Source organism: Desmodus rotundus, chromosome 2 (assembly GCF_022682495.2).
Source record: "Desmodus rotundus isolate HL8 chromosome 2, HLdesRot8A.1, whole genome shotgun sequence".
NCBI lineage: Eukaryota > Metazoa > Chordata > Mammalia > Chiroptera > Phyllostomidae > Desmodus > Desmodus rotundus.
The window spans coordinates 123,468,930-123,613,108 of record NC_071388.1 but is presented as its reverse complement, the minus strand read 5'-3'; the positions used below and the strand labels follow the sequence as shown (position 1 = coordinate 123,613,108).

General features: G+C 37.5%; 1 protein-coding gene and 2 pseudogenes across 1 annotated transcript; 1 reads left to right on the top strand and 2 right to left on the bottom strand.

Moving 5' to 3' along the window:
- Window positions 1-47,963: 47,963 nt before the first annotated feature.
- ACTR3 (actin related protein 3) lies at window positions 47,964-108,889 on the top strand. The gene is made up of 12 exons (XM_024569615.3): window positions 47,964-48,320; window positions 75,949-76,004; window positions 79,571-79,695; window positions 85,366-85,476; window positions 88,768-88,863; window positions 90,307-90,414; window positions 96,986-97,129; window positions 99,127-99,300; window positions 103,205-103,297; window positions 103,507-103,632; window positions 106,810-106,893; window positions 107,998-108,889. Exons 1-12 carry the CDS (start codon window positions 48,277-48,279, stop codon window positions 108,091-108,093), a joined length of 1,257 nt encoding a protein of 418 aa, XP_024425383.1. The 5' UTR covers window positions 47,964-48,276; the 3' UTR covers window positions 108,094-108,889.
- Window positions 92,657-93,940, bottom strand: LOC128780241 (A disintegrin and metalloproteinase with thrombospondin motifs 12 pseudogene; annotated as a pseudogene).
- Window positions 108,890-138,422: 29,533 nt separating the features above from the next.
- On the bottom strand, window positions 138,423-138,907 carry LOC112313183 (trafficking protein particle complex subunit 6A pseudogene; annotated as a pseudogene).
- Window positions 138,908-144,179: the final 5,272 nt, after the last annotated feature.

The window sequence follows — 144,179 nt, the reverse complement described above, 5'->3', positions numbered from 1 at the left end:
TGGCTTCAAGGCAAGGGCCATCTTCCCGCACAGCTGATAGGCTCCACATTTTCTGTTAAGTCCTTCCTCCACACTGTCAAGTCTGAAACCTATTAGAGCCTGGTGAACTTGAGTAGCTCCATACTTACAAATCCCTGAGATCCCTTACTCCACTGCAAAAGTCCACAAGCTCCTGGCAGATGATGCCTGGCCTCAGTGTACCCCTCAAACTTTTGCTGAGTGGCCATAGACCCAGCATTAGTGCTGAGTTTAAAACTGGATTAACCTAGTGAACATGACTCGCCCCTAACTGCTGATTCTCTGAAAACCTGACTCATGCAACTAGCATTCTGCCCAAGGCTTTTTCAGTGGCTGAGCCTAACAGACAGGCAGCAGTCAACAGCAGGTCTTAAGGTGCTTTGGGCTTTTTTGCTAACCTATCTCAGGTCTAGTATTGGTGGCAGCCAACTTTGGTTCACAACTGGGCCCTTCCCATCCTCAACCAGATTCAGCAGAGGAAATTACCAACCACAAATTACTTTGTAGCCCAAACAGGTAGCCCAGGGCTGCCCATAGGCAGCATCAGACATTGATCTGCATGAGACCCTCCAAAGGCCCCAGAACCAACGCATAGAGGGCTGGCTTCAGACCTCAACAGACCACCATCCAATTACCTCCATGAGCAGCACACCCAAAGGTAGGTCCCAGCTGGCACCAGACCATGCTGGGCCAAACTCTGCTTCACGGGGTCAGTCCCTGCTCATACACTTTGGTCATAGCCAGTACTCACAGCAAGTCAGCCTAATGGTCAACCCCAACTATGAATGTGCCAACAACAATCAAGGCTCAACAGAAAGCACACATAACCCACAGAAAGGACACTTTTAGAGCACCCAGCTCAGGTAATCAAGGGCACTGCCACACTGATTCCCACAGATAACTACTACATAAGACAATCCTACAAAGACTGGAAAACATAAGATATCTACCTAAAACAAACAAATATACACAGAGAGGTAGCAAAACTGAGGTGACAGTGAGACATGCATTAAAAAAAGGACATAAAAAAGCACCAGTCAGAAATGAAGAACACAGTTACTGAAATAAACAATACACTAGAAGGAATCAACAGCAGGTTAGATAAAGCAGAGGTTCATATCAGCAATTTGGACAGCAAGGTAGTAGAAAACACCCAATTAAAGCAGAAAAACAAAAAATGACTATAGTTAAGGGGTCAATGGGACAATGTCAAGGGTAACAACATTTGCATCCTAGGGGTTCCAGAAGAAAGCTACCAAGGGATTGAGAAGCTATTGGAAGAAATAATGACTGAAAACTTCCCTAATCTGGTGAAGAAAATAGATATACAAGTCCAGGAAGCTCAGAGAATACCAAACAAGATAAACCCAAAGAAGCCCACACAAAGACACATCATAATTAAAATGGCAAAAGTTAAAGACAAAAAGAGAATCTTAAAAGCAGCAAGAGAAAAAGTTACCAACAAGGGAGCTCCTATAAGACTGTTCACTGATTTCTCAACAGAAACATTTCAGGTCAGAAGGGACTGACCAGAAGAGTTTAAAGTGATGAAAATCAAGGACCTACAACCAAGACCACTCTGCCTAGAAAGACCATATTTAAAATTGAAGAAGAGATAAAGAGCTTCCCAGAAAAGAAAAGGTAGAGTTTATCATCACCAAACCAGTTTTACAAGAAATGTTAAAGGAACTTCTTTAAGAAGAAGAAGAAGAAAAAGAACCATAAATATGAATAATAAAATGGCAATAACTATGTATCTATTAATAATCACTTTAAATGAAAATGGATGAAATGCTCCAACAAAAAAGACATAGGGTAGCTGAATGGATAAGACACTATAAATATACTCTCTAAAAGAGACCCACTTCAGATCAGAAGACACACACAGACTGAAAGTAAGGGGATGGAAAAAGATATTTTATGCAAATGGAAATTTTTTAAAAAGCTGGGGTAGCAGTACTTAAGTCCAACAAAATAGACTGTAGAACAAAGGCTATGACAAAAGACAAAGAAGGACATTACACAATGATAAAGGGAAGAATCCAACAAGAAGATATAACCTTGTAAGTACATGTGTACCCAACATAGGAGCACCATTGATATACATAAAAGGAAAGACTGACAGTACTACAGTCATAGTAGGGGGGTTTAACACCCCCTTAATATCAGTTGATAGATCTTCCAGGGAGAAAATCAACAAGGAAACAGCGGCTTTAAATGGCACAGTAAACCAGATGGATTTGATTGATAGTTTTAGAGTATTTCATCCTAAAGCAGCAGAATATACATTCTGCTTTACAAATGTGCAAGGGACATTTTTCATGATAGACCATGTGTTAAGCTACAAAACAATTCTCAATTAATTTAAAAAGATTCAAATCATATCAAGGACCTTCTCTGACCATAATGGCATAAAACTAGAAACCAATTACAAGAAAAAAACTAAAACACACAAAAAACATTAAATAATATGTTACTAAACAATGAATGAATTAACAATGAGATCAAAAGAGAAATTAAAAGATACTCTGAGACAAATGAAAATGAAAATAAAACACAAAATCTATAGAACATGGTGAAAGCAGTCTTAGGAGCAAAAGTCATAGCAATACAGATCTACCTCAAGAAACAAGAAAAATCTCAAACAATCTAACATTACACCTAAAGGAACTAGAAAAAGAATAACTAAGTTCAAAGCAAGTAGAAGGAGAGAAATAATTAAGATGAGGGCAGAAATAGAGTAAAAAATATAAAATATCAATGAAACCATTTCAATGAAAAAATAAACAAAATTTATAAACCTTTAATCAGACTCATCAAGAAATGAAAGAGGAGAAGTAACAACTGACATCACAAAAATACAAAGGCTTGTAAGAACATACTGTAAGCAATTATACATCAACAACTTGGAAAATCCAAAAGAAATGTATAAATTCCTGGAAATATACAATCAAGGAAGAAACAGAAAAGCTGAACAGACTGATTAGTACCAACAAAATTGAAGCCATCATCAAAAAACTTCCTATAAACAAAAGTCTTGAACCCGATGGCTTCACAGGTGAATTTTACCTCACATTAAAAGAATTAACACCTATTCTTCTTGAACAATTTTAGAGTTCAAGGGGAGAGAAAGCTCTCAAGCTCATTTTACAAGGCCAGCATTATCCTGATTCTAAAACCTAACAAAGACATTACAAAAAAATTATAGGATCCCTGATGAACATTGATGCAAAAATCCTCAACAAAATATTAACCGAGTTCAGCAATACATAAAAAAATACCTTGCACCCTGATCAACTGGGATTTATTCCTCGGATGAAAGGTTGTTTCAATATCCACAAATCAATTAATGTGATATACCACATAAATAAAGTGAAACATAAAAATAATATGATTATATCAATAGATGCAGAAAAAACATTTGACAAAATGCAGTACTCATTTATGATAAAACTCTCAGCAAAGTGGAAAGAGGGGGAACATATATCAACATAATAAAGACCACATATGACAAATCCACACCCAACATTATACTCAACACGCAAAAATCTAAAAGTGTTTCCCTTAAGATCAGGAAAAGACAGGAACATCCACTTAAATCACTCTTACTCAACATAGCATTGGAAGTACTAGTCACAGCAATCATAGAAGAAGAAATAAAAGGCATCCAAATTGGAAAGAAAGAAGTAAAACTGTCATTATTTGCAAATGACATGGAACTCTATAAAGAGAACCTTAAAGATTCCATCAAAAAACTACTAGAACTGATAAATGGATTGAGTAAAGTGGCAGGATACAAAATAAATATTCAGAAATTGATTGCATTTTTACACACCAATGATGAATTATAAGAAAGAGAAACTAAGAAAACAATTTTATTTACAATTGCATCAAATTAAAATACCTAGAAATAAATTTAAACAAGGAGGTAAACAACCTATACTCAGGAAATTTTATGACTTTGTAGAAAGGTATTGAAGAAGATATAAATAAATGAAAGAATAAATTGTGTTCATGGATAGGAAGACTTAACATCATTAAAATGTATGTACTACCCAAGGCAATCTATAGATTCAACACAATCCCTATCAAAATTCTGAGGGTGTTTTGTCACAGAACTAGAACAAATAATCCAAACATTTATATAGTACCACAAAAGATTCCAAATAGCCACAGCAATCTTGAGAAAGAAGAACAAAGTTAGAGGTCTAACATTACCTGATGTCAAACTATCATACAGACTATAGTAATCAAAACAGCATAATACTGGCATAAAAAATAGACACATAGATCAGTGAAACAGCATAGACAGCCCAGAAATAATCCTATGTGGCCTATTCATCTATGACAAAGGAGGCAAGAACATTCAATGGAATAAAGACAGCTTATTCAATAAATGATGCTGAGAAAATTGGACAAATACATGCAAAAAAATTAAACTAGACCATCTTCTTACACCCAATACAAGAATAAATTCAAAATGAAATAAAGACTTAAATGTACGACTTGGAACCATAAAACTCCTAGAAGAAAACATAGACAGTAAACTCTCTGGCATTTCTCTTAGCGATATTTTTTCTGATATATGTCCTTGGAAAAGGAAAACAAAAGAAAAATAAGCAACTGGGTATATATCAAACTAAAAAGATTTTGCACAGCAAAGGAAATCAACAAATCAAAAAGACAACCTCCTGAATGGGAGAACATATTTGCCAATGATACATCTGATAAGGGGTTAATATCCAAAATTTATAAAGAATTCATACAAGTCAATGCCCGCCAAAAAAAAAAAAGAAGAAAGGAAGGAAGGAAGGAAGGAAGGAAGGAAGGAAGGAAGGAGGGAGGGAGGGAGGGAGGGAGGGAGGGAGGGAGGGAGGGAGGGAGGGAGGGAGGGAAGGAAGGAAGGAAGGAAGGGAGGGAGGGAGGGAGGGAGGGAGGGAGGAAAGAAAAACAATCCAATTAAAAATTGAGCAGAGAACCTGAATAAACACTTCTCCAAAGAGGACATGCAGATGGTTAACAGATATACAAAAAGATGGTCAAAGAATGCCACTAATCATCAGAGTAATGCAAATGAAAACCACAATGAGATATCACCTCACACCTGACAGAATGGCTATCATCGATAAATCAACAAATAAGTGTTGGGGAAGATGTGGAAAAAAGGGAATCCTTGTACACTGTTCATGGGAATGCAGATTGGTACAACTACTATGGAAAATAGTGTAGAGTTTTGTCAAAAAATTAAAAATAGAACTGCCTTATGACCCAGAAGATCCCATTCTAAGTTTATATCCAAAGAAACTGGAAACATTAATTTAAATAGATACATGTACCCTTATTTTCACTGAAGTGTCATTTACAATAGCCAAGCTATGGAAGCAGCCCAAATGCCCATCAATAGACTAGTGGATAAAGAAAAGGTGGTATGTTTATACAATGGAATATTACTCAGCGTTAAAAAAAAGAATAAAATCTTATCTTTTGTGACAACAGGGATGGAACTAGAGGGTATTATGCCAAGTGAAAATAAGTAAGACAAGAAACATAAATACCTGACGGTTTTACTTTTATGCAGAATCTAAAGAACAAAAATAAATGAACAAACAAAACAGAAACAGACTCATATATACAGAAAATAAGCTTATCATTGTAGAGAAAAGGGGGTTTGAGGGGTGGGTAAAGAAAGTGAAGGAATTAAGAAGTGTAAATTGGTAGTTACAGATTAGACATAAGGATGTAAAGTATAACATGGGGAATACAGCCAATAATATTGTAATAACCATGTACGGTGCCAGGTGGGTACTTGAATTATCAGGGCATCACTTGTAAATTATGTAATTGTCTAACCACTATGCTGTACACCTGAAGCTAATATAAAATAATATTGAATGTCAACTATAATTGAAAAGTAAAATTTAAAAAATATACCTAAGGAATCCCTTTCTTTTGGTTGCAAAAGCTATGTGAGGCTGCTGATTGTCAGTGAATAACATGTCTGTTTTACTTTAAACTGTCTTTTGTCTTCTCCAACAGTACCATGACAACAGTTCAGAAGTGCTTTCTCATAAGAAGCAGAAACATTAAATGAGCCAGAATTTGAGGTTTGACTTCCTTTTTTCTTTCCATGTCTGTTTAAAACAAAAATACACTTTCGGACATGCAAGGTCTTAAACAATTTATGTTTCATATACCTTTTCTTGGGAAGTTACTGGAGGAAAGGAAGCAAGAGGAAGATATAAGTTACTGAAAACAGGAGATCCAATATAGGGAAAAAGCAAAAGGCAACTTCAGAATGATGGTGAAGAGATTCCCAGGATGGTAGTTACACACTAGAGCAAACCAGTCCATCTCGCTGCTTTTATCAGTTATGTAATACTGCATAACAAACCAACCCAAAATGCAGTGGCTTAAAACACTCATCTCTTGATGTTTCAGTTTCGCTGTGTAGTGTTAGGTGATCATTGCTAGCCTTACTCATGTATCTGTGGTTGACAATTCAGCTGAGGATAATTGGTTTCAGATAGCCTCACACATGTCTGTCAGGTGGCTTGGTGGTGGCTAGTGCCATGGGGGTGCCTGGGCTATGTTTCTCTGCTCAGTCAACAGGTAAGCCTTACTCTTCACATGGCAGCAGGGCTCCAGGTGTCCAAAGCACAAGCACTTTTCACACTTCTACTGTGTCATGTTTGCTAACATTTCATTGTACAAGGTAAATCACATGGTCAAGCTCAGAATCAAAGTGAAAAGTACATTCAGTTACAGAGTGAGGGAGGATGGGCACAGGAAAGGGAATTGTTGGCCATTTTGCTATCACTCTATCACAGAGCTCATCAGAAGGTTCCAGCAGAAAATTCTTTAGGAAGGTGAAATTGGCAAGATGTACCTGATATGTCTGAACTTGTTGAGCAATGATTTGACAATAGCCAAGAGTTTGGTGTTGAATTCATAATAAATATAAAGATAACTATGTAAAGGAAAAATTGGGCAATTATTAACTCTGAAAATAACAGAACATTGTTTAGCAATTTAAAATAAGCATAGTTTGCAACAAATTTATTGGTAATTAGTGCTCATTTAGTTATAATCAGTCAGTTAACACTGAGTATTGAACTAACCAAAATTTTAATGTGGCCATATAAGGAGAAAGATGGGGTATCAAAAGTCAGTACAAATGGTGGGAAGGATAAAAGGGAGCTGAGTCCTATTCTTTCACTCCTCTGCCTCAATGGAAAACTAAGAGATCATATCTAAAACTAGGAAGTCAAGAAGTTAACAATGCAAGAATATTATCTAGAAAAATGAAGATAAATACAAAAAAATCAGATAAAAGAGGTAAAACTGGTGCCTCTGGGAAGAAGGAAATAATGAGGTGACAAATGCCTGTTGTGTTTCACAGTAAGTCTTGGAGAACTATTTGTCTTCAAAAGTGTGTGCATATTAACTTAAATACATAATTAAAAAAACAAACATAAAGTAATCAGTGTCTTTAATCCAGACTAATATGCAATAATCTCTAATATCAAGTGACAAAAAGCAAAGTGCAGAATAGTTTGTAAGCTATTATTTAGGTTTTAAAAATGGAGGGAGTGGATAACATAAAGATTTGCTTGTATATACATGGAATAATTAATCAGCAAGCTCTGTTGAGTCTACCTTCAGAATAAATTCCAATTCCAACCATATCTCGCTCCTCCATCATTCTCATCCATAGGAAAGCTATCACCTCTGACCACACTAGGTTACTGGCCTCATTGCTTCACTGGCCTCCCTGCCTTTACCCTCCAGGCTAGTCTCCACTCAGCACCCCCAAGGAATCCAACTAAACAAAAAATTAATTCACTTAATCTCCCATTCAAAACCCTTAAGTTTTTTTTTTTTTTGTTTGTTTGTTTTTTTTTAACATGTTGGATAAAACCAGACTCCTCATCAGGGCTCCAAAGACTCACGTGATCTGGTTCTGACCTCATGCCCATCTTGTTCTAGTCCATTCTCACCTCAGGGTCTTTGCAACTCATGGCCTCTCTGCCTAAAATGCTTTCCCCAGATATCTGTGTGCCTGGCCTTTCACTCAGATGCCTGCTCAAATGTCATCTCCTTAGAGGGATCTTCCCTATTCCCCTTCACTGTACCCTTCCTCCCCACACACTACCTACCTATCATTATCTATCACCTCATCCTAATTTATTTTTCCTCATAGGGCTTAACAGCATTTGACATTTAAATATTTTTAATATTTAGTTATTTATCTGTTGTCTCCCCCAACAAAATGTAAAGTCCCATGATGGCAGCCATATTTGTCTGTGGTGTTTTTGCATTTATTCTGAAGTATCCAAGGCAGGGCCTCATCCAGAGTAGCTATTAATTTCTTTTGAGTAAATTAATAAGCAGTGAAAATACACACAGGATTTAAGGAACTATTTACAGTGCCTGCTTTGGGAAGGGGAGCTGGGAACTTGAATGTCAGGGGTGGGAGAATAAGGAAGACTTACTTTTCATTTCTTTAGGTCCCATGACCTTCAAACATCTACAGCACCCAGAGTCTAGGCAGCAGTCTCCACTGTGCTACCAAGAGGGCCCACCAGGGTGAAAAAGAAAAAAGTGAGAACATCTGCTAGGAGTTACTTTTTCCTGTAAGAAAGAAGGCATTATTAACATTGAATTCATAGATTTCAAGTACATGTATATCATTTATAAATTATATTACAGTCCCACTTAGGAGGTGTTGCCATCCTGTGCACCAAGGTTTTCCTCCACTGCTTCCTATGGGTTCTCAGCTTCAGCTAGTCTCACTCCCTGTAGGCATTTTATTTTATGACCCTTTTCTGACTCTGCTACTCCATTTCAGCCAAACCATTTGTACCTGATAGCAGTGAAAGCATTGAAATTTGTAAATAGTGGACTTAAGAACAGAAAGATTCGGTTTAGAGGTATCCCTATCTTAACACTACACTTACTCATTCAATCCTATTGAGTAAGGTTAATAGAAATGGAGTAGGTATTGGGACAACCACCCTTAACCAGAGTGTGTCCCTGTAAATTACAGTCCTTTGGGTGTGTCTTGGCTGAGAAAAGGCTGCAAACCACTGATCTGTAGTCCATAATTTTGGACTTTGATACTCTAATTATATGCAGTCCTTTGGTACCTATGTATTTATAGCCCTATAGGGACTTCTTGTAAGGACTCCTTTGTGCACAGCATTTCCAAGTTCCTCAGGGTATCAGGTATTGACAATATTTAATAAAGACTTGTTTCAGTCATTAACATTAAAAATCATAGATATTGCCATTAACTTATAATTATACCACAATGGTTTTAATAGTTGAGTATATAGACATAGTAAAAAAAAACCCTGCTCACACATACACATGCATGTACATTTAGTAAAAGCAGGAAGCGTGTCTCAATCATTTTTGTTTTCCCATAATGCCTACAAAAATAGCTTTGCTACAATACGTACACTATAATAACTACATAAATGGATGAATCAATTAATGAATGAAGTCTACAATATCTACCTTGATAATAATCATAGATACTATTCATTAAGCACTAACTGTGGACTGGCCATTGAGCTAAGTCCTTATCATCATTAACCCACTTAATCCTTACAATAATTAGATATGAGCAGGGTTTTTTTTAATATTATAAATGAGAAAATAGGGCTTAGAAAAGTAAAATAAGTAGTTCACAGCTGCACAGTTGCCAAATGGCAGATTCAGGATTCAAGCCCAAATCTAATTTCAAAGCCAGTGGCCTTTACTAAGCAATAACAAAAACAAAACAAAACAAAACACTGTCTGGATGAAAATATGCTGAAATTTCTCCAATAAAATATTCTGATCTGACGACTTAGTTGTCATCGAAAATAAAATATAAAATCAGTATATTCTGCAAGAGCAGAGGTTAAAGATGTAATTAGTAAAATCAATAGGAGGAAATAAAGGGCATTCAGAGTAGAGCTCTGGTCAGCTTTAAGTACATGGTCAAGAGAAGTTAAAGCATCCACATTTTAAAAACTTAATCAGAAGTTAGAGATAATCTTGAGAAATAGTAGAAAATTGGAAATTGTTACAAAAATGGGAAGTTGCTTCTTGGCCACAACTTCTATTTATTGTAGGTAAAAAGTAATAACTGAACAATTTTTTTATATACGAGATCAAAACTCCAGTTTCATTCATCCAACAGGAACATTTCCTTGCAACCAAGACATTATTGGGAAAAAAAAGAAATAGTTTGAAGGCTAAGAGCCACTCCCAAGGAGTTCACCATTCATTGGAGGAGCTGAGGAGTCTACCCAAGGCTGAGAGACAATGCTGGGTCACGTGAGACCCAGCCCAGTGGGTCCTGACAGCCAGGTAGAGAATTTCAGACTAATGGCTATCAAATGGGAGCTTTGGGGCAGCAAAGGGTTAAGGTCACTCTAGGCCCAGGCTGCATACACCACCACTGCATTCTGTGTTGTGCTCCCCAATGAGGAAAAGAGATGTGGTAACCAGAGTCTTTCCTGAGATAAGACGAAGGGCTTAAATAAATTAATCAGAATTGTTCTGAACATGATAAGATAAGGGGTTTAGATGACAGAGAATGAGGCAACTGCTGAATAAGAAGAGATATACATATATATCCAAAATAAAAAGGTTATACAGCTAAGGCAGCTTGTTTAATGGAAAGAAAAATATGTTAATTAGACAAAAAGGTGAGTGGTGTGTGTTTGAAAAATCAAAAGCAAACAAATAAACAACCATATGCTTGCTGGCAGAGCATGTATGAGGTGATGTGAGGGAGATTTTAAGATTACTTTAAACTTTTCCATTTTCTTACTAATTGAAGAAATATTACATAAATATATTTTCCTTGCAAAAATTATAAAAGTTACAAGTCAAAATAAAGTTCCCTCTGGTCATCTCCCGGCAAAATTTGAACATGATGAAAAAAAAAAATGCTGGCAGCAATACTAATATGAACTCCCTTTTACTAAGCAGGTGCTGTAGAAAACTGTTTGTATACACATTATTAGTTTTTTCAGCAATTTTGTGTGACTAACTACAAAGAGCCAAGGACTAAGAATACAACAATGACCTCAAAGAATTTGTAACCAACTCTATCCAAGACTGGCATCATTTTCACCACAAACTAATAAGAAAAGCAGCACTCAGAAATTCTGATTAAACAGCTCACCCAAGGTTTCTGTGGGATAAGTGGTGGAACTGGGATTCAAATCTTGTTCTGTTTGTCTTCAAAGGCTGACTCTTCTTTCACTACTACTCAATTGTTTTCAAATAATTTATTTTAAAAGTATAAATCTTTCAAATTGTTTTTAAAAAATAAAATGATCACTTTACAACTCAATTCAGAAAAAAGAAGTATTTTTGTTCATTCAGTGATCTATCTATAAAAACAAATTGTTTTTATCAAGAGGAATGGGTGGCATTGCTTAAGGATTAATACCTCAAAGGCTCAAGTCTCCTGTCATTAAACAACTTTAGGAACAGTGGCCAAGCATTGATGTTGATAGAGATCATCAGGGTCAGTGGATTCCAAACATGAAAGTGCCTGGGAATCACAGATTTGTGTTTCCCTTCCACTAACCCTAACCTCACTGGTGCCCTGAAACCTGGAGTTGTTAAACGCTCTGCCTTAGTGACCAATGATCTGCTAGATTTGAGAAGCAATTCTAGTGCAACTATGATACATTTAGTGATTTCTCTTCACCATTCTATGTTCTACCCATCCTCCCAATATGGAAATGTTTGACCAGACTTGTACTATAGGGCTACTTTATGGATGCCCAGCATTTGTGAATTATCATCCTGAAATGCCTTGCTTTCCTTCTTTCTACCTTGACTTCATTTCTGCCAACCTTGCAGTTATCAACCACATAATCCTTTCTAGAATGAAGCAGGTCTGTTAATCCTAGCTCCAGACTAATCTCTTTCCCCTAGTTACTGCTTTAATTTCTCATTCTCATTGGTGAAATATAAAACTCTTTCAGATAATCCCAAGCCTATTTGTCTTGGCCCTTCAGCTTCTCTTTCTGATGGCTGTGTCCTGGCAAAACTCTATGTCCTTCTCCTTGATCCCTACCAACTGTCTCTGGCTTTCACAGATTGTTTATACAGCAATCATTTTTACAATTCCCCCATGAGCCGTCATCCAATGTCTGCTTATTTCTAGTCATGGAAAGATTTCTTCTTCATGGAAGAATCTGGCCATTGTTGGAGAGGAATGATGATTTTTAAAAAGATTCCTCCAGATTTTTAGCTAAAACTAGCTATAGTTTCCGCCCATTTGTTCTTTCCTCTGGAATAGTGTTTCTCAGTGTGGTCCTCAGACTGCAGCATCAGTATCACCTGGGAACTCAGGCCTCACTGCAAATCTACTGAACAGAAACTCTGGGGACCAAGCTCAGCAACCTGTATTTTCACAAGCCCTCAGATGATTCTGAGGTGCCCAGTTTTGAGAACTCCTGCATCAGAAAGCAAGACTTCTCCTGGACCAATTTTCCTGAGCTCATTCAGCTTGATCTGGAGTTATTAGTCACATTGATGCTACATTTTGCTGGTTTCATTCCCAAAAGACACTTTACTCTTTCCAGTGTAGTTTATATCTTGGTCTAAGAGCATATCATTGGTTATATCCTTTTGAGGGATGGAAACAAGTAAAGCTTTCCATTTTTTAATTCCTATAGAAATTATAACTAAAGTTTTCCCAGTGAATGATTGTTAGTTGTGCCCAACATCAGGCATGTTTAATCAAAAGGACTTCATGAAGGACATGAAAATTATATTGAACTTTGACGGATAGTAGAAATACAAGTTTTCAGGCAGAAATACAGATAAAGGCAATGTTGAAGGCAGAAGTTGAGATAATAGAGGCAGTTTAGTATATCGAATTAGAACACTGGTTTTGAAATGAAAATGCCTGGCCTTAGCCAGTGTGGCTCAGTTGGTTGAAGCATTTGTCTTGTAAATTGAAAGGTCATGGGTTCAATTCTTGGGTAGGGCACATGCCTAGGTTTCTGGTTCAGTCCCCTGTCTGGGCATGTAGGAGAGGCAATCAATCAATGTTTCTCTCTTGAATTGATGTTTCTGTCCCTCTCTCTCTCCCTCCCTTCCCCTGTGTCTAGAATCAACAATCATGTCCTTGGGTAAGGAGTAAAAAAAAAAGCAATCAAAATGCCTGGGATTCTACTCCAGCTCTGACACTACAAGCTGTGTGACTGTGCTTCACAGCTGTAAGATGGGGGTCACAGTGGTACTCTAGGTGGTGAGAAGAATTCCAAGATGGCCTCAATATTTCTGCCATATGGTGTGCACGCCTCTCCTCTTAAGTGTTGGATGGCACCGGTGAATATAATAAGATATCACTCCTATAATTAGGTTATTAATCAGTTGCCTTGGAGTAAATCAAAGAGAGATAATACTGAGTGATTCTGACATAATCAGGTAAGCCTAATAAGGAAGAAGGTTAAGGCTCAGAGAGACTCTCCTACTCTACTGCTGCCATGGAAGAAGTCAAAGAGACCATGAGATAGCAAGAACCTGAGGGTGACCTCTTGGAACTGAAAGCAGTCCCCAGCTGAAAGTTAGCAAGAAAGCAGGACTTTGGGCATCTTGTTGAAAGGAATTGAACTCTACCAACAACCAGTAAACTTGACAGAGGACCTCAGATGTATGGCAGACCCAGCTGACACCTTGGTTACAGTTTGTGAGACCCTGAGCTGAGGACCCAGGTTACCTGTACCTAGACTCCTAAAAGCAGAAACTGAAACAGAATAAATGTGTTGTTTTAAGCCAGTAAGTTTATGACAATTTGTTGTAGAATTATTGACAAACTGCATGGAACTCCAACAAACAAGGAATTAAAGAAACAGTCAACCAGACCAACCAGACCAGTAAAGTGGATGGACAGAGAAAACACTTGGCAAAGCAGTGGACCTAGAGGGTGGGGCTGATTGAATGGGAAATTGGGACTCATGGCTGACTGTGGACTCTGGTGGGGGTTGCCTCGGTGGAAGAAACTCCTGTCTCACACGAGGGTTCATTGGAAAGTGGGCTAGAGCCGAGCAGGTGAGCTGCATTGTCCCCTTTCTGGCCCCTCCCCCACAGGCAGTGCTGCATCACAGCAAGGAGGGTTGCCCTGCCCTGGTGAACACCTAAGGCCCCATTCCCTTACAACTTCACAGGTGCACAGAGACAAAGAAATAGGGGCCAAATGAAAAACAGAGCAAAACTCCAGAAAGAGAGTTAAGCGGTGAGGAGATAGCCAGACTATCTGATGGAGAATTTAAATCCCTGGTAATCAAAATGCTCACAGATCTAATGAGCTTGGTCACAACATGAAAGAACAAATGAAAGATACCCAAAGTGAAATAAAGCAAAATATTCAGGGAACCAACAGTGAAGGGAAGAAAACAAGGACTCAGATCAATGATTTGGAACAAAAGGAAGAAATAATCATCCAACTGGAACAGAATGAAGAAACAAGAATTCAAAAAAATGAAGAGAGGCTTAGGGACCTCTGGGACAACTTTAAACATTCCAATATCCGAATTATAGGGCTGCCAGAGGGAGAAGAACAAGAGCAAGAAATTGAAAACTTATTTGAACAAATTAATGAAGGAAAACTTCCCCAATCTGGCAAAGGAAATAGACTTCCAGGAAGTCCAGGAAGCCCAGAGTCCCAAAGACGAACACACCAAGACATGTCATCATTAAGTTACCCAAGATTAAAGATAAAGAGAGAATTTTAAAAGCAGCAAGAGAAAAGGAGACAGTTACCGACAAAGGAGTGTCCATAAGATTATCAGATAATTTCTCAAAAGAAACCTTGCAGGCAAGAAGGGGCTGGAAAGAAGTATTTGCAGTCATGAAAGGCAAAGACCTACATCCAAGATTACTGTATCCAGCAAAGCTATCATTGAGAATTGAAGGGCAGATAAAGCACTTCCCAAATACCGTGAAGTTAAAGGAGTTCATCATCACCAAGCCATTATTGTATGAAATGTTAAAGGGACTTATCTAAGAAATTGAAGAAGATGAAAAACTATGAACAGTAAAATGACAACAAACTCACAACTATCAACAAATGAACCTAAAAAAAATAAGAAAAACAACAAACACTAAACAACCAACTAGAACAGGAACAGAATCAGGGAAATGGACATCACATATTTTCAGTGGGGAGGGAGAGTGAAGGAATAGGGAAGAAAAGGTACAGGGAAGAAGCAGCATAATTGGCAGGCATTAAACAGATGGGGAGAGGTCCAAAATGGTATAGGAAACATAGAATTCAAAGAACTTATATGTACAACCCATGGACATGAACTGAGAGGTGGGGAATGCTAGAGGGTTGGGGGCTGCAGGTTGCAGGGGGGGAAAGGGGGAAAAATTGGGAAAACTGTCATAGCATAATCAATAAAATATACTGTAAAAAAAAACATGAGAAATGGTTTTAGATAACCAGATTGAGAAAATAAGGCAATAAAAGGCAAGGGCCCTGTCAGGAAAGAGGAAATTATGTGTTGCTTTGTGAGGGAACATGGTTAGTGATACTGATGTGGCCAGATGGAAGAAGACCTCAAGCCCCATGCTTTTGGGGTGCCATTTGGGAATATTGGAGAGATACAACAATGCCCAGTGGCAGGGGAATTGAGGCATAGGTGGAAGAAGTCTCCAGTGAGTTAGAAACTAAGGGTCTCTTTAAAGCCACACTCATTGGGCAAGGCAGAGTTTTTTCCCAGTTAGGAAGATGAAATCCTGTACATGAGTCATTGTAACAACTGTGAGCCCTGACAGTGAATCATTCAGTAAAAAGTGCTCCTTGGTCAGCTGAGCACTAAGGCAGAGTTTCTCTCTCACACTCACCAAGGTGCTATCCACTGACTGAGGCCTTCTCCCTGCTCCACCAATAAAAACCTAACTTGACACCTGGGTGTGTCTTTGCCCCAAACTCACCTTGCCAATCAGATGCACCCCATCATCTGCTCTCTGACCACCATCTTATTAAGGACCTTGTCCTGAATTGACTCAATCCAAACCTTACCAGCAATCCCAACTGATTTTGACCTCTTTAGAGTCAACCTCAAGCATGTTCTATCACTTCCCTGATTTTACCTGATTGGGTTACTGTTAATCTGACTCAACATGGCCCTTTCCAAAAGAGAACACTTTTTAGAACTTAACTGAACCCCATTAATTGGTGGCAAGCTTTATGATGCTTTGAATTTAGGACAATCTAGAGACTAAACTGTCAAACTTACTTATTGAGAACAAACAACATACAAAATACTAGATTAGATATTATGGAGAGTCAGAGAGTGAGAGGTATAGTTCATCTTCATCTACCCTATTTGGGAAATAGAGTATAAAAAATTAATAACACAAATCACACATAATAACTAATATGGTAAAACAAGAGATGTTGTAAGAGAACACATGGCTGATTACAGAATAGATGGTCAGGATAGTAACTTCCATACAAGTTCTAGAAGGACCAAATTGCTATGGGATTTTCTGTCAGGAAACATCATGGAGAAAGAGGAAATGTTTGATCTGTATTATAAAGCAGGCAGTATTATGGGCCAAATTGTGTCCCTCTCCATTTGAATGTTGAAGTCCTAACCCCCAATACCTTAGAATATGATTATATTTGGACACAATGTGGATCTTTAAAGAGGTAATTAAGTTCAAATGAAGTCACTAAAGTAGGGTCTAGTCTAACACAACTGGTGCCCACATAAAAAGAACAAATTAGGACACAGGCACAGAGAGAAAACCATGTGAGGACACAGAGAATATGGCCATCCACATGCCGGATACCTCAGAAAAAACTAGTCGTGCTGATACCTTAATGCTGGACTTCCAACCACCAGAATTGTGATAAAATACATTTATTTTGTTTAAGTTCTCAGTCTATGGTGCTTTGTTATAGCGGCTCTACCTAGCAAATTAAGACAGGAAATACCTGGCATCATTTGCCTTTTGAATTCAGGTGAATTAACTTATTCTGTAAGATAGGAAGGGAATAAAGAGAGTAATTGAAAAGATTGGATTAAAACAAGAAGATGAATTTCAGAAAATTATGTAGCTTAAAAAAATGACTAAGAAAAAGTGGACAGTGGTTGCTGCAATAAACCTTTGTTGAGGAAAGAGTGACAAGATTACTTACTCCAGCTGAGACACTCTTGTTTTGAGTCAGTGGGGGAGAAAATATCATGAACTCAATGACAAAAAAGGAAGAAAGAAGTAGGAGGAAAGGATTTACAGGAAAATTCATGGTAATAAAGCCCAAAGGAAATGAGAAGCACCATGGAGGGCCTAAGTTACTGAAAGAAGAATAATATAGAAAAGGAAGTAACATGAATCCTGAGATTAAAGGAAGTAAAAAATTAAGAATCTAAGGAAGCAAAAGGAGTTTGAATGAAGGCTAGAGGCGCTAAAAATAAACCATTACACATATGGGTCAAGTGTTATGCAAACCAGAAAGAGGTCATTGTGATAAGATTAGATCATTCAAGGTTAGTCACAATTTACATGGGTCAGAAAAGGAAGACATAGGGTATAATTTAAAAAAAAAGAAACAAAGTAATATGGAAAGAAAGATTGGGTTTAGGCATCTACTTTTTAAAATATTTCTAGATTCTTTGAGCCAATAAGTTCCCCATTTTGCAGCACTTAAAACCAACCAAAATAATAAAATAACTACGGATAGAGAAGGAAAGAGTGATACATTCATTTTTTGTCTATGTTGAGTAAATTAGATATGATTTACCCAAGGTAGAGCTTATGGACAAGCCAGTCACCCTACAGCCCCTTTTGGGGAAAACACAGAGCCTGTGGCTCCTACTAAGAGGGTAGTCAAGTTTCCCAGCACATGTCCTCTCCTTCCTTCCTTAACCCCTCAATCCCAGTTCTTCCATCTTAGCTGACTAGAAATAGGAATGAATATGGAACCCCAAGGCAACCAATTTTTAGATGGGTTTATGGCTTATGAAGAGTTTGGCATAGAGCCTCTATTCAAATAGGGATATTATAGGCTTGGCAGACACTATCACCTAGAAATCTGACTTGGAACTAACCAATTGTTAATAGATTGAAGCTTTCAGTTATTAGAAAAGTTGAAGAAACAGTTATGAACAAGCAGAGGTTGAAGTAAGCTGAAATCAAAAGGACTCACAGGAGAGTTGAGAAATTCATGAATAGAAATAGGAATGGTAGCTGCACAGATGAAGGGATGCAGAGTGACTGCAATTATGGGATCCCTGAACTTGTCACGGCAGCGAGAGGACTCAGATCAGTGACTCTTCACTGCATGTCTCTGGTGTCTGAGTGACTGCTATTGTCTGTGAGGGCCAACTCCATAGCTTTTCCTGAATTCCCAGGATGTTCTTATGGTCCTCAGTTCCACAAATATCTTCACTACACTCTTATTTCCACCAACCAGATGAACCATTGTTCTTCAGAGTGAAGAGATATTTATAGACATCTTAATGATAATATTGGCTAACATTTATTTAACATGTATTATGTGACAAGCACTAGGCTGTTAACTTTACATGTTCAAGTTTATTTAATTTCTCAGCAGGCTTTTAAGCACTATTCATATCCTCACCAATTTATATATAGGAAAACCTAACTTAAGAGGTTATCTCACTTATTCAAGGTCACACAGCTATTCTGTGGCAAAGCTGGTTCTGAATCCAAATGTGAACAACTTCAGAGCCCAAACATATAACAATACTTAATACCTATCAAGTTACACTCTTTTTCTTTTTTTTTTTAATCATTTTGGACTAGATAGTTGGAGTCAACTACTACAGTCATAAAATTTGAAATGTAATGATAAGAACTAATAAAATGAGAAAAAGACTCATATCATGTGCATAAAATAAAATAAAATAATCCTGCATCTTGATGAAATTTAATAACAGAAATTCTGAGAAGTTCCCCCAAAAGGAAGAAAGGCTGAATGGAAACTAATTAGTAATTTCAGATGCATAATATGCTAGATGTACTATTTAGTTAAATAAATATCTAAGTAAATATGTATTTTTCTAGTCTAATTATAACCTTGATTTACCTAATTTTTCTCACAGTCTTAATCTCCTTAACAATCAATTTTCTACAAAGAAATTTTTAGAAATGAAACTTGGATATATGAGAGACTACTTAGCATTAAATAGATAGAGATGAAACTGTAGAGTTTAAAAAACTTATATGCAAGAGAAAGAAGCTGTGAAATAAAAAGTGCAATATTCCAACTCTTTTAATTATGCTGACATAACTAATATTTATTTCTCAAAATTAGAAAAATGAGCAGAAGTATATGGAAGATATAACTATTTGAAAATGGATAATAATGTTGATATGTGTTAGACACATGAGGGCATAGATTCTTTTGTTTCCTTCACTGCTGGATTCTTAGAAGCCAGAGTAGCTTCTGGTATATAGTAGATGCTCAATAAAATCTGTTAAATAAATTGAATAAATGACTCAAACTCAAAAAACTGAGATTTTCCTCTGAATTCAATCTCTAAATAATATGTGAATTTGAGCAAGTCATTTAGCAAGGTGCAAGTTTTATTGGTTTGTAAGATTATTTATTTATTTATGAGATAGAAGAGGATGGAATTTGCCCTACCAAACATCAAAAGTAACAACATGGTACTTGTTTAGGAATAGGCAATAAATCAGTGAACTAGACTAGAAAATTTAGATAGATTCTTGTGTGTTTGTTGTGTGTGTGTGTGTGTGTGTATTATTACTCCACAAAGATAGCACACAAGATCAGGATATAAAATAAAATGAATTGGTTTGGGACAATTGGCTATTGTTTAGAGAAAAAAATAATGTTAATTCCCTCCCATACCATATATTAAGCTAAATTCCTCATAGGTTCAAGGACCTAAATATTTTTTAATAAAAAAGAAAATTATAAAACTACTGAGAACAAAATTCACAGAAATGCGAACTACCTCAAGGTGATAAAATTTTTTCTAAGAGTAACATTAAACCCATAAATATAAAAAATATTAAAATGTAAATAAATATAATTGTTTTCTTTCAAAAGCACTATAAACAGGGAACATATATCCCAGCCATGATGGATGTGTATGTGGATATGCTTCACTTCCTCAAGCAACCAAAATAAGGATAACAACCTTTAAAAACAAAAAGTAACCAGAGCTGCCAGAAAACTGAACTGTATGGAAGTCCAACATTCAAGGAGTTAAAGAAGAAACATCCATCCAGACTGGTAGGAGGGGTGGAGATGGGAAGGTGGGTGGAAAGGATGCATGACAAGGTGGCAGCTGGTGAAATGGGATATCACACATTAGCATGAGGATAAATCAGGAGGAAACTGGGGAATGAGACAGACCACACAACCCAGGATTCCAGTGTGGGAAATTAAACACACAAAACCTCTGGCTATAAATACCTCTGGGGGGTCCAGCAGCGGGAAAAACTCCCAGTCTCACAGGAGAGTCCACTGGAGAGGCCCATGGGATCTTAGAATGTACACAAGCCCACCCACCTGGGAATATGCACCTGAAGGGGTACAATTTGCTTGTGGGTAGTGGGGGAAGTGACTGAAAGTGAAGGGAGAGCCAAGCAAGCTAGCAAGCAGCATTGTTCCCTCTCTGACCTCTCCCCCACACATAGCACCACAACACAGCAAAGTGGGTTGCCTCGCCCTGAAGAATACTTAATGCTCCACCCCTTACAATGTAACAGGTGCCAAGACAAAGAAATATGTCCCAAATGAAAGAATAGATCAAAACTCTAGAAAAACAACTAAGTGATAAAGAGATAGCTAACCTATCAGATGGAGAGTTCAAAACACTGGTAATCAGGATGCTCACAGAAATGATTGAGTTCAGTTGCAAAATAAATGAAGAAATGAAGGCTATACAAAGTGAAATAAAGGAAAATATACAAGGAACCAACAGTGAAGGGAAGGAAACCAGTACTCAAATCAAGATTGGGAACAAAAGGAAGAAATAAACATCTAACTGGAACAGCATGAAGAAACAAGAATTCAAAAAAATGAGGAGAGCTGAGGAACCTCTGGGATAACTTTAAACATTCCAACATGTGAATCATAGGGATGCCAGAAGGAGAAGAAGAGCAAGAAATCAAAAACTTATCTGAAAAAGTAATGAAGGAAAACTTCCCCAATCTGGCAAAAGAACTAGACATATAAGTCCAGAAGCTCAGAGAGTCCCAAAGAAGTTGGATCCAAGGAGAAACACCCAAGACACATCATAATTACATTACCAAGATTAAAGATAAGGAGAGAATCTTAAAACCAGCAAGAAAAAAGGAGAGAGTTACCTACAAAGGAGTTCCCATAAGACTATCAGCAGATTTCTCAAAAGAAACCTTGCAGGAAAGAAGGGGCTGAAAAGAAGTATTCAGAGTCATGAAAGGCAAGGACCTACATCTAAGATTACTCTATCCAGCAAAGCTCTCATGTGAAAAGGAAGGGCAGATAAAGTGCTTACTGGATAAAGTAAAGTTAAAGGAGTTCATCATCACCAAGCCATTATATGATATTTATTATATGAAATATCAAAGGGACTTACCTAAGAAAAAGAAGATGAAAACTATGAACAGTAAAATGACAACAAATTCACAACTATCAACAACTGAACCTAAAACACAAAAACAAACTAAGCAAGCAACTAGAGCAGGAAGAGAATCACAGAAATGGAGATCACATGGAGGGTTATTAGCGGGGAGGGTGGGGAAGAATGGGGAAAAGACAAAGGGAATAAGAAACATAATTGGTTGGCACAAAATAGATGAGGGAAAGTTAAAAATAGTATGGTGAATGGAGAAGCCAAACAACTTCTATGCATGACCCATGGACATGAACTAAGCAGGGGGAATGCTAGAGGCAGGGGGGTGCAGGATAGAGGGGGAAAAAGGGGAGAAAAAATGGGACGACTGTAATAGCATAATCACTAAAATATACTTAAAAAATGAAAATACTGTAAACAAATTTGGAAGGTAAATGGCAATCAAGAAAGTCATAACAATAACAGAAAATAAGAATCACAAGCCATAATATAGAGTGTTGTAAGTCAAAAAGAATTATAAACAACATATAACACAGTACAAGAACAGGAAAACAAAATAAGCAGGATATTCAGAGGAGAAAGTATATTGTACAAATGACTAAAACATATATTAATATATGTGTATGGTAAATACACAAATGGCCAATAAACATGAAAATTCATTGATCATTAGTATAAATTAATATAACATTTTCGAGGCCATCTTGGCAATATGTCTCAGTAGAATCTACATAATTAAAAATAAAAGTGTAGAGGAGAGAGTACTGGTTTTGAAGTTAGACGTAACTGAGTCTGACACTTACCTCTGTTATTTACCAGCTGTATGATCTTGAGCAAGTCGCATAGCCTCCGTGAGCCACTGAGTATACATTGAAAAGAAAGGGTAATAGTGCCTCTCAGGTTTGAGGGAGAACTGCAAAAGTACATGTACAGAGGCTGGCACACAGCAGGGACTCAATAAATATTAGTTTCTCCTCTTCTTACTGTCCTGTCCTCCTTTCCACCCTCCTCCAGATTCCCAGTCACTTTTGATTAGACTGAGGAATGATTCAGGGCAGGAAAGTCCAGCTCCTCTTGAAGGGAAGTCAAAACTGGTTAAGGCATTAATATGTAATTCAGGAAGAGCTTTCAAGGAAAGCAGCAAAGCAAAGTGGTATAATGAGTGAAGAAAACAGAGCAGGAAGAGCAAACTGCAAGTGAAGATTTGGCAGCAATAAGATGAAAAGAAAAAGTCAAACAAGAATGAGAGTAATACCAAACTCAAAACCATAAAGACAACAGATTAAAAAGTGAATATGTAATTATGCACTTTGGAGGGCAGGATAAAATAAAGTGTTGTGGAATTAAAAGGAAAAATTAGATACATGAGGATAGTACAGACATTGAGGGTAATGGCATTAAAATATTTCTGAAATTACAAAATTATCATTAATATCATACCACCAAAACTTTAGGGGAGTAGGAAATAGAAAAAATACTCCCACACAATGGCTATCATTTTAGGTTATTCTTGTGTAGTATATTTTATGGATGTGTTTTCTTTTTTTTAATTAAGATATATTTCACGTGTCATAAAATTCACCCCTTTAAAGTGTATAATTCAAATATTTGAGTATATTCACAAAGATGTGCAACCATCACGACTAAGTCTAAAACATTTTCATCAACCCCCCACACCTCCCAAGAAATCTATTAGCAGTTACTCTCTATTCCCCGTCCCTGCAGTCCCTAACATATTTGTCAGAGGCATGCCTGAAACCAGCTGAATTTTCTTTGTTGTTTAACTTGATAGTCTTATCAGAAACAAACTTTCCATAAGTGGATTAATAGTTTTCAAATTTTAATGTAGAGAAATCCAAATTTCCAAAATATTTAAAGAGGATAAAATTTAAAGAAAGCAAACAAACAGAAAGAAAAACAAATAAAGGACAATCTAGGATAACAACTAAAAGACGAAGATGTAAATAATTTATTAGCAAGCAGTAGGCATAGCTTAAGAAGTAAATAGTAACTTTACCAGATTATTGAAGAAAGGGGCATTTTGGGGGTTTCTGATGATTTTACTACCGTTTTATCCTTAAAAAAATGTTTTTAATCAAAGCATGTTTATAAAACAAAACAACAACAGTGGCACTGAAGAGCTTACTGAGTGAGAATGCTTTGCTTCTACATTCCATCCTTGCCCCACCCCTTTCTCTTCCACTCACACCCTAGACCCACACTTGAGAAGCAACCAAGTTTAAACTTTTAACAACTACAGTTTTTAAAACTCTTCTGGGTGGTTACTTCCCTATCTCTTAATAATACAGTCATATTGCCACTTCTTTATTTATCAAGCAGACAGATGTTCCATGAACTTCCTTCCCATTCTGATAGATGAGAGCTTAGCTCACTTACCTCTTCCCCTTCTCAATATGAATGTCTCACTATTTTTAATTCCTCTATTATAACTTTAGGTAATATACTTACTTCAGTTCCTTTTCACAACTTTCTTAAAATATGTACCTTTGTTTCATTTTCCATTAACTATAATCTATATCTCTCTATTCCACACTTTGTATAGGTCCCTTCCCTTTCCACTTTCCAAATTCTCACACTGCTGTTTTCTGTAACATTTCAATGAAAAAGTCAAAATGGCCACCACAGTGGAATATGAAGTTTTAAATGACATTTTTAAAAAGTGTGAAATAGTTCATGCACACAATCATAGAGATTAATATAAGAGCACACATCCAGCACTCAGCTTTATCAAATCTTAACATTATAACATATTTGCTTCCCTTCAAAAAAGACATTGCCAATCCACTGAGGGCTCCTATACTAATTACTGACCCTATTTCTCTTCCATTCTAACATTAATGAGTAATATTGAAACCTCTTATTAACTCAGTGCTTATCATTCTAATGCATTATGTATTTTTGACACATATTTTGGCACCCATATATATCATATGTTAATAATGACATTTTCAAAAGTAAAATGAAAGCTACGGGGATTGAGGAGCACTAATATTCCTAAATTCTAAGACTTGGGGGTAAACTCACTGCAAAGGAAGTTCCAGGAGCATGACTCACAGGGTACAAAATATATCATTAAAGGGCAAAAAATAATAGCTTGGTGGCTTAAGGGGGATTATGGGATACACCAAAGGAGAGAGTCAGGAAGGTAATTTTTAATTTTGCTAACAGATCTAAGATTGGACTTTCACACACAAATTGAAGAGGACATTCCTTAACAGAGTCTCCTCGCTGCACTCAGAGGTGGGTAGAAAGGGTGTTTCAGGGAACAGGAGACAAGACTTGCCCCTATTGTGCTTCACAGCATGAATCACACTTTAGACAAATGAAATTTAAGGAAGAAGAGGCAGGAATCTGCACACTGACCCATTTTTAGCTTATGCAAAAGAATTACCATTTATAGCTCAATGTATAACAGAAGAAGCATAGCATCCAGCATTTAAACACTTGAGCACCTGCCAGAGAAGCAGAAGCAAGAGTCATAAAAGAAAGCATAAAGTTAAAAGAATGGGAGGCAAAAGAAAAGCCGAATGGCATGAAAATATTAATGCAAGGACATTCTCATTCTTCTTTATTACTAAATAGATGAAATTTTTACAAGAGACTTTTTGACACCCATAATTCCCATATTACCATACAGTAATTTTTTGCTTCTTCATATTCCTTCCCAGTTTTTTTTTCCCAGTTTTCATTTCCCCCCTTTACACTCACATGTAGTATGTACATAATGTATACCTAATTTTAATCATAGTATAATAAAATTCAGTATGCCACTTTTAAAATATAATAAGCTTTAATAACACAGTTTCAGTCATTAGACTTACCATTCTCAATGTCTGCACCTAGTGCCTATTGCTTCCATTGTTACTACAGTAGCCCCCTTATCTGTGGGGGTTATGTCCCAAGAACTCCAGTGGATGCCTGAAACCACATATAGTACCAAACTCTATATATAATGTTTTTTTGCTATACATACACACATTTGATAAAGGTTAATTTGTAAATTCAGCACAGTAAGAGACCAACAACAATAATAAAATAAATGATTATAATAATACACTAAAATAAAAGTTATGTGAATGTGGCATGATTAGGTAAAAATAAGGATTACTTGAACTCAAGCACTGTGACACCTTGACAGTCGATCTCCAAAGCAGCTGCTAAGTGACTGTCAGGTAGGGAGCCTCCATAATTTGGTGATGCTGGACAAAGGGATGACTCATGGCCCAACTGGGACTGAGTGGGACTCTCGAGAGTTCATCACACTACTCAGAATGATGGGCAATTTGAAACTTATGAATTATTTCTGGAATTCTCCACTTCATATTTTCTGGCCATGATTGGCTACAGGTAACTAAGAACCCAAAAAGTGAAATCATGGATAACAGGGGACCACTATGTTATAACTATGCTCCTTTAGGCACTGTGGGTATTCTCAACATAAATAGGGGAGAGGATGCTAAGAAAAATTAGAAAATGTATATTTTTTTAAAAGGTAGATATTTTTTTAAAAGATTTAGAAGTTATCTTTAGGAGACAGTTGATTCAGCAGAATTATGTCCCTGTTTTCTTTTATGTAAATTAGGTATGTATTAGTAGATACTCAGTTCTGGAAGGAAGATTCCCAATTTTTAAACTTGAAGACATTTACAAATGCAGAAAAAAAACATTGCTGATAAAAATACATGTGGACCCAGTATTAGTCAATGCTCATTATATTATTTTAAAATAAAGAAATATTCCTGCCCTGGCTGGTATGGCTCAGTGGATTGGGTGCTGGCCTGCAAACCAAAAGGTCACTGGTTCAATTCCCATTCAGGGCACATGCCTGGGTTGCAGGCCAGGTACCCAGTTGGGAGTGTGCAAGAGGCAACCGATCTCTGTTTCTCTCCCTCTCTTTCTTCCTCCCTTCCCCCTCTCTAAAAATAAATACAATCTAAAACAATTATTTAAAGAAAAAAAATATTCCTGAAAAGTTTATGTTTCTTTTGGACCCCTCTGTACTCACATGTATGGACTCTTCATGGCTTCAAGGAACAAGGCAACTTCATCCCAAAGTAGTTCACGTAAATGGTGACAGAGGGAGGAGAGATGGGTATGATTTGTGCAGAAAGACTTTACTCTTTAATGGGTTGCTGTTTCCAACATGATTGCAATAATACTTTATGTTTGTGTAAAGAATTACGGTTTGCAAAGTGCTCTTTTGGCCTGTATAATAGAAGGATGTGAGGTAAGCTTCCACTAAGGCTGCCCCACTCTCCAGAAGTGGGTATAGAATGCTGAAGGAACAGCAGCTAGGGAGGGTACTTAGTGGGACTGCATGGAATATAGCAACTTTGGCCCAGGGAAGGAATCTTTACTAAATGACACTTCTTCAAACTCTCTTCCTGTTGAAATCTGAGCAGCAAAATTCCTTCTCCTTTGATCATTGTGACTCAGAGACAGTTTAAGAAAGGCAGTTTTAGACAGGTTGAAATTGAAAACTCCAGCACATAGACCATTAAAAGAAAACACTCTTGATGGCAATCAAGAGAGTAGTGTAGGGCATAGAGCATCTCGTCTCAGTAAAGACAACAGCACTTTCCAAAGTGTAAGCCTATTTGGAAGTTACAGGATTGTGCGGAGCTTTGAAAGTAAAAAAGAGCCTGCATACTAAGATCGCAATGCAGGGCCCTTCCAGGTGCTTCTTCTACGGGACCTGGCCTGGGGCATGTTGCTGGGTCACAGGATGCTATTAAATGGTGGTAAATTCTAGCAGCGGGGTCCAATTTTTTGGTGTCTCTGGGCCACACTGGAAGAAGAAGAGTTGTCTTGGGACACACATTAAATACACTGTGACATGTAATCACAAAAAAAATCTCATGTTTTAAGTAAATTTATGATTTTGTGTTGGGCCACATTCATAGCCATCCTGGGACACATGTGGCCGGAGGGCTGCAGGTTGGACACCCCTGCTTACAGCAAGCATGGTGAGGAAAGTACAGAGCAGAAAATAAAGTCTTACACAGGAAGAAAGAAAAAAAGTTGGGGAATTAATGCCAAGAGAGGTATACATATATATAAAATGCATATTGATGTCAGTTCTGGTTTATTTAGAAGAAATCACCATTTATATCTACAGTGTAGAAGAAGCATATCTTCAAGCATATTTAAACACTTGAACATATGTCAGAGAAGCAGGAATAAGACTCACAAAACAAAGCACAATATTTCTAATATATAGACATACATACATATGCATACATATTTGCACATGTATATGTACATACATATACATATATACACACTTGAAAAATACAATTTACAAATAAGTTGAAAAGGTCATTTAAAAAATGAAAGAACTAGGACAGACCAGAAATACCAATAAACTCCATAACTTATTTTCACAAAATCACTGGGGCTAGAACCAACATGAAAATCCTAATTAGCATCACTGTTACCCCTTGTGTGAAGCCTTCTCTTAACTCCCTCCCCCATTGGAGTTGACCAGTCCCTCTGTGTGACCCAAAAGTACTTTTCTTTTTTTTATTGTTGTTCAAATACAATGTCTCCATTTTCTCCCCACCACTCCCCCCACCCCAGCCAACCCCACTCCCCACACTTGATCCTACCCCCTTTGTTGTCGATGTGTCCTTTGTACATGTTCCTGAAAACCCTTCCCCCTTTTTGCCCCATTATCCCCTCCCACCTCCCCAACCAAATATGTGCTTGGTTGACAAAAATATCATGAATCGAGGCTTGAAGGAGCCTAACCCTGTATTTCCCCTAGGAGCAATGGTTCAGAATGTGCTAATTCGGCTTTGTCAGAGACTTATAGAATATAGCTACTGAAAATAATATGAATAACTGTATTTTAGAGGCTACCACATAAAGTCAAGTTTTCCTATCTTACTTTTTACTTCTTAGTGTCAGTTTAAGTTTTTCTTAAATATGATAGCTATGCTTTCATATTCTACAATCTTGAGTTTAAATAAATAAATTGGGAGTGGGGGGAGTGTACAAAAATGGCTCCTAAGTATTATGAATAAAGGTATTACTAGAGGGCATAGACTTTTTAAAAAGTCATTGTTGGTTTGAGTGGTTCAAATATCTTTCCAATTTCATAGATTCTGAGCCACTTATGAAATAGATAATGTAGCCAAGTTTGCAGTTCCTTCAGGAATGTTTATATCTTTTATTAGTGTTAAAGAAGAAATTTGCAGTACTTTTCATCAGAGAATTATGAGTGCATATCATTGTATCAACATAGAATTCAACCTTATTTTGCTATTAGTAGAAAATGCAGTTTTTATGTCAACTACAATGAAAACCAAGTTTTTACTAATAACTCCAAGTTTTGCTACCATTTATGTTAAAGTGAGGAATGGATATAATTCCCTGTGATTTGTTAAATGTAGCTATTTCCAGGAGAGCCAGCATATTAAGCTTTAGCAGTTTCTTAGTGTTGATTTATATATTTTTAGACTGCTGTACTTTATAAATTGATAAAAATTTTAGGCAATTATATTTTATTATGAATGAGTTTACCCAATGTTTTCTGACTACAATGAGTTTACCCAATGTTTTCTTGACTAGAGGCTTAGGTGGAGAGAAACGGATAGGTTGCTATGAAGAGTTCAACAAGAGATAGTGAGCAAACCTGGATAAATGGTCTATTGTGGGTTGAATTGTGTTCCTCTTCAAAAGATATGTTGGAGTCCTAACCCCCAGTGCTTCAAAATGTAACTTTATTTGGAGATAGTGTTTTTACAGAGGTAACTAGCATAAAATGAGATCATTATGTATCAGGGTACAGAGCATGGGTCCCTGAAAAGAGGGGAACTCCAAACCCCTAATCCTGCAAAAATGCAGAGGAGTGGGGCAGGGAGAGTAGAAGGTACAGTGTTTCAGGCTCATTGCATAACAAAGGCAAATTAACAGCCCATGCCTTCCTGAAGGGAAGAAAGGTGGGCAAAATTGTTTACATGCACTGGCAGAATGACTCTTGACACAGCCAGAAGGGAAACTCATATAGCACTTACATGAGCTGCAGGAGCGGATGCCCTCCCCGGATACCCATGTATTGCTGGGAACTCTTGCCCTGACTAAATATGGCAGCCAAAAGTATGTCAAAGACACTGGGGAGCTGACAAAAATGGCAGACACTAATATACCATAGGAAAAGCCAGATGTTCAGTCGTGTAGGAAGTTCTGAGCTGAGCATTTAAATTAGAATGGGTCAAATAACACGAGGTCTGAAGGGAAGTCTGCTACAAGGTCAGGATGTCTGCCTGGAGGCCTAGAAGTCAGGAGAAGACTGCAACAGAGATGTTGGAGCTGCAGAGAGCTGCCTGGCCAAGCACACAGACATGTGGGAGATGCATGGAGCCAAATTGTGACCTGGAATACTGAGCTGCAGAATTCTACTTTTCCGAAGGATGTATGGTAAGTTTCTCTCTTGGTATGGGGGCTCTTGGTATGGGGCTGTAGAGCTTGGTTCAAGCTCTCTCCCTCTGGACTTTTGACATTTGGATATGCTGGGCCTCTGGCCCTGCTCCCTGCATGGACAGGAGCGCTGGTGGGACCAGGAGTATGGGAGCACACTCTTGGAGGAAGAGTCCCATGCAGAAATGTTTGCCTCTCTGGGCTCCGGCATCTGAGACACCATGGTCCAGTGTAGCACAGCATACAGTTACCTGGACAGCTACATGGAGACCGAGAGCAGCGCACCCCAGATCCTGAAGGAGAAAATTGCTGTAAGCAGATGGCAACTAAGAAACACACAAGTGTACTTTCCAAACAGGATGGAGATCTGTTTGAGTGACCAGCTTAAGGACAGGTAAGAAAATGGAGAACCTCTGGGCATGGTTTTGGCTTATAGCCTTTTGGAGAGCACAGGAAGTTCTAGGTCTCATGGGAGAGAAGGGGTCTGAACAAGAATGCTCTTGGTGTCCCCCAAAGTTGGAACCCTGGTAATAAAAACCCGTTTCCTTCAACACGCATCATTGTTGGATCATGTAGATTCAAGGCGCTAAGTGGCTGAAACCCAGTTTGCACAGTTACCATTAAGGTAGTCACTAATCCAAAATGACTGGTATCCTTATGAAAGGGAAATATTGAAAGAGACAGACAGACACACACACACACACTGAGGAGATGCTGGTGAAGAAGAAGGCAAAGATCAGGATGATGCTTCTCCAAGCCAAGTAACAATGAAGATTATCAGCAAACCACCAAAAACTAGGAGAGAGGCCTGGAACAGATCCTTCCCCTACAACTCTCAGAAGAAAGCAACTCTGCCAACACCTTGATCTCAGACTTCCAGCCTTTAGAATTATGAGACAATAAATTTCTGTTCTTTAAGCCACCCAGGGTGGGGTACTTTGTTACAGCAGCTCCAGGAGATTCATACATGACCCATCACAGGTTGAAGAATGAAACTAGCTCCCACTGTGGCTTCTAGTTCTGCTCCACCTTGATAAAACCAGAAAAGGAATTACTTAAAACTGGACATGATGAACTGAATCCTACCCATGAGCATGAAACCACAGCCTCCACCTTTCACAGAGCACAAAAGTGTGATTTCAAAACTCATCTCAAAGGATAGGTCACTCCAAGGCCATTTAGGCTACTGACAACTGCCCTGGACTCTTTCATGCAATAAGCTTAACTGCTTCTGTGTCAAGGGAAGGTCAAATTAATGCAGAGAAAAAGTTACTGTGGGGAGAGCATCAGGGGTTTTCAGGAGAGGGTCTTCATTTTTATTTAACAGTCTTAAATGTGCTTTGTTACCTACTCTGGGTACTGATAACATCTTTCCATGCTTTGTGCAGGCAAATCTACTTGGAGCTATTTTGGGCTCAGTGTGGGCATGATTCTTTGTTCACTCTGCTCCTTTTCCCATGGTTTCCCTATTGATGGGGGGTATACTAATAAATGAAGATAATAACCTAATGAAAGTGGCTTTAAAAATTAAATCACTGTTTCCATTGTATTGTTGTATTTTCAACAACATATTCATTTATTATACCTTTTGCTGGATATTTTGGGATGTGAGCCTTGCAATACTGACACAAATTCTTCTGTGATGATGACAATTGTCTGCTCTTTGCCTAAAAACTTGCCAGGTATTGTTACTTCAGTGTCTGAGATGGGGTCCAGTCAGAAATTAGAGCCCAAGTGATATAATTCAGTTGAGGAAATTTAATACCAGGAACTAGTTACAAAAGTATTAGAAGGGTCAGAAAGCCAAATTGGACAAGGAGGAGCACCCCAGAGAGTAGCAAAAGCCTTTACCTTCCACCCCTACAGTTGGAGAGATAAATAGAGGAGCTGAGTTAACAGACTCCTGGAGCCACTGTCTGTGGCTGGACCTAGAATAAGAATTGATGAGAAGAAGCAGCCGCTGGGAGAGAAGCTCCCTAAGTCAAAGAGTGGGAGAAGCATTTTGGCTTCTCTTCTTCTGCCAGTGCTCCTACTTTATCCTTTTATATTTCATTGTCCTAATTCCTTTGGGGCATGGACAAATGAGTGTAGCAAATGGAATTGGCAGGAATAAGTTTCCTTTGAATTAGAGAGTAAAAGAAGGGCAAGGAATGAGTAGATCTGAAAGAAAGTAGGAAAATGACCAATATGTTAAGTCTAGAGCAGTGTGTTACATTGGGTTTGGGTTAGCAAAAGTCAAAGCAGGTCAGAGAAGCCCAAACCAGGGGATGGGCAAGGCCACTGAGGTATCATGGATGTTGCATACAAAATACAAGGTAGCTCGGTTGGTTAGAGCATTGTCCTAATACACCAAGGTTGTGGGTTCAATCTCTGGTCAGGGAACATAAAGACGCAACCAGCGCATGCATAAATAAGTGGAACAACAAATCAATGTTTCTCTCCCTAAAAAAAATCAATCAATACATTTTTTAAAAAAAAGAGAAAAAATACAGGGTCATAAACAGGAGTTGAGGCAATATAGGGGATTAACACATACATATCATAAAGTTGAGAAGAGTAAAAGTTTTCTGAAGGTCAGGAGAAAGAAGGAGTTATATATTTTTCCAATAATTAGGCCACACAGAGAGGTTAGAAAATCAACATGTATGGGGAAGTAACACAGGGTCAAATAGTCTTGGAGAAGTATATAATTCATTATCTCTATGGAGGAATTCATTCCAAATAATTAGGAATTATTTAGAGAGTAGAAATGTAGAGAGTAGAATCCAAAAAATGTGTTTCTTAATTTTTTGCTAATATCTTTGTCATTTTAAATTTTTTGGTTACCCAAAAGATAATTCCCACATCTGCTTGAAAATTATACTTTATTATCATTGATATTACCTTGCCTACTTGTCATTGCTCTTTCTCATGGAAGGAGATTATAAAGGAAATTTGTTAACTATTTGAGTTTTCTCTTGATTTCAAACTCTGTGAGTAGGATATGCCTGCTAGTACTCAGAGGGCACTTAACTGCAGTGAAAAAGGCAAAGATAATGGGGAATAAAAAGAGGAATCATCTGATCAATTATAAGAACAAAAGCTTATATTGAAAGGGTATTGTAGCTTTCAAGTTACAGTCAAACCTCAGTTCTCGAATGTCTCCCACCTAGACCAAGTTGCTTCTCAAACAGACTTCCAGAATGAATTAAGTTCGAGAACCAAGGTTCCACTGTAGTCTTACGTTTTCTATCCTTTCATGATAATCTCCTATTTATTCCATTTTCACCATATGAGAAAAAGATACATACTTTAAAATGATCATATTACTCTACTTAAAAATAATCTCTCTGAATCTATGTATGCTTATTTCAATAGCTGAATTGAAAATTATAGCTAGTCTTTAATTAATTAGATTGAGAATTTTTAAGACTTCCATTCAAAATGATGGCATAAATAAAGATGGCTGGCCTCCTTGCACAACCACATCAAAATTACAACTAAATTAGAATAACCATTACTCAGAACCATCAGAAATCAAGTTGAATGGAAGTCTGACAACTGCTGAATTAAAGAAACCACATCCATCCAGACTGGTAGAAGGGGCAGAGATGAGAAATGGGTTGGTCCCACATCCAAACATGGTGGATAAAAATTTTGGAAGGGATATCTCAGGAGTGAGGAGTCCCAGCCCTACACCAGGCCCCCTAGCCCAGAGTTCCAGTGCCAGAAAGATAAGTCCTCATAACTTCTGGCTGCAGAAACCAGCAGGGATTGAGTCAGTGGAAGAAACTTCTTAGAGTCCCAAGCAGTTCCTCTTAAAGCAGTGGTCCCAAACCTTTTTGGCACCAGGGACCAGTATTGTGGAAAACAATTTTTCTATGGACAAGTATGGGGTGACAGGGAGCAGACCTCAGGTGGTAATGTGAGTGAAGCTTTGCTCACTGGCCCACAGCTGACCTCCTACTGTGTGGCCCACTTCCTAACAAGGGTTGGGGATCCCTGTCTTAAAGAATTCACACAAGAACTTACTCAGATTCATTCCCTCTGAGCTCCAGCACAGGAGTAGCAGCTTGAAGGCACCAGTGGCATACAGGGAGGAACTAAAGTGTCTGGCATCAAGGTGAGAGAGCTGGGGGACAGACTTCTCCCAGATAGAAAGGCAGGCAGAGCCACAGAGCCAGCAGGTAGGTGCCATATCTGGGATGCCATCAACCTGGCTAACAGTGTTTGCCCTGTCCTGCAGATCCCCTGAGGCTCCATCCTGTCCAACTTACAACTGTTAACAATAGCTTTTCCATATGAATGGCTGGTCTTGGCTCATGCTTCACAACTTCCTAAATCCTTTCAAACAAGCAATAGCTGACCTCCAGCACCGCCCCACCACCCCACACAAACCTCTTGCTAAATGGTCCCAGGCATGGCACTAACAGCAGCCAGCCTAGATTCACAGCTTGGCTTCACCTGGGAATCTCCAAGCCCAGCACAAGTAGCAGCCATCTCAGCTTGCTTTATAGCTCACCAGGGCAGCTGTGGAGGCTGAATTGGCCTGAACCACCTGGGAAACCCCAGGTCCTGCGCACCCAGTGGACAGCTAGAGACCTCGTTGGACCACCACCACCCTGCCCCTGTACAGCTGATCTCCCATGGAGAGTGGAGGTTGGTGGTCACTGGTCACAGCCAACCATTGCAACTGACTAGCCTATGTTAATCCATCCCATTTACTTGCCAACAGCAACCAAGGCTCAACTACAAGAGGAGGGTGTACTCAGCCTACAGGAAGAGCAAACCTCAAGTACCCAGCTTGGGTGATAAGGGAGGCTGTGCCACTACACGATATATACTACATTAGGCCATGCTACCAAGACAGGGAGTCATAGCAGCTCTACCTAATACATAGAAACAAACACAGGGAGGCCATCAAAATGAAGAGAGAAAGAAACATGGCCCAAATGAAAGAACACATCAAAACTCCAGAAAAAGAGATAAACAAAATGGAGACAAGCAATCTATCAGATGCAGAGTTCAAAACACTGGTTATAAGGATGCTCAAGATTCTTAGTGAGGACCTCAACAGCATAAAAAGAGCCAGCCAGAAATGAGGGATACACTAATTGAAATAAAGAACAATTTACAGGGAAACAACAGTAGAGTGGATGAGGCCAAGATTCAAATCAATGATTTGGAACATAAGGAACCAAAAATCACCCAATTAGAATAACAAGAAGAAAAAAGACTCCAACAAAATGAGGATAGTATAAGTAGCCTCTGGGACATTTTTAAGCGTTCCAAAAATTTGCATCATAAAGGTGCCAGAAGAAGAGAAAGAGCAAGAAAATTGGAAATCTATGTGAAAAAATAATGAAAGAAAATTTCCCTAATTTGGTGAAGGAAATAGACATGCAAGTCCAGGAAGCACAGAGAGTCCTAAACAAGATGGGTGCAAAGGGGCCCACTCTAAAACATGTAATAATTAAAATGCCAAAGGTTAAAGATTAAGAGAGGATCTTAAAAACAGCAAGAGGAAAGGAGACAGTTACCTACAAAAGAGTTTCCATAAGACTGTCAGCTGATTTCTCAAAAGAGACCTTACAGGCAAGAAGGGGCTGGAAAGAAGTATTCTAAGTCATGAAAGGCAAGGACCTACATCCAAGATTGCTCTATCCAGCAAAGCTATCATTGAGAATGAAAGGGCAGATAAAGTGCTTCCCAGATAAGGTCAAGTTAAAGGAGTTCATCATCACCAAGCCATTATTGTATGAAATGTTAAAGGGACTTATTTAAGAAAAAGAAGAAGATTGAAACCATGAACAATAAAATGGCAATAAATACATACCTATCAACAATTGAATCTAAAAAACAAACTAAGCAAACAAGAAGAGACAGAATCATGGAAATGGAGAGCGTTTTGATGGCTGCCTAATGCAAGCTGGGTGTGGGGGAATGGGTGAAGAAGTGAGGGAATTAACAAGTACAAATAAGTAGTTATAGAATAGCCATGAGGTTGTAAAGTACAGTATAGGAAACAGAGTAGCTAAAGAACTTATATGCATGACCCATGGATAGAAAACAATGGTGTGAGGATTGCCTGGGAGGGTATAGGGTACAGGGTGGAAGGAGGCAAAAAGGGAAAAATTGGGACAATTGTAATACTATAACCAATAAAATATAATTTTTAAAAAGAAAGAACTTTAAAGTATTTTTTTTATTAATCAAGCTCTTTTGGTAGAATCTAAATTAATAGCTACAGGAGATGCCTGGTTCACTAATTACATAGGCATCTTGCAATAATTAATGTTTGATAAAGGCAGTGTATTTTGCATGCTGTTATTCAATATTAAAATGTGCAATTTGGAATGTAATAAAGGAAACATGTAGAATTACAGAAATACAAGTTTATATAATGACACACACACAAATGAGGCCCAAAGCCTATACAGATATAATGAGGCTAATGTAGCTATAATTATCTAGGTAATTATTAAAATTCATTCATCTAGCAATGTGAGCATTAAATAAATATGTGCAGGCACTATGCTAGTCTTTCACAACATATAGGCTCACATAGTTCATGGCTACAGGAAGTTTATAAGCTAAAGAGACAGACTAAGAAGCTACTCTATGTGCTATGAGAGATGACTACCGGCAGGGACCACTGATGGCACAAAGAAGGGAGGTGTCCCCAGATGAGGAGCCATCAGCAAGCTTTCAACCTCAAGGTTGGCAGATCTGAGGCTCTGGATCTGGGATAGCTCAGTCTCAGGCCTTGGCCATCTGCCTACAGTGAGCTCCAGCCTGGTCTGCCACCTTGAGCTAACATCACATTGCTGTACACACAGCCATGCCTCCTGCTAACCTCTCACTCTCAGTTCACAAGAGCACCCTTCACAAATCAGAATTCCACCCCCTACACACACACACTTCACTTCCCACATCAAACAGATTGTCTCGTCCTATTGATTACATTTCTTGGAAATATCTCTGAACATTTGCCTCTTCTGCACCTGCACTGCTCTGCTTGCCATTTCTTAATTTATTCTATTACAACAATTTCTTATCAGGTCTCCCCATACCCTGTTTTGACCTGCTCTACTGCCACTTTCCACTGGCAAAAGAGCTATCTTTCCAAAATATATTCTCTTTTCCAGTACTCTCTGATGGATCCCCATTGCCTACACACACTGATCCTCAGACTTGGATGTGCTCCAGAATCACTTAGGGAACTTGAAAAAAACCACACAGATTTCTCCAGAATAAAAATTTCCAGAACAATCTGTATTGTTTACAAGTTCTCCAGATGGCTCTTTACTGTTATCCTGGTTCTATTTGGGAGGCTAGGGTTTATAGAGCTGCAAGATAAAGTCAAACTTAGCACATAGTCATTCACATATTCATGTCAATTCTTCCCCAGTATACACTCTAAAAGAACCCGCAGCATACTCTTAACTTCTTCATCATTATATGTTATGTTCTCCAGAATTGCCTTTTACCTCTGTAAACCATTCTCTAAGCCTTCTTCTTTGAAACCTTCATGGATCTCTCAGCTGAGTGAGCTATGGGTCTTCTGCTTCTAAAGCCCTGTGCAAATATTACAGTGTACTTTAATTTTTACTTATCTATTTCCCTTTGACCTCTTCAAAAGGTGGGACTGCAGATTATTCATCTCTTTAGTCTTAGTATACAGTCTTATTCCTGATTCATAACTGGCACATAATATAAATGAATGAATGAACGAATGAATGGACAAATGAATGAGCAGTTCTAGTTACATTATGATAAAAATGGCTGTATATGAGGCCATTACTCTTTATGAACTGAATAATTATATAACTTCCAATAGAATACTATTAAATGTAGCTAGCACAAGTTCATCAGCCTTTGAGATGAATTAGAAACCAAAATAAACAAATGTTACTGCAGAAATATAACAACTGTTTTCCTAGTACAGGACTGAGGAGATAAATAAGCATTTAATGTAATGTTTGGTAGATGTCCAATGTTTTTATTTTTCATTTGCCTTTGTGTTCATTTATGGACTGACAATATAAACACACACATGCAGTGCATATTTTGTTGGCAAAGTCAACAATGTTTTTTAATATATTTCTATTTTTTCTGCTTTTACAGCATTCTCTTATTTAGCGTTGGTAGTATTTTTTAAATGAAAATCTCATGAACCCCCAACCACTCACTAAGCAAGAATTAACTTCATTGTGTAGGTTTACAATTCAACATAACTGGAGTTTTTAATGAACTGCACTTGTTTTTACTTGCCTTAACATTCATTACCTCTCTTCAGGTAGTAAACACTTATTTTTTCCCCCTTGTGACTATCCCTCCTGCACTTTCTGTCCATGTGGTTCTTTTGGGTGTGACTGGTGGACATGGGGGTGGGCATGTGACTCCAGGCTTAGCCAAGTGGAGTCACAGGGAAGTGCTCAGAAGGACCCTGATCCCAGAGAGCTAATGGGAGTCACTGCCAGTTCCTTTGTTGGTACCAAGGAGAAAGATGTATTCTCTGCACTGGGGTTAAAACATAAGCTATTTTTGCCACTGTGTGAGTAAAGCTGCCTGAGAATGAAGTGGACACAGTGGCAGTCAAAGCCAAAGAGAAAGGCAGATTTTAATGATAGTTTTAGTCTGCATCCAGTTACGCCTGCACTCAATTTACCCCTTGAAATTTACACTTTGAGCTCTACTCACTTTAAGGGAAAAAAGTCCTTTTTAATTTTAAGCTGGTTTCAGTTTGCATTCTTTCATTTACTACCAAGTGTCTTGACCAGAAAGATATTATGCCAGGTTCTGTAACATCATTAAATTTGTTATAGTCCACAAGAATTGTGTGGATTTTCAATATAGCTTTTATCTTGTATGAATCTCTAGAGATATATTTAAGTAGAAGTGCTCCAATAGTTTGCTGTGAAATCTTAAATAAGTCACTTATTTCTCTGTACCTGTTTCTTCACTTGCTGAACGGGGGGAGTTATACTAAGTTCTTCTGAAAAATTATTATTCTATTAAAAAAAACAGTGATACAATGTGAGAGCAATTGACTGCTATTTACAGATCATAATACCCCAGGCATAAATGCAGCAATGGCACATGATATGCATCAGGGGCTTGGGGGAGGGTGGAACAAGAAGAGAAAAATTGATAAACTTAGTTTTGGATGAACCCAAGGCAGTTTAATAATTTATTATCATGTTATCATTATTAGTGTCTTATAACTGGGAGACTTGTTCCAGAAATGTGAGAACTGTCACAGGTTGTCAAATTTATCAAAGGACATAAATAAAAGATGTATCAGAAGAAAATGTATTCACAATCTAATTCCTTGTCATTAAACTGGAACCAAATACACAGTTTCAGATTGAGATGAGAAGCCTGAATATTTTTCAAATGTGTGTTTTAAGGAGAATGGCAATTCCTGAGACAGAAGTAGTAAAAAATCAATGAATGTTTAAAAATCTGATCTGCTGTAAAACTAAAACCAGTTTTAGTAAAAACCAACAATGCAATGTATGCATTGGGCTACATTGTCATTTGAAAGAATTAAGAATGCACAACAAACAAGTGTTGGCAAAGATGTGGAGAAAGGGGATCACTTTTGCACTGTTGGTGGGGATGCAGACTGGTGCAGCCACTGTGAAAAGTAGTACAGAGTTACCTCAAAAAGATTAAAAATAGAACTGCCTTAAGACCCAGCAATTCCACTTCTGGGGATATATACAAAGAAACTCAGAACACTAATTTGAAAGAATATATGCTCGTTGCAGCATTATTTACAAAAGCCAAGATTTAGAAGCAGCCGAAGTGTCCATCAGTAGATGAGTGGATAAAAAAGCTGTGGTACATTTATACAATGGGATACTACTCTGTCATAAAAAAGGAAATCTTACCCTTTGCAACAGCATGGGTGAACGTGGAGAGTATTGTGCTAAGTAAAATAAGCCAGTCAGAGAACTACAAGTACCATATGATTTCACTTACATGTGGAATCTAATGAACAAAATAAACGAAAAAACAAAATAGAAACTGACTCATAGATACAGAGAACAGACTACTAGCTGTTAGAGTGGAGTATGTAGGGAAGCTAGGTGAAAAAGTTGAAGGGATTAAGCCAAAAAAAACAAAAACAAAAAATCCCAACTTCATAGACACAGACAGCAGTATGGTGATTACCAGAGGAAAAGGAGTGTGGGGGGAGGTAGAAGAGGGGAAAGGGGAAATAAATGATGATGGAAGGAGACTTGACCTCGTATAGTGAAAACACAATACAATACATAGATGATGAATTGTGGAATTGTACCTCTGAAACCTATATAATTTTATTAACAAATGTCACTCCAATAAATTCAATTTGTAAAAAAATAGTATTTCTTTTTATCTTTTATTTCAAAAATGATCAAGGTAGCATTTCCTATAACACTTTTAAATACAATTGGCAAGCACATGTGTTTATATATAACTTCCAGTTTATTTACACATAAAAATATCACTGCAACCTACAGCATCTTTGTGTTTTCCCTCTCACATCTGTTTTTTTCCTCTAGTTTTAGATATTGATACTCAAATTAATGATGTTCTCCTAAGACAGGTTAAACTTGGTCAGACTGAATTATCCTAAAAGCTTTTTTTGATTATGTTGTGGTGTTGATACTGGATTTCCAGTCCAGATAACTTAGAAATTTTTCTCCTGTCCTACTAGATTTTTTTTAATTACAAAATTAATGTGTGCTTATTGTAACAAGACAGAAAATATAGTTATAGCAAAAAAGTGAATAATCTTCTCTTTTAATCTCATCCCTCTTAGGTTTCCCATTGTTTTATGCACAATTGTCTATATCATCTCTGTTTATGCCACATATAAATATATACAAATGGGGCCAATCCTTCCTTTTCCTCTCCTTTACTCCCCTCTTTTCTGTATTTTTTCCAAATATTAGACCATGCTACAAATCAAAGGTCACAAACTGATGGCCTGCAGTCTACATATATCAGGGAAAACATTTTGTTTGCAAAATGTTACAGAAATGTAACATGAAAACTGGAAGATCTGGATCCACATGCCTATATGATAATAATATTCTTGATGCTGCACAGGCTTTCCAATGTCCATTTCCTATTCTTTACACCTTCACTAATCCACCCTTCTATATTTCTGGCCTATCCCCTATAAGCATTTGCATTTATATTCTTCTGATATTACTTAGCAACTTGCTTCTCGGATTTAACATATCATGCTATTATCAAGGAGAAAATTCAGACAATTGTAATTGAACAACAATAAAATAATTTAAAAATTGAAAAAAAAGAATTAGATTCAGCTGCATATAACTGAAAATGTCAAATTACACTGGCTTAAACACCAAGGGTTTATTTTTGTGTCATGTAAAATAAGTCTGGAAGTGGGTGGTCTAGGGCTTTTATAGGGCACTTCAGGGTCATTAGGGACCCGAGTTCCTATTTTTCTGCTCCACTTTCCTTAGGACATAGCTTTTAGTCTCAAAGTGAGTTAGTAATCCATAATGTTTGAGAAGGTCTAATCACCTTATGTGTGTTTCAGGCAGGAAGAAACTTGGAGAACAGAAAACCGAAAAGGCACTCTTTCTGAGTCAACCTCCTTTAAAGATATTTTCCAGAAGTTCAACTCAACTACTTCTACTTGCATTTCATTGGCCATAACTTAATCACACAGACAAACGTACCTCAAAATGAGATTGAGAAATGTAGTTTTTTGGTTGAGCACATATGCATCTGAATAAAATCCAGATGCTGTTATTAAGGAGAAAGCATAAATAACCTCTGCTTCACATCCTTGCAGTTAAAACAGACATGTGGAAAGAGGCTGAGAGTGCCCCATCCCGACATCCAGCTTCCCCTTCTAAGTTAAAAGAAGCCTGAGATATACTTGGTCATAGAGGCCCTTGAAATACAGGATGTATATCCAAATTTTCAAATTTTTAAATAATTCTTCGTGATCATAATCTTTTCTCCCTTCATAATCCAGTACTTTTATTTTTTTAGGAGTCACCCAAATGGGATTTCTAAGACTAACATATTCAAATTTTAACTTTTTATAGATTTGATGGTTAACCTTGCAGGAGGTTTTAGCAATTCACATACTCAGGAACAGGGTGGGTACATGTCCGTTTTCCTATACAACTATCAGCAGTGGGTAGTTTTTCCTTCTTTTAAATGTAAATAATGGGTGAAAAATGTCTGTCATTGTCTAATTTGCAGTTCCCTCACTACCAGCAATGAAAAGCCTCTTTTCCTATGTTAATTGTCTAATTTTTCTCTGTATGGGAATTGGTGTTAATACCCTTTGCCACTGTTTTTGTTGGATTGTTTGCCTTTTTATTATTTTTTTAGTTATTAGAGATATTAACCTTTGTTATGTGATGGAAATATTTTCTTTTATTCTATAATTTTAAAAATCTTTAGACAACAGAAATTTAATTATTTATGTAACTAAATCTTTCCATTAATGGCTGTTTCTATTTGTATTTAAGAAAGTCTCCTCCACTTATAGATCATACAAATATTTTCCTAAATTTCCTTCTCATATACTTATTGTTCTGTTTTATTATTATACTCATTCATTCAACTAATATTTGTTGAGCCCTTATTATCTGCCACGTCCTCTTCATATTCTAGTGGGTGGGTAAATTTTCTAGTTGGGAGAGACTGACAACAAACAAATGAACCAATAATAACCCAAGCATTTCAACAGAGAAGGAAAACAGAGTGGCATAGTAGTATGAGGCAGGCTGCTTCAGTTTGGGTGGTCAGGAAAAGCATCTCCGAGGAGGTGAAATTTAAACTGATTCAGGAATGATTAGGGAGAAAGTACAGGGAGAGGATGCAGGTAGAAATGGCATTGGTGTGTGTGAAGAAGAGCAAGGAGTCTGATATAGCTAATGCATCTGGTAAAGGAAGAGACAAGTTAGAGAAGGGGCAGGCACCAAAACATGAGGGCTTAGTGGGCCACAATGAAGGGCATGGATTTTAATCTACATTTAAGATTTGTGGTTCATCTGGAATTTGTTTTTATATGTAATGTGATGTGTGTATGTGGAATCTAACTTTTTTTCTCAATCTTTGAGAGTTATATTTTAAATAAACTATTTTATTTTGCAGCTGGTGGGAAGACAAGGGAGATATCCCACCAAATCTCACCTTATTTTAAACACTCTACAGCTACTATTACTCTATGAAATATATTTTCAATTGAAATTAAGCATATAATGAATATACTATTTTTATGCCAGAGAATGTATGTGGCCATTGAATAAAATCTTTCTAGAACTTCTTTTTTAGAACATGGTTAGAAGCAGTTGGTAAGTCACCTATGAAAAGCAGCTTCATTACTTTATAGTAACGTAAAGCTTTTCATCAAAAAACATAGCCCTAGTTGATCAGCCATTTTGTTCGCTGGACTTGGCTCTGAAAAAAATGACTGTTGGTCAATTCCAAAAGTCAAATCTATCCACAAAGGGCCACAATTTACCACCAATGAAAATATTTAAAAGAATGTGCTACACGCTCTGAAGGCAAGTTTGAAGAAGACTTCCAAAACTATTTTGCACAATAGCAGCATTAAAAGAGCAGCCACACAGGACCTAGATAACTTCTGTGAAGAGGAGAACCTGGTTTTGGTTGTCCAAGTCTGTGTGTTTAAGTAATAAGTAAAAGAGTCGTTACTTTATAATTATACTGTATTTTTTTGATCTGTCCATAAGATCATTCTGTAATTTATAATATGCTTTTAAAAAATTCAAGCTTTACAACACCCTATGTTAGGTATGTCTACCAATTTTATAGATGGAGAAAGATTAAAGAACTCATACTTAACTCCAGTCTCTTGGTTCCAAGTTCAGTGCTCTTTTTACACACTAAGTTAGTTGTCTAAGATCACGTGACTTGAGAAGGGAGAAGCCAGGTTCACCCACCTCTAAAGAGGGGAGAAAGTAATTGTCAATTTTAAGTTTAAGGTGTTATAATACATAAAGTCTGTTGTAGAACAAAGATGGTAATTAAGAAAAATCAAGTATTTGTTTAGGGACTACTGTAGAATGATGGAAACTTCTAAATATCTAAAAAAGCGGTAAAGACGCAATATAACATTAAAACATAACAAAATAGGAGGCTCTCTAAAGCCACATCCCTGACCACTAGGCTGCATGGACATTTATTTATTTGACTTTAATGAATGCTCTCTGTGGATTTAATTAGTCTCCCAATTTGCAAATAGTCATCCCAACAGCAAGTACCTAAATTGATTTTTTTAAATCCTCACCTGAGGATATGTTTATTGATTTGACAGAGAGAGAGAGAGAGAGAGAGAGAGAGAGAGAGAGAGAGAGAGAGAGAACTATCGATCGGTTGCCTTCTGCATGCCGCTACTGAGGATCAAACACACAACCCAGGCATGTTCCCTCACCGAGGATTGAACTTGAAACCTTTTGGTGAACAAGACAACACTCCAGCCAACTAAGCCACCTGGCCAGGGCAGTACTTAAGTGATTTTAGAAAATATCTCTCATTTTAAAATAATGGAGACTGAGTGACATGGAGATCTTGGACATTTTAAGAAGCATTTACTAGGTTTGCCTTAAAGCATAGGAATGAAAACCCTAGGAAATTGCATGGTAACTGGTGACCAGTACATCAGTCAAAATTAAACAATGCTCTTGGCATTACAACTAAAGAGCACTGAAAAGGGGTCAGAACTGGGTTTTGGTCTGGACTCTGCTCCCTAGCTTCTCTAAGGTAATGGGAAAAATCACTTAAACTCTATGCTCCTTTATCACTTAGAATCCTTAAATTTGATGCAAGTAATAGAAACTGATTACTACTAACTTAAAAAAGGGGGGGATTTATTGGAAGGATATGGCAAGGCTCACAAATGTTTCAAAGGTTCGAAACCAGGCTTGTAAACCAACAAGAACCAAGTACCTTGGTTGACCTGAGCTAAAAGGGAATCAGGGTGCTATTAGGGAGTAATGGATGTAGAGCAGCCAGACAAACCCCACTCATCCACCGTTGCTTTCCTTTTCAAATCTAACGAGATGATCTTTTTTTGAAAAAGATTTTATTTATTTATTTTTAGAGAGAGACGAAGGGAGAGAGGAAGAGAAGGAGAGAAACATTGATGTGTGAGAGAAACATCAATTGGCTGCCTCTTGCAGGCCCCAACTGAGAACCTGGCCTGAGACTCAACCCACTGAGCCACACCAGCCAGAGCAAACGAGATAATCTTTAAGATGCCTTCTAGCTCTGACATCCTCTGCTTCTCTGTATTTGGAGAAGGGTTAGCAGGAAGAGGATGTATGCAAACAGAGGTCAGAAATGCTCTGGCCGGATGTGCATGAAAGCTCTGCACAACTGAGCAAAGCTGAGCCACCACAGCAGTACAGAGGCTGACCAATTTTGGCAACTAGCAAGCAGGAAGTAGAAGAGCTGTTAAGCAATCAAGGGGTTTGGGTAGATAAATTATGAGGAACAAGCACAAAATAACACTTCTAACAAGTGTTGGAAGATTCCAAATGCTTCTAACAGTCACAGCCTTTACAGACAAAGGACAGTTTTGACTATGTGAAACAGACAATGGTGGGTGGTTTCCTCATGCCTACAAAATGAGATACAGTACTCAGCACCAACCTAAGCTTCATATTTGAATGCAGCGCACAAATAAACGTTAAATGGACTTTCAAATCACAAGTTAAAATCTTGCAACCCGCAGGTCAGATCTAGCCTGCAAAGAATTTGTTATCAGCAGATAACAATATAGATTTCCGACTCTCCTTGAAAAAAGGGAGGCTCTGGCAACACTGGGCCTGCGTTCCTGCATAGGGAGTTTTCTACTCTCTTCGGTCAGGATGTGGGTTCTCCAGATTGCTGTACCCTCCTCATGGCCCTCTTCACTCATGTCACCTGCCTGGATCCTGGGAGCATTCCAGTTTCTGACCCTTGATGGAACTACTTTCATGACAACCCAGCAAAGGCCAGCATGTGGGCTTCCCTGAGTGACCTGTTCAAGTCCCTTACCTCTGTCCTTGGGACCCCTTTGGTAGGATCCCTTCAGTCCTGACTTACACCTGTAATGCTGGACACAACCATTTCCTCTACCCCAACCAAGCCACATCTCCCTCTTCTGTCAGAGCCAATCTTTAGGCATCTACTTTCCCCAATGAATTTACATACTGGATGGTGGAAAAGGCAGCAAAGAATCCCGGTATCCTTCTCTGAACTACAGTACACATTGTAGAATAGAGACCATTCACTTCACTCTTTACATTATGGGATCCATTCCCTATAAAGCAGCCACAACATATCCTTGCTCAAATCTCTTTGATGGCTTCCAAGTTGCTTTGAGGCTAAACTTTAAGATGCTTAGAAAAGTCAACAAATCCTTGGATTGTTCGCTTCTTCCTTATTTCTCAGACTTCATCTTCTTTGCATCTTCCCTTGCTCACTTCACTGTGATGACTTGGGTCTTCCAATTTGTGGAAGAAGCCAAGCTCTTTCCCACCTCAGCACCTTGATGCTTGCTGTTCCCTCAACCTGGAGGGCTCCGTTTTCTTTTCCCTTTCCCCTAATTCCTACTATTCTTCAGCCCTCAGCTTTTAAACCCCGTATTGTCAGACAAACTTTCCCTACCTTCTACCTCCCTGCCATTCTCCCAGCCCACTTGACACCTCCATTTCTCATAGCCCCTTGCTCTCTGCTTTTATTCTTAACACAGTTTGTATGTTTCCCCACCAAAGTGTACACCCTAGGAAAGAAGAGACCTTACCATTCTGTGCCTATTGAATATTCAGAGTCCGCATAGTCTCCTCATCCATGATAGAGTAGGTGAAGAATATTTTTTTAATCGAATGAATGAAAAGCCTACATTCCATCCCCCAGGCCAGTCTAATACCACACAATGTGATCTTCTGCAGTGAAGACATCCTTTTTCAGGACAGATATTTTTATATAGCCTCACGTAAGCAAGGCTTATCAGAAGATACGCCTGGTGGAGAGGAAAGCTATTAAACTTCTACAATAGTTTCCCCAGGTGGAGTTCCAGACCTTCGCGGGGGCCCACTCCAAATCACCTCATCAGAAAACTCCGGGGGTGTGCCCCAGCAATCTATGTTTGAACAGGTCTTCCAGATAATTCTGATAAACACACTTAAGTATGAAAACCATCCTCGTAGGCTTTCCAGTTTTTAACCTTTTTTAAAAAATAAATTTTCGGTACTTAATCCTTGGTATAATCCCGCTAATAGAATAGTATAATCTTAAACTACTCCACAGGAAAATCTCTGTCATCATCCAAGAGCTTTGAATAAAGGCCTATTTTTGTATATTATGTATAATATGCGGACGTTCCCCAGAGGCCTGCTCTGTGGAGGGCCTACACATCTAAACAGGTTGGAACAACTGAAATGTGCAATGCGTAACCAATGCACAAGTGTAGCTGCATAAAACCTGGGCACAAAGGCGTAAGAGCCGCAGTCCAAACCTTTTGTTCATCCGTCCCTGGACTGCTCACCCCCGGTCTGCTATCGCTCTTTACCACCCAGAAAAGCAGCCACTAAAGTTGTAAGAATGGTTGTGTGCCGGTGACAACGTTTTCAACTAGGCCGTCTTCCCCGGGGCACTGGAGAAGATATTCGTGGCTGCGGGACACCGTTCCATCCCTTCCTCAGGTAACTGAAACTGAAAGCCCTTTTCAGCTTCAGAGTTGAAGGCTCGGGCTGCGTTCTCCGCCCCTACGCTCTAGGAAAACCCGAAGAGGATTTCATTAACGCAGGGATGGGATCGGCCACCGGCGACAGCACCTCATTGCGCATGCCCTCTCGCCCCTCCCGCTCTGAGCCGGAAGGGGGAGCGCTTGCTGCCTGGGCCTGGCTTGGCCAGGGCGTCGGCACCGGCGGCCATCTTGGCTTCCCCCCCGAAAGGCGGCGCGAGGGGAAGAAGTTGTAGGGTGGGGGCAGGAGTGAGGAGGAGGGGAGGAGAGGGTGGAGGCCGCGGCGGGGCAGGGCGGGGACTGCCTGCCCGCCTGGGTTGCGGAAGTGGTAGCCGCTGACCCAGCTTGCTTCTTTCTCGCTACTGCTTCAGCTTCCCGGCTTCCCCACAGACGCAGAGGACGGCCTGGCTGCGGATGGTCAGATAGCTCCTATCTCCCGCCGCCAAACCACGACCACAACCAGTACGGAGCAGACGGCGGCAGCGGCAGCAGCAGGCGAGGAGGAAGATGGCGGGACGGCTGCCGGCCTGTGTGGTGGACTGTGGCACCGGGTAAGGGGGCTTGTGGGCGGGTATGGGGAAACTGAGGCTGGGGTAGGAAAATGGCGGGGGAGGAAGTCCGGGGATGAATGGTAAGGCCAGGTGCCCTAGCCGGGGTGTCAGTCCTAGCCCCGCCGGGTTACGAGGGGTGGGGCCCAAGAAACAGGGCCTCCCTCGTTCCCTGGTTTCACCCTCTGGGACTTGGGCGGGTGCGCGGGGGCCGAGAACCGCCCCGCTCCCCGAAAGGATTTGTCCGCGGTACCCCTCCAGGCCCTTCCCCCACCGCGGTGGGCAGCGCTGTCTTAGGAGCTGCGTGCGGTACGGTCGCCACCCCGGGGTGCGCGGACGCGGTGGGGTGGTCACTGAGCCGGGCACCCGGCTGCGCTTTCTCTTTGTGCCCCTTCCTGCCCGTGGGTTTGGGGACTTAGGGGATCGAGCGCGGGGACTGGCTTGACAGACGAGAGAGAAAGGAGAAGCGCTCCTGGTAGGTTTTGCAAGATTGCTGTGACAACACTGCCCAGGGTGTGGGCGGGAGAATGGGAAGAATCAGACTCTGAAAATGGGAACCTAATTCGGGGCTTTCATTTAGCTACCCACGTCCTCTTCCTTTTTAACTCCTGGTGTTTTCCATCTTACACTGCGTTTTAACCGGTGAACCAAGTCACATTTTAATTTGAGAAAGATGTCATGTGTTACTTCTCTTGCCTTAAAAAAGTCCCCCAATGAGCAAGCGCGCTGCAACTTCCTTAGTTTTGTCAAAGCCGCTTCCTGCTTTCAGTCTTTTATACCCTTATAAGGTAGTTTTTCGTTTCCAACCTGAACTCTTCTTATTAGAACTTTCAAAATTAAGCTGATTTGAAATAGACTGAGTTGCTGGTGCTAGGTATCGATTTATGTAAAGTTAAAAAACACATTTGTGTTCTACGGGATAGGAGGAAAGGAAGCACCCAGGAAAATAATTTTAAGTTGTGTACGTTCATTCACGTTCAGTGACGGTATCTTAAAGCGAGAAGGAAGGTACAGACTTATAAGGCGATGTGCTTGTTTTGCTAGGAGTTGTTTATAATCTGTAGTGCATTTTACTAAAGTATGGAATGGTGTTAAAGTGGTTTTTCCTTTTGTAAGGCGTTTTAATACCACACTTTAGAGTTACATAGAAAATACTGTCTGTATTTTGAAATGTAGAATGACTGCTTGATGTTACAATATTGGAAGTGTTTTCTTTTTGTGGATGTGTACTGTGCTGATTTATTATTACATCTGTTAATTTTCCAAATACTCCAGTTTTGGGGGAGAGGGGTTGGGGCAGGTGGATAGCCAGCCTTAATCTCCCCCCACCCTTATTATTGGGCAAACTATTAAAGGATGCTCCCCTATTTGCCCTCTGTAAAATTTCTCTAACTTCATGTTAGTTAGACTGTTTCTAAAATCCCAGCTATGCATAGGGAAACAACAGATCTATTAAAGTTTTCCCTTGGGAAAAATTAGCCTAGTTTAACTTTGGAACCTCTATGTATGTTTTTTTGTTGGACAGCTCATTAAAGTAATTTTTTTCTTAATCCAGTCTCACTTCCTTGAACCAGTATTTTTTCCTCTCCATTCTTAGTCAAACTGGTGAATATTTTTATATTTGGGGTTAGTTTTAAAATTAGATTTGGCTTTACTGAGAAGGAATTTTCAAGTCTGTTTTGTTAAAGTGAAAAATACTGCTATGTAATTATATTTTATGCTTTAGAAATTATTAGGTTGTCCCTAAAATTAGTGTAGGTAATCGTTACCCTAATAAATAACATTTTAAGTAGGATGTTATTTTTTTTTCCCTCTTGAAATACAGTTTTTGGTTATTTTTAAATTAGTATACAGGTATTTCATTGAGGTTAACTGTCCTTAAGTGACCTTTCTGATAGGGCAACCTTGAATTTAAAACATCTGTGACCTGGAGGTGTGGGGAGAGGGGTTCAATCTATATTTAGGTTATTTTTTCTAATATTTCAGTTATTAACACATTATTACATTTCCCATAATTGTATTAGTTTTCCCTCACAATGAGAGGTTGTTAACTGCACACTTAACTATGATTTGAATGGAACTAATTAGGATTCTCCATTGCCCATCACTTTCTTTTACCATCTGTCCTAATCTGAACTTCCATCTCTAGAGATCCATTTATTTTGGTTTTTCAGCTGCCATTACAACTCCATATTAATACAACTCCTTATTAGCATGTAGAGGATAGACAGCTCATTGAGACTGGACCTGGGATAAGCGTCTCTGAGTAAGGCCTTAATAGAATTGAGTTTTATGTTCCCGAATACTGTAGTTTCCAGATGGAAATTGTGCACCTGTAATTTCTGTGTTCCTTGTGCTTTAGAGAATGCATTCATATCTTAGGTCTCTAATTGCAGTTACTCACTTAATGTAAGTGAAAAATAAAAACCTTAATCAGGTTGCTCATTCCATTTCATTATATGTTAGGGAAAGGTAACTGAAAAAAGTGGCCATCTGTGAAACTTGATGATGGTCTTAGATAAGAAAAGCTGTAAGAGTTTAGGAAACATGAAGCTTAATTCCAGAATTTAAAGATCCTTCGGCAGAGATCTTTTATCTCAATATGAGTTGAAGAATCATCTAAGCTCAGATCATAAAAGAAAATAACTACTTTTGAAAGAATTTAGAAAGAAATATTCTTTCATATTGATACTGTAGCCACACATTTTTTTGGTTGGTATTAGAATAGTACTGTAGAATAAAATATCGCCACAAAAATTTTTATTGATAGAGCTGGTTGCTTAAGAACTAAATTAGAGAACTCAAACCTAATACCAGTGGTGAGGAAAACATTTTGTTTTTTAAGGTACTTTTAAACACATTATAACACTTAAAATTATCCTGTTGGATATTTTTTGCACGTTTTCACTCAAATTTCTTTAACATTCAAGCCAAGTAAAGGAGCTGCTTATGTACTTTTATTATGTTGTGGCTTGGTTACAGAGCTTTGCTTTTAAAATTTCTTTTTCCTCTTTATGACTTTCTTTTTTCCCCTGATGTATACTGCTTTGGTAAACAATTTCCATTGACTATGATAGCAGAGGCTAATATAAACTTACTGTAAATAGAGCTCTTGGATATATTCAGATCTAGAATGAATTAAGGAATTTCCCTAATTGACTTAAACTTCTGAGCAATCTTAAAATTAAAATGTAAACAAATATTTTGTTGGAGTCGGTGGATGAGGAGCTTATTTTATTTATCCTTGTAGTCACATTCTAGCAATGAGGATAGATGGGATGATTTTGAAAGCAGAGGGGAAGGACTGAGTGCATGGGGGAAAACATAAGAAAGTTCATGTTTCTTACATAAATTCTGTATATAATATTTTATAATGCTATTTATTTCTCCAGCCATTTCCAAGGGAAGAAACATTCACAATATCTTGTTACCCCAAAAAAGTTATTAAAATTTTTATTTCTTCACTGGTCGTGTATTGTATGCTGTTTGAAGTAAGTGTAACAGACACGTTCCTTTTGAGAAGTTAGAGTCTTTAGATTTTCCTAAAATCTCTTTCTCCTTTCTTTTTCTATTTGTGTTGAAACATTGATTTTGGATTGGGTATATACTGCATCTAATGAACTTTTCAGCGTTATTGTAAAATATAGTTCAGAAATTTTATTTTTAAGCAAAGAAGGGAAGCTTTTTGTTTACCTTATCTTAGTTAATCTTGTGACAGCTATTTTTTTAACCTCATTTTACAAGTGAGAAAACTGGATTAGAAAATTGAAATTCTAAATGTCATGTTAGCAGCTGGTGAGGGTTGCTATTTTTACTTCAGTTATTCTGTACTTAAGTCCTATGTTTTCTCTATTGCACTATGGGGATTCAGCCCCTTTTCATAACTGTGTACTTTATTTTTATTAGTAATTATTTATTTTTGTTTAATTTTTAAAAACCCTAGCATTATGCATTTGTTTTTATTAATTAGAGAAACATTACTGTGCGTTCCTCCTAAACGCACAGTAAATCTTTTTGACTTAGGATTTTTTTTTCTTGGATATGTGGATTCCTGGCCTTATTTCCTTGTAACTTAAATTTATTCTCCAGAAAAAGTTTACTCTCTTATAAAATAGAGGAGAGAGAGAGAAACAGAAAAAGGTTTTATCAGGTAATAACAGCTAATATTTATCCAGAATTATGTGTCTATTCTTAGCAGCAGGCCAGGCACTCTTGGAAATATAATGAAAATGCATAATACCGTCTGCTTTCAAGAATCTTAATGAGACAAGAGCTAAAAGTCATTTTTAAACAATTAGAGGATGGTGGAAGACTACATTTAATCAAATGTTAGGATATTTTTCTGACAGTAATAGCTATTCTGTAGGTTGTAAGGGAAGAATGAGACCATTGCCATGAAGAGTCAAGGAACGTTTAGTGAACATAGGATATGAACTCTCCCTTTACGGATTTGGAAGGATGCAGGAGAAGGTAAAGCATATATAGGAGAAAGGGGAGAGTAACTGGTTCTTGTCTGTAGCTACCTTAGCATGTGTTGCACCACCTCCTTACCTTATGAATTGAGGACTACTTAATAACATAATGCAGACTAGATTATGTAATGTGAAAAGGTACTAACATTTATTGAGTACTTACTGTGTACCCAGGTGTTTCTTATATGTCAGCAAAACTTTGATTCAAAATAATTTTACTCGATAAATAATAAAAATTTCCTCAGAGAGGAGTGAAATTTTGAAAATAGGGGTTTCAGAATATTTTTAGGGTGGAATACAGTAGGATCAGATGTAAAAGAGTAAAAGAGGTATTGGAATGCAGTTATGAAACTTGACTCAAAGTAGGAACTTAGATATTTGTTGAATGAATGAGCAAGAATTAGGGGTCTGGTTTAAAAAACTGCTTCAGAAATATCCATACCCAGTGACTTGGGATTTCAAGGATTGGGCCTTGGAATATTCATTTAAATAGGCTTCCTAGATATTTTTAAGAAGCCCTCTAAGCACTAGCTTTGCAGAGATGGCTGAAATATAGGGTATTGACAGTGGGAATGGAGCAGAAGAGAGAATTTGGGAAAGGTTGCTACTTTTGTGTAGTTTGTACCTTTCTTATGGCATTGTTTTGGATTGATTATTTATGGTCAGCAAGGTCTTTGTAGTCGTAGTTGTTTTTCAGTTCAAGCTCTACCATTTAGGATGACCTGAAGCTGTACCCTTTGAATTCGCAGGTCTTATTTTTTCTGTCTGTTATTTGGACATCATAGTACTTTCTATCTGTTATTTGGACGTCATAGTATCTAACCTTTATTTTTGAGATAATGAAAGTGTCTCAGCATAGTGATTGGCACATAGTAAGAGCCCAATACATCATAATTATTTTAATTATCAGTTCCCTTTTATTATTGAATTGAAGATTGTAAGGAAAGGAACACAGTGTCATGCTTGTTTTGTCTCCTGCAGTGCTTTGCCTACTTCATTTCTTTGCACAGTGGAGGTGTATAACTAAGACTTGGCAGTTGATTCTAGTGGATTGTAAATAGGTACCAGTGAGTATTTCATGATTGTGAATTTGAGTGGGACAATAAGGGAGTTGATTTCAGGAAGCTGAGTAAAATTGAAATACATTATAGATTTTGGAATCATGATCCATAATTGGAAATATTCTAGAGGAAGTTAAAAATACAGGAACTTCAGGAATGAGGGAGGGAATTTGGCAAGTATCCCTGTAATTTATACATTGAAGCTAGTAAAATGACAATTTAAAGAGAAAACAAAAGGTTGAATGTTAATGTTCCTTCTTACAAAAAAAATCTTGAATATGTGATAATAGCTTCCTGAATATCACAGTGAGAAGCATGATTGAGCACATGCGGCTTGAAGGGGTGAGAGATCAGCCATGCTGACAGCCAGTCTCTTACCTCATCCTATTTCTTTCTGCTTAGGAGGAGAATTTTCTCAAAATAGGTCTAAATTTTTCTCCACACAGTGTTCCTCCTTGACTTCCACTCCTCCAATATGTGGAAACTGATAAATGCTTGGACTAGGGCAGAAGTGTGGAATGGTTAAAATGTAGCTCTAAGCAATACAGTTTTTGAAACAAAATTTCCTTTGTAAAAAGGCATTTGAATATTCCCCAATAATTCTATTGGAACTTGTCACCTTTTTCATAACACTACTGATCTGTTATAGCCACTGATACAAAGAGGCAAGAGTAGAGCAGTTAAGTAATAATATTACATTAATGTGCTTTATAGCTTACCAATCACGTATACATACATGCAATATTTAGTAACAGAGCAAGGTAAGGTCATGTTAGTGGATTAATGTTTTAAGTTTGGTTCTTCATAATAGGATAATGTGCTATTTGTTTTATATCTTTGTGTGGGCCTTTATATTATAAAATATATAAAAGGTACCTACATAGTTGAATTATACCAGAGCAAAAAGACAAATACCCTAATTTTTCCAAAGGACCATTTTTGCAGAATTTTAACAATTTGCTTTCAAAAATTTTTTCTAAACCATTTCAAAATGTTGATTTAAATTCAAATCATTCTAGAATTTACTCCTTGTAACCAGGAAAGGAACAGCCTTGAATTTGGTCAGATATATTCTTTTTCCCTATTCCTAAAACATACCTCAAAAAACCATTTTTTCCATCTGTTCTGCTGCTGAATATTCTGTCTTTAAACATTCTCTTCTTGAAGGCTCCTTGCCCTTTGTGAAGGGTGTCTTTAAGACTTTGTAAGTTACAGTAATTACTGAATGAAGGTTGCTACAAGGAAGATAAAATCTTAAAAGGGGGAAAATTCAGTTTAGGGTTGGTTTTTGAAATTAAAAATATAAACTGTATAGTATTGGTCTGTGATAAAATACAAGCATTTGCTCATTTAAACTTCGAGAGCTCAGTCAAGTAAATATAGAGCATTTTTCTTCTATATAAGCATTTTTCAAATTCAGTTACTTCAAGACTACAAAAATAGAATTTAACGTGTACTTGTGACACTTTCCGTGAATTAAGGGAAGTGCCTAATGACTCACATTAAATTATGGAGCTGAAAGAGAATTTGAGAAATAATTTAAAACACTTTATAAATGAAAAAGAGGTCCAGAGTTGAGAAATGTCTTTCAGGGTGTTCTAATTTTTAATTGACAGCATTGTCGATTTTCTTAAATTTTATTTGGTGTTCACATTCATGGGTTATAGTAGTTGAAATTTCTTATTAGTAGTTGAAATTTCTTATTAGTAGTTGGTATAACATAATGTATGTTATTTGTTAAGGTGGTTTTGGTTGAGGCCTGGTGCAGCACATGCCTTGGAATTCTTTAGTGTTTTTGTTGTAATACAAACACATATGAGAAATAAGAAAAACTATAATTGTATGTTCTCCAACATAACATTTTAAATCAAGTTTAGAGAAAATTTTCATAAAATGAATGCTCTTTATAAAGAAATATGCTTTTTATTGTTTTAGGCATATAAATCTTAGATATATTTTATTTTTGGATTTCAGTTATTTACATGGGATGTGTATAAATGAGACATTTCAAGGTACTTTAATAGTTTTGCTTTTGAGATAATTGTTTATAACCATTTTAGAAACCCTATGAAGTAACTACTATTATCATTTTAAAGATGAGGAAACTGAGGTAGAGAGAGCTTAAGCAACTTGCTAAAGTAAATGGTGGATGCAATTGAGTAGTAAATCTGGAATTTGAGCCCTCAGACAGTCTTAATTCCAGAGTCCACTGCTATACTGTCCCCAACTGGGATATATTCAACAAAGGTGGTTAAATTGTTAACCCAGTTTTTCAAGCATGTTTGGATATAAACAAATATATATATATATATATATATTTTTAGAATTAATTTTTAGTACAAATATGAAATATATTTCATATGTTTCAGATGTCTTAGTTGACTAATTTATTGCTTTGATTAACCTGAAACACATGCATGTTAAATGACATATACTTATTTATTAGCTGTGTGAATATTGCAAGGACATACATTATATCTAACAATAAAACTGACAATTACTGGTTAATTCAGGACAGTTCAATTGAGGAAATGATGTTTAGTTACATACAACTTTAAAATGAAGGTATACATATTTCTGAAGCTGCAATTTGAAAAGGAATATTTGATGCATTAAAAAAGTCAATTCTCTCATAAATGACTACATAAAACACAGAAATGAAATAGTTCAACTTAATAACAATAATATAGGACCGTTAGATTTTTTTTTTAAACTAGACTCAGAAGACTAATATATAGATTAAGGGAAATTCATGGGTTACTAGAAAGTAGAAAGTTCTAAAGATTTGAACGAAAGAGATTGTTCTCTCTGGAGTATATGATGAGTTTATATGCATTTTATATAAAAAGCACAGAGTTTTAGTAAAAGCTTATATGTTTCCTGCTTGAAAGTATTTATTTTAAAATTTTGCTGTATAATAACAAAAAATGGTAGAGGTAGCAGAGCAAAAGAGAGACACCTTTTGGGACTTTTTTCCTTGCCTTTTTTTTTTGGTTAATTTGTTGTTTGTTTAAAAGATTACTTGAAAATTTTATTGCTTCCAAAATGACTTTATAAGGGACCTGCCTTGTTTTAGATTGCCTTGCTGTCAGGAAAGTTACTTAAACAACAACAAAAACAAAGGTTTGATTTTTTTTATTTAAGTGAACAGAATTTATAATTAATTGGTGGGAAGATTCTGAGAAGGAAGAGAAATGTAGCTTGTTACTGTATCAGTGAAAAATCTTAGATGCAAATAACAAAATGACTCTACCTAATACAAACAAAAGAATTACTTGAAAGGCTACGGTGTAGATCACCAAATTGATGAGGCTGGAGAACCAGGCTCAGAAGAGCAGAGAAAAAGGGAGGCCAGGTAAGAACAGTCTGCCACCAAAGTTATGCCGCAGAAGGTCTGCAGGATTCTGTAACTAGGCACTAGCCATATGAATTCTAACCCATCTCTTCAAAAAGATTTAAGGTTCTTACCTAACCTCAGATTGGCTTGACATAGATCATGCTGACACCAAGGAAATGGGGCAGTATCAGTTCCCTCCTGTAATGGGATGTGAGGATTTGCCTCCAGCCAAGTCTTACAAATTAGTGGGTCCTTCAGAATAAGAATGGAGATTCCATGCTGGCAGAAAAGGATTGTCCACTGTAGGGAAAAAGACTGGTATGGGGAAATGTGTTGATCATTTTTCTTTATGTTGCCTTAAATTCATTATTTCATTTTAATTACTACTTGATCTGTTAACTAACTAGCAGTTTGAATTAAGATTCTTTTCCAAAAGTGCAAACACCTTTAGAATTTGTGTTCAATCTAAACATGTGAAAGAGCAGGTTTCTTTTTTTAAGGAATAATTGATGGTGTGAATAATACAGTTTTGTTAGAACAGACGTATAATGGTCTAGTAATTTTGTGATTATGGAATGTTTTGGAAAGTAGTATCTATTTATTAATGCAGTAATATGAGAGGCTAGTTCTTTAGTTTTTTTAAAATAGTGAACCAGAAGTATAATTTAAATAATGTGAGTTGCACTCATTTATGTGTTTCAGAAGGCAATGAGATATACATATGAAAGGAAGGAAATAGCTTATGCACCTCTTTGTTCGTAGTTGGAGAAATGGGTCTTCAGTAAATATCTACTAAGCATCAACTATGCAAATAAATACTTTTGCTATACTTTTTGTTGTGGGGAGTATAAAGATGAATAGAAAACGGTGCCTACCTTTAGGAAGCTCACATGTGCACAAGTAATTATGACAATGTGGTAAATACTCTGTAAGGTATTAATGAAACTTTTTGGAATTACAGGTGCAGGAGCATTTATATTTTCCAGGGAAGATGAAAAAAATTTTCCTGGTAGAAATAATGACTTAAGTAGGCCTTCAAAGATGAGTAAAGGATTGATAGGCCCCCAAAAGTCTACTGTACCAGGTGAGAGAACTATGAGGAAACAAAATGAGGTGGGGAAAGAGTAAAGGTTGAATTTGTGTATGTTAGGTTTGATACACGAGGAAGTAGTAATGTTTCATATGGTACAGAAAATCATGGAATTGATTGATATGGTACAGGGAAGTAGTGAAAGAGTCTGATATATGGTAGATAGTAAGTGCTTCTTGAGTTGAATTAAATTAAAAAGATATGTTAGAGCTGGACTGTGGAATTGTGGAGGTTCTTGAATTCTACACTAACTTTGGTATTTATGTTCCAGGTAGTATGAAACCATAAACTATCATACACTATAGACTTATGAAAGTAGAGAGTATATATGATGACTTTATTATGGTGAATTAGGAAGCTAAAAGGATTAGCCACTAGTTATATAGTGCATTCTGTGTACCAGGAACTGTTCTAATTGCTTTACATATGTTAATTTATTTGATACCTAACCCTATTGAGTTAGATACTGTTACTCTTTTACAGATGAAACTGACACAGAGAGTATACATTACTTGCCAAAGATCACATAGCTAGCATGATAAACTATACTGTTCTTTCTCTAGTTTTATTTTGGTTGCAACTACTCATGCTTAAGGGAGACTACAAAAGAGCATTGACTTTGGAGGATTATTGATACTTGAGTTCAAATCTAACTTTACTACTACTTTGAGCTGCAGTTTCCCCATATTATATAAACAAAGATAGTCCAGCTATTATGCAGGGTTATGATAAAGATTAGTGTAATATAAAGCACATAGCAGAAATAGTTGACATAATAATTAATGGCAGCTCTGGTTATAATTACATCAGTGTATTGAACGTAATTAATTACTTATTTAACTCTTAGAATATTCTCAGTTCTATGCTCAGTGCTATGGTTTATATAGAAAACTAGCATGATCTTATACTTGGTTTACAGTGTAGTGCCAGAAATAAAACTAATGTATATGAAATAATTAAGGATGATATATTAGTGTTCAGTTGTTTGGAGAGATTAATAAGGGCTGTAGGATTTGGAGGATGGTTTATCAAGGAGCTGAACTTGACCAAATCCTTGGAAGAGTGTAAATAGGATATGATAGGTGGAAGGGAAGGAAGGCTTTATCAATGTAAGATATGTAAACTAAATTGAAAGCTCTAGGATGGTAACATGTCTTTTTTGTTTACCTTCTCTCCAAGTTATGACCTTATGCACAGTATTTGATAATTCCCAGTAAATATTTTATTGGTGAAGGGAAGTCAGGAAGGAGTTCCACAATATTGGAGGGGGAGGGAACAGTTAGGATTGCCCTACTTGCTGTAGGACAGCAAGTAGTTTATATTATTTATTTATATTCTGCCTTATTTCAGGATTTAAGATGGGGCAAAGTGGTTTGGAATTGATTTGATGGGCAGTAGATTGTGTAGATAGATTATTAGTAGAATGATAAAAGTTAAATTTATGTAGTATTAGTATTTCACTAGTTAAACAGTTCTATTGAGATATTATTCACATATTATAACATGTACCCTTTTAAAGTGTATAACTGAGTGATATTTTAGTATATTCACAAAACTGTGCAGCCATCTCCACAATCAATTTTAGAATATTTTCATCACCCCAAAAGGAAATTTTATACCCATTAGCCATCAACTCTCTATTCTCCCTGCCCTCAGCCCTTGGCAACCACTAATTTACTTCCCATGTTGCCTGTTCCGGCTATTTCCTGTAAATGGTGTGTGGCTGTTTCTGACTGGCTTCTTTCAGGAGACAAGTATTGACTCCTGTTATGTACATCTTTAGTGGTGGGTGGTTGGGTTGGTGTACTAGCAGAGAGTTTGGGAAACCATTGCCAAGAATCTTCGAAAAACTAATTACAGGGATGGATAGAAGAATAAAATGAGTCCTATGGATAAAGGAAAACCATCTGGGGAAGGACATATTTGCTGAATACTTAGTTCCAGTCACTCTATTCTTTAATCCTCATAACATCCTTGTGAATTCAGTTTTATTCCTTATGCATTAGAAATAAAGTCTATGATCACAGCATAGTAGATGCTGGAACAGACATTTTACTCAGGACTTTTTGATTCTAAGGTCCATGTTCTTTACTTTCCAGGAGTGAAAAGGAATTAGATTGTACTTTTTTGGCCTAAAAAGATTAATAGAATGTTGTTTCTGTTGACTCAAGGAGGCCAGGTTCTTCCATTCAATAGTTTTAGAAAAGTACGGTGATTAATATAACAAGATGCTCCTATTTATCAGAATTATTACCTGCTAACAGTTTACTATATTTGTTTAATCTCTTTTGGTTTTTTAACAGTAAAAGTACATTGTTGTTGACTATCAATCAACAAGACTTTTCCTCTTCCCAGACAGTTAGGAAGGACCATAATAGATTAACCATTTTACCATTTATTTCTATCAGTCCAGTCTTTTCCCTCTAACTTTATTACATTTCTCTCTTTTTCTTTAAAGATTTTATTTATTTTTAGAGAGAGAGGGAGGGAAACGAGGAGAGAAACATCAATGTGTGGTTGCCTCTTGTGTACCCTCCTACTGGGGACCTGGTCCACAACCCAGGCATGTGCTCTGACTGGGAATCATACTGGTGACCCTTTGGTTTTGCAGGCCAGTGCTCAATCCACTGAGCTATCCCAGCCAGGGCTAACTTTATAACATTTCTACTCCTGTTCTAGGCATCAAATCTTTGTTAAATTGAAAAGTGCTTTTGAATTATCTCCTTTTTACTATATTCCGTTCTTTAAGCAATTACCAAGTCCTTTTTCATCCTTTCGAGACAAAACCAGCATTGTTTTCTTTTTTTTTCATTGCTGCCATAATCCAGGGAGATTTTTTTTTTTAAAAATATTTACATTGCTTTCCTTGATCACAAAGGAAAGTTTTGGTTTAGTTTTTCAAAATATTCTATTGACCTTGGGAGTTTTTATAAGCTTAGATTGGATAGCTTTGCCTTTTTCATTTTATGATCTCTTTAAAATTCATTTTAGAAAATGACACTTTCATTTTTAAGTATAGGATAGTATAAACAAGTAAAGTGGATTCATAATTTGAGTTCTGAATTAACCCAATGCCATGTTTTAAATTAAAGTAACATATGCATGTCTATGCATGGATTGTCTTTGGGACTATTCTTTAAATGAGTGAAATTCATTGAGGAGTTCTAAAATGTGAGGTTTGATTTTTAAACCAAGCTTGCTTTCCTTATCTAAGCCCTACTTAGTTATGGTGTGTTATCTTTTTTTCATGTTGCTGTATTTGTTTGGTTAAGGATTTTTGCATCTATAGTTGATACTTGAACACAGGTTTGAACTGTTTTCCACAAACTGTTGTCCACATGTTCTTTTCAATATGAAAATCTGTTTTCCTTATATTTTCTTAACATTTTTCTCTAGCTGATTTTATTGTAAGAATACAGTATATAATATGTAACTCACAAAGTATGTATTAATTGACTAAGAGTGGGCTCTTAGTTAAGTTTTTGGGGATTCAAAAGTTATATGTGGGATTTTGACTGCAGGGAGGTTGATACCTCTAACCCCTGTGTTCAAGTCACCATCAAAGACGTTGGTCTGCCTTTTTTTTTTTTTTTTTTAGTTGGAATGTTTTTATATGATTTTGATATTAGAATTATTCTGACCTCATGAAAGAATTTGGTATGGATTTCCTCCTCTATTATCTAAAAGTGCTTTATGTAAAATTAGTGTTATTTTTTCCTTAAATGTGTCACAGAATTTCAGTGAAACCATCTGAGCCTGGAGTTTGCTTTTTGGTAAGGTTACTGATAATTGATAGGGTGGAATTAGAGTCTTAGGCCATTGATTTTAGACCTTTATATTTTTTTCTAGCATAAGCACTTAAAAGTTGTTAATTTCCCTCTCAGCACTGCTTTTAGCTACATCCCACAAATTTTGATTTTTTTAAAAAATTTTCCACTAATCAAGTTGAAATATTTTCTAATTTCCCTTGTGATTTCTTTGATTTCATAATTACGGTTAGAAGTGTGTTTAATTTCTAGTTGTTTGGGGTTTTTCTAGGTACGGCTGTTGTTTTCTAACTTTTTTGTAGTCAGAGAACATTAGTTATTTATTATTTCAGACTTTTATATTTTTTGAGACTGGTTTTATGGCTTAACCTATGGTCCAGGGCAGGGATTGGCACACCTTTTCTGTAAAGGGCCAGATAGTGAATAGTTTAGGCTTTGTGGATCACATACGTTTTTTGTCCCTGCTGCTGCTGCTTTCCCTCTCTTATCCACCATTCCTCCCCCTTCAAAAATATAAAAATCATTTAAAACTCACCTGTGACACCAAAACAGAGCACAGGCTAGATTTGGCCTTTGGGTCAGTTTGCTGATCCATTGTCCAAATGAATGTACCATGTGTCCTTAATAAGAATTAACATTCTGCAGTTTTTAAGTCTATATTCTATAAATGTCGGGTCATAATGGTTGTTAGTTTTGATCTTCTATGTGCCTTTATTAATTTTTCTTGGGGGGGGATAATTTATTGTTTACTGAGAGACCAGATGGCAAAGTTTCTTTCATATTTAAGAGTATGCTGTCTTCTTGATGATTTTACCCTTTATAATTACAAAATTTTTCTTTGTCTATGATGTTACTCTTTTTCTTAAAGAATTGTTTTATCTGATACCGGTATAGACCCTCCAGCCTTCTTATGCTTATTGTTTGCTTTCCATACATCTTTTTACATTCTCCATTTCTATTTAAAATGCATGTCATACAGACAACATGTAGTTGGGGCTTGCCTTAAAAAAAAAAATCTATTCTATTTTTACCCTTTTAATTGGAGAATTACCCAAATAATGTAATGTGATAATGGATTTGGTTGAATTTAGGTATACTATTTTATTAATTGATTTTTAAAAATTTGTTCTCTTTGTTGCTTGTCCTGTCCTCTTTTCCTCTTTCCCACTTTTTTTGTATCGTTTGAATTTCTTAACTCCATTTGATTTTTTGTTTGACTTTTTAAAATATCTCTTTTTTATTTTTTTTAGTGATTACTATAGGGATTACAATATACATCTTTTAAAAAAGTTACTACTCACCATTTAGAGTTAATAATTTAAAACTTCATGCAAAGAATAGAAGACATCTTGCATTGTCTTTATTTCACTTTCATTATTAAAGGACATTTTGTTTATATTGACTTCTCAGTTCACTGATTCCTCACCTACTTCACACTTTAAAAATGTTATTCTACTGTCTTCTGGTCTCAGTAGTTTCTCTAAGAATGTCGTGTAATAGGCATTTTTGTTTCCTCTTAATGGGCCATTTTTCTCTGGCTGCTTATGAGACTTGTTCTGTTTGATTTTTAATAGTTTGCTTGTGATGTGTCCTACTATGGTTTTATTTGCATTTATTCTGCTTGGTTTCCTTGAGCCACTTATGTCTTAAACTAAATTGGGAAAGTTTCAGTCATTATTTCTTCAGAAAAGGTTTTTACTACTTTTTCCTTCACACTCTTGATAAGTGTCCTTTGGTGCACAACAGTTGCTAATTTTCATTATGTCCAGTGTATTTATATATATATTTTTGCTGGTGCTTTTTAGTGTCACATCCAGGAAATCATTGTTACATCCAATATCATGAAGCTTTTCCCTATGTTTTACACTAAGATTCATAGTGTTAGCTCTTACATGTAGGTATTTGATGTATTTTGAGTTAAATTTTGTATCAGTTATAAGATATAGGTCCAATTTTACTCATTTGCAGATGGTTATCCAGTTTTCCTTGATACCATTTGTTGAAAAGACTTTCCTTTCACCATTTGAATGGTTATGGCCCCCTTGCCAAAAATCATTTGACCATATAGGGCAGAGTTTGTTTTTGTTCTTTATGCTGTTCCATTGTCTATATTTCTGTCCGTATGTCAGTACCATGTGGTTTAGTTTACTGTAGTTTTATATTAAGTTTTGAAGGCAGGAAGTGTGAGACCTCCAAAGTTCTTTTTTGAGATTGTTTTAGCTATTCATGATCCCTTAAGATTCCACATGAATTTTAGGATAGATTTTTCTATTTCTTTAAAAACCTAGTTTGGATTTTGATAGGGACTTCATGAATCTGTAGGTCAATTTGAGAAAATTTCTTGAAAATGTGAAGTGTCCCAGGTCTGAATCTTCTACCAAATGAGGTTTTCTGGATGGCAAATTTAAGAAAAATTCAAGCTATTTAATCCATTGTTTAAAACTTAATGGGAGGCAGTGTTATCAAAGTGTCTGCTAAATTTCTGATGGAAGAGTTTTTGCTGAAGGCAACATACAAAGATTTTGGTGTGTGTATCAATGGTTTTTGCATATTTGTGTTTTATATCTGGTTGGGTATTGCCTTCTGAAATAATTATATAAATGACTTTTGAACACACAGACAAACTTAATAGAAAATTATAGGGGCTGTGGGAAAGTAAATTATATTGACAAAATTTATGAACGCAAAGGAAAAATTTACTTTGGAAAAATAAGGTTAAAATGGTTTACTGTGATCTTTGGTCAGTATTTGTTTTAATTCTAAAGAACATTATTATAACTAGGAGAGTTATGTGTTTGTATGCTTAGAGAAATTCTTTTTTTTTTAAATATATTTATTGATTATGCTATTACAGTTGTCCCATTCCCCCCCCACTCCACTCCATCCTGCCCACCCCCTCCCTCCCACGTTCCCCCCCTATAGTTCATGTCCATGGATCATACTTGTAAATTCTTTGGCTTCTACATTTCCTACACTATTCTTACCCTCCCCCTATTTTCCACCTATCATTTATGCTACTTATTGTCTGTACCTTTCCCCCCTCTCTCCCCCTCCTACTCCCCTATTGATAATCTTCCATGTGATCTCCATATCTGTGGTTCTTTTCCTGTTCTAGTTGTTTGCTTAGTTTGCTTTTGTTTTGGTTTTAGGTGTGGTTGTTAATAACTGTGAGTTTGCTGTCATTTTTACTGTTCATATTTTTGATCTTCTTTTTCTTAGATAAGTCCCTTTAACATTTCATATAATAATGGCTTGGTGATGATGAACTCCTTTAACTTGACCTTATCTGAGAAGCACTTTATCTGCCCTTTCATTCTAAATGATAGCTTTGCTGGATGCAGTAATCTTGGATGTAGGTCCTTGCTTTTCATGGCTTGGAATACTTCTTTCCAGGCCCTTCTTGCCTGTAAGGTCTCTTTGGAGAAATCAGCTGACAGTTTTATGGGAACTCCTTTGTAGGTAACTGTGTTCTTTTCTCTTGCTGCTTCTAAGATTCTCTCCTTCTCTTTCATCTTGGGTAGTGTAATGATGATGTGCCTTGGTGTGTTCCTCCTTGGGTCCAGCTTCTTTGGGACTCTCTGAGCTTCCTGGACTTCCTGGAAGTCTATTTCCTTTGCCAGATGAGGGAAGTTCTCCTTCATTATTTGTTCAAATAAGTTTTCAATTTTTTGTTCTTCCTCTTCTCCTTCTGGCACCCCTATAATTCGGATGTTGGAACGTTTCAAGATGCCCTGGAGGTTCCTAAGTCTCTCCTCATTTTTCCGAATTCTTGTTTCTTCATTCTTTTCTGGTTGGATGTTTCTTTCTTCCTTCTGGTCCACACTATTGATTTGAGTCCCAGTTTCCTTCGCCTCACTATTGGTTCCCTGTACATTTTCCTTTGTTTCTCTTAGCATAGCCTTCATTTTTTCATCTAGTTTTTGACCAAATCCAACCAATTCTGTGAGCGTCTTAATAACCAGTGTTTTGAACTGTGCATCTGATAGGTTGGCTATCTCTTCCTCACTTAGTTGTATTTTTTCTGGAGCTTTGAAGTGTTCTGTCATTTGGGCCTTTTTTTTTTTTTTGTCTTGGCACATCTGTTACTTAAAAGGGGGCGAAGCCGTAGGTGTTCCCCAGCGGGCAGCGGCTGCGCTGTGATGCTGTACGTGGGGGAGGGGCCAAGAGGGAGCAATGGCGCCCGCTCCACTCTCCACCGGATTTCGGTCACTCCCTCCGCTACCCACAATCAAATTGGGCCCCTCTGGTGCTGGTTCCCGAGTGGGTGGGCGTGTGCACACTCTAGGCCCCTGTGGGTCTCTCCAACGACCTCCTGTGAGGCGGGGAGTTTCTCCTGCTGCCGCCCCAACCTCCACAGGCATTTTCAATCAGAGGTTTGAGGCTTTATTTCCCTGTGCTGGAGCCCTGGGTTACGTGGTCTGCTTTGCTGCCCACTGTTCCGGTTTATCTGGGAGTGTGGGGCCGAGGGGTGCTACGCGCTGCTCTGCCTGCCCCATTCTCTTGCCTCTCTGAGTCTGGCCTTCTCGGTTTATCTGTGTGCGAATGTGGGGCCGCAGGGTCTGCCAGTGGTCAGACTGTCTGCCCCGTTAGTCCCACACTCTGCCAGTCTCGGTCTGCCACGGCAACGCGAGTCCTCTCCACCCTGGCTGCCCGTCTCCGCCCCTCCTACCAACCTGGATGAATGTTTATTTTTTTTATCTCCTTGGTGTCCGACTTCCTTGCCTTTCGATTTTCTGTCAGTTCTGGTTGTGCAAGGAGGTGCAGTGTGTCTACCTATGCCGCCATCTTGGTTCTCCCGAGAAATTCTTAATATGAAAATGTTTGATTTGGAATTTTTTATTTGCCCTGTTACAAACAATTTGATTTTTTCTTGAGTCAGTGAAAACAACTTTTAGTTTAAATGAAGTGATCACATCCTTGAGTTATAATTTAAAGGGTTTGAATTATCAAATGCAAATTGAGAGAAAGGAGTTTCTTTTTCTTAGTTGAATTTATTGGGGTGACTTTGATTAATAAAATTATATAGGTTTCAGATTTACAATTTTATAATATATCATCTTTGTAATGTATTGTGTGTTCACCATGCCAAGTCAAGACTCCTTCCATCTTCACTTAATACCCTCCTTTACCCTCTTCTATCTCCCCTCACGTGCTTTCCCCTCTGGTAATCATCATACTGGTCTGGGTCTATTAATGCTATTTTGTGTGTACCTCATTTTTTTCACCCAGCCTCACAACCCCACTTCCCTCTTAGAGCTGTCAGTCTGTTCTCTATGAGCCTGTTTCTTTTTTGTATGTTAGTTTATTAGATTCCACATATGAGTGAAATCATATGGTACTTATCTTTCTCTGACTGGCTTATTTCATTTAGCATAATGCTCTGTACAGGTCTGTCTGTGCCTTTGCAAAGGGTAAGATTTTCTTTTTTATGGCAGAGTAGTATTCCCTTCTGTAAAAGTACCACAGCTTTTTTATCCACTCATCTACTGACAAACACTTGGGCTGCTTCTAAATCTTGGCTATTTGCAAGTAAAGTTTCAGTGAACATATGGGTGCATATATTCTTTCAAATTGTTGTTTCGAGTTTCTTTGGATATATTCCCAGAAGTAGAGTTGCTGGGGCATAAGGAAGTTTCATTTTTAATTTTTTGAGCTATCTCTGTAGTACTTTCCACAGCAGCATCACCAGTCTGCATTCCTACCAACAGTGCATGAGGGTTCCCTTTTCTCCACATTCTCACCAGCATGTGTGTGTTTGTTTGTTTATTGATGATAGCCATTCTGACAGGTGTGAGGAAATACTTCATTGTGGTTTTAAATTGCATTTCTCTGATTATTAGTGACTTTGCGCATCTTTTTATGTCTATTGGGCATCTGTATGTTTTCTTTGGGGAAGTTTCTCTTTAGGTCCTTTGCCCATTTTTTAATTGGGTTGTTTGTGTTTTTGGTGTGAGTTTTATAAGTTTTTATAAATTTTGGATATTAACCCCTTATCAGATATATCATTAGCAAATAAATTTTCCCATTCAGTGTGTTGTCTTTTCATTTTGTTAATAATTTCCTTCTCTGTACATAAACTTCTTAGTTTAATGTAGTCCCATTTGTTTATTGTTTTCTTTTGTTTCCCTTGTCTGAGGAGGTATATCAGAAAAAATGATATTCTGAGAAATGTCTGAGATTTTACTGCCTATGTTTTCTTCTAGGATTTTTGTGGTTCTGAATCTTAACATTTAAGTCACTAATCCATTTTGAAGTTTTTGTTTTTGTGTGTCTGTGTGTGTGGTCTAAGGAGGTGGTCTAATTTCATATTTTGCACATATCTGTCCAGTTTTCTCAGCACCTTTTATTGAATAGACTATTTTTGCCCCATTGTATGTTCTTGCCTCCTTTGTCAAATATTATTTGGCCATAAAGGCTTGGGTTTATTATTGGGCTCTCTATTCTGTTCTCTTGATCTGTGTCTGTTTTTATTGCAGTACCATGATGTTTTGAATACTATGGCCTTGTAATATAGTTTGATGTTAGATAGTGTGGTATAGTTGGATATCAGATAGCAGGGGGCAAACATCAGGGGGACCACAGCATACTCTCCAGGAAGTGCTACAGTCTCCCCTGATGTATACTTTGTCTCTTATTATAGTGTTTGTTTTAAAGTTCTTCTTTCTCAGCATTGCTGTGTGATTATTTGGGGTCTTTGTGGTTCTTTGAAGTTCGCTAGTAGCCCAATAGGAATTACATTGAATTATAGGTTGCTTTGGGTAGCATGGACATTTTAATGATGTTAATTGTTCCTATCCATGAACATGGTATATGCTTCCAATTATTTGTATGTTCTTCAGTTTCTTTCTTTAGTGTCTTATAATTTTCCCAGTACAGGCCTTTTACATCCTTGGTTAAATTTATTCTTAGGTTTGCTTGTTAGTTTGTTTGTTTTTGAAGCAATTGTAAATGGGATTATAGTATCATGCCATCTGCGAACAATGATAATTTTACTTCTTACTTTCCAACTTGGATGCCTTTTATTTCTTCCTCTTGTCTGATTGCTGTTGCTAGGTCTTCTAGTACTATGTTGAATAAGAGTGATGAAAGCGGACATTACTGTCTTGTTCCCTGTCTTAAGGGAAACACTTACAGTCTTATGTCCATTGAATAAAATGTTGGCTGTGCATTTGTCATATATGGCCTTTATTATGTTGAAGTATGTTCTCTCTATTCTCACTTTGCTGAGAATTTTTATCATATATGGCTGATGGATTTTATCAAATGCTTTTCTTCATCTGTTGATATCATTATGTGGCTTTTATCCTTTATTCTGTTTATGTGGTGTGTCACATTTATTGATACAGCTATTGTGCCAACTTTGCATCTTGGAATAAATCCCACTTGGTCATGGTGTATGATCTTTTTAATGCATTGTTGGATGTGGTTTGCTAATATTTTGTTGAGAATTTTAGCATCTTTATCAGGGATATTGACATATAATTTTCTTTTTTCTGTTATGTCTTCATCTGGTTTTGAAGTTAGGATAATGCTGGCCTCATAGAATGATCTTAGGAGTCTTTCCTCCTTAATTTTTTGTAGTAGAGGTGTTAGTTCTCCTTTGAATGTTGGTAAAATTCACCTGTGAAGTCATCTGGTCCAGGACATTTTTTTTGTTGCTGGGAGTATTTTGATTACTGCTTCAATTTCAGTAGTTGTAATCTGTATATTCAGATTCTCTGATTCTTCCTGATTTAGTTGTAGAAGATTGTATATTTCTTGGAATTCATCATTTTTATCTGGTTGTCCAGTTTGTTGGCATATAGTTGTTTGTAATCTTTTCTTAAAATACTTTATATTTCTTTGGTGTCAGTTGTTACTTCTCTTTCACTTCTGGTTGTATGTATTTGGTTCCTCTTTTTTTCTTGGTGAGTCTGGTTAAAGGTTTGTCAATCTTATCTGTCTTTTCAAAGCTCTTGGTTTTACTGATCTTTTGTATTGTTTTTTTTTAGATTCTATTTTGTTTATTTCTGCTCTGGTCTTAATTATTTCTTTCCTTTTACTCACTTTGGGTTTTGTTTGTTGTTCTTTTTCTAATTCCTTTAGGTGTAAGCTTGGATTGTTTATTTGAGATAAGCCTGTTATACTGTGAATTTCCTTTCCTCTTAGGACTGCTTCAGTGTAGCTCATAGATTTTAGGTTATTGTGTTCCCATTTTCAAGATATCTTTTGGTTTCTTTTTCCCTTGATCTCATTTTTAACCCATTCATTGTATAGTAACATGTTACTTAGCTTTCATGTCTTTGTGTGTTTTTCAGTTTTTTTCTTGTGACTGATTTTGAAGTTTTATATCATTATGGTCAGAGAAGATGTTTGATATTATTTTAATTTTATTAAATTTATTGATAATCTGTTTTGTGTCCTAATACGTGGTATGTCCTAGAAAATGTTCCATGTGCATATGAAAGAATATGTATTCTGCTGCTTTGGGGTCAAATACTCTGAATATATCAATTAAATCTATCTGATCTAATATGTCATTTAAGGCTTTTGTTTCCTTGTTGATATTCTATCTGGAAGATCTGTTCTTTGATGTCAATGGGGTGTTAAAAATTCCCTATTATGTCTGTTGTTATTGATCTCTCCCTTTACCCCTATCAAGATTTGCTTTACATATTTAGGTGCTCTTGGGTGCATCAATATTTATAAGGAGTAAATCCTCTTGTTGGATCGCTCCTTTTATGATTATGTAGTGTTTTTCTTTGTCTCCTACTCTAGTGTTTCTTTTAAAGTCTGTTTGTCAAATGTCAGTATTGCTGCCCAGCTTTTTTTCATTTCCATTTGCATGAAATATCTTTTGCCATCTTGAGAAAGGAGTTTCTTTTAGTCAGACAAAAAGTGAAAGGAATTTTTTTGCCATCTTATTTAAGTTTCTTCTCTATGGTGTCCATTGAGCATTTTGAAAGTTTACTGTAACAATGTCTTGATTAAGTTAGTCATTTTAAGTATAAAAACTGATAAAATTAAGTTAATGGATGCTTGCATTTGAAAAGCTTTTTTTTTTTTTTTTAAGGTTTTATTTATTTATTTTTAGGGAGAGGAGGGAAGGGAGAAAGAGAGGGAGAGAAACATTGATCACATGCCCCCATTTGGGGACTGGCCTGCAACCCAGGCATGCGCCCCTACTGGGAATCGAACCAGTGACCTCCTGTTTCGCAGGCTGGCGCTCAGCCACTGAGTCACACCAGCCAGGGTGAAAAGCTTTCATTTTAAAGTTTTAGAAAATTTACTATTTTATATTTTTCTAATAATTTTATATAAAGAAAATTTAAATGAAGTTTTTTTTGTGTTTTTTTAAAAATTTTTATTCAGTTATAATTGTCTGCATTTTCTCCCCATCCCTCCACCCCACCCCAGCCAATCCCACCTCCCTCCCCCACCTAAATGAAGTTTTTAAGCAAACCTTTTTTAGCTGTATCCAGGTTTCCTCCAGTTTATTAGAATGTACTTTTTATGTATTACTATACTCTTTATGCATTGATATGTAACCGATTGGAAATATACTTCATTTTCTAGTTCATCCTTTTAGACTTAGCTGTTAGACTCAGTTCCCTCACTTAGACTCATTTCCTCTCATCTCTCCTCCCTTCTCTACTTAAATGCCTCTAATCTATGCTCATCGTATGAGCGTTGAAGTGTTTTATGTGAGGATTAAAATGTCTTTTTTAAGCTTGACAGTTCTGTAGTCCCAATCTGATTTTTTTTCTTGTGACATCTTTTCTAAATGCATTCGGTACTTTGTTTCTTAACTTTTATTTTTTTTGTATTTTCAAAGCCCAATTTCCAAACCAGTTTTGAAAGTTTGTAACAGTATAAGGGAGTATTTTTAAAGAGTCAAATTCTTATTTTGTCACCTAGCACTTTGCTGTCTGTCCACCAGAGAAAATACGAGTTTTTGAGTGTTCTGCGTAACTCAGCAAGTCTTTTCCAGATTTTAGTATATGACTTTTCTGTTTTTTTTTAATTTTGTATCCTATACTACATTTTTCTTTGGGTCAGGAACCAAATTAACTTTTAGAGGCCAAACAACTTTTAAAGTTAAGTGAACTAGGACATTTTCCCTCATTTAAAAAAAAAAGTGAAAGTATTGTCATCTCTGGTAATCATTAAATACTATAATTTAGTGATCTCTACCCATTGTCTTCAGAATTCACATGATTGTATTCTTTAGAAATATTATTTATATTTTCAAATCAAGGCGGTAGAACATTAGTAAATATATTTATTCCGCCACCCCTCAGTTTAGAAAATTATTTTGCTATGAGGTTTTCATTATGGTAGAAATGACTAGGTGTAATGATATATTATACAGTTGATATACTTCATATAGTTTTTATGTGTTTTGAGGAAGAGCATACTTGTTTTCACTCTTGTATTAATAAGTTAATTAGATTCTTTTGGTTTTATTTTGAAAGTAATTTATTGCCGAATATGCTCAACCTAGAGAATTTGATTTTGACCAAGAGTGGAGTGTTGATTCATCTGACGAATTTGTTATATGGAGGTTTCTTAAGAGACTTTCTGCTGTAATATGGTTTCTTCCTCAGATATCTTAGTATTATATTTGGGAGATGATATTTACACATAAAAGTAATATAGGCTTGTATACATGTTCAGCAAGTGGCAGAGATGGTTTATTGAAAGAAAGGATGACTGGCTTATAGTTAAAATGATCAGGAAAACTTCATGGAGGAATCCTAAGTTGTGAGAGCTTTTGAGAGGGTGAAGTATAAGCACAGATATTATGTGAAGGGAAAATGTGTAAGTCATATAGGGGAAAAAGAGTGTGCTTCAAGTTGTGTTCACAGAAGCAAACAGTGGGAGACATGTAAGTAGAATTGGGGCTTATTATGGAGAACCTTACTAAGTCAGCTGAAGGAATCAGAATCATAATTTTTGTTGGAAAGGACTTTAGGAACTTTTTACAATTAACCATTTTATAGAAATGGGCACAATTTTTATGCTTAATCTTGTAGGCAGTGCAGCTTCATGTGAAGATTTTTGAGTTAAGCAGTGAGTTTTTTGGGGAGATTGTTCTGTTTTCCTTTGTAGGGGTCATAGAATTGGAAACAAGATATTCTTTGTGTTGTTTGTTAGGGTACTGTATATAATGAGTTGAAGTGACAGCTCAACTCATTGAAGTGTTGTGGCTCAGACAGTTTTAGGCAGTGTCTTATTTAAACAAGCCTTTATTTTGATAAGGCACAGTTTCATTGGTCCTTTGGAGGAGCTAAGTATAGGGTTGACCCTCTTTTTCTCAGGGCCACTGTAGTCTCTGCTTTTTTGGGTGCTGTTTTAACTGAGTCTACACTCTTATTTCACCTACGTTACAGTTGATTTTCAATGAATTCAATGGGAACAGATTATTCATACTAGTTGATGGTCATTTTGTGCATTTGACTAATTCTAATTTTTCTGTCTCCTAACCAGGGGAATGTGAGCTCTTCAATCATGATGACATCCATCTATTACAGGGGTTCTGTTTTATTAAACACAACGGTTTCACATAAATAAGAGACTCTGATTTGGAATAATAAAAAAAAATTGGAAGGGCAATAAAAATATATCAGATCTGAGCTATAATCTAAAAAATGTTCTACAGATTGACCTTGATTTGTGGGTAAAGGGATAATTTGTACTATGACTATAAGCATTTAAAAATTTAGGTACCTGCATGGCCTTTATCTCATTGTTGGAGGAATGGAAAAATTGGAGAGAGTGGATGAAAAGAGTAATTGTAATTAGAGTTGACACGTACTGAATGGGTATTTTGTGCCAGGTTCGGCACTTAATGCTTTATTTTGTTCTCTTATTTGATACTGTGAATAGTCTTTAGTTCTTATTTTACAGATGAGGGAGTCTCAAGACTTAGGAATTATTATTAAATAATACTTGTACTCACAAGGGCAGAGGTAATCAACTATGTGGGAGGTTTTTGAAAGTTTTCAGATAGAGGTGGTGATACTTAACCTGAGTTTTTCAGGATGAGTAAGAGTTTAGACATTATAATTAGTGTTGAAAGGAGCTCATTTCCTGTAGTTAGAACAGTGTTACTAGTGGCTCTGTGGCCTGAAATGAGTTGTCTGCTCAGAAACTCAGCAGTTTTATAGCTAGGGAGGGAGTCTGGCATGGTGTCTGGGCCTCTGAGGGAGGTTGTCAGGAGCCAGGTATTAAAGGGGGTTCTCTTGTATGCCTTGCAAAGATATTTTGTTTATTTATATTTAAAACAAGCCAAACAGAGACAGACCCGTAGAAGAGAGCAGGCTGACAGCTCTTGGCAGGGGGTTTAGGAGGTAGAGGGATCTAGCAAAAAAGGAAAAGGACTCATGGACATGGACAAACAGTGTGGTGATTGCAGGGGAATGGGGTGTGGGTGGAGGTGGGAGAGGGCTTAAGGGGAACAAATGGTAATGGGAAAAATATAATAAAAAATAATTTAAAAAAACATAGGCTATGGGGAATCTTTGAAGGAGTTTAGTCAGTAGAGCAATATCACATTTTGAACAGTTTATATTTTTCTGTTATTTTTAATAGATTCAGTCTATTTGGTACTCTCAGGTTCTTAAAACAATGTTTGGGGGACAAAAAACCCCCTAAGATTTCCTCTCCTTTTATGTTAGAAAAAAAGTTCTGTGGATATTATTAGAATACAAAGAATATCAGTAATTTACCTACCTACTGTTTAGCAGTGGGTTTGAATATGGAACAATATAATAGTTTGTTACTTTCTCTTTAAAGCCTTCTCCTGGTCAACAGGTTTTTTACCACATAGCCATAAAGTGTCCAGCTGTCTCCTAAGTAAGCCCCCATTGTGCTGCTTGTTATTTATTATTTTGTTATTGTCAGAATATAGGCTGTATCCACTGTGGCAAAACATTTTTAAAATTACAGTTATTTTTTAAATAGTGATGCATTCAAATGGTATGAGACTATATGCAATTAAAATTCCCTTCTCACTCTGACCATCACCTATCCCAGTTCCCTTCCCTGGGGACAACTACAGTTACTGATTTCTTTGTACTCTTTCAGAGATATTCTATACCTGTACAGTCAACTATTATTTTATATGTCTTTACCTTGTCCCTTTACTTTTATACAAATATAGAATACTTGAAACATTGTTCTGTACCTTGCTTTGTTCTCGTAATAATACATTTTGGAGATTGTTTTTCTCAATACACAAAGAGCTTCTTCAGTCTGTCTTTAAATACCTGTATAATATTCCATAGTATAAATTTGGCATATTCAACTAGTTTCTTATTTGATGGTTATTTTGGTTATTTCCAGTCTTTTGCTGTTAGAAGCAAAATTGTAGCAAAAAAGATGTAGTATATACATCTACACACATATATGTACGATAACATGGCCTTATTATATGTTACTTCACTGAAATATGTATGAATATCCTTGTAGTATCAATTTCTAGAAGTGGAATTTCTGGTTAAAAGCTATGGGTATTGCCCTGGTCGGGTGGCTCAGTTGGTTGGAGCATTGTACCAAAAAGTTGCAGGTTTGATCCTTGGTCAGGGAACATGCCTGGGTTGCAAGCTTGATACCCAGTCAGGGCGCATAGGGAGGCAACTGATGTTTCTTTCATATTGATGTTTCTCTTTCTCTTTCTTTCCTTCCCACTCCCTCCTCTGTAAAATCAATAAGCATATCTTTGGGCGAAGATTTTATATAAAAAATATGGGTGTTCACAATTTTGAAAGTAGAGGCATTTAAATGAACTTAAGCTGTGGAATTTTATGTATTATTTACCTACCATGGAACCTCGCTTTATAATAAATGGAAATCTTAGAAATACATTCATAATTGTTAAGATGTAAGTAAAATCCTTAACACATTTTTTGTTTGTTTCTCAGGTATACAAAACTAGGATATGCTGGAAATACAGAACCACAGTTTATCATCCCTTCCTGTAAGTGTTTTCTTTTAAGCCTGAAATAAACTGATTTAAAGATCATTTTTCTTAAAGTAAGAGAATCATTTCTGATATCTTTTAATATTTAATCCTTTAAATATATAGTTTGTGAAGTTTAAGTCTGGCCTCATTTCTGCACCTGTAACCATTCATTTGAAATCTCTGTTTAGCTTCATTCACCAAATCTCCCAAATATCTCTTTCCAAAGAAAAAAATGAATTAATTAATTTTCTGCTTTAAAGATATTGCTGTTAACAGGGTGTGCTTGAACTAACTGTTAAGGAGTGCATCCTCCATCACACACCTGTGAAGACTCTCATTTTGTTTGTGGATTTGATTAATGCTTGCAGCGCCTTGTGCTTCTTAACTTCCCTGACAAGAGGCTGTGTTTCAAAATAAGGATGGCATCTCATCTTCAGAGATGTTAACTTCATCTGTTTTCTAGTATCTTATAACCACACAGCACCATTGTTCTGTGTTATTTTTGTTTAACTGACCACCAACTTTCAGTAGTTTATGTTTCAGTAATTTTTTAAAAAATACTCTTACACTTGTTTGTTAGTGCTTTTATTTGTTAGTACAAATTATGTATCTGGTTCTTGATGGGCATGCTTTTGTACTTTAGACTGTCAAATGATTCACCTTTTACATTCTATATAGTAATACCTCTGATGTACTTGTCCTGCTCTTGAGTTAAAACTTCAGCCTATTAGATGACAAACATTTTGAACCTTTGCTTGGTGGTGAAAACTCCTAGATAATTTAATTTTGGGAGTGTCGGTTGTTTTGCACAGTAGTATTTATGTGACTGTTTGAATATCTTTGTATATCATTAATTTATTAAAATAAGAAAGAAATGGAAAAATAAACATGGAGAGAGGAGTGAAAGCAGCTTAAGTTTCAGAATTAGTGAAGTTGAGAACTAGGACATATTATTAGGTTTGCCAAAAACTGCTGATCTTTTAGTCTCAATTGGGCACTCATTGGACATGAACAGGTCAATTGTTTTATAATTTGTATAGCAAGAACAAAATGAAATGTGTGAAATATGAGAAATATGCTATCAAAAGTATACCTAAAAGGGGAGCTTATATATATATATTAATTGTTTTTCACTCTGGAAACAAACCTATTTGAATTTTGTACTTCTGATATACTTTTGGTATACTTTTTTAGGAATTGATTTTGTAAGAAATTAATCTACCTAAGTTTAATTCTTTAATATCTAGAATGGATTTTAGGTGACACTAATGAAAAAGCTCATTTCTGAGAGTATAGTGGTCTTAGTTTGGTGGTACTATTGTCTTTGTCTACACTGAAAGACAGGTTTGCTCTTCTTTCCTTTTCCCCACATTTATGTATCAGTTTACTGATTGTTGTTTTTTTAAAGAATTTGATGACAAATATTAGCTCAATTGCTGACTCATATAGAAGTACTGTTGTGGACTAGTACTTGACTTTAGTTATATAGGATGGCAAAAGTAGGTTAACACTTGTGAGTGCATGAAACAGTTTATTCTTATATTATTTATTAATTATTATTTCTTTGTATTACAACTGTAAGCCTACTTTTGCCCACCCATCTATTTGAGTTTACTGTTGTTAAACTATTGTATATGCTTATATTAGTTTCCTAAGGCTGCCGTAACAAAATACCAAAAACTGGGTGGCTTAAAACAACAGAAACTTACAAGTTGTGGAGGCTAGAAGTCCAAAATCAAATTGTCAACAGGGCCATGATCTTGCTGACATCTCTAGGGGGGAAACCTTCCTTTTTCTCTAGCTTCTGGTGTTTGCTGATATTCCTTGACATTCATTGGCTTGTATACATAATCACTTGAATGCCTTCTCCCTGTGTCTCTTCATATTTTCTTTCTTTTGTGAGTGGTTGTCTGTGTCCAAATTTCTCCCTTTTTTAGGGACACCAGGCATTGGATTAGGGCACACTCTAATAACCTCATTTTAACTTCAAAGACCCTATTTCCAGATCAAGTCATGTTCTGAGGTTAGGATTTCAACATGTCTTTTGCAGAACACAATTCAAACCACAAAAATGCTGATTTTGCAGTCTTTTAATTTATAATCTTTTATAAGGCACTATGCTGTGATCAAACATTTAGTTTGGGTGGTTACTGATGTATCACTCTCGTCTTTGTCAAATTTGGTTTTGCTTATATCCCTAAGTGGCTATGTTTAGTTGTTGTTGGAGACCCTTATAATCTTAATCTTTTGAATCTTAGGTTCTAATCACCATTTTATCCATTCTCTATTTCATCTCTCTACCAAAATATGAACTTTTAGTTTTCATTGCCTTTTTTTTTTTTTACAATGTACATTCAATGCTATTATGTATTAGTTTCAGGTATACAGCATAATAGTTAGAAAAGTATATACTTTACAAAGTATTCTCTGATATTTCTAGTGCCCACTTGGAAGTTTTTGTTGTCTTATGAGAAATTGCAACATGTTAAAAATTCATTTCCTTCTGAAAGAAGTTTTTAATTTTGGAGTTTTTTCACGCAGCCAGTTTTAATGCTATAGCTGCAGTGTCTATAATCAGCAGATATAATCAGTTCCACTGATGAGCATGGATATTTGATCTAGAAAGGCTATAGATGTAGTTCAAAGTTATTTTCATATATATCCTTGTTTTCCAGGAAATTTATAGTGAATTATTTGGATGTGTATGTAAATTATAAATGAATTGCTAGAGAAGACTTCTAGCATTTAGAAGTAGATTTAGAATTTCTTTCCTTCAATATTTTCTACACACCTTATTAAGGATATAATTGTTCCTAAATGAAAGTGTAAGTTGAATGCCAGATTAATTTTAAATGCATGCAGATAATTATTTTTTAATTTATATTATAGATGTTATATGTAGGTGATATATATAGTTGATTATAATAATAAAGGACTTCTTAACTGGGAGGATGCAGAATTTACATCTTAATTATGAAATACGCAATGTTTTAAGTCTAGAAACTGTATGCTGAGTTTCTGAAGTTATTTAAGGGGTTTATTGTGAGTTTTACCTAAATGATTTGAAATTTTTCTTTTGTATATGATTTAAAGTTTAACAGAACTTTATGTTAGTGTTATATTTAAGTTACTAATCCTTAATAGTGCAAATAGGATAGAAATATGAAGAAAGCTAATTTAAAAAAAACCTCCCCTTGAAATTTTCCTATTGTCATTTGTTAGTGTTTTTCAGTTTTCTCTTTCTGATTGTCCATCAAGCGTATATTGATTTGGTGGGATTATAAAATTAAAATAGATGTTAACATAGTTTTTAAAAATATAACTTACACATTCCCAGAGTAGTGCTTCTTTTTTTGGCTTTTAACATTTGAGCCCTAGGGTCCTTAGGTTGAGATTTCATTGTGTTAAATGAATTTTGTCATTAGTTTCTTATGACCTTTGTGCTCTACTTTGACAATTTAAATGTGCTAAATCATGCTTTGTTTAATAGCACTTTATAATGGAGGAAGTATAAGTTATAAATTTATTTCACCTGAAAATAATAAAATTTTTGACATGTATAAAAAACTTTTATTTTAAAGGTATTGCTATTAAGGAGTCAGCAAAAGTGGGTGATCAAGCTCAAAGGAGGGTGATGAAAGGTGTTGATGACCTAGACTTCTTCATTGGTGATGAAGCAATAGAAAAGCCTACATATGCAACAAAGGTATATTTTATGATTTGTAAAAATAAATAATATATACGCTTTCAAAAAATTAGCTTGTTTAATGATTGTGCCATTTAAAATTTCACTCAATTATAGTCCTAATACTCTCAACTTCTTTACAGTGAAAATTTCTTCTTTTCCTGTGGCCCCTACCAACTTAGCCTTTTTTTTTTTTTTTTTTTTTCCAAGAGGAAAATTTAAACCTGTTAAGTGAGCAGAACTATTTACTTTTCCATACCCACTAGATCTCATTACCATCAGTGTGATTGGCTTTCTCTGACCTCAACATTGCCACATTTAGAGACATTTCCCTCATTGGTATTCAAAACCATACCATTTCTCTCATTTTTGAAGTTTATAACATCTGGAAATTCCACTCTCTTTACCTCTTTTTTTCTTTTTCTTACCCTTGCTTCCTTTTTATTGAGGTATAATTTATGTATAGTAAAATAGGTAAGTCTTAATTATACAATTAAAAAATTTTTTATGACTTTAATCATAAAAGGTCAGGATATAGAGTAAATTTAGTAACCCAGATTCCCATGCTCAGTCACCCCTCCTACCTATTCCAAAAGGTAAACACTATTCTGACATTTATTATTTTTGAACATTGACTTTGTCTGATTTGCAAATTTTGTCCTTTGTACTTCATTTCTTCTCTTATATTCATTGATGAACAACTGCCATGTGGAAAAACCTTGCCTAAGTGCTGAGAATACAGTAGTAAAGTAAAAAATGGCTTCCCTGATGTTGAGGCTGTTACAATGTGGTGGAAAGGAATACACTGAAATAATTACAAGTGTTAAGAGTGTTACAAAAAGTAAAGTACAGCATACCGTGGGAATATATATCATGAGTCGCTAACGTAGTTTGTGGACTGACAAAAGTCTTGGAGGAATAAATAAGTCTTTTAAGCTGAGGCTTGAATGATAAAATAGGAGTTAGGTGAATTGTATAGGCAATTGTTCTAGGCAGAGACTCCAACATTAAGGAAGGCTCTTAAGTATAAGGGAGCCTGGAAATGAACGACCAGTGTGCCTGAAGTATAGAGAATGATGTGGAAACATGTGAGGAGGCTGGATAGGTAGGCCAGGATAAGGTAGTTCAAAGTGGTGTTTGGCCATGTTGTCCTGTGGGCAACATTAATGGGTTTAAAAATACTGATTAAAAACACAAATATTGAAGTCTGTTCCTTGGCTGCTTTCTAGCTTGTGATTCCACTCAGTAACTTAGCCTTTTTAGGTTTTTGTTTCTTCATCTATAAAATGGAGATATTCTTAGTGTAGGAATGTTGAGAGGCTTAGTGAGATAATACAGACAAAGCAATTGTTATGATGTTTGAAAATAATGAAAACTCAGTTTGTTGGCTGTTTTTATTTTTTGGGGACACAGCATCATTTTTGGCAGGACCAGATTATTGTAATAGCTAAGGCAAGGACTTGGACTACAGTGATGGCAGTGGCGATAGAGCAAAACAGAAATTGTGTGTGTGCACACAAACATGTAACTTTCTTTTTTTTTTTTTTAAAGATTTTACTTATTTTTAGAGAGAGGGAAGGGAGGGGGAGAGAGGGAGAGAAACCTCAATGAGCAAGAGATAGGTTGATCACTTGCCTCTCACATGCCCCTAAGTGGGGAACCAGTCTACATCCCAGGAATGTGCCCCGATCAGGAATCGAACCAGCAACCTTTTGGTTTGCAGGCAGGCACCCAATCTACTGAGCCACACCAGCCAGTACTAAACTTTTAATTTTCATTATGGGGACTTTGAGTCAAGATGGTAGCATAGGTAAACGTGTTACTCCCCTCCTCCCACAACCACATCAAAATTACAACTGAACTACAGAACAACCATCATTCAGAACTATCTGAAATCTGCTTGAGTGAAATTCCTACAACTGGGGAAATAAAAAAAGAAGACACATCCAGACTAGTAGGAGGGATGGAGATGCAGAATGCCTTGTCCCACTTGCATGAGGGATATCAGAGTTGCAGAGATTCCCCCTGAGAAGTGAGGAATCCAGCCCCACATCAGGCCCCTGTACCCTGGTTGAGTGCCAGGAAGAGAAGTCCCCATAACTTCTGGCTGTAAGAACCAGTGGGGATTGAGAATGAGGGAGAGAGAGGACTTCTGGATTCTCAAGCAGTTCCACTTCAAGGGCCTGCACATGGACTTACTCAGACTTACTCCCTCTGTGCTCCGGTGCTGGGGCAGCAGCTTGAAAAGTACCAGGGACATAAGGGGAGGAACTGAATTATCTGGCATCAGGGCAAGAGTTGGGGTAGAGGGAGCAGCCTTTTCTAAGAGAGAAGTGCTGGCAAAGGCCATGGTTCCTTTGATGAGCCCTCCCACCACAGAGCCTATAGGTGGGCACCATATCTGAGACTTCATTAACCTGTCTTACTCTGTTTGCTCTGTCCTGGTGATTCCCTGAGACCCTGATCCATCAAGCTCAGGCCCACCCAAGCTGTTTCCAGTGGCTTTTCCATGAGTGGCCTCTGCTGGCTTATGCTTCAGATTTTTCTAAAATCTCTCAAAAAAGTAGCATTTGGCTCCAGCATGCCCCATACCTTTTGCTAAGTGGTTCCAGGCCCGGCACTAGAAGCAGCTGGCTCTGATTCACAGCTTGGCCTCGCCTAGGTACCTCCAAGCTCAGCACAAGTAGCAGCCTGCTGCAGATCACTTTGTAACTCATGTCAGGTGGCCCTGGGCAGAACACATGTGTCAGCTGACCTTGGCCTGCACCTCCAGAGAGGACCCAGCGCCAGTGTATCCAGTGGACAGCTTCAGACCATGTCAAAGCATCACTATCCAACCCCCTCATAAGTGACACTCTTAAGGGGTAGACTCAGTGGGCATCAGAGCCAGGCTGAAGTAAGTCCTGCTTTGTGGTGGACCCCTTCACAGCTGATCCTCCATGATGGTTGGTGGTTGCAGCCAGTCTTTGCAGCTGATCAGCCTGGGGGTAAATCCCTCCCATTGACATGCCAAAAGCAATCAAGGCTAACTACAGCAGGAGGATGTACACAGCACACACAGGGTGTGGTGTACCAAGTTACCCAGCTTGGGTTATCGGGAAGCTGTGCCACTGGACTCCACAGAATACTTAACTATGTTAGGCCACTCTACCAATCCTGAGAGACATAGCTCTACCTAATAAATAGAAACAAACCCAAGAAGGCTGCCAAAACATGGAGACAAAGAAACATGCATCAAATGAAAGAATAGAACAAAACTCCAGAAAAAGAACTAAGCAAAATGGAGACAAGCAATTTACTAGATGCAGAGCTCAAAATACTTGTTATAGGGATGCTCTATGAACTTAGTGAGAACTTCAACAGCATAAAAGAGGACTAAACAGAAATGAAGGATACACTAATTGAAGTGAAGAATAATTTACAGGGTATCAACAGTAGAGTAGGTGAAGTGGAGAATCAACTCAGTGATTTAGAATATAAGGAGGCAAAAAGAAAACAAAAAATCCAAAACCCTAATCAGAATAGCAAAGAGAAGAGCGTCCAAAAAAAAAAAGAGGATAGTGTTAAGAGGTCTCTGGGACAACAACATGCATGCCAACATTCACATCATGGGGATACCAGAAGGAGAGGAGAGAGAACAAGGAATTGAAAACCTATCAGAAAAAAATAATGACAGAAAACTTCCCTAAGCTGGTGAAGAAAATAGACATGGAAGTGCAGGAAATGCAGAGACTTCCAAACAAGATGAACCCAAAGAGGCCCATACCAAGACACATCATAATTAAAATGCCAAGGAATAAAGACAAGGAGAGAATCCTTAAATAAGTGATAGAAAAGCAGTTAGTTATCATCAAGGGAGCTCCCATAAGACTGTCAGCTGATTTCTCAACAAATTTTGCAGGCCAGAAGTGATTGGCAAGACATAGTCAAAGTGATGAAAAGCAAGGACCTACAACCTAGATTACTTTACCCAGCAAAGCTATCATTTAGAATAAAAAGACAGATAAAGAGCTTCCCAGACAAGAAAAAGCTAAAGGGAGTTCATCACCATCAAACAAGTATTACGTGAAATGAGAAAGGATCTTCTTTAAGAAGGAAAAAAAAAAAAACTGTGAACAATAAAATGGCAATATATAAATATCAAGAATTGAATCTAAAAAACAAATGAGTAAGCACAAACCACAGAAACAGACACAGACCCAGAGAGCATTTTGATGGTGGCCAGATAGGAGGGGTGTTGGGGGTTTCAGTGAAAGAGGTGAAGGGATTAAGTACAAATTGGCTGTTACTGAATAGTCATGGGAATTTAAAGTATAGTATAGGAAATAGAGTCAATAATTTTCTAATAACTATGTTTAGTATCTCATGGCTGTGAGATTTCTGAAGAAGATCGCTTAGTAACTTATATAATGTCTAGTCACTGTGGTATACACTTCAAACTAATATAATAATGTACATAAGTAATTGAAAAATAAAAATGATTTAAAAATGGGAAAAATTTCATCATGGGAAAATTTGTACATGAAAGTACACAAGGGAATATAATAAACCTTCAGTTACCCTTCCCAGAGTTTTGGAAGTTACTAACCTGTAACCAACCTTCTTTTATCTGATTCTCTCTACCCATCTTCCCCCAGATTATTTCAGAGTAAATCCCCAGATATTATTTTACCTACAAATACTTATCATTTAAAGATAAGGACTTTCAAAAATGTAAATGTATTTTAAATGTATCACACCTAAATACAGTATGCAGTTTCTTAATATTATCTGAAATGTAGCCAGTGCTCAAATTTCCCTGAAAGTTAGTTAATCTGTTTGAATCAAGATTCAAACAACATCTACTCATTGGATTTGGTTGATGTCTCTTCAGTCTCTTTATCTATAGGTTCTTTTCTGTGTGTATATTATTTCTCCTTGTCTTTATTTATGGAAAAATTTTGCTTATTTGTCTTGTTAAATGTCCCATATTCTATATTCTGATAATTGCATCCTTGTGTCATTTAACAGGATCCTCTACTTTATATATTTACTGTTGGGGTACTTGAAAAATGATAGTTAAATCTAGAAGTCTGATTAGATGTGTGCACAAATAATTTTTTTTTTTGGCCAAGAATAAAAAAGTGGATATTTATGGAGTAACGGAATGATTAGCAAGATATTGGTGGTAATTTTGTACATTATAATTAAGGATAATTCCAAGCTCTTGGATAGTTTCCTTGCTGTTCTTTATTTCTTCGGATTCAGAATATTTAAGGAGAAACACTCTTGACTGGGTTGTGGTACAGGGAGGAGAGAATAAGTTTAGTTTTTACCAAGTTGTATTTTATGTATCTGAGAGACATCCAATACATTGTTAGAGAAATAGTTGGCCTTTGGAGCTCAGAAACAAGTCCAGAAAGACTAGTGTAAATGACCTCCCATCTAAAGTTACAATTTTTAACATTTTGATATGTTTTCATTATATTTTTTGAAAATATAATGAACCATCTGAAAATATTTTGTAGGAGTAATTTTATTTGCAAATATTTATATGTTCATCTTTTAAGAATGATTTGTAGTTTGATTATCATACCTAAGAAGTGCTGTCCTAATCAAATATCTACTAATGCTATAGTATTCCTTGGGTTATTAATTTTTGGTAGTTTTATTTGATGTTAATAATATTTGTGTTTTATTTTTGTTTTATAGTGGCCAATTCGCCATGGTATAGTTGAAGATTGGGATTTGATGGAAAGGTTTATGGAACAAGTGATCTTTAAATATTTAAGGGCAGAGCCTGAAGACCATTATTTTCTCTTAGTAAGTACAAATTGTAATTTCACTGAGGAGACTTGAAGAAACCAAAAATATTTTCATCACATCTCTTTATTCACTAGGGCATACTTTATTGTTTATTAAATTGTCATATGTCTAAAAGATTTTGTTAGAAAGCTCTATCATCTTTAAGACCATCCAGTTCTAAAAAAAAAAGACCATCCAGTTCTAGGTTCCATTAGACCAGTAAAATGTTGAAGCACATAAATGTTTAGGCACTTAATGCGTTCTTTTGATAATTAATATGTGATTTTTTTTGATAGGAACAGTAAGATTCAGAAAAAGAAATAAACCACTTTTTTATTTCTAGTCTGGTCATTTTATTTGTAATTCCTCATAACAAAAATTTAATCAACTTCATTTTTAAACCTTTTTCTTCTTTTTACCAAAGTAGTGCATGCTCATAGCTTAAAAAATCCAATCATATGAGATTTAAAACAAAAAAATTAACTCACTCCTTTTTTACCTCTCCCAACCCTTGATTCATATTCCCCAGAGGCAAACATTTTAAAGTTTCAGTTATTTTCTGAATAATACTTTATAAATTTAAACAATTTCTTCTATTTGTTTGTTTTGTAAATATTAGACGCTCTTTACCACCTAGTGAAAATGATGATATTTTGTTCTTTTTCTTTTATTTCCCCTCTCTTAACATGAAATCTATTTCTTCTTCCTCTCCTCTCAGTATAGTTATATTATAGATTTTGGTTAAATCAATGTTTTACATTTTGCCATGGTGATTTGTGAATACAGGCATACTTTGGAAATATCGCAGGTTTGGTTCCAGACCTCTGCAGTAAAGTGAGTCATAATATTTTTGTTGGTTGAAGTCTTAATTTATTAAAAAACCACAACATCTGTGAAGTGCAACAAAACTCAGTGCACTAAAACACGGTATGCCTGTATTGTTTATGGCTGGACCATAAACATAAAGTTGAAAGAACTTTATAATAAATAGCCATATACCCACAACCTAGGCTCAACAATTAATTTTACCATAATTGCTTTATGACATCTATTGGGTTATCCATTCATTATTCCATCTTTTTTTAATCACTTCATAATGAGTCGCAGATGGAGTTGTTTTACCCCTAAATAGTTTAGCATGAACATCAACTAGAATTCATTATTTGTTTACATTTTTTGTTTTATATAGAATATACATGTTGTAAAATGTACAAATCTTAACCATGCCATTCTATGGGATTTGAGTAGACAGGCATTGGCAAACTTTCTCTAAAGGACCAGAGAGCAAATATTTTTGGTTTTGTAGCCCATAGGGTCTCTGTTGCAGCTACTCAGCTTTGCTGTTGTAAGCAGGATAGTAGCCACAGACAATACTGAAATGAATGGGTATGGCTGTATTCCAATAAAATTCTTTTTATAAAAACAAATATTGGGCTGTATTTGGCCTACAAGATTCATGACGTAGTTTGCCCATCCCCTGATTTTGACATATGTATACACCTGTGTAACCTAATCTAAATTTTTATGGAGATCTAGAACATTATGGCCTAGAAAGTTTTCTCATGTCTTTTTCTGGTTAATCCCTGCCCCCATGCCCTAGAGGCAACTGATGATCTGATTTTTTTTCAGCATGGATTCATGCTTACATTTGAGATTCATAAAGTGAAATCATACAAGATATGCTCTTTTATAAAACTTCAGTCATTATAATCTTGAGATTCATCTATGTTGTTGAGGGTACCAATAGTGTATTGCCTTTTGTTGCTGGATTGTATTCTATGATATGAATATGCCTGACTAGTGTATTTTCTGTTGATCACCTGAGCTGTTTCCAGTTTTTGACTATTAAGAATATTTTGGCTATTTGTGAACATTATAGAAATTTTTGTGCATTTGTGTTTTCATTTCTCTTGTGTAAATACCTAGATATAGAATTTTCTGTCATAGGGTAGATGAGTAATAGGTTTTACAGGAAACTTCCAGAACTTTTTCTAAGGGGTTGGACCATTTTGCACACCTACCAACAGTGTGTTAGTGATTTGTTTGCTCTGTATCCTGTTCATCATTTAGTAGGTCAGTCTTTTTAGTTTTAGCCATTTCAGTGAGTATGTAAGATTTCTCATTTTGATTTTAATTTGCATATTCCTGATTATTAATGACATTGAGCACTTTTTAATGTACTTACTAGCTATTGATATGTTTTCCTTATGAAGTCTCTGACTATATTTTACATGGTACTTCTGTTTGTCTTGGAGTTTATAATTTACTTGTCTTGACTTTTTAGTTTGCTTAATTTTGTATGTATTGCTAAATATCCTCATACTGTTGAACATGGTTCCAAAACTCTCTTCAATAAGTTCAAACCAGTCAGTGTAGCTATTACAGGTTTTGCATTTGGAAAAAGTCTACTCCTTTTTTTTTTAACTTTTATAGTGTCTTTTAAAATTGAAAAAAGATTTAATATGTAATGAATTCGAATTTTATCACTCTTTTTCTTTGTAATTTTTTCTCAAAGGAATCAATGAACGACTTCAAGGTTGAAAAGATAATTCTTCTCCATTAAATTTAAAAGTTTTGCCCTTCAAGTTTAGATACTTGTGATAACAAAAAGGATTGGGTCATCATATCAGACTCTCAAGAATAAGAGGTCTTTTTCTATTTCCAACTTTGATAATTTAAATGATTAAATGATCATGAGGCATAGGCAAAACACGAGGTTCAGGATTGCCAGTGCTGCTTCCTAGGTTCTTTTTTCCCCAGACTTAACCCCCCCAAGTGATGTATGCAGCCCCATAACTTAAACTGAAGAGAACTGTGTAAACATCTTGATTTTATACTCACTTAACAGTTATGTAACTTCATTAACATTTTCCAGGAAGCTGTACCATAAATTTGGAGAATCTGGGCTTATTTACTATAATTGTAGACAGACCAGGTACATCCTGCTATAAACTTTGCATAGATGAGGATTCTTCCACTAGCAAATACCATTGATAAGTTTGTCTGGAGGTCTGTCATTACTATGTTTACAAGGTGATTTGACTGGGTCTCCTCCCTCTTTCCCTCCTTTTCTTTCTCAATGTTTAGTTCTTATGAGTGTTGGGATATAGTAATACAGTTTCTTTTTTTATGTGAATAACTACATTATTTTCTCATATGTATAAGTCTGTTTGAATTCTCTATATTTTTCTTTATCTCTTAAGTTTAATGCCTTTTAAACAATGTTTGAAATAAATTTTTTTATTTAAAATTATAAAGTTATCAAAATAATCTGATATTGTTTGTTTAAAATTTTATTCAACTTAATAGACCGAACCTCCTCTGAATACTCCAGAAAACAGGGAATATACTGCTGAAATAATGTTTGAGTCCTTCAATGTTCCAGGCTTGTACATTGCTGTGCAGGTAAGCAGGTTTACAAATTAAGATATGCTTGACTTTTAAATTTTAATCTGCCTTAATAATTCATGCTTAAAAATATATACATATATATATATACACACACACATATACATACACACATACATATTTTATACTTATATATATGTATATATATAAAATAACCTCAAAGCAAATCATAACTTTCTTGAATTGATAATTTAGAAGTCATATTATAGGAAATTGAGTTATCTAGTCAGCAAAAGAGAAGTGTTAAAGAAAGTTAATGGTGTTTGGTTAATTGTAAGGTCTTTTATAGGACAGGAAAAAAGGGAACTAATACTTATTTACTTCATGTCATTAACTTTATGTATTCCTTTATCCTTGTAACATTTGTTGTGTCCTTTTTTAATAGTCTATTTTGACTGATTTATTGCTAGGCATATTTGACCACCTTGTCCTTTGTACCTCTTTGTATCCCATATATCATAAATCCCTGTAATATTCTGTTGCGCTTAGTTTGTATATAATCTTCAGCTTCTGTCCCACCCCTTAGTATTGGAACTCACCTCTTATTTTCTTAACTCCATAGTAAATGTGATACCTAGCATATCACAAATGCTTAATGAGCATATAAACTATGGTATAGTTCTGTTAGCCCTCAATGATTGTGGTGTGATCCTGTGTTAAAATTTGAGATCGGCCTAGATATCTTTCTAGGTCCCTTTCAGCTATTATATTGCAAGTAGATAAAATAAAGCCAATTTAGCTCTTTTAAAAAAATTATTAGTCATATATTTTGTTTGGGGTGTAGATTGCATGAAATTTAGATTTTTTAAAATGAACTAGCTGTGTTAATTTCTTAATTTGAAAACTCCTTTTTAGAAGAATTACACTTTATTGCCCATGCCACAATTCTTCACAGAAAAATGTTACCAACTTTGTTTCTTAATTAAATCATAGTATTTGGAAGTGCACAAGGGCTTTTCTCGTGATAAATAGTTACATGTCCCTAAATGCATGTTACTTAGAAAATTTGGAGATAATTTTTTAGGAATGATACTTGTTTATGGCCATCTGTGTATTGAATAAGTCTTGTGATTGGGTGGCTGGTTGTGTACTTCCAGTACTTTGTTGGTTGTAACAGGCTATCCCATATAAACATAGTTTAACTCCTGGCAATCTTAGTAATTTACAATTTCACATTAGTCTTCCAAATTTTTTTGGCTTTAAGAGAAAAATGGCCTTCACTAAAATATTGAAAGTTTATAAATATGTCCATAAAAGCAAACATAAGCCTTAATTTGTCCTAATAAAACGTAGGATGTAAACAATTTGATTGCATAGTGTTAATTATTTTATTTTCTTTCCAGACACACTACATTTAAAGTTGAATAATGTACTTGAGTAAAATATTTTTTAATTACGTTTGTTTTTACTTTTTACCGGTGTAATTTCTTTTTATTTAAGGCTGTTCTTGCCTTAGCTGCATCCTGGACCTCAAGACAAGTAGGAGAACGGACATTGACCGGTACGGTAATAGACAGTGGAGACGGTGTCACTCATGTCATTCCTGTGGTAAGGATATTTTAAAATTACTGAACAAGACATCAAATAACACATTTGGCAAAGTTGAAGTGTATGAATTAATACCACTTTCTAAAAACTTTAAATAGTACACTTTAAAATTTTGCTGTTATTTGGCCATTTGTTCAGCTATAGATGTACTTTGCTCAAATTACTGTTAAAATTTTAAAAACAAATTCTAAAATATTTCTTTTGCTATAGTTTTGCACTACTGCTAGAAAATAATTAGAAAATTATTAGAAATAGTTTCTAATTCATAATTAGGAACTGATGGAGTATCTGGAATGCAAATATATTCCTTTGTTTTCTTAAACATGGACTTCTGTGTTCCAGTTTGATGTATGTTTGTGTCTGTTAGCCAGTTGATAGTCTCTCTCATCCTTAATTAACAATTTCACACTGATGTATACCTTAACTAAATGACACTTTTGAGCATATGACCATTAATGACTTTTAGGGAACTGTTTTTTTGTATGAAAAACTTAAGATAAGATTGTGCCTTAATGATTTGAATTTTAGTAAAGGATATTAAGAAAAATGCATCAAATCAGTTTGTTGTCCGAGATAGCATTTTTCTGCCAAGGCCTTTGTGCTTCTAATCTTAATGACATATTAGCTTTTTTATTGTGCCTCCTAGATCCAAAATGACTGCTCAGATTTGTATTGATCATTTATTTACTTGCTTTCTTTTGAAATAATGGATTATTTTAATAGTTCTATTTTATCTTCTTTATTGACTTGTTAGCTATGCTGTTCTTTTAATGTCATTTGCTAATTTCTTGGGGTTGTTGCTTATAGGGCTTATAAATAATAACCATCTTTAACTTATCACAGTCTAACTCAAAATAATATTCTAACATTCATAACTTCTAGTCTATATTGTCATTGTCACTCGTTTTACTTCTACATGTTATTACTCAATAGTACATATTAGTTTATTTTATTATAAATAGTATATTAGTTTTGCTAGGGCAGCCATAACAGAGTACCACAGACTGAGAAGCTTAAACAATAGAAAATTAATTTTTTCACAGATATTGAAACTAAAATGTTTGAGGTCAAGTTCTTGGAAGGGTTGACCTCTTCCTGAGTCCTCTCTCTTTGACTTACAAACCTTGTGTTTGTGTCCCAGTCTCAGATTAGAGCCCAGTCTAATTACCTAATTTTAACTTAATTACCTCTTTAAATGCCCTTATCTCCAAATGCAGTCACATTCTGATATTGGGGACTAGGACTTCAACATAAGAATTTTGAGAGGGATAGGTCAGAAGTCAGCCCATAACAAAAAGTTGTCTTTAAAAGAGATTTTGAAAAACACATAAAATTCTTTTATATTTACTCACATAAAATTTTTAGTACTCTTTATTCCTTTGTGAACATCCATATTTTCATCTAGCATCATTTCTTACTGTCTGAATGATGGCTTTTAATGTTTTTTTTTTATAATGCTGATCTACTGACTATGAATTCTTTCAACTTATGTACATCTGTTGAAAAAAAAATTTTTTTTTGCCTTTATTTTTGACAGATCATTTTACATGGTATAGAATTTTAGATTGACAGTTTTCTACCTTTCTGTGTTTTAAAAATGTAGCTCTACTGTCTTCTGACTTATTTAGTTTCTGAAAATGTCTGCTGTAATTCCAGTGTTCATTCCTTTGAATGTAATGTTTCTTGTCTGGCTGCTGTCAGGTTATCTCCTTACATATTCTGGGTTCACTAGATTTCAGCAGTTTGACTGGGATGGTACCTAAATGTTTTCTGCAATTCTTCTAATTGAGCTACTTGGATCTATGGGTGTGTAGTTTTCATCATATCTGGAAAGTTTTTGTTCACTATTCACATATCTGCTCGGTCCTTCGTTTACTTCCTTATCTCATAGTTAACTGATAGTCTTTTTAATTATTTCTAACCTTATTTTTCCCTGTACCATTTTGGATACTTTCTATTTCTGTCTTCAAGGTGTTTATGTTTTACTTATCGTTTAATATGCTGTAATTACATTTAATGTATTTTTAATATCAGATAATTTGCTTTTGTCCTTGTAAGTCCTGTTTGGGTTTTTTTTATAGCTTACATTTCTCTCATTCTCATGTTTCCATTGATTTTCTTGATCAAATGGAGTATATTAGCTGTTTTAATGTCCTTGACTACTAATTCTATATCTTTGACACCATTTCTGTTTCTCTATTGATTGATTTTTCTCCTGGTCAGGGGTTGTATTTTCCTGGTTTCTTTCTTGCTTATAATTTTTGATTGGGTACTATATATTCACATTGTTAGGTCCTGGATGTTTGGACTCCTTTAAATATATATTTATTTTTCTATGATGGGTGTAGATGAAGCTGACCCTTTCATTGCCTCCATTTTATTCTGGCTACTTTTCACCATTACTACCACAGGAAACAAAATATATTGTCATGGCAACTGAATAGCTCCCTAAGAGGAAAACTCCAGGTAACAGACGTAGTCCTGAGAGCCTTGCCCCATGGCCAAGGCGACTGCGAAAGCTAGAATTGGGCAGGTCCTCTCAAGTACCTTCTGACACCCAGAAAGGGTCCTGCCCAGAATGGTAACATAAGGACACAGAATCCCTGAAGGGTGACTGGTACCAAGACAGCTCCCCACCTTCTGAGCACTGAGGCCTGTTCTGTGGGTTTCAGACTCAGGGTCTAGGTGATTGTCAGCATTGCCACTTTTGACCTGTGGCAGAAGTTACCAATCCATGGCAGGAACTGAGGGCTGTAGTCCCAACTCTGGTGCATTGCTGCAGAATGGTGCCCCTGAGGTAGCAGGGGGTCCCAGAGGAAGCCACCATCTTAACATGGGAGAAGCTGCCATGCCTTTTCTCCATGATGTAGCTCTTGGAAGAAATCCCTCATTGACCATCAAGTTGAAAAACAGGTCCTTTTCCTCCTAACAAAATCTATAGTACACTCAGTCCTCTGGGTCATCTATGGCCCTCTTCCTCCTGCTGCTGTGGAAGGGATGATATGACAGAAAATGCCCATGTGCATCTACTCTTACGGGCACTACCACATGGTATTCTGGCAGGGCCTTGATGAAATGCTCTTGCCTCCTGTCCGGGAAAGTGCACCTGTCCTGGCTGCGGGTACCTGCGATAGCACAGGCCCCTAAGGGTCAGGAGCTGAGCCACCACTGAGAGTTTTGCAAGCCAGCTTGACTGGGCACTGGGCACCTTGTTGGGGAGAAGAAAAGTCATCAAGTTCTAGCTCTCAGCGTAAGAAATTGAGTCCTTGCCAGTGACCTAGTGGGGAGATGCTGGGGTGCATTGTCCAGGAGTGGGGCGGAGTGGCGGCCTCCTTTAAATTTTTTTAAAGTTTTTTAGTTTCGGCCAAGATGGAGGCGTAGGTAGAAATGTTTCACTTTCTTGCACAACAAAAAGAAGGGTAACAACCAATTTAAAAATAAAAAACAACCAGAACTTCCAGGAGATCACAACTGCATGGAAGTTCAACAACAAAGGAGTTAAAGAAGAAACATTCATCCAGACTGGTAGGAGGGACGGAGATGGCAGCTTGGCAAGGACACGTGGCAAGGTGGTGGCTGGCGGACTGGGCAGGTGAGGTGGAGGCTGATGGACAGGACTTACTACGTTTGTGTATGGATAAGCCGGGAGGAACAACTGGGGAGCGAGACAAATTGTGCAGCCCAGGGTTCCAGCACAGGGAAATCAAAAGCATCAAAACCTTTGGCTTTAAAAACTTGTGGGGGTTAGGGCAGTGGGAGAAACTCCCTATCTCACAGGAGAGTCTTTTGGAGAGGTCCATGGGATCTCAGAACATTCACAAGCCCACCTCTCTATGAATAAGCACCTGAAAGTTTACAATCCGCTTGTGGGAAGCAAGAGAAGTAACGAACAGTGAGCAAGAGCTGAGCAAGCTGGCAAGTGGCATTGCTCCCTCTCTGACCCCTGCCCCACTTAGAGCACCACAACACAGCACAGACGGTTGCCCCGCCCTGGAGAATATAAGGCTCTGCCCCTTACAACATAACAGGTGTGCTGAGACAAAGAAATATGGCCCAAATGAAAGAACAGATCAAAATGCCAGAAAAAGAACTAAGTGACGAGGAGATAGCCAACCTATCAGATGGAGACTTCAAAACACTGGTAATTAGGATGCTCACAGAAATCACTGAGTTCAGTCGCAACATGAAGGAAGAAATGAAGGCTATATAAAGTGAAATAAAAGAAAATATACAGGGAACCAACAGTGAAGGGAAGGAAACTGGGACTCAAATCAACGGTTTGGACCAAAATGAAGAAATAAACATCCAACTGGAATAGAATAAAGAAATCAAGAATTCAAAAAAATGAGGAGAGGCTTAGGAACCTCTAGGGTAACTTTAAACATTCCAACATCTGAATCATAGGGATGCCAGAGGGAGAACAGGAAGAGCAAGAAATTGAAAACTTACTTGAAAAAATAATGAAGGAAAACTTCCCCAATATGGCAAAAAAAACTAGACATACAAGTCCAGAAGCTCAGAGAGTCCCAGCGAAGTTGGATCCAAGGAGAAACACACCAAGACACATCACAGTTACATTACCTAAGATTAAAGGTAAGGAGAGAATCTTAAAAGCAGTAAGAAAAAAGAAGAAAGTTACCTACAAAGGAGTTCCCATAAGACTATCAGCTGATTTCTCAAAAGAAACCTTGCAGGCAAGAAGGGGCTGGAAAGAAGTATTTGAAGTCATGAAAGGCAAGGACATACATCCAAGATTACTCTGTCCAGCAAAGCTATCATTTAGAATGAAAGGGCAGATAAAGTGCTTCCCAGATAAGGTCAAGTTAAAGGAGTTCATCATCACCAAGCCCTTATTATATGAAATGTTAAAGGGACTTATCTAAGAAAGAGAAGATCAAAACTATGAACAGTAAAATGACAACAAACTCAAAACTAGAGCCTAAGACAAAAAAAAAAAACAAAAAAAACAAACTAGGCAAACAACTAAAATAGGAATAGAATCACAGAAATGGAGAACACATGGAGGGTTATCAGTGGGGAGGGAGAGGGGGAGAATAAGGGAAAAGGTACAAGGAATAAGAATCATAATTGGTAGGCATAAAATAGATGGGAAGGTTAAGAATAGTATGGGAAATGGAGAAGTTACCAGAAAACTTACATGTACAATCCATGGACATGAACTAAGTGGAGGGGGAATGCTGGCGGGTGGGGGGTGCAGAGTGGAAGGGGAGAAAGGGGAGAAAAAGTTGGAACAACTGTGATAGCATAATCAATAAAATAAACTTTAAGAAATAAATATTTTTAAAGTTTTTTTCTTGGCACACAGTTACTAGGAATTCGATCTTTTCATAGGCTCTTTTTTACAGCATTATTAAGCATGTGCAGGACAACATTTTGTTCTAGGCCTACTTTGTCCCCAGTATTGAGGCAGTATTTTTCTGAAGAGTCTATTAAGTGCTCTATGTTTGAGGTCTTAAAAATCAGGCTAATGGGAACATAAACTAATCCCAGCTATATATGAGTTGGGTATTGCTCTGCTCACTCCTTCCTTTCCAGAGGTTCTTTTTCTGGCCTTAATGACTTTCTCACATGCCTGTGATGATTACTAGTTAGCTAAGGTGATTCTTCTTTTCAGAAATCCAGAGCTCTCTGTCTATGCTGCTTTTTGCACTTTAGTAGTCTGACTTGCAAACTGTAGCTCCCTTGACATCCCTGAGATCTAAATTACATATCCTCAACCTAATGCGACCACCCAATTCTGGGTTCTCTGTCCCATTTTAGCTGCGTAAGAACTCTCCCTGGGCAGCAAGATGGGATATTTGTAGCTTTCACCTTGTTTGTTTTCCCTTATCTTTGGGATCACTTCTACTGTGCCTGCTCTCTAATATCTGAAAACCTAATTTCATATAATTTGTCCTGTCGTATTTTTAAGGTGAGAGGATGAATTCAATCACAACTATTTTGTCATGGGCAGATGAGGACATCTCTGACATTCTTTATGAATGAAATTTAACTTTGCTAATACATTTTTTTATTTTTTGTACTTCTTATTTGTGTCACTAAATTTATGAATTCATTCTGCAGAACTTTGTCATTATGATGGTGTGTGGAATATCTCGGGCTTGTGAAATTGGTACCTACTTCTTTGGGGAAAATGATAGCTACTTTGTGAATTAATGATTAAATTCCTGTAATGCAACCTGAGTTTTTATTGAAATTATGGAAGATTTAAAAATCATCTCATCTGAAGTCTGCTATGTAAAATGTTTAATACTTCTGAAAATCATTATTTCTGTTATTGACCCATTTTAGTCTTGGTTATAAACTCTTATCAGTGGCAGATTATGTCTAAATTGCTGGCCATTCTTGTTACCTGTACAGTATTATAAATTCTGTGATAAGGAAACTATGAGGAATACAGTTAAGAAATAAAAAGACTGCAAGAATTGTCCTGGGATAAAACAGTAATTAAGACACTAACTTTAGGTGTAGGTCTTTAAATAGCTAATTATTTGGGTTATATTAATTTTGAAGATACAGTAAATTTGATACTTTTTTTTCTCCTGTGTAGGCTGAAGGGTATGTGATTGGCAGCTGTATTAAGCACATTCCCATCGCAGGACGAGATATAACATATTTTATTCAGCAATTGCTGAGAGACCGAGAAGTAGGAATCCCTCCAGAGCAGTCTTTGGAAACTGCTAAGGCAGTAAAGGTAAAGAGTGATGAAAGTATAATTGAGTTAGAAATTAAAATCACTTTTATAATGTTAACATGAAAAATTCTTAAGAACAGTACTTAAAAAATTGTTAACCAGTTACAAATCATTACTCTTAATTATATATGTGTCTTTTTGTATTTCTTACAAGGAAATTTTGGGGGATTATCAGCCCAGCCTGTTCTCTTCACATTTCATCATTTGAGAGGACTTAGCATAAAAGAACATTCCTACAGTTGACTAACATATATTTTGGTGATTATTTCCTTTTGTAAAATAAATTAGTTTACTTCAGAGTTCTCAATCTCAGTTTCTTCACTGAGTTCATTATTTTAATTTTAATTGTTTTCTGTTAACAGAATGTTTTTGATGTGATTGTTTTGGCTATAGAATAGTTGACTCAAGTGTTAATGACAAATAGAAAAATGTGAAGGCTTGTGTGTAAGGTATTTTAATAATTTATATGCTACATAAGTTTTTTATATCAGTGTTTCATATAAACTATCAAAATACTTAGCCTTGCTTTTTAAATTTATCATTTGTCAATATACCTAAAAAAATTTCAGTGGGTCTATCACATGTTTTGAATATAAGGAAAACTTCCCTGGCAAAAAAAAACTTCATTAATTTATCTATCTTTGCATGATTATAGGGTTTTTCTCACTCTTTAAAGCATAGGTGATGAACACTGGCCTGCAGGCTGCATCCGGCCCTCCACCTTCTTTTATCTGGCCTGGCACCTTGTTTCTACCTGGTGGCAGCCCCGAGCTCTCACTTAACTGTTAAGGAGTAGTTACATTTATACAGTCCTAATTCAGCCCTTTGAAGGCAACCACAAGGCTGATGTAGTCCCTGGTGAAAATGAGTTTGACACCCCTGCTTTAAAGGTTAGGGATGAAAATGAATTTGCTACTTCCTAAGTAGTAAAGGAATTACCAAATAACTGCCAGAAGTCACCCCAAGTTGGTGGCGTCAGTATTAAGTATGTATAAAATTAACATGAACACTATTGTTTTAACATCTTTGGGTTTAAAGAGATGAGTTTATATAGAGAGTTAAAAAAAAAAACACACACCAAGGATTTAAATCTATTCTAGAGAATACTGATCCTCAGTCTGAATGTATTTTAAGGTCATTATTTCTATGTAATTCCTACTTCCATGCTTTGGAGAAAGAAGACCTAGTACAACATAACCACATCATCTTTTGTTTTCTAATATTCTTTCCTTTTATGTCTTGATGATCAATAATAATGTTTGCATCTATCTTGTGTACAATTCTTGATGTGTAAAAATATGGGAAATATATGTTTTTCTTTGTAAAGATTTAATGAGATTGGTAGTCAAGAGTCCAAAAATTGCAAATAGAATGTTATAACCCATACCATTTTTGAATTGCATTTTAGATGATAACTTTTACATGGGACATATAACCAAATACACAATAATCCAGCCTTGCAGGTGATAGAGTGAAAAAGAATAGTCTATATTTTCGGCCTTCTTTCTTTTGCTTATGTAGTTAGACCATAATCAGTTTTGTTCCTGGTAGGTGATAGGATATATATTAATTTGTGTGGATTAATCAGTTATTATTCTTTAATTCTTGTGTATTTTACACTTTCTCCTCTCTAGAATATAGACTCAATTAACTACTGAAACAGTATAAAATGTTGGATGACATTAATGAATGTTTTCATGAAATAACATTGAAATAGTAGAACTTGACTCTTTAATTTATCAAATCATAATCTATTCATATATGAAGCCAGGAATTATGTGTAGGAAATGAATTGTCTATTTTTACTACACATACATTGATATCCCAACAAAATTTTCTTTAGCTTAATTTTCTAATTTTATTTTCTGAAGATTTTTTTGTTTCTAGTTTACTGAAACTATGCCTTTTTTTTTTTTTTTAAACCATTCGTGATATAAGAGGAAAAAAATTACCTGGGTTTTTTTGTTTGTTTGTTTGTCTGTTTTGTTTTTTTTTAGGAGCGCTATAGTTATGTCTGCCCAGATTTAGTAAAAGAATTTAACAAGTATGACACAGATGGATCAAAGTGGATTAAACAGTATACTGGAATCAATGCTATCTCAAAGAAAGAATTTTCCATTGATGTTGGTTATGAGAGATTCTTGGGACCTGAGATCTTCTTTCATCCAGAGGTAATTTTTTTTAGATGGAATTGTTTAAAAATATTCAGTAAAAAATGTTAGTGAACTATAAGGTTATTCAGGGACAGTTAATCTCAGGAACTTTCTTTTGTATACTAAAATGATATAATGAGTTATATTTTTTCAAGAAAGAGCCCTGGCTGGTGTAGCTCAGTGGATTGAGCGTGGGCCTGTGAACCAAAGGGTCATTGGTTCAATTCCCAGTCAGGGCACATACCTAGGTTGTGGGCCAGGTCCCCAGTGGGGGGTGCGTGAGAGGCAACCACACATTGATGTTTCTCTCCCTCTCTTTCTCCTCTTCCCCTCTCTCTGAAAATAAAATCTTTTAAGAAATTTAAAAAGTAAAAATATTTTTAAAAAAGAAAAATGACCTATGTTAAAACAGGCTAAACAGTTATTATTTTCATATATTTAGAAAAATAAAACCTTTAGCATTTGTGGCTTTTTTAGGGTCATGGAAAGAGGGGAGTCCTTCAAATTTATGATTATTTAAAGAAAATGTAAAATGACCATTATAAAAGAACCTTCAATTGACATAAAAATATTAAATTATTAGCAAAATAGTCTTCTGTCTCTATAAAATGTTAGTAACATACAGGCTATATTAATAAAAAAAATGTGCTTTTAATGATGACAGGTTCTTGTAGCTTATAAGAAATTTCACTTTATTAATAGAATTACTAATGTTAAATACCTGCTCTTATTCATTTAGCAAATAGTGAGTGAATATGATTGCTATGGTCTCAGTTTCAGCAGTGAATATTCAGAAACTTTGTCTTGCTCTTATCAAGCTTAAAGAATAAGAGAGATGAATATCTAAACAGGTGTAGTTGCTTTAATGGATGCATGTATCAGGTGAGGGAGTAGAAGCAAAGAGCATCTACTGTATTTTTTCGGACCATAAGATGCACCTAGGTTTTAGAGGAGGAAAATGGGGGGACAGGGCAGGGGTGGAGAACGCTCCACTGTCCCCAACCCCCCTACCCCCCATGAGTCAGGTAAGCTACATTTGGACTATAAGACACACCCCCATTTTCCTCCCAAATTGGGGGTGGGGATGTGTGTATCTTATAGTCTGAAAAATACAGTAAGTTTGCTTGGGAGAACCAGAGAAACTTTCTAGAGTTAACAGTTGAACTGAGACTTAAAGATGAGTGAGTATTTCTTAGGCAGGTATGCTAAGGGAGTGTCTTTCTGGCAGAGGAGATATCTACCCAGATACCTTTCTACGTAGAGGTCTGGGATATATGAGAGAACTAGACAGTAAAATGTAAAGGAAGGAAGAAGGTAGAAGATGGATCCAGGTAGGTAGGTGCTCATGAGGGATTAATATGCTGTGCAAAGGAGTTACAGGATTCTGTACTCCTGCAGAAAACTTCAGCATGGAAATGACACAGATTTATGTATGGTATTAGGAAGGTCACTGTGGCTGCACTGGAGTGGATAGATTGGAAGAGAGGTGTGAATTGTGTTGGAAATAGGTGAGTTTATTGCAGTTTTCAGATGAAAGATACATAATGTCAGTAGGTCAGTGAGAATGGGAAAGGAGGTAAGAATAAACGAATAGGATCAAAATGACTTAACTGATTGCTGAGGTGTAAGAGGAATGAGTATGAAGGTTCTGTGATGATTCCCAAGTTTGTAATGTGAGCAACTAGATGTGCTATCCACTCAAATTAGGAACAGTGAAGGGGAAGAATAGGTGAGGTGGAAACATGAAATGACTATTACGAATCTTAAAAAGGTTCCACTATGAAAACTTGGAATTCTAAGGGTTTTGAACTGGTGGGTTCTTGAATGAGGATAGATGTGAATACCTCACCACATGTGGAACAAAGAAGAGATTGGTCAGGTAGAAGATGTGGGAAGAAGGGGAAGAATGGGCCCATAGTCAACACCAGCACTTTATGGACAGGTAGTGTAAGAGAGCCTGACAAGAATACTGAAGATTGCAGAATGGGAGAAGCCAAGCCAAGGGATTGTGGTGCTAACATTAAGAGAAGGGAATGTTTGAAGAAGTGAGGTTAAATAGTATTGTCAGTTGATACAGTATGGTGAGAGAGGAAACTTGAGAAATACTCGTAGGTTTTTTAGCATCCAGATTATTGGTGATTCTAGGGGAGCAATTTCAGTGGAATGGTCTGATAGAAGCAGTTTGTTGCATCAGTGGGAGGTGAAAGTTGGGGAGTTGACAGTGTGGACATCCTGGGATTATACCTTTAAAAAAATTCTCTTTAGTGGTGCTTTAAGTAGAGATAGAACATAATGAGATACGTGCATTCAGTTCACCATGTTTTTCAAGAATAGACCTGTTTTTTATATCATATGAACTGTGTCAGTTCCCAAGTGAATTTTAAGATTCTTCCCACTGTAGTTGGAGATATTTCTGTCATAGTTCCTCTGTCATTGAAGGACACTCTTTTTTGTTTTGATTAGATGAAAGTATAGGCATCTGAACTTTAATAGTGAAGATAAAATGTGTGCAAGAGTAAAGATATTTATTTTTAAACTGTTAAATTTATCACAGATACAAGAACTATTTTTAGAAGGGATGGGTTTGGGACTTTGCTTTTTTTTTTTTTTTAAGGAGATTAACATTTTTTTGGCAAAGCTATTTTTTAAAGATTTTATTTACTTACTTTTAGAAAGAGGCGACAGGAGGGAGAAAGAGAGGGAGAGAAATACCAATATGCGAGAGAAACATCTATCTGTTGCCTCTCCCATGTCCCCAACTCAGGACCTGGCCTGTAGCCCAGGCATGTGCCGCAACTGGGAATCAAACTGGTGACCTTTCTGTTCACAGGCTGGCACTTAATCCACCAAGTCACACCAGCCAGGGCAACCAGAGCTATTTGGATTGCTGTTTATTAGTTGGGTGTATTTATCATAAATTTTTCAGAGGATTGAGAGTATTTGTCCCTTGATAACCACTTGTAGTAATATGGAGACCTAATCGGAGGCAGTTAGAGGCAAGACTGATCCTTTTACTGAAAATAAAAGGCCCCAAAATATTCTTAATAGGGACCCTAGGTTGAGCCTGTTAGTATTAAAGTATTGAATAACCTCCAACAATTTATTGTTAATTTTTTAATTATTTTTTCCTTCATTTATTTAGTAAATATTCATTGCTTGTTGTTTTACTTCATATTGTTCTACTTGTTGTCACTTGGGGTTCTACAACACTGTAGTCCCTGAAATTGTTCAAAAGATAATATTCAAATCAGATTTTACTTCTTTCTGTGGGTGGATCCAGGTTATGTGAATATTTAAAGGTTCTGTATATTTTTTATTTTTGTATAGTCTCAATTAAAAACTGCTCGAGAAGGGTGTAGAGAAATACAGCACAGGACTGAATGGCCCCTATCCCTGCCTTTTACTTGCTCATGGTATAGCACAATAAACTATCTTAAAGGTAGGGAAAGTATTATGGGAAGGTTATCTATGTGTGTATGTGTGTGTATTATTGTTTTAGGTAAATACTGAAAAGTATGGTTAACAAAGGTCAGTGTAGAGAATTGCAAATTGTATATTAACATCTTGATACCATTTTTAAAAATGAGTATTATAGAACACATTTTCTGTCAGATTGTTAATATTGTCTGTCTAGGGTTTGTGGATTAAATCTCTTAAGCTGTTGACAGGTTCTCAGGCTCTAGAGGTTATTTGGGGTGGTAGGTAAATGTGTGTTGTTATACAACATACATTTCAGATTTTTTTTAACAGATTGGTTAAAAAAATGTGAGATAGGTTTGAGATGGAAAGTTGTTTGATAGTTTAAATCATTACGGAAATGGAATGAGGTTAAAAATGTTCTTCAAACTTAATTTTTAATTGTGACATTTAAGTCAATAATGTTCAGACTTCTATTATATATCCAACTTTACTTACTTTTCAGTTTGCTAATCCAGACTTTACTCAACCTATCTCAGAAGTTGTAGATGAAGTAATTCAGAATTGTCCCATTGATGTTAGACGTCCTCTCTACAAGGTCAGTATTTGCAGCTAAATTCTTACTCAAGGTCATATTGTTAAAAACTTCCTTTATCTTCTCTCCCTTGTGGAATATTAAATTTTAAAACACTTCTCTCCAATAGGCTACAATAGGGTTTTAGTACCATTTTTATATCTTTAAAATTTTTATTCTTTCTTTTTAAATAATGGTCATACTTACTTATTTACTTTTCTCCACTAACACAGAATATTGTCCTCTCTGGAGGGTCAACCATGTTCAGGGACTTCGGACGTCGCTTGCAAAGAGATCTGAAAAGAACTGTTGATGCCAGGCTGAAATTAAGTGAGGAATTGAGTGGTGGTAGATTGAAGGTTGGTGTTTTTTTCTATTATTGGTGGGAAGGTTGAGAGTGCCTTGGTAATGGAAATGTGAAATGTCTGCCTACTTTGCTTGCTTTTATTTAGGAAAATAGGAGGAGCCTGTCAGATATTCTAATGCAAAGTGGTTAATATTATAGATTCATATCTATATTGTTATTTGATTCCACTAGATCCTAGGATATTACGTACATTTCTAGAAAATATTCTTAGTTGTAGCTGTAAGAGAGATTTATGTTTCATACTTCTTAAATGTCAAATATTGAAACAAAAATGTTTATTCAAGAGGATATATTGCTGAATAAAACACATTTTATTCAGTTGGAAAATTACCAGAATGAGGGATCCATCTGAGGCTACCATATCAGTCAGAATTACTTAAAAGTAAAATATTGCACTTTAGAACTCGCGGTCTCTTGAGAAATTGTATGACAACTGACTGTTTTCAGCCCCTAAATTTTGATGATCTGAAACCTATTCTTTGTAGTGCAGTTAAAAAGTATGTTTAAGCAGTAGTTTATTTAGTTCAGCTGTTTTCAGCCTTTTTGATCTCATGGTACACAAATTAATTGCTAAAATTCTGTGGCACACCAAAAAATGTTATATTTTTTGCTGATCTGACAAAAAAATGGGTATAATTTTGACTCATTCACACCAGATGGCTATTGTTGTGTTGGCTGTTGTCATTTTATTTGACAATCTATGGGAAAAGAGGTCAGTGCTCCTGTAAACAGGTATTTATTGCATGTTTTAAAAATTCTTGAGGCACTGGTTGAAAATTGCTGGTTTAGTTTGTAGTGAGTGGACTCATTACAGCTATGTGAAATGAAAAAAGAAATGCTGGTTTTTGAGTAGTATTTCAATGAAGTAAAACTGTTTAACATATTTTAAAGCTTTTGGTACATTTCTAAATAAGAAATGAGGGATTTCCCCCTGGCCAGTGATGTCAGCAGTGTACTGACATTTAGTGACATAGGGAAAACTTGATGTAGGATTCTGCTTCTTTCCCTTTTATTTTACTCGAAAGTCATTTTGTAAGTATTTTTTTCTTTTTAGATTTTATTTATTTTTGGAGAGAGAGGGAGGGAAGGAGAGAGGGAGAGAAACATCAATGTGTGGTTACTTCTCGCATGCCCCTTACTGGGGACCTGGCCTGAAACTCAGGCATATACCCTGACTGAAAATCGAACCACCAACCCTTTGGTTCGCAGGCCAGCACCCAATCCACTGAATCACACCAGCCAGGGCATCATTTTGTAAGTTTTTAAAAAATATTTTTAATAATTTCATACAGAAAAGTTGCAGAACCTAGTGAGAATTTTTATATAGTTCACCTAGATTCCCCAAATGTATCATATATTTGCTTTATTTTTCTATTTCTATAAATATATTTATATACACAATATACACACATACCTACACATGCAAGAATTATATTTTCCTGAACTGTTTGGGCATGAGTTATACCTGTGGTGGCCTGTTACCCCTAATAGTTTAATGTGTCCTATAGACAGGACATTACAATTTTAAAAATCAGGAATTTCATCTTGATAGAATATAATATCTAGTTATAGATGTGATATAAATTTCAACAGTTCTCTTATTTATTTATTTTTTTTAATAACAAAAGGAAATGGTACATAATTTTTTTGGTCTAGGGCCCAATTTAGGATTACATCTTTTAATTAGTTACCATGCCCCTTCAGTCTGGAACAATTACTTAGTCTTTACTAAAAATTAACATTTTTAAATAGTATAAGTCATTTTGCAGAGTATTTTCCATTTTCAGATTGTCTGATGTTTTCCTTATGATTAGGTTCAGTTTTTTATGTACTTTTGGCAGTAATACCACAGAAATGATGTACCCTTTTAGTACCTTTATCACTAGACACATATGATTTGTCCCTCATGTTAATTTAGATCACTTGGTGTCTCAGATTTTTCTACTATGAGGTTATTATTTTTTTCTTTTACATTTAATAATCTTATAGGGAGATTACATTCAGACTATGTAACTATCCTGATTCTCATCAAATTTTCAACCACTGGCTTTAACATTCATATTTCCTAAAATAGTTATTACTGTGGTAGTTGCCAAATGGTATTTTGTAAATTCCATCAATCCTTTTATGGTTTTTAGTCTCATTTGACCTACGGATGAGTTTTCCCTTCTCATTTATTCATTCATTTATTAATTCAGTAATATCTGTATAAACCGCTGACCTCATATTATTCCATAGGGTACATTATTAATACCGTGATTTAATATTAACATGTTATTAATACTGTTAATATTATTAATTTTGACGCTCATATTTTCTCAAATTTGGGCAATGGAGCCTAGCTTTTTTGATGTGTTCCCAGTATTCTTCAAGCACTTTCTTACTTTTTTGGCACAGCAAGATATTCCAGGCTCATCCTATTCATTCTCTTCACCAATCTAGGAATCACCCCTTTCCTATCCTGAAGCCATCCTTGTTCATTTTAATGGAGAATGCTGTTAAGAAATCAAGTTTTGGACACAAGATGTATTTATTGCTTCTGGGTGTCACTGCTAAGCCTTTTTGGTTATCAGAGTTAGGATGTTTGTGTGTGTTTGTGTGCGCATGCACATCTGTATCTAGTTCTCTTTGTAAATTAGAGCTGAATTCATACTGATACTGCCACTTCCCGAAAACTAGAAGGTTCACTCTAACCTTCTACTTTTCCATATTTGTAATGCCCATCTCTGCCAGTGAGAAACCTGGCTTCTGTTATCTACAATATATTTTATGTTTTTGCTCAATCCTGGAATATGTGTTTATAGTAATTTTAGAATTGTTGATCCATACCACTATGAGAAATAGGCCCACTAACTACAGTTCAGCATTTGTTTTGTTTTTATCTTCATTCTGAGGGCATAATCATAATCCTGGATTCATAAGTCACTTGGATTAGTCCCTTCCCCTACTTGAATGTGGTTATGTTTTTTAAAAAAATTAAATGAGCTTAATAGTTTTCTGCTGTATCATTTTGCCCAGTGTGTACCCTCATGTTTTAAATTAAAGTTTCATTTATTTTTAGGTATGTGAAACATTACATTAGATGTGTGTAAATTTAAATTTAAGGCAAATAATACAGGAACTGTTATTTTAACTCGCTGTTGAACTGATCTTGCTATGCCTTTTTTAGCCGAAACCTATCGATGTACAAGTCATTACACATCACATGCAGCGATACGCAGTTTGGTTTGGAGGATCGATGCTGGCTTCCACGGTAAGTGAGATGAAGCTTGTTTTTATAATTTGATTTTTGTTTGTGTTTTATTTAGATAGAAGAATCTTTTAATACTTAAAAAATTTCAAAGAACAAGGGAAATTTTTTTAATGTTTTAAAGTTTTAAAATCATATACATATGTACATGGTATTTTTTAAAAATGCAAGTCATTTAGATTTAATGTTCATATTTTTCTTTGCTAGCTAGACATTTTTTTAGAATGAGCATTTAGTGTTTAAATTTATCTGTAGGGAAAATTCTTTTAACCCTGTGGTAATACAGATTCAAGGACGTCCTTGTTTTTTCTGTGTAAATATTTAAAAGCATTGAGTTAAAAGTAATGTTTCACTATATAGGAAGTACCATGGTCTAAACCAAGTAAAGGGAATTGTAAGAGCCCTATTCCCAAACCAAAACATCTAAAAGCCTCTTTAAAAGGTATTTTAATGTCATTAGCCTAATAAATATTGGTACTTTATCCCTTAATACACAGTGTTAAATAAAATGAAGGTGTTTTTATCTGAATTATTGAAAACTGTAAGAGATTAAAGCCATTAAAAATAAGAGATAAAAGTATTTTTTCCTTAATTTTATTTGTCTTCACTTGTGCTTCATGACCTAGTTGAGTTTGCAGTTTTGCCCTTTGATAGAAATGAGATAACTGAAAGAGCACGGAAGGTCTGTGCATACCGGACCTAGCACGAGGAAAGCAAGTTGACAAGTTTTTGTAGCATGGCTAACAGTGGTTTACCTGTGCTTCAGATTAATGCTGTTTCTTTGGATTATTAATTCAATATATAGTTTGGGAAAACCTCAATACAGTAGTTTTGGCATCTGAGAATCAACCGTCCATTCCTCAAAATTTCAAAATCTAGAACAAATAGGTATTGAGGAGGTGGAGGGCCATGAATTAAACACTCCCTTTCCATTTTGAGTTAGGTTTGTAGGTGATTTTAAGTCATGGTTGCTAGGGTTTCTAAGCTTTGTTTAAGTACTATTCCTAGACTGATAATAAACATTTTAGAATTAATAAGTCTATATTAAAGCATATTGAAAAATGGTAGATTTTTGACTCTTATGAAAATACATGTTTTTGTTTTCAGCCTGAGTTCTACCAAGTATGCCACACCAAAAAGGATTATGAAGAAATTGGACCTAGCATTTGTCGTCACAATCCAGTGTTCGGAGTCATGTCGTAAAATTGACTTCATAGTTATTGGGGTTAGGGAGGTGGGAAAGAAATAATCTTTCTGATTACTTGTTTTGTCTGGATGGCTGGTTCTGAGGTTTTAAACCTGACTTGAAATAATGAGACCAAACATAATTATACAGGAATATTTTAATAACTATATCAAGATGCGAATGTAGAGGAAAGCCAAAAATGATTGTGTTTTTCTTTAGATTGAATATTTGAATCTTATGTGTAACAAAAAGAAGTGGGTTTTAGTTCTTTCTGTGCCCCGATATTTTGTATATTATTGAATTATCCAAGATTTGATGGGATTTATCGGTATGTAGATAGCTCTATAATGCTTGAATTGTACACTTCTAAGTGTGCAGTGCAAGAGCTTGTTTATATTTCATACTTTTTATACTTTGAGGAAAAAAGTCAAAAACTAGTATTTGAGTACAAAAACTGTGACCAAGTAAAGGATAAATTCAAGAAATAGCCTCGTGAGACTTGACGTACACACATGCTCATGGGATTCCAGTTATTATGAATTGCTGCCGTCCCCCTGTGCTGCCCCAGTGGTTTTCTTTGCAAGTGCTTTTGGAACTAAGAAGCTAGCATCTTGGATGAACTGATCCCTGGTAGTGCTTTCTGATTACTTGCATTCTGTTTGTTGCTTTAAAGGAAAAGTAAAGACAAGACTGTTGGACCTGTATTCCAGTACTGTAGTGTCATTTCTTATTAAAAAGTGAATCATTTGATTACCAAAATTCATATATTTAAGGCCTAACACCATTCTAATAAAGGCACAAATTTCTTTTTAATATTTGTTTCAAGTTCTTTAATCTTTATGTTAACAGTCTATTCTCTCCAAATCTCTGCAGTCTTTGGTTAGCAAGTTGACTTTTTTATGTGCTTTAAACAAATAATTGTGAACTCTTAATATGTTGAGTGCTTTCATTTTGATAACTGGATCTCCATTTGATATTTCATTTGTATAACTCATTTGCAGTCTGAAAATTTTTTTAGTGCCAGTCCCTGACACATCATGAAAAGTTAGTTTTCTTTGCATTTTAAGATACTTGGATCATGAAGAAAACATCATGAAAATAAATGAAAACTGAATCACCTTTTCTAATGTTTTTTTTAAGAGGCAGTGTCATTCTACTTTATATATTTTCTGTGATTTCTGTTTCTGTTGGTCTATAGAGGGATTCATTGAAATCTCTATAATGTATGTAGTAGAAAATTTCTTGTGAAGTTCAAATTTTACCTGTTATTTATAGAAGACAAAAATGGGAGATTTTACAGGCTTTTTCAGGACTTAAGCAGTAGTACCAGTGAACCCATGAAAATAACACATAAGATTAGTATACTTCTATCTAAAAGTTAAATGTTTGTTTCTAATATAAAGGTAGAATTGGGGTATAAACTTTATTTTTTATTTAGAATGAAACTGGATATTTAAAATTATATTATTTATATGAATCTTAATTCTTTGAGTGTGGGAGTAAAGAACAAATTATATGTCCTATAGTTGTAGTTGTATCAGTATCAAAGATCTTTTTTTATTTGAAAAAATATTTCATAAACATTAAAAAAACTATTCAAATAATACTAGTAAATAGTGAAAGTAGGTTTTTTTCCCACCCTAGCCTGTCTCCATTTTCTCATCATTACACTGTTAGAAATATCTTTGTGTCCTTGTACTTTTCTGTGCGTATTGAAACGAATATACCTCCTTTACTTTACACAAATAGGAGCTTTACTATATATACTGTTGCAAATATCTTTTGATCTAGACCTAAATTTATAAGCATTAAAGATTTCACGCTCCTGGCTCAATAAAGTATCATTAGCATTATCATAAATGTCTTTTACGCCCGGGATGATTAAACAGTGAATGAGTAAGCCCAGAAAACATGTTTACAAAGCTGCAGATTGCAATCTCCTGCATACTTAAATAAATATGTTCTTAAGTGAAAATGCGAAGGTCCAAAGTTTTCTATTAGGCTTATGCTTATTTGGGAAAACAAGAAGACTCTGACAGGACTTTTTTGCCCTACTTTTTTATAGGAGTGAGCAATAATATGATAGAAACAGTGCTCTTATTTCTTTACATATTCTGTCATTGTATATCTTTATTTTTTCAGTTTATAGAATCTTTGGTTGTATGTGTGTAGAGGTTGACCAAGATGAATTCAGATCTGTAACACTGATTTGATGTTAGGCTGCATGAACATGGTACATTGAATAAACAGTTCAGTGGTTGAAATTTTCATTCTGGTTCTACAAATTGCTAATAATAACTTCTTCAAGTTTGATTTATTTTTGTTATTTTTAAAAAATGTTTTATTTTTAGAGAGAAGTGAAGGGAGAGAGAAAGAGGGATAGAAACATCAATGTGTGGAGGGATAGAAACATCAATGTGTGGTTGCCTCTCATGTGTCCCCTACTGGGCTACCTGGCCTGCAACCCAGGCATGTACCCTGACTAGGAATTGAACTGGTGACCCTTTGCTTTAAAGGCCTGCACTCAATCCACTGAGCTATACCAGCCAAGGCTATTTTGTTGTTATTTTTAAAACATGAAGGACATATTTGTATAATCTTGGACAAGTTTCTTTGAATTCTCTGGACCTTAGTTTATATGTAAGGTAATGATGATATCTAGCTTTATGCATTTTTATGAGTTCTGAAAATATAACCTAGCTGTCTCCTTTTTAATATAGCTTTGATCAATGGGAAATCTTAATGAACAGAAATAAAATAGATGATGGCTGGCTAACCTGATGCCTACTCTTTTTTAGTAAGCAAATTTTCACAGCCTGACCTTTAATCATTATTAGTAAGTGGCATATACTGCAAGTAATCACCCTCTTCTGATCTATCCTCCTTTCTCATGAGATGACACAGTTATCTATTTAGGTCTCCAATATAATTTTTTGGTTTATTTTCAAGGCTACTTTAACAGATTGAACTAACTGTTCTTGCAGTTATTTCTAGGAATAATCTTTAAAAGTAATAATGTGAATTATAGTGATAATAGGACAGAGAAGTCCTAGAGAATATATCTATGTAAATAGAAACTTTCAGATTACCCTAAAAATGGTACCAGAGTCCTTGTAACATTGAGGAAATGAAGTGTAAAAACTTGTACCATTGTAAAGAGTTGTCATTCCTCTCAGTAGTCTAATCTGTCAGTAATAAAGTCCAGTGATTTCTTTCTTTCTTTGTTACCAGCCCGACTTTGACTCTGTGACCCCCTACTCCCTAGTTTGTTGTAGTTCATAATCAACAGGCATGAGCACCTTGGATAGCCCTCTGCAGTTGTCTTCTACTGTTAGCACCCAGATTCCAACTTAGGTTAATGGGCACTAAATATATTAGATAAAATACAATCTAAAATACCTGCAAAAACTTTGAGAGTGAAACATTCTCCCACTCAGATTGGAAACCTGTGTTAGAACATGTATCTGTAATAGCACGTGGTCTATACAGTTGGCTAAGGACAGAGTTGTTATTGAGGTTACGGTTACAGGGAACTTTCACAGCACATCCTGAAAATAAGCACTTTGTTTTTCTAATTAGGTACATAACCACATCTAAGTTAACTTTAAGCAAGACTGCTTAAATCTGCTGGAGGGTCTGGAAAGTTTTTAGACCTCAGTGAAAAGGGATTTCTGCTACTCAACTGTTGATAACTCTTCGGTACTGTGCAAATGTTCATCCCTCTTCCATAATTTGCTTTTTAGCATACCAGATCTTTTGTTATAACCTGCTTGGCATTGAAAAATTAAAATCTGTGGTCATCTTTGGTAATCTTTATGCCAAAACCCAGTTTAACTGATGCATTTGGAACTCAGAAGTGGAAATTAAATAACACCTATCTGAGTTTAGAATTGTATTAACATTGTTCCAATCACAGGAGCAGAATAAAAGGGAACAAAAAACAGAAATGAATGATTTAGAAAAAATGACAACTGAAAAAAAAAACGGAAAGAAAACTATAAGTAGTTTTTGTTATTTTGAATTAGCAAATGACTATACTTTTCTCTAGTATTCTACCATTTTTGGTCACACATACATTACACTGAAACTAAGATAAGATACTTGGTCGAAATAGTTTCACTTTTATTCAAATGCTGCTACTCGTTTATACCACCTGTGTAGTAGTATCAAATCTTGGGCCTCCAATCCCAGAGACATTTCTTGATTGTATATTGTTGTTCAAATACTATGCTTGAAGATGAATAAAACATTCTGTTCTGAGCTAATGGCTGGTATGGCTCAGTGGATTGAGCACCAACCTGCTAACTGAAAGGTCACCAGTTCGATTCCCAGTCAGGGCACATGCCCGGGTTGGGGGCCGCGTCCCTGGTTGGGGGCGTGCAAGAGGCAACCATATATTCTCACACTTTGACGTTTCTCTCCTTCTCTTTCTCCCTCCTTTCCCCTCTCTCTAGAAAAGTAAATAAAATCTTTAAGAAAAAAAGAGAGATTTGAGAGTTCTTAACTAAGCTTATGATTTCACTCACGTGGAATCTAATGAACAAACTGAACTAAAAGGAAAATGGGGAAATCCTGATAGATGGAGATATTTTCAAAGGAAATAGATGGAGAGCAGATGAAAGCTAGTGGTGGGAGGAAGTTAAGGGGTGGAAGCATTGAACAAAAAGAAAAAGGACAAAGGACTTATGGACATGGACAACAGTGTGGTGATTGTTGGATGAGGGTGGTATAATGGGACTAAATGGTAATGGAAAAAATACAATAAAGATTAAATTTAAAAATCCCTTGCAATGTTAATAAAAAAAAAAAGAATTTCTTTTCATAAAGTTGATGGTAAAGGGGGAAAAAAAAAACTTAGCTAGGTGAAGTGTGGTGAAATGTGGTTTAAATGTGTGCACCTAAAATTCTTAAAATGTAAATGTTACATACAAGAAGCATTGAAGAAAGTAATTCCACAGTAGGATCTGTCTTACTCACTTGGTATTTCTAGTGCCTTACATTTTGCCTAGCTCATAGTAGTGGTTCAGTGAATGTGTCTGATAGATTAGTGAATGAGTGAATAAAATCATCCTTCATTTTGAAATTAAAACTGAATTACTTGAACTACAACTTTTGTTCCTTTAAAAATATCTACATCAAGAAAGTAAGACTGGATTATTACATTTTTCTGAAATAGTGGCAATCTACATAAACCTGGGGGATTTTTGGATGTATGTTTTCAATAGTTCCTTAGTTCTTTGATCATAGTTTTTTAAAAGATCTTATTTTTAGAGAGAGAGGGGGAGGGTGAAAGAGAGAAACATCGGTGTGTGAGAGATACATCAATAGGTTGCCTCTTAACACATCTCCAGTTGGGGCCCACCACCCAGGCATGTGCCCTGACTAGGAATTGAACTGGTGACCTTTTGGTTTGTAGGCCAGCACTCAGTCCACTGAGCTGCACCGACAGGGCATCTTTGATTGCATTGAAGTTACCATGGTGTAAGTGATTGTGCGCTCTAAATCAGCATTGTACAGTGCTAACTGAAATGCCCTTACATGTTTCATAACGTGAACATGGAACATCAATAGTAGAAACACTACTAATTTCCGGCTCTTGATTTTATTTAACAATTTTGATTTTCTCTCGTCAAAATGCCATTTCAAACCAATAATTTAGAGATGACTTAAAAGTTTTCTCCATTTTCAATGTGTGAGTCAGTGGTGCAATAGATTGTTAATCTTAATTTGAAGGTTTATTAGAAAGTTGATACAGGAATTGGACCCATACATGTTTTCTCTTACTGAGAGTACTTGGTATTTTCCCTGAATTCTTCATTGGTTTAGAGGATTGAGCAGTAAGGAAATCTGAGACTTGTTTTGTGGTGCCACATGCTTTGTTGGGATGTCGTACACATTCATGAGCTGACGAAATTATTTTATGTAGGACAGTTTCTACTGGAATAGACTGATTGCTTTTTCCCACAACCTTGGAAGATGAATAAAATTTGGTAGTTGGAGAGTAGGTGGACAAGATGTTTCAAACAGTCTGTGTAAGTAATTGGGGGAGGGGTGAGCATGGTGAGATTTGTAAGCGAGTTAGAAGAATAGGGGATAAAACTGGAGGGTATCTGCCACTCTCAAATATTGACAGAAAAACTTAAAAACTGATGCTATTAAACTTGAAACCACACATGCACACACTTGACATCAGTTACATCATGGAATTTTCAGAGTTTGGTCTAGCCCAACCAGTTTTACAGATGAGAAAACATTTTAAGGAAATTTGCAAAGACTATATAAATAGTGGCAGAGTAGGACTCGGTAATAATTTTCCTAATGTTTTATTTATAGTAAATAGCATATGGCTTACTAGATGTTTTCCCCCAAAATTTATTTGGCAACATTGGTTAGCCTCTGACCCATTTTGTTGGGAAAGCTGTTACCAACATTATTATGCTAGATGCTCCTGAGGAGAGAGGTATCAAATGACTTAAATACATCTACCAAATCGTGCACGAGGCCTGTAGTTACCTGGCTGAAGTGCTGAGCTCATCGCAAGAGCCTAAAACAACAGGTCTATTTGAGACTGAATTGGACAAAAAGGACTCTGTATATAGAACAACAATTGGAACTTGAAACTGTCTTGATCTAGGCCAAGTGGCTTATTTGAGGTCTTGCATATTTGGTCCATGAATCTCCAAATTGGTGCTAACCTTGTGTACCTTACTTTTCAGATATTACTGAAATTTAAGCTTCATGGTGATGTAACTGGATCTTTGTGAATTAGAAAGTACCTCAACTAATTTTAAGCTTGGGGAAAACATTTAGCTACCAATAAAAGTGAAGTTTGTGGTAATGTTATAAAATAATAATTCTTGACCTGTGTGGCCAAGAATTATTCTCAACATACTTGTTGAATAAAGTTATATGGGCCAAAAAAGATTTGTTAAATGGTACTTCTGATCTTATCACTGTTTTGATTCAATAATTAAAGAATATTTAGGGGACAGGCAGAGTAATGTCTGCTTTTATAAAGATGTGTGGCATCTGATCTGAGCGGTGCTGTCTTCCTGTTTGTCCTTCTTCACTTTTATGAAATGGAAAGCCGCGACTTGACATTCCTCGGGGCACTGGAATCATGAGTGAAACGGTTTTAAGTGACTCTTTTTCCCCCAAGGGGAAGCGGTTGACTTCTTAAACCCCAAGCAGAGGATCTGGTATTCTTGAAATTGAAGTAACTATTTGCTTTTGTCCTATTTCACAAAGAAGACAAATGACTTTTTCAGGCAGCAGGAAATGGAGTGGCAGATACAAGTTTTGAATTTAGTCTCTCAGTCCATCCACTAGGTGTCTCTCTCCCTTCGCCCATAAATGAATTTCCATCAATTAGATTTGCTGCTGTGAAAAGCAAATTGGATCTGGGTTATGGGAATAACACGTTTTATATTCCCATTTAAAGAATGTCATTTTCAGCAGTAGATCCATAACCAGTAAAAACAAAGATGTTTAGGCTGTGACAGTAATTCACAGTGGGATTTATTTATTTGGCAGTATCAATTTGGAACATTTTATATGCTAAACACTTTCAAGGTGCTAAGAATATAATAGTGAGCAAAACAGACATGTTTAAAACACAGGTGGTAAACACAAGGCCTGTGGGCTGAATCTGACCCTCCAGTCTGGCCCTCCAACTTGTTTTATCCGACCGGGCACCTTGTTTCTACCCGGCAGCAGCGCGGAGCTCCTTGCCTCTAGTTAAGGAGTAGTTACATTTATACAGTCCTAACATTACATTCGGCCCTTTGAAGGCAACCACGAGACTGATGTGACTCCTGGTGAAAATGAGTTTGACACCCCTAGTTTAAAAGGATATCCAAGCCACAGCAAAGTATATTAAAATTTCAGTATCAGAACCAAAATCATTTATGTTCTTGCACTAAGGAAAGCCAGAAAAGGTAAGGGATTGGGGAACATTTTAAGCATTTTTTCATCCTTAAAGTTTAATTTTTAACAGTACTTGCTGGTGTTCTCTCTGTTTCTTTAAGGTAAGACTTTGTACAAGTTCTCTTTAGTGATATAGGTCATTGAAAAGATGCAAAATCAACAGAAATGTACGACTGATTTACTTAAATTACACAGATATGATAACTGCCTTTAATTCATGAAGATTTGAGACACCCATCACCTTATGTCCTCCTTTTTTCTATTATTGTATAGAGTGTAAATGAAGGTTCTTATCCAAAACAAAGCTCAAAAACTATGTTCACTTTACAACATGTGACCTAGACTCCATGAATGATGTGTTTTACATTTATGTATGCAACTAGCCAGCTGCTCTTGCTATTTTAGCATAGAACTAGCCATAGGTGTCCTGATCCTGATCCTGAGAGACTTATGCTTTAGCATGGGAGAGGACTGTAATTTTGATTTTATATTCCAGAATATATTTACTTAGGATATAATCTCCTCTCTTTGTTATTCTGATCATTTCTGTGGTTAGTATATCCCACAGGAAATTTTAATGTTTAACTGATCAACATCATGAAATTACAACAACTGAAAATTTGTGGTGTTCTGAGACTTGGACTTGGAATGAGCTCTGGGCCACCTGCATTCTTGGCTAGATTATTTTCTATTTCCAGCTTTCCTGCTTGGGCTCATTCTCAGAAGTGAGCAATAGTAGCAGAAGGAAGTGACTAAAGTTCCTTAAGTAAGTGGACATGGACTGAAGTTACACTTTCTCCCCCTCCCCCACAAAAAGTCATTCTTTGTGCTCTTACATGGTACACCCTCCTAAAACCTGCAAAATGAACTCAAATAGCACAAGCTTTGAGATCAAAATTGCCTGAGATACAAATGTTTTTAAAAATAGAGTAAATGTCCATGTATTGTTGTCACAGTGCATAAGAATTTTAGGTTGCTCTGAGATACTTTCTAGTGAGGGAGCTTTTGAATTGCACAGAGGAGGGCACCACAGGCTCTAAGACACAGCTGTAGTAATACATTATCATGTCGCCTTGTTCTCAAGAGGGGGCTCCACACACTGAATGAAGACAAAGCAATCTCATCCAGAGTGGCATTGCTGATGTTTGTTATCACTGCTGCTTCTGAATGTGTGTTTTATGTGACTGCCCAGAGATGAGGGCCAGTTCCCCCAGATGTGGCTGATAACAGGACTTTCTGGAACACGCAGTGAGGAATGTGTTTTAAGAATAAGTAGCATAGATGATAGGTGGAAAATAGACAGGGGGAGGGTAAGAATAGTGTAGGAAATGTAGAAGCCAGTAAGTATGACCCATGGACATGAACTATAGGGAGGGGGTGTGGGAGGGAGGGGGTGAGCAGGATGGAGTGGAGTGAGGGGGGCGGGAAATGGGACAACTGTAATAGCATAATCAATAAATATATTTAAAAAAACGGTTTTCATTTAGTAATCTAAATGTTGACTGACGAACTCTTGCTTGCAATTTGGTGCAAAGCAAAACTGCTTAATCAGATGAGAAATCTTATGTTTACCAAATCCTAGTAAGGTTACCCTAGAATTGTTAAATGCGTAAGGGATTGTAGTGTCATGCCTTTAAGTCTCATGAACAACAGCTTTCTGTACTTTCTGTTCTCTGGTTTACACCCACCAAACCAGTTTACAAACAACTCTTTGCAGTGTGTTAACATTTCATGATGAGATGAAGTGGGAAGTGTTCCTCTGACACAAAAGGCCTTTACTTAAGGGGTTCTATAGGGTTAAGAACAGTTTCCACTCCCAACGGTTTAATTATGTTCTATATAATGGGTGTAATTGTTTAATGATGACATATTTGAGCTGAGATGATTGAACATACATTACTTGAGCAATAAAAAGTTGATAGGCTCTGCCTTTTAAAGCAATTAATGCATTCCTAGGATAAGACAAAGAAAAAACTGATTACTGTCACCATTCATAAAAAGCAAAGTCAGAATACAGTTTTGAAAGTATTATTGTTCCTAAGCTTACACAGAAGGCTAACTGGCTCATTTCCTTTGAACATTCCCTTTGTAGGCTCAAACTGTGCTGAATGGATTCCTGTTGAAATCCTGTTAAAATAGTGTTTCTTCCAAATGAGAAAGAATGCCCAGCTTTCAGTTTTGCAAGTGTGGAGGTCTTTTTGTTGTGAAAGAGCTCCTTAACTTGCCACTTGACTTGGCCTAATCTTCATTTTACTTGGACCTAATGTGCCATCTTTGATGCACTTGAAATGTTATTTCTTGGTGATCAAGTTCAGTCTGAGAAATATTTTTGAGCATCCACCACATGGGAGACTGCTAGACCTTGGTGGGGACACCGAGCATTTTTGTATTTACAGCCTAGCATGGAGAGAGTCCTGAACGTTACCTACCAAAACACAGGGTGCTGTGTGTTTGAGGTTGTAACAGAGGTGAGAAAGGGAAAATTAGTTTAGACTGAGAAAATGTAAATATGCCTTGCCCTTTATCAGATACAGATGAAGTCAGCTGCAGAGTTAATAGGAAACAATACTTCTCCCAAGAACATGCTGCAGCTGTAACATGTCACAACAGCTCCCTTTGAGCAACTACTGGTTTTTTACTTGCTGGGAAACGCTGCTCTCTGAAAACATAGATTATCAGAAATTTTGCTATTTGAAATTATATCAGAATGAAATGGAAGTGCCCACTATAACATAATTTACTTTGACACAGAAAAATTGCCTCAATTCCCAAATGAGATGTAGAGCCTCAGAAAAGGTGTTTGAGGACACAACATTCCACATCTAAACTTTGTAGTTTCCAAGGGTAGAGGGTCCCTAGGTCCAATTCGCAGTTCTGGCCTGAGGTTTGGCCCTTTACATGCAGCCCTGCTATGCTCTGAGCCTATTGCAGTGCTGATTTATTTAAACTTCACCCTTACTCCTGTAAACCAAAATTAATTTTACATTGCAATAAATAAAAAACATTTATTTGAGCCAACAAGTTGCTGTAGCCCAGGAAACAAATTCAGGTAGCAATGTGTTCCACCAATACAAAGGGGAGGCCTCCTTTTATAGTGAAAGTTTCTGGTTCTCAATTAGGTTCATTTTATGTAAATGAGTCATCCAAATTGTGAGGTTCTGATTGGACAGGGCAGGTCTCAATTTGATGCTAGATAAAACCAGGGTTTCCCTGCAGTGGTTAAGCAGATGGTGTGAACAAGTCTGGCATTGTGCAGGAAGCCCAGAGTTCAGTCTGCAGTTGTTACAGGTATAGAGTACTAGAGGAGCCCCCGTCAGTAAATGGCCACTAGGCTCTTATTAGGGCGTCTGTTTCAGTAGATAAATTCTTTCTCAGCATTTACATAATGAATCAATCTGTCTTCTCAGCGTCCACACCCCAAGTCTTACAATTTTTACATTTCTTCCACATGTAGTCTCCTTTACAGTAATGGGTCAATAAACTTGACTTTGTCAGGCTATTGGTTTGGTCCTGAACCCTTAACCTGTTGGGCTAGAAGTGTATACCAAGTATAAAGTATAAAAGGATGGAGAAACTGATTTTAACTGAGTATCAGGTACACTGCAAGAAGGCAGTTGCATTAATTTTTTAGATGTCACTTTTAACAGTTTATTTACTATTATAGATATGAGACCAAGTAAAACTGAAGTAATTTTTTCCATTTTGACAATTCTAAATTTATCATTAAATATATGTATGTAATGTATTTACATAATACATACATCATATATATGTCTGTATCCTGTTTCTTCACTTTTAATAGCTTTGTGTGTAGAAACTTATTTCACAAAGTAATTATCTCTTCCTGGAGAGTGGAATCTGCACTAAAAATTCCACCTGATTTTTTTTGTCTTGACCATATAGTAGATGTTCAATAAAAATTTTCCACATTGAATCAAAAGCTTCACATTTTAGCTGTTTCCTTGAGCCTTTACCCAAGTTTGAAACCTGACAGATTGTGGTATCCTCTTCATCACCATCCCACCTCTGCCTAATAAAGTACAAATCACTCTTAGGCAATGAGGCAATGCGCAATTGAAGCTTTTTATAGCTCCATTTGTCTGCACTTACCTAAATGTCAATGGATAGATGCGTTTGTCATTATGTGCAATGAGTGCAAATAGGCCCCCCATTAGCACTATCATTAGAGATAAAATAGATGCACAGGGACTCGGAGAGGTGATAAGCTGTCAAATTTCCAATCTAAGGAAATACAGATTGTCATTTGCGGTTGAAAATGGGCCAAAGTAAATGCACTGGAACTTGATTTGTTTTTCAAACCTTCGTATATTTACTTTTATTCATCCACCATGCTGATTGAGGTACAGTGAAATAAGCCATTAATTAAATATAACTCAGGGAAACCACTGAAGTCATTAATATATCTGAATACAGCAGCATCAAAAAGCAGTCTCAATTTACTACATTGCCTTCCAGGTGGGCCCTGCCCTTGATGCAGAGTTGTGAGAAACAGGAATCTCTAGCTCTCAGTGGTCCGAAGGGGATCTGTGTCACTGACCTACTTATGCCTGAAGTAACACTTTTCCTTACTTGAGACTTAGGTATGCAAGTATTCATAAACTAGCAGAAGTAGGAAATAATAGGAAGAAGTAGATGGTCCAGAGATGATTTGATGAAAGTCTACATTCTGAGCAAGCCTGTCCTCTTTCCTCACTGGCCTCAAATTCCTGCATGCTGGACAGGCAGTCTGAAAGCTCTGTTTTCTAGTATTTGGTTCCCTAAGAAATGTTGGTACATTAGATTCTGAGCTACTGACAAGGGACTTACCAGTGTTTCTGTCTGCACATTCCTCTGGGCTAACAACTGGTTGGAGGAATCGAGATCACTTCAGTGGTGGACACACCTGGCACAGTTTTATTTTCCCCTCCACTAATTGCATGTGAAGGAACCAGGAGGCAGTGAATCCCAATCTACTCTGTTAAATTCATTGTGAACCACTATTTGGTGGTCTGACCTAGTTATGAAAACTGCAGTCTCAAGTCATTTCAAAGCTCTTGCCCTTCTGCAAAGCTCTTGCCCTTTTGCCCTTTTTCAACGGCGAGGCTGCTTGGACAACTTGGGGTGAAGATGCACAGGGCCTGGCTTCCCTCCCCTTGCTCTTTTTCCCTGTTCCTGCTCCATGAGGGCTGGGAGGGTGGGAACTGTCCTCTCCTCCATGAGCTGTCCCTGCCAATCTCATCCCTAATCCTACAGATTCATTATAGCCTGATGGGACCTGTAGACCTTGCTGACAATGCCTGAGCTGTGCCCTCGGTGGTGAGCCAGCTGTGTCTTCTGCCTGGAGGTGTCATGCCCACAGTTGTCTGAAGCTCACCCCTGCTGTGGCAGCCCCAACGAGCTGCAGACCCCCATCTCAGGTACCTTTGATGTCCCCAACAGTGAGGCTGGCCAGATGCAGGTAAGTTCTCAATGTCATCGATAGGTTCTTGAGAGCTGTGACTAAGTAAACAAGGTGTAAGGAAACCAATGCTACCACAGGCTAATTGATATAAACAAGAGTTAATTTCCTATGGCATATTTCTGGCCACCAAATCATCACCAAACTTCTAAATAAAGACCCAAAACACTTCTAATATTAAACATTGAAATAAATGTGAGCTTTACATACATTTAAGAAAGATAAGATTATTTTCCGGCCCACTTATTCTAGTTTAGGGTCACAGTGGCCTATCTTGCAAGCTCAGGGTACCAGGTGGGACCCACCCTGAACAGGATGCTGTTCCTTTGTGCCCCTTCCTGTTAGTTCTCCCCCTGCCTCAAGGCAACCACTCTTCTGAGATCTATCCCCATAGAGGAGTGTGCCAGTTGTAGAATTTCATACGAATAAAATACCTTCTTTCACCCAACAGTGTACCTGTATGACTCATCCATTGTTGTGTATGTCAAAATTTTTCTTTTTTGTTGTTGCTTAGTATTACTTTCTGTCGTTGTTGAATAGTATTCCACTTGTTTTCTTTTTTAAGTCTGCTGATCTCTCCTCCTCTTTCCTTAAAGCATCCCCTCTCCTCTTGTTGCCTTCAAAGGCGTAAAGTGTGCTTTCTCCAATAAAAGTCGGAAAGGCTTAAGGATGCACAAGATGTTTAGCTGTTTTCATAGAACAGAGGAGGGGAAAGGCAACACGAAATGCACAGAATCATCCAGAGGAGGGACACTGAGGGCTTTGGTGGGAGTGGAGCATGGGAAGAGGGGGAGGAGTGGTATGAGAAGGCTAGTGCAGAAGCAGCATTGGTGGAGTGTGGTACATAATTAGATGTGGCAGAGGTGGAGGAAGGACAATGCTGCGTAGCTTAGGCTGGGTGGTGACTCCGATGACAGGGAGAGAATGGATGTTGGTGCCAATAGCAAAAATAGACCTAGAATAAGTTTAGGATGGAAAATGATGATTTCAGTTTGGTACCTGCTGATTTTAAGGGGTATATGGAAGGTAACAAGGGAAATGTCCACCAGGGAGGTGCAAATAGAGATGTCTAGCTCTGTAACATCTTCAGAACTGAAAGTAAAGAGTAAGCATTCACCACTCACAAAGAAGTAAATGCTGAAATCTTGAGAAAAGAAAGTTGAAGGAGAGAAATAAGCCCAGGATAAGGCTTTGGGCAATGCTGTGCAGACTGAGTCAAAGGAGGAAGGAGGGGATGGTCATGGTATTAGATGAGAACCGCAGAGAGTGGTGTGTCCTGGGAACCAGGACTACAGAGGATATAAAGGGAATAGCTGACAGAAATGCCAAAAGCTGCAGAGTTGACCAAGGTGAAGGTTGAATAAAAAGTTATTAAATCTTCCAAGTGGAAGATTACTGGTGGCATTTGGAGGATCAGTTTCAGAAGAGAAATGGGAACTGAAGCAGATCACAAGGAGCTAAGGGATGAGAGAGAGTGCTGAGACAGATCCAATAATTGTAAATACGGTTTTTTATTCCCCATGAAGTGAGTACTTAAAGGAGTAGAAAAGGGCTCAATGGTAGGAGGATGGAAGGAAAGGATGGAGGACAGGTTGTGTGGTTTGGTTCCCCTGAGGAGCATTGAGCATGCCCTGGGCTGGGTGAGAGAGAGTGCATTCTGACTCAAGTTCCCAGAAGAGGTAAGAAACAGTGGTACGGAAAGTGAGAAGAGGTGGGGTAGCTCTGGAAAAGAATGATGGGTTGGTTCTCTTCTCAGAAAGCAGTAGAAGCAGAGAGGATGGGTGGGGCATTCCTGGGTAGGAATGGAGCAATTTCAGCTCTAGTGGCTTGTCCTTAGCATGGCATGGCTCCTTAAGAGATTTTTTCTTTTGTTCTATTTACTCTGAATATGTGAAGTTTATAAAATGTCCCTTTTAGCATTTAGGAGGTTGAATTTCACACCAGCACATACAGAGAAGGGCTTTCCAACTGCTCAAGGCTACATGGTAGAGCTCCCTCTCGCAAGAGTCAACCTATAACCACTCTCGTATTGTGGCTGCTGGCAGCTGGCTGTAGGTTAGGAACCAAACCATGATGTGTTAACAAGGGACACTGGGCACATGTTCTTTTATTGGATTAATCAGGGATGGAATTACCCAGCATTAACAATTGGGATTAGCATTGGCTGAGGAGGTTGGCAAGGCGAAACTGGGGCATGTCAGACTTTGAATTCAGAAGTGCTTCTTGTCTGTGTTCATTTTCAAAATTATATCTGCAGCACAAAAGGGACTCCCAGAAGATAAAGTGGGCTTCACATTTAATATGATGATTGTGGGCATACGGTTTGCTCCGGCTAGAATGATTCTGTGCTCCGGAGTGTGCACCATTTGGTGGTACGGAGAGGCAGCGACATCTTTTACTTGACCTCCAGGTTCCTGATTGTGTGCTGGAGGGCTGAAGTAGCAGGAAATATGGCTACTTCTTAAAAGGGATGTTGTATTTTTAATAACCCTAGCTAGTATTCTCAGTATGTCCAGTGTAACAGGCCCAAATATACACAGATTGAAACTGCTGTAAATATATTTGTTGACTTTCTAGGTAGAGTACACTGGTCTAAGGCTCCTCCACTTATTCACATTGTGTTAGTTTCTTTATCTGATATTACAGATTTTATCATTGGTACCTGTAGGAAAAAAATGTCACTTTCCACTTCCCTTTCTCACACCTGTGGATCTTAACATTTCTCCATTCCTTCTGTTAGCGTGGCCTATGATTTGTGGTAGGTACTATAGGTGTTAACATACAAAAGAATAAACAATATATCTAGCATGCTATCTTTCTGGCAGATTACTTAAGGCCACTCATTTTTCTAAATGTTGAGAAATCACTTTCAAAAATTCTGTCAATGAACACTGAGTGGGGTTAGTTCAGAAACTGGAGGCTGCAGCAGTGTGACCCCTTCCAGTGTCCACCTTCACTCTCCCCTCCCACCATGATTCTGGGCTTTTCTGTGTGTGAATTTATTTCTCTGCCTGGACTTGGATGGGAAACAGTGCTGAGCCCCTGAAAGACATGCTGCAGACCTCTGGGAACTCTCATACTCGGTGGCAGATGGTGGCAAATTAAACTGGCAATTGAAAAAGCCAGAGCATTTCCTGGCCCTCTGCTGGAGGAGTGATTCCAGAGAGGGAGAGCAGGCAGGAAAAAATAGCTGGAAAGTGGCCAAAACTTTCGGTGCTCGGAATCAGTTTAGTCAAAAAATGCTTCCTGATCGCCTGTGATGAAGAAGCTGTTCCAGACTATAGGCACACTCAAAGATCACAGACCTACATTTTGTCCTTTATCTAGTAAGACTGACCACACACGTGGGGGCTCAGGAACAATTCAAGGCAGGGCAGAAGTAGGAAAAAAAGGCTTATGTAAGGGTGAGCTGAAAATTACATTAGTCTGCCTTTATCCTCGGTTTTACTTTCCTTGGTTTCAGTTATCTGCAGTCGACCAACATCTGAAAATATTAAATGAAATATTCCAAAAATAAACAATTCATAAGTTTTAAATCATGCCATGTTGCGTAGCACAGTGAAGTCTCTCGAGTCCAGATCAGTCCCACCCAGATGTGGACCCATCCTTTGTCCACCCCCACTGTAGATGCTGTCGCTCCCACTAACCAGTGGGCATCACTGCGTAGTCCTGTTGTTATCGGGTGGACTGTCATGGTATCACAGTGCTTGTGTTCAAACCACACTTACTTCACTTAATAATGGCCTCAGTGCTTGAGAATACTGATGCTGGCTACTCAAACACGCCAAACAGAGTCCAGAAAGTGCTTCCTCTAAGTGAAAAGGTGAATACAGTATAAGATTTATGAGAGAGAGAGAGATCACATTCACAGAACTTTTATTACAGTATATTGTTATACTTGTTCTATTTTATTTTTAGTTACCATAAAAGCTTACTGAGCCTGTATATATGTGTATATGTATAGGGAAAAACATAGTATATATGAGCTTTCATACTGTTGGTGATTACAGACATGCACTGGGTGTCTTGGAACGTATCCCCCACAGATAAGGGGATGGCTACTGAGTAGCCACCATACAATAGTGTAGGAATGCCTGTTGATGGCTTTAATGACACGAAGAAGATGAGAGAAACAGTATTTGGGGGCTGGAAGTAACACTAGGCCATCCCCTCAGCTTAAAGATGAGGAAACTGAAGCCCTTCCTCAACAAGATGAAGTGGTTTGGTCAAGGTCAAGGTCACTCTGTTATTTGGCACTCAGTGATTAATAGTACTACTACTGCTAATACTAATAACATAACTACTAGTAACTAATAATATTATGAATGAGAGTAATAAAAATAATAGTAACAATACTACTGATAATAGTACTAACGGTGCTAAGATTATAGAGTTCTTACTATATGCCAGCCACTCTTCTAAGTGCTTTAGCTAATACAGCAGGTTGGGTTATTTTCACCTCTGTTTCGCAGATGGAAAAACTGAGGAAGAAGAGTACAAGTATTTTGCTCAAAGTCATAGAGCCAGTAAGAGATGGCACTGAGACTCACCAGGAAGTTGGGCCCCATAACTTGTGCTCTTTTCAATTTCTGAGCTACAGGGTCCCTTGGGTCTTTGACTCCTGGTCCAGTGCTCCTTGTCCTTGGACTGCACATGTAAGGGATTGAGGAGACACTGACCATGGGAGTGACATGAAACAAGTGAATTTAAAAATTACTGGTTTTGGTGGTTTCAGTGGTCAGGGTGAACTAGAAAAGCAATGGCAAATGAAGTCCAGGTAGAAGATCATCTAAATACAGTTGTGATGAACATCGGGACCACAGCAGGAATCAAGATGTTTGCATTGGATGGGAATAATTGGTTAGCAAGCATTTATTCTATAGTATAAATCAGTCTGTCCTGTTGCTTATCTTCTTAGAAAACAAAAACTCTGACTGTAGAAGGAAAGGGAAAGGAGAGAGGGTAGAAAACCAAGAAAGGGGAGAGAAACAGTACAGTGAAGGGAAGGGGCAAAGGGACAAAGTAGAAGTGGAACAAATATTGATGACTTCATAATATTCCTTGCATAGGTACAGGTCTTGGTGGTTTAATTTACTTTAAGTAAATTCCAAAGCTGATTTTTCATTGCATGAGGGTAAGGAAGAAGAGAACATGAAAGATGCCATTTCCTAGTGGGAATGAGAGCTTAACAAGGGGTAAATACCACATTAGAAGCCCAGTTGGTTTTTACAGATCAGGGACTCCTTCAGGGAAGGACTTGTCAACCCCAGTGTCACCTCTGCTAGGAGGCCTGTCAACAGACAGCCTTCAGCTGTAGAAAGCCTCCTTGTCCAAGGTCCTGGCCTTGGCCAGGTGACTCACATCCAGTGGCTGACTCTTGCTGGAGCATAAAGGTCAGGACATCTTGGCCTAAGGCAGGCAGCCCTGGCCAGCCATTTACACCCCAGGCTGCATGGCAGTGGCCAGGCTGCTCCTGGGCTGTATCCCAGCTTCAATTTCCTCTGCCCCTCACCGCTTCTACCCCTACCCCACCCCAACATCCTGCCCACTAGCTACTCAGAGCCAGCTTCCCTGGGAACCCAGGCACAGTCCTGGAACCTCTCCTCTGGCTGCCTCACTTATCATTCCATTGAGACTCCAGGTGCTGCTGGGATATGAGTGTGTCTTTCTCCATCTAACGCACTTCCTCCCCAGACCATCTGCATCAGGGAAGATGATCGAAGGAAACCTGCTCGGCAGTCGGGCAGAGAGTAGCCACCTCTCTTGCTAGAACCTTCAGACCGGCAAGGGGCCAGTCAGTTTATCCCACTGTTGATCACAGATGTTCTGTGTTACATAGAGTGAAGTCCCTCAGAATGTTTTGATTAGATGCGATTTGTCATTTCCGTGAAGTCCTCTGGGCACTGGAGGTGAAAAGTCCCTGTATCTATCAAGAGACCTCAAAGCTCTGACAGCTCAGGCTCAGGATCTATGGATAATCAGACCTTCATCAAGGGCATGTGCATCTTTAAGGGCAAGTAACCCCCAGGGCCTACTGCAGCAGAAGAGGGTCCGTCCCTGTTAGACACAGTGAAACTCACCAAGTCCGAGGGCGAGCACGCAGCCTGGGACTTGAAAGGCTCAGAAGTGTGGGCCCAGGTGACTCAGCTCACTTATTTCTGGGCTGGAATCCACTCTTGTCAGACCGGCCTTGGCTGCTTTCCTACGTGCAGGGCGGCAGCAGCACCCCACAGTGCTGGAGTCCACCTCCTCGCTGATTTAGCTTCATTATGTCATGGTTTCTGAATACTGGTTCCAAATCCCAAATCCCAGGAGAGCAAGTATCCTACTGCTCAGCGGGAGTAAGATAACCACCCCTGTCCAACCACCTGTGGCTGGAGGCTTGTTGCACAAACAAACATGGCAGAACCCCCACCTCGGTAGGGTGCACAGTCTCAGAGCCAGGAGCTGTGGTAAGCTGGGGAGGGAACCAACAACATCAAGGCCAGTGTGTGACAAGAATAAGGCTTCTGAATGAGGTCTGACTAGATTTCTCAAGAAACAACTCTCACAGATAAATATCCAGGATAAAGAGGAATAGGAAGTCTATTTCTAGAGAAAGAGAATAGGCAATGAATAGCTGTTTTAATTAATTGTAAGCTGGACCAAGGAGACCAGAAAGCAGAGAAGTCTCTGTGAGCTGCCTCTGATTAGTTCTAAGAATAATCGCCTGAGTGTGGAGTCAGCTATTTAAGGGAATCAGCCCATATTTGATTGCTGAGCTCTCATTCAGTCTTGAAGTAATACTTCCATTGGTATTTTGTTAGGACAGCTGCCCTCTGATGTTCATGTTCAAACCCAGGACGTGAGCAGTTTCTCAAATATCCACCAGATGGTACCTTCCCACCAGAAATTAGGTTTCAGGTTGTAGAAATCCAAATTGTTTTTCCACCCCACAGACAAGCTATAGAACAAGATGCCTACTCTGGCTACGGTTAAAGGAAAAGAAAGATCACGTGAATGAATCTTGGGGCAGGGGCAGGGGCATTGGGGGTGCCTACAGTGTTTTTATTTTCAAGAATATGGAACAGAACTTGAAGTGTCTTTTTTTGTGATGGGGGAGTCACTTGCAGGTGTGAGGAACAGGATCACAAAGAAGGTTGAGGTGAGGGAAGGGCTCTGAGGTGAGCTCTCCAGGAGCGTGGCCATAAAAGTCCTCAATGATGCCTTCGTGTTCTCCCACGAGTTTGCAAATACCTTTGAGTCTGCACAGGGCTGCTGGAGTGCTCGGGAATGCTAGCCAGTTGTCCTGTAAAAGAAAGCCTTTGTTGGAGAGAATTCCTCATTTGTTCAACCATTTGGGTTCTAAGGCCCAAGACATAATCTCCCCAGGTTGTGTAGCATCCTTGGTCAGGGAAGGTACCTAATCTTTACTGTGCAGAGACCATCGTATCCTGTTTCGCCTGGTACTTTCCTACTTTTAACACTGAGCGTAAAGCAAACCTACAGCATTGGCCTTCCCAGTTGGTTGGAATGTACACACTGGGGACATTGCTAGACCTTCATATACATTCAGTGAGCTGGAGAGTGACAGTGGGATAATATTTTCAAATTATGAATCATTTTATTGCTGGTATTTTCTTACCAGATGCCCTTGTGCCATTTAGCCAGTGAGATGTATGTCAGGAAAGAAAGTTCTGGAGAAAAGGGGGTTCTTTTTGGCTTTTAAGCTTCAGAATTTTAGGCCTTACTCAGTAGATTTGGGTAAATCAGTAGATGTGGTAGATCTGTGCAAATTTCTCAGGGAGAGAGAAGAGAGTGGTGTGGTGGTAAGAGATTGGACGCTGGTGGGCCTGTGCACTGTTCTCACCCACCCTTAGCCATGTTTTCTGTGGAGGGGGGGGTTTGTGGGATCTCGGGTGAGGGGCCTGTGCTGTCTCAGCTGGGGAGAACATGGGAAGGTTGTGAAAATCTTGGAGAGGATAGGGCTATTCTCTTGCCCCAGAGTAGAGGGCCAGAGAAATCCAGGTGTCTTTAAGAAGCACAGAACCAGCACGGTCGGTGTGGCTCAGTTGGTTGGTGCATCATCCCATAACCAAAGATTGTGGGTTTCATTCCCAGCCAGGGCACATACTTAGGTTGTGGGCTTGATGCCTGGTTTGGGCATGGTCCAGGTGTGGTCTGGGCACATACAGCCCCCAGTGTCAGCGTGTGTGATCCCCAGTCAGGCACATGTATGGGAAACAACCAATTGATGCTTCTCTCTTTCATTGATGTTTCTCTCTCTCCATTTCTCTCTCTCTAAAAGCAATGAAAAAATGTCCTCAGGTGAAAGCAATGAGGAAAAACAAAAAAGGCAGCACAGAATCTGTGCCCGGAAGGTACCTCTGAAAGTGTACTGGGATGCAGAGTCCCTTCCCAATTCATGTGCACCTGGAGTCTGAGAATGTGGCCTGATTTGGAAATAGGGTCTTTGCAGATACTAGGGGGACACCCCCCAAAACCTGGAATTATCTTCTGGAGTGTAGGCACCTTCTAGTACAGTCTTCCCCAGCTAGGTGAGTGTTCTAGAACCTATTTGTATCAGTGGGCCAGCTGGTGTTCTTGTGAGAGGCTGTGTTCAGCTTCAGTGAATTTTTTTGAAGACTCAGTGCATTTGCCCATTTCATAATGGGTAATTTATGAGCACACCTGTCCACACTGTGCTGAGTATTCAGAAGTTTTTGACCAAAAATGTCATGGCCCCCATGCTTCACCCTCCCTATTCATCTGATCTCACCCCCAGAGACTTTTTTTGTTTCCCTGGATGAAAAAAGTCCTCAAATGGAAACGTTTTGCCAATGTGGAAGAGGTGAAACCAAAAAGTGCAGAAGCACTAAAAGGCACAAAAATTTTTTGGTCTCCCCTCATGTAATCAGGTTAAGATGAGATCATACTGGATTAGGGGGCTGTAATCCAATGATTTAGTGTCTTTATAAGTAAAAGGAAGTTTGGACATAGAGATGCACACACAGAGGGAAGGTGGCCATGTGAAGATGGAGGCAGAGACTGGAGGGATGCAGCCAAGGAACACCAAGAATTGCCAGTATCCAACAAAGCCAGGAAGAGGCAAGGACGGAGTCTTCCTTAGAGCCTTCAGAAGAAGCTCAGCCCTGTGAATCCCTTGATTATAGACGCCCAGCCTCCAGAAGTGTGGGAGGGTAAATTTCTGTTATTTTTAAGATGCCCAGTTTGTGATTCTCTGTTTCAGCAGCCCTAGCAAAGTAATGCAGACAGGAATAAGGATGAGGGGGAAGCAGTCATGTGGGCCACACCAGAAGAGCAGGTGAGGAGAGAGAAGTCTCTGTAGAAGCCAGCACAGAGAGAGGGCAACTGAGTGGTCCTGGGTGGGACCACCTTAGCGTAGGTCATTTGCAGCAGGAGTTCTGAACTATGAGAGATGATATTTCTGACATCAGGAAGAACAAGGCTTAAAACAGAAATCGAGTAAGAAAAAAATAACCATTACTTTTAAAACTTTTTAAAAACTATTTGTGTTTGTAGATTAAAATTTAATGCCAATTACAAACCCATTCTCTTATTTAATTCTCTGAAGACTAAGGACCATTATCCACAACTGATGGTCAAGGAACCAAACAGGGAGTGGGTCAAGGCCACCAAGGGATCTGCTGTGATGGTGGGACTCAAGGCCATCTCTGCCCGTTTGCCAAGCCTTCCTGCCATTCATTATCATTTCTGTTCTTTTCCTACTATGTGCTTGATACTTTGACCAAACTGGGCTGGACCCTGGACCCTGGACCCCGGACCCTGAACCCTGAACCCTGAACACAGCCCTGTGCTTTCTCCTTGAGCCCTTAAATCAGATTGTTTCTTGGCCGGCAGGTCTTTCCTTTCCTACTTCCTGTCAAAATTCTCCCTGTTCTTCCAGGCCTAGCTGGCAAAGCCTTCCTGAGTTTCCCAAACGAGTGGTTATCTTTTTTTCAACTCTGACAATCATTTTTCAGTGTTTGTGCTAGCAACAACCCCACCCCACTTCCTTCCCCTTTGTGTCCCGATAGTATTAGCTTGGGGCCCCCACTCTATGGCAAGTCTCACAGGGCAGGTGGGCACCATGCTAATGTTACAGGGACATTATTTGTTTGGTGTAATAATTATTAAAAACACCATTGTATTCCACAATGTACTAGGGATAGTATCTCCTGGTCCGTGACTGCAGAGGCTCTTAATGAATTGGGGTGTCCTCTCTGACCTTAGTGGCACTAGTCCAATAGACAGAAGACTCCCTGACATCAGGGCGAGAATGTCATCAGTACAAATTGGTGTGACCTGGGACTTCCCAGAGAGGTGAAGGCAGAATGAGCTTCTGGGGCTTCTCTGTCTGAGACCTGGTGTGCCAGCTTCCCTGACACTGGCTGCTCTTCACTCTTGTACTTTCCTCTGTCTGCTGATGTCTGAAATCCCTCGAACTGGCCACACACACCTGCATTCTGGAATCAGAGATAAGACAGGAAGGCAGGTTTTCCTGGGAGGGAAAAGAAGTAATTTAAATTTTCACTGACATCTAAGCTGCTGATAGCAGATTCTTTCCTGAGAACAGGTTTCAACCAGGGGGAGAAGGCTGGGCAGGGAGAGAGCAGAGGACCATGGGTGAGTGGAAAGGAAGGAGCAGTGGGCAACAGAAAAGAAGGTCCAAGGGACTCAAAGGTAAAGTTTATGCACTCCCCCAGGTTTTTTTATTTTTATTTTTGTCGTAAACCCTGATTCTGACATTCTGCACTGCTGGATCTCTTACTTCTTATTTCACAAACCTAAAATGTTATTTTCTAATAGTATTCTGAAACACCAGAATGTTGTCATTATTTATTTGATTAAAAAAAGAACATTAAGAGTAAACAAACCAACCAAAACCCTTACCACATATGGTGACCTTCATTTCATAAAAGAAAGGATGTTTTAACGACAAAACGTCATTGGGAAAGACAATCAGAATAAAAGATATGCCTTTAAATTGGATAGAGATTTATGGAAAAAATGACTACTTTGCCCTAGTCTGTCTGTCTTTGTTGAGGGCCTAGAAAAATGTCAGGCAGAGACTAGCGTTCTGGTACCAACTGTTTTTGTTCAGAGTGGATCACTGAATCCACTCTGATTCAGAAACTCAGTTTATAGTTCAAGATGCCATGCTGCTCCCTGGTGGCCAAAAGGAGTAGCTGCAGTGGCTAATGGTGTGTCACAACACACGGCCTTGTCTCACTGATTACATTCTCTAAGTATTTCACCCACCCAACATGCACTAATCTTGGAGCCCATAAAGATAGAGACAACCAGGTCCTCGCTATCAAGGAGCCTTCTATAACACAGATGTTTTAAACAAAAATTAGCAAAAATGTTTGGATTTGTGCGTTGAAGTGTCAACTCCCCACCGAAGTGACTTAACTGTGTCCAGAGGCCCAGAATCGTCACAACATCTGTGTTGGGGAATGCAGTCTCTCAGCATCAGAGCAGTCCTGTGAACTTGCGCACAGCTGGCCACCTACCCCTTTATGTCCAGCCCCGACCAGACACTGGAAAGTGGCAGTGTAGAGCAGATGTGGCCGTGCCATGTCCTCACAGGGCATTCCTGTGCTCAGCTCTTCAGTGGTCTAAATCCTACTTACTTGCCATCCCTACATCAGGCAAGCCTACTTCTCCCATGGAGTCATTCCATGCCTACTCAAGTCCACAATGACCTCTAAGCCTTCAGGACTACTCTTTACCATAATTTTTTTCTAATTTTATTTTCTAGTTAGACAGAAAGTTCCCTGATGACTAATGTCGTGTTTTAACATTATCCTTCTCAAATTATGTCCCAAAGCTCTCAATTATCTCTTTTATTATATAGAGAAATGTCCTGCTTTCTTTCAAATATTAGTGCTAGCCTATGCCTCATCAGAATAACTTCTCATCAAAGATGGGAAATAGTTAAGTCAGTATACCCTAAGTTATTTGGCTGTAACAAACAACCCCTAAGACTCTAGGCTTAAAATAACAAAAGTTTATTTCTTCCTAATGCTTCCTACATGGCCCATGTGGGTCACTTGGGAATAGGGGTACCAGAATTAACAAAGAAAAATATGGGACCCCCAGCTGAATTTGAATTTCAAATAATCAATGAATTTTAGTATATGTATGTCTCCAAAAGTGCATGCTAAAATTATTATTTTGTGAAATTTAAATTTAACCTGGACAGCCTCTGTTTTATCTGTCCACTCTATATTGGGGCTCTGCTCCACATCCTCATTCTGGGCTCAGGCTAATGGTGCATCCACTATGTGAATATCTCAGCAAGAAAGGAAATGTGGCAATTAGTACACTGGCTCTTGAGTTTTCTTTTGGAAGCAATATACATCATTTCCAATCACATTTCTTTGGTCAAAGTGAGTCATTTGGCCATTCTTAAGCTCAAAATGTAGGGAAATAGAATTCAACAATGTGCTCATGATGAGACAGTTTCAGGCTACTTGTGAAAAGCTCAAATCGCTGCCCCAGTTAACTACTTTCTGGTATCAGCTGCTACAAAATACTACTTTTTCAACCTTATTATACTGTAATAAATAATATCAAGAATAATCTTTATCTTTGTAATTTCTATCTAATGGTTTACCATTCATTTCTAATAAGTAGACATATCCACTTAAATACGTGAAGGCAACTCAATATTGCCCCTCATCTTTTCTTCTTTGCATTAAACACTTCCCTATTGTTTCCTCTTATATTGTTTCTAACCCTTTACCATCTAGTCACTCTTTCCTTAGTTATATCTGACTGTTCAGTGAACATAGTGGGAAAAAGTGGAAAAAGTACTTTCTTATAAAGAGAAGCCAAAGATGACTTCTTGCACAGCTCTTTGTTTTTGTTCAAGGGCATTGCCTGCAGATGATCAGCAGTTTCTCAATCCTCAGCTGCAATAGAATCAGTGGTGAGATTAATCAGCGAGGTGCGGACTTCTCTGCCAGACATTCTGATTCAATGGCCTTGATAGGGCCTGGGTTTGTGTATTTTTTCATAGTGTGTTCTGCTTATTTATGGCTGTGTAACAAACCAACCCAAAGCTAAAGGGCTTAAAGCAAAAGCAATCATTTTGTTATTATCTTTCCTGGTTGGTTCTGGAGGCTGACTAGAATCAAACATATAAAAAACCAACAAACATTTTAATAGAATTGTATGGGCAAAGAAGCTACCAGCCTGGAGTAAAAAAAGACTGTGCCCACTTGATACGTAAAACAACCTCGCATCCCTAACATTTTATAGGTAGGACGGAGACTGGGAGCTATGTTCAGGAAACCATATTTCTTTCTTTCTTTTTTTTTATACTTGTTCAAGTACAATTGTCTCCACTGACCCCTTACTACTCCCCCCACCCTAGTCATCCCCACTTCCCACCCTTGATCCTACCCCTCTTTGGTTTTGTCCATGTGTCCTTTGTACATGTTCCTGAAAGCCCTTCCCATTCCCCCCCCCCATTATCCCCTCCTCTGGTCACTGTCAGTTTGTTCTTAATTTCAGCGTCTCTGGTTATATTTTGCTTGCTTGTTTGTTTTGTTGATTAGGTTCCAGCTAAAGGTGAGATCATCATATGGTATTTGTCTTTCACTGCTTTGCTTATTTCACTTAGCATAATGCTCTCCAGATCCATCCACTCTGTCATGAAGGGTAGGAGCTCCTTCTTTCTTTCTGCTGTGTAGTACTGCATTGTGTAAATGTACCATAGTTTTTTGATTCACTCATTCACTGATGGGCACTTAGGTTGCTTCCAACACTTGGCATATTTCTTTTGATATGTAGCCAAGGAAGATAATGAGAAAAGAAGGAACTTCCAGTGGACAGAGCCAAAGAAGATAGAGTGCATCAGACTGGGAGTTTCCTCTGAGTAATGAATCAGAGTGGGCTAATTAAGGAGTATACCTCACCCTCAGGAAAAGTTGCTGCTCACAACACACACTTGGGGGGACTTTCAAATTACTGTGGGTCAGGGCCTGCTATATGCTTCTATGCTTCCATTTCCACTGGACGTGTTTATTGTGTCCTTTTTCCTAATTCTGTATTGGGTTTGCTTGTGGGAGCAGATGACTTGTTTTCTAATTTCTTAGGTGTCCCCACCCAAAGGAAGCACCCCAAACTTGCCATAGTAATGCCCCTGCCATGCACACAGATCCTGGACTTTGAGCTCAGGGCAGCTCCTGGAGGGGAGTTTTGGGTTGTCTCTCTTGGGGAGGGATGTGGGGAACTATTGCACGCGTGGGAAATGTGGCTCAGCCCCCACTCAGAAAAGCCAGTGGGGAGCGAGGTTGGTGGGCAGGACCCATGTCCATGGATAGGTTCTCCAGTGGGAAATCAGGCTTGCATTGTACAAAGGCTGCTATGAGACTTGCTCTTGCTAAAACTCCCTCACCCGGAATTGAGGCAGCAAATATTTACTGAGTATCTTTAACTTCCTAAAGTCTGTGCTAAACCACCCAAGTATGGAGTGTGAGCAGTTTCCCCCTTGAGCTGTAACATCCTTGTCTTTGAAGTAATTAGCAGTATTCTGTCCTTTGTTGTCTTTAAAAGGTAATCACCTGTGATGAACCTGTGCATAGTAAATGAGGACCATCCTCCATGTAATGTGCCCAGAAAAACAATAAAAGCCTGTCCAGGCAGGGGTCGGCTCTCTCTCTTGGGCTCTCTCTAGCCCTCTCTCCCTCTCTCACTTAGAGAGTGGCCATGCCATCCCTTTTCCTCCACAGGATTTCTGTAGTCTGTGTGTATTTGTATATTGCAGCCACAACACCGGATCCTGTGGGCCGGGATCTGTGTCAGAGGGAAAAGTGTCTTTTCATGTGGAAAGGGGAGAGAATTGCATGTTTGGTGTCCAGGAAACAGACTATGGTGAATTACATTACTATTCACCAGGTACTGGGGTGCCCTTCTCTGCATAGCTCTCCTTGTGGTGGGAGAATTCTACATCCTGTTAAATTCAGTGTTACCATTTGACTTGCTTTTACCAATGACATGTGTGTATGACAGGTGCCGCCTCTGAACAGAAACATTAAGAGCCACTTGTTCATTCTTATCTCTGCTATTACAGTGGGCAGTGTTCCATATAGAAGCTGCTTTCTCAGTCTTGATCTTGGGGTAAAGATGATGCAGAACAAAGGCACAGCCAACCCACAATAAAAGCAACATATGAACTGAGATGGTGACAAGTCAGAGTATACATATTTACCTGTTGAGGTACTCTGTTGCTCTGGTGACACCTCAGTCTTGACTTCTTCATTGAAGATATTGGTGTGACATTGGGAAGGATGAGAGGATGAAGGAGGTGGTACCCACAGTTGATTCTACAAAGCAAAACTGAATCTCAAGTATCCAGGTACATTAAAGATGGCTGAAAATTCTTTGCTACTCATCTCTTTGAATCTGGACCAGTCTTAGAGGTCCAATAGAATGACTAGACGGACAGGATGGGGCAACTGCCATACTGCATGACTTCCAAATCTAGGTTAGAAGAAGCCCTGAAGAGGTCTGACTCTCCTGAGACTGCCATGTTGGCTTGGCATGTAGTTGCTCCAGCTGACAGTCCAGCTGAGCCCAGCCTTCTAGCCAGTCCCAAAACAAGAATGAAGTTGTCTTGAACGCTCTAGTCCAGTTTATCATCTAAATACTGCAGACTGACCTCAGTTAATGCCACGTAGAACTGAAACGTCCTCCAGCTGAACTTGGCCTAAATTTCTGACCAACAAAATCACAAGATATAATAATATGGTTTTGTCCTTAGCAACTAAGATAATAGAACTGATACATATACACTTTATAGTCATCTCTAGGTATCTGATCTTCCTTTCCTGTTTACCTAGATCCTCATGTTGCATGCCTGGATGTTTTGACCAGATTTCACGAGTGGAAGACATGATTAGCCCGGGATCTCCATCTTCAACGGGGTGGTCCAGATAAACTCTTCATTCAAACAGGGATTGGGCTACACTGCAGGTCCAACTCTGTTTTCAACTTAAATTGAAGAAGTAGCCAATCTAGTGCTTAGTGAGGTCCATGGGAGAGGAAACTGTGCTGGGCGGTAATGTGAGAGGTCTCTCTCTCATATATATATATGAGAGAGGTGGCTCTCTCTCTATATGGTCTGTCCAGAAAGTATTCAGCCATATAATATGAAAAATAGAGACATTTACTGAAGAAGATACAAGAGACATTGTATATAGGACAATTATGGCTTAGTCCCCTTTAAAATAGTCACCTTGGGACCTCACATAGCTCTCCCAGAATCATTAGTAACTGCAGCACCATGTTCCTTCTGCTCTGGTAGCAGAAGCTACGGAACAAATTTTGCCATGACAGTTTCATGCCAAGATCCTGTGTCAAAATCGGACACAGTCATTTTTAACATCCCCCTATCAGCTTCTAGTTTTCATACTGTCAATCACTGATCTCAGTTGATTGCATCCCGTACACGTTCAACGTTCTCAGGTGTTTTGCTTGTTGCAGGCCTTCCAGAATGTGGATCACTTCCAACAGATTCTTGACCATCTTTGAAGTGTTTGTGCCACAATTTTATTTGCGCTGCACTCATTGCATCATCCCTGAAAACCTCCTGAATCATCAGAACAGTTTCCACAGAGGAATGTTCAAACTTAACACAGAATTTGATGCAGATTCATTGCTCTACTCACTCAGTCATTTTTTTTTCCAGACACACAGAAACTTTATTGAGCTTTTGCACTGCGGAGTGAGTGATGTGCCCGAAGGGGATCTCTCCACACCAGGCCTGATGGTGGCTGGGACCACCCTGCCCTGGATGCCCACCCCCAACACCCGCTTGTTGAGCATGTGCGACACCCCAAAGTGGCTGGACTGCCTGCCTTGCTTGCCATCCCAGGGCCTGGCATTCCCCGGCAGCCCTGGGTGAGACTCTGTGGGGGCTGGAGGCTGGGGGTTGAGGCCTGGGGCTCCTCAGGATCTCTGGATCACCACCTGGAACTGGCAGGCTGGCAGGACTGCCATGGAGGTGGTGACCAGGCTCTTGATGCCCAGTGTGCTGAGGGTGCCATGTAGGAGGCCACATGTGAAGGCCAGGAACTTGGGGGTTTCCTCCATGTACTGCAGGCCCGAGGCCATCCAGATGAGCAGGGGGAAGCTGTTATCTTATAGGATGTAGGTCCTCTGGTGGTTGGTGCAGAGGCTGTCCATCTGCTTTTGGAACACTGCCACCCACAGGTCTTTGCACAGGAACTTGAGGACATCCAGCTCTTTCCTGGGGGCCAGAGTCTCCCAGGGCAGCCTCTCACCCAGGGCTTGGCCCACATGGAAACCATTCTTTCCAGCACTAACAGGTTCATCTTCTGTTCTCCGGAGCCAGGATCAGGGTTGGGTTTGTGTGCCCACAACTCCGCCACCATCTCTGTGTGTAGAAACTCGAAAAGAACCGCATCCACCATTAGTCTGCCTCGCGCACTTAACTATGGCCCAGTGCTGTCATTTTGAATGTGACAGCCACACAGCGCACATGCTCATTCAATGGTGTCTACTGCTCCCACTGACTAGTACAGTGAAGTTGTCATTGTTCATGTATATGCATTCCAGTCCACTCTCCTTGGCTGCCAGGTTACATCAATATCATGCAAACTGTTCTCGTTATATTAACAATGACTGGACTTTTAAAATATGTAGCCAATCAGTTCACTGCAGTTGAACAATGCATGCACACACTTAATTAATTTATTCCTTAGAGTTACCTTGTGTGGCAGTTTTTTGTTTTATTACACAGACAAGTGAATTGAGGCCAGGCAACACAAGCAGTTAGTGCCAGAGATAAGATTTGAACACAGGTGTATCCACTAAGCAGGTGACCATGATTTACAAAACCTTAGGAGACGATGCACACCTTCATTTTGCAAATGAGAAGATCGAGGACCCGGAAAATGAAGTAGCATCACTGCTGTGCTGCATTACTCACCACAGATTCTCTGGTCAATAAGACTCCAGCCTGGCCTTAAAGGTTCTAGAACACAGACCAAAGCTCTGCTGAGTGAGCGTCTCCAGAATTGCTGCTTCTTGGGGAGGAGCTAGAGGCTTGATATTCTACTGCTCTTGCTTGTATGTTTCTGAGGAATGTGAGTCTTTGGTCATCCTCCTGTTTGGCCCTGGCTTGGAGGGTGGAAGGCTGCATTTTGGCTGATGAAGAGGTGGTGGGCCCAAAGTGCTAGACTGGTAGCATGCACTTTTTTCTGGACAAAGTGTCCTCCTGTAAAACCATCCATCCCTGTGGTCTGCAATAAGTCACAGAGATAGTTTCATATTTGCTTCAGGGCATGAAAAACAGAGAAACAGTACATTGGTGGGGCGGTTTGCAAATCATAAATAACTCAAAACCATTCCTAGCTTGTCCTGGATTTCTCAGTATGCCTGAATGGCAAGATCCAAGTCAGCATCTATCAGCAGCAGGGTGAACTGTGAAGAGGATAGAGCGGAGCTTGAAATATTTACAAATCGAACAGGGACCCTGTGTGACTTGGGTAAACAGAAATCCAAATAGAGTTAGAACCTCTCAGTTGAAGTCTCTCTGGAGATTAAGTATTTATGAAGCACTTTGTACTCACAAAGTGAATTTTAATCATTTATCATCTAAATTCACAATATCACAGTAACATGTAAGTATTTGTGTTATGGTGAAGACCCAAACTGAACTACTGCCTGTAAGAAAGGGGACATTTTTATGCACTTGGGACCAGTTTTTAATGCTGTTGTGAAGCAATACCAGGATTTTTTAAAACAAATACCTGACTCTTTCTCCAGATACAACATTACCATGAAAGTTTATAATCCTCTTCTATGGATGGCACTTCTGAAAGGTCTGTCTCTCTCATTGGCAAGTGGCAGTGACAGGTGGATGCTTCCTGCTGAATCTCTCACAACGCTCTATTCTTTATTCTATGATACGATGATTTGCCTTTGTGTAGCCCTTGATGTTCCAAGGTGACCAAACAACATATTGGGATGTTGGTGATTTTGGCTACGTGTATGGTTGAGAAGATGACACTGATTCATTTTCATTTAGAATTCAAGGTGAAAAGTGCTTTGGATTTTGACAGTTGAAGCTGCTTGCACAACCAGGGGCTGACTGTGGCTCTTTCTGAAATCACCAAGAAGCTTCTAAGAAGCTGTAGCTACATCTTTTTCTCTTCTAACGGTTCAAATGATCCCATTTCCAGAAAGACTTTTTTACTTAGTCTACCTTATCTCTCTCATTTTCTAAAGCCCTACTTTACTTTTTAGTTAGAATTATTGACCGTAGGATATAAAAGAAATTTTATAGATCATTTGCTCCAACCCTCTTATTTTACTGATGAGGGAACCAAGATTCTAAAAGGTTAAAAAGAAGACTAGAATCCAAGTGTTCCAAGTCTTCCTTCCACCCTCTATGTCAAAATCTTTTGCATTTGATATTAAATGTGTTCCCGTAGCTACACTGAGTGCTTTCTTTGCACAGGGCTCATCCATAGCACAGCCAACTGGCCGTTGACTGGCAATGGCTGTCGGGAGTGCTGTGTGGAGGGGTCAGTCTGACAGGTCTTGTCTGGCTGGCCCTCGCTCCCTGGTCAAGTTTCTTCCCAAATGTGACCTCTACCAACAGGACTTTGACCACCCCAGCTAAAGTGCCTTCCCTCTCCCATCTTCACACTCTATCTCCTTTGCTAGGACCTCACATTAACTGAAATGATTTGTCTTTTTTGTGTGCTGCCTTCTTCTCCCACTAGAATGCAAGCTCCGAGAGGGCAGGGACTTGGTTTACCTTGTCCACTGCAGTGTCCACTGTGCTTATTAGATGTTGATATGTAGAAAACATTCAGGAAATACTTGTGGACTAGATAGTCAATGCTGTGATTAGTTTGTGATGTCGGCTATGGGCAATGGAGGGACACGTCATGATATGAGGGCCAGCTTTTGTCATTATAGGATTGGTTCTTATTGGCCAAGCAATCCTGGATGTGGAACTGGATTCCTTTTGACAGCCAGCCTGATCTGGTCCTACTTCTGATGACAAGTCATTAGGTGCTCTGGAAATAGGAATTCCCCTAAATCCCATTAAGAATTTAAACAGAGAAAGGCAAGTTTTCTGCTGTTATTGTCTTTCCTTTACAGTGTATTTTATTTATCACAGAACTTATACAATAAAACAAAATGCTTTACACAATAAATATTTATTTACTGACCTTTTTTTTTCAATGTCATTTTAAAGGGATTTTCAACTTTGCTGCTAACCTGAAATACTGCACCATAGTACACACTATGCAGTACCTGGTACACAGAGCTCATTGGTGGGAATAATTGAGACTCAGGTGTACAAAGCTACGAGCAAAGTTCAGGTATATATCCAAATTAAACTGTTCTAAAGCAGAGTGAGCAGTATCCATTACCTTAGCCCTGATTATTTTCTGTTCTCATCCATCCTTTCCTGGAAGTCAATATTTGAAATAGGCTAGTGTGAGGCAGCGGAGGCTTGAGAAAAATAAAAGAGCAAAGAGGGATTTAGTACTTAAATGTGTTTATGAGTTCATCTATATTTTTATCTCTTTTTAAAGAATTGTGGTATATATGGAAACATTTGTAGCATGTAGAGGCCTTTGGAAATGGGGTCATTTTTTATCTAGTTGGTACTGTTGTTTCATGTTGAAAACAAACTCTGATTTAATATCTCCTAGGACTCTGGGGTTGTATAGCATCTATACTCCCCTAAATTTGATAGTGTCAATATGAACTGACATTTAATTATTTGCATAGCCCATTTAAAATTGAAACAGTGACAGGCTATGAGGGTTTTTTTCCAAGCTTTAATACTCTTTTTAAAAATATGTTTTTCATAAATTACTTTGCTGTCTGGCAGGCCATCACATTTTTCAGTTCCTGTAATAAAACGGAAGTGGTGCTATGTAAGTGTGAAATGTGAAATGTGGAGGAGGACAGCCTCGTTAAACCAGAACAGACACTGATCAAGTACATTAATCAAAGTGCCTTTTTAAATCTACGCAAGTGAGATCTGTAGCATCTAGGGATCTGATTAAAAAGGAAATGTAAAATGGCAGAAGAGGCCAATGGCTGCCTGGGCAGATCACATCTCAGAGCCTCTGATTAGAGTCCATGTGTAAGAGCTATTGTTTTCAATGAGATTTGTTTCACTGGGTCATCTTTTGGAGCTTATTTGCTAAGAAAAGATGGGTTTGAGTTGCAGTGTCTCCTCATGGCTACCGGAAAGTCACCAAATCAATATTTCAGGAGCTTTCAAATCTTTTCAGGCCAGTTTGTTTTATCTTTTCATTTTTTGATCTTTCTGACTTATCCTGATAAGCCACTAGGAATGAATGGGAAGAGTCAGAGTCTTCTCCCAGCCTTCTGGCTCAGGCAAATGTGTCCATTCATCCTCCAAAGTGCTGAGCATCACAGGAGTAGCAGGGTTGGAAGAGGGTAGATGCTTTAAGGTATGTGAGTTAGAGTGGTTTGTGAGACTTGGGGGTGGGGGGAGTTAGGCCTGGATTTGGAGTTTGGGTCTCTCTGGAAGATATTTGAGATTCAAAAAAGATGGGGTGGAAAGCACTGATGTGTAAAAAATGGAGAACGTGTAGGGCATCAGGACAGAACCCTGGAAAATGTTCATATTTAATAATAAGAAGTAGAGTGTTATGGACTGAGTGTTTATGTTTCCCCCAAATGCATATGTTAAAATCCTAACCCCCCAAAGTGATGGCATTTGAAGGTGGGGCCTTTGGGAGGTAGTGTTGGATTAGGTCATGAGAATGGGCCCCCCGATGGAATTAGTGACCTTATAAGAAGTGGGAGAGAAATATCTCTTCCCCTGCAAGCATGCACCAAGGAAAGGTCATGGGAGGACAAAGAGAGGTAATGTCTGCAAGCCAGGAAGAGAGCTCTCACCAGGGACTGAGTCAGCTGGCAACTTGATCCTAAACTTCCAGCCTCTCAAACTGTGAGAAATAAATTCATGCTGTTTAAGCTACCCAGACTGTTTTTTTGTTGTTGTTGTTTGTTTGTTTGTTTTGTTATGGTAGCCTGAGCTTAAAGCATGGAGCCTATTAAAAAGAATGAAAAGACTGATGAAAAGGCTAAAGTGACATGCATGGAATAGTAGCTTCTTGGTAGTTAAAGGATTAGTCAGATGTAAGAAGAACTGGTCAAGAAAGATCCCAACTGGAGGTGTTTTTTGGACTCTATTAGTCTATTCTGGGCTTGAATCTTTGTGTCATCATCTGTGTGCATGATATATGACAATTTTAGGAGGAATGAACTAGTTAAGAAACACTTAGAGGATGTTTTTTACTTAATTGTGCTCATTCTCATCACCAAAAAGGTTTTTATTAAAATTTTATAGTTTTTCTTTGTATTGCAATGGTAGCAACTATTCATTATTTTCTAGGAAAAAGAGAAAATTTAAATTACACTGAAGAAAATCAAAATGTATACTTAAAAAATCCTTCATAATATCACTATCTAGAGAAACTTATTTTGAGATCTCAGTTAGTGTGTGTTCTTCCTTACCCTTTACTCTCTCTTACATTTATATCATATATATGTTCCTATACATGTAGCTGAACTATATATATGCACTGTATAAATAGTGGGATCACATTATTTTATAACCTGCTTTTTCAACCCAATGAACTCATTCAATGCTAATAATATTTATCCACAGAATAACTT

What these genes read in the sequence shown, in the direction of transcription:
- ACTR3 (XM_024569615.3), top strand. Translation starts at nt 48,277, where the DNA reads ATGGCGGGACGGCTGCCGGCCTGTGTGGTGGACTGTGGCACCGG. An exon ending in GTGGTGGACTGTGGCACCGG is followed by an intron (nt 48,321 to 75,948) that starts GTAAGGGGGCTT and finishes TTTGTTTCTCAG; the next exon opens with GTATACAAAACTAGGATATG. An exon ending in GATCGATGCTGGCTTCCACG is followed by an intron (nt 106,894 to 107,997) that starts GTAAGTGAGATG and finishes TTTTGTTTTCAG; the next exon opens with CCTGAGTTCTACCAAGTATG.